We start from the raw sequence: 144179 nt of genomic DNA, 5'->3' as shown, positions 1-144179 counted from the left end.
GATAAGTATATTTATGGAGCAACTTGCAATGTGAACAGACTGACTGATGTTGTAGTGGCCAGGCTTAGGCTTGGTTACAAGTACTTCTGGCAGTTTGGGAGACACACAGATGATGATCAAACTAAATGTAAATTATGTGATCAGGCATATGGTCACTCTCTTGAACACTATGTGCTTAATTGTCCACTTATTGAGGAATACAGAGACAGACAGTATAATAACCTATGTGACATGTCAAGATATCTTATTAATGAAAATAAGATACCAGATATACTAAGCAAATTTCCTAAATTTGCTTGTAACAGATAAGTGAACTATAGATATGTAGATATAAATCCATATGTATTCCTGTTAACCCTTTGGGGCCTAGTTCCTAGGCCTTTTGTGTATCCATATGCTCTCGCGCTACCGTCCACAGGATGGATATGGGGTGCACAATAAACTAGCCACTTCGGTGGCAAAATCTAAAATCAAAGACCTGGGAGTGATCATGTCGGAGGATCTCACCTTCAAGGACCATAACATTGTATCAATCGCATCTGCTAGAAAAATGACAGGATGTATAATGAGTACCTTCAAAACTAATGAGGCCATGCCCATGATGACACTCTTCAGGTCACTTGTTCTATCTAGGCTGGCATATTGCTGCACACTAACAGCACCTTTCAAGGCAGGTGAAATTGCCGACCTAGAAAATGTACAGAGAACTTTCATGGCGCGCATAATGGAGATAAAACACCTCAATTATTGGGAGCGCTTGAGGTTCCTAAACCTGTATTCCCTGGAACGCAGGAGGGAGAGATACATGATTATATACACCTGGAAAATCCTAGAGGGACTAGTACCGAACTTGCACTCGAAAATCACTCACTAGGAAAGCAAAAGACTTGGCAGACGATGCACCATCCCCCCAATGAAAAGCAGGGGTGTCACTAGCACGTTAAGAGACCATACAATAAGTGTCAGGGGCCCGAGACTGTTCAACTGCCTCTCAGCACACATAAGGGGGATTACCAACAGACCCCTGGCAGTCTTCAAGCTGGCACTGGACAAGCACCTAAAGTCAGTTCCGGATCAGCCGGGCTGTGGCTCGTACGTTGGTTTGCGTGCAGCCAGCAGCAACAGCCTGGTTGATCAGGCTCTGATCCACCAGGAGGCCTGGTCACAGACCGGGCCGCGGGGACGTTGACCCCCGGAACTCTCTCCAGGTAAACTCCAGGTAAAGCGTTCATGAGCGGGTTAGATAGGAATGCATGGAGGCAAATGATTTTTGGGACCTGGCGAGCTGTTGGAGTGTGAGTAGGGTAATATTTTGTGAACTAATTCAGGAAAACTGGTTAGCCGGACTTGAGTCCTGGAAGTGGGAAGTACAATGCTGCACTTTAAAGGAGGGGTTTAGGATATTGGCAGTTTGGAAGGACATCTAAGCTGTAGTATCTGAATGCCTCTGCAAAGACAATGATTATGTATGAGTGATTGTGAAAATGTTAAATGATGAACTTACTTTTTAAACAAATTATTACAGTGGGGTACTGTGTATACATTATGATTTTTTCTTTATTTGTAGACAGTTTCAAATTGCAAGAGAAAGGCATACAAGGAGTTGGCTCAGAGGATTGAGAGAGGAAACAAGTTACGGATTATGAAAGAGAAACTGGAAGAGCGGAAGAAACTGATGGCAAGTATTGTACACTTCTGTATCAACAAGTACCAGCTAGTATATAAATAACACATAGGGCATTTCACTATACCATAGTCTTTATCATGTCTGTAGACAAAAACAAATACTTGGATAAAAGCTAAAGGCATGGTTCGCTCAAAATTACTCGACTTCTTTATTTATGAACCGATTACATTCATTTTTGGTGTACTATTAGAAGCTTATATTAAAGAGCCTTTGCTGAAGTTTCAATCATATCGGCCAAAAAGGAAATGAAATATGCAAAATTTACGAAAAATTACATTTGGCAGTACTCAAGTACTCAGTGGTACTTGGAAAAGTGGTTTTTGACACTTGCTGCTGATAGAACACTTCTAATTCCATCATTTGTAAGGCCCCAATTATATAATAAATCTTATCTTCATGCTAAAAAAAAATAAAGTTTCATAACTTTTTTGACATTTTGGAAGATGTCGGTCTTGTTGCCCACACAAATCTGAAAATATTTGGGATAGTTCAGAAAGGAACATATCACATTGTAAAGCAATCATTCTTCTATGTTTGTTGTGAAAATCAAATCAATTCATTCATAAATAAGGATGGAGTGCCCCTAAATAGGTAAATAACTTACTTTCGAGATATAGGCCGAAGCGCGCAGCACCCCAGGTGCCCGGGAAATATTTTTTTTCCCCGAAAAATTCGCTTTATTTTACACTTTTTCCGTGACCTACGAGTGTTTATTACAGTTAACCATTGTAAATCCGTTTTCTCTCATCACATATTAGAGAACGGACCCTTTCTTCACCTTCAGGGAATATATCGATAGAAATTTTTTTCTCGGGGCATCATATTATGCTATATATTAAGATAAGATTTCGTTCGGATTTTTAACCCCGGAGGGTTAGCCACCCAGGATAACCCAAGAAAGTCAGTGCGTCATCGAGGACTGTCTAACTTATTTCCATTGGGGTCCTTAATCTTGTCCCCCAGGATGCGACCCATACCAGTCGACTAACACCCAGGTACCTATTTGCTGCTAGGTGAACAGGACGATAGGTGTAAGGAAACGTGTCGAAATGTTTCCACCCGCCGGGAATCGAACCCGGGCCCTCCGTGTGTGAAGCGGGAGCTTTAGCCACCAGGCCACCGGGCCAAGGTGTACTTTTTATGTTTATATGCTATTATTATATTGCATTATGTCATAATAGATCAATTGTGATAGATAAATAAGCCTTATAACTGATATTAGCGTGGGTATGGAAAATTTTCTAGGGGTGCTTACCTGTATGTACCTCAACATTATATACATACCAGTAATCTCATTGGGAGACAACCATATTGTTTACCGTAGTCACCCCGTGTAGACATGTGAGAAAACTTAACCACCCCTGGTCGCGGCAAGTGGTTCCTTCGACCTCACAATCTTATCCATATCTATCCGAGACCAGTATGGATTGGATAGCACCCACAAGTACGGTGCTACTAATTAATTGTGGACTGTATAGATTATATTAGTTTAGCTGAATGAAGGGGGGGGGGGGTAGGATACACATGGATACATCCATCAAGGAAAAACATTTGTACATAATCCCACCACTTACCAGATGTTCTCTGGTGGTCACTTGATGTAGCTGGATCACTCATAACCTATCCAATTACAACATACCTAACTGGCCAGCATCAGTCTGTTATAACTAGAAGGGTTACTTAACTGTGGGTGATTGATACTCCTTATTTCCTCCATTCACCATCTCATTTCGATGTCCTGCTACACCGACACGGTTCTCATTCCAGCAGGACGAGGTATCCATTGGTTTGTCCCGCTTTAGAAGTCGTGACTCAATGCACTTCACTTTCCTCGGACGGGAACAACGAGGTCTAGCGTGTTCACTCGGAGCAAGGCGACTTATTTCACTTCACGCATTATCTTAACTTAGCGTTATTATCATTAATTACATTACAATTCACAAGACGATTTAATGTCTCATAATTATTATACACATTAGAGATCACTCCATTAAGATCTGAGACCGATGAGTGATGATTAAACCAAGGGTAATTTTCCCCGGGACACAGTCCATGGTGACGCGCCAGTCACCATCGGTCCTACCCTTATTCACTCATTTTACCACTCTATTACCGTGGTCCCGTAAATCACGTTCCCTCACTCCCCACCAGGAACAGTTACGACACTTCCGATTATGAAATGAGGCCTATATTAATCCTTAGGCCGCCGTGAATGCCAATTTCGTGGTTCCATGCTTTCCCAGCCTCCTCACCACATTCAAAACACTCCCGCCTCCCCCCTGGCCCGAGTCCACCTATCCCCCCGCACATCCACGCATGCGCAAAGGGAACTCTTGGTTCTACCCTATTGTCAAATACATTTTTGACTCGTATCGACACATTAAACACCTATTAGGCGCTATAGCTTCGGAAAATCAAAAATTTTCCACACTGCGGCCGGGCGGAGGTCGTTGCTAGACGACTTACATAATGTGGAGTACAATTTTCCCATCTTCACTGGCCACCTGGCTTGGGAACTCCAACATTGATATTTACATAATCTCCCATTAATTCTTTCCACCTGTTAACTCCTCGGGTAGGGCTCCATCCAAAGCACACTCAAGCCTCCATGCTTCTGGTATTAACAATTTCCCTCTTATTGTAAGGTATGACACTAAGTCTATGCTCTCGGGGCTAATTTGTTGGGCATACTGGAATTATGAGACTTTACAATAACAAGTCTCTCTCAGTATCCCAAGTCAGCCCCAGCACATTACTGCATATAGGCACCAACTCCATGGCCATCCATATTTATTGAACCCTTAAAATGGACTAATTAGTGTTCCGTTCTCTCAGGGGCATAAGCCTATGCTCCCTGGATTAATTTATTGGGCATACTGGAATTATGAGACTTTAACAATAACAAGTCTCTCCCAGTATCCCAAGTCAGCCCCAGCACATTACTGCATATAGGCACCAACTCCATGACCATCCATATTTATTGATCCCTCAAAATGGACTAATTAGTGTTCCATTCTCTCAGGGGCATAAGCCTATGCTCCCTGGATTAATTTATTGGGCATACTGGAATTATGAGACTTTAACAATAACAAGTCTCTCTCAATATCCCAGGTCAGCCCCAGCACATTACTGCATATAGGCACCAACTCCATGGCCATCCATATTTATTGATCCCTCAAAATGGACTAATTAGTGTTCCATTCTCTCAGGGGCATAAGCCTATGCTCCCTGGATTAATTTATTTGGCATACTGGAATTATGAGACTTTAACAATAACAAGTCTCTCTCAGTATCCCAAGTCAGCCCCAGCACATTACTGCATATAGGCACCAACTCCATGGCCATCCATATTTATTGAACCCTCAAAATGGACTAATTAGTGTTCCATTCCCTCAGGGGCATAAGCCTATGCTCCCTGGATTAATTTATTGGGCATACTGGAATTATGAGACTTTAACAATAACAAGTCTCTCTCAGTATCCCAAGTCAGCCCCAGCACCTTACTGCATTATTTCATTAACCCCTTCACATATCCTTATTAGTTCCTCTTCAGTTGACGTCACACCCGGAAATTGTCCACATAAGATTATTTACCCAATTACTTCGTTCAGTGGACCACCTGTGCACTTAAGGTGTGCATTTATCGTCGCCTGAAGTAAGAACAATTTATTATTTAACTGTTTATTAATTATATCATTATAAGCAGTCAACAATTTTGGTGTCTTGCTCAGTTCGCAGAGCTGGGCCCGTTAACTGTCCATACGCCATCCTATAATTAGTAGATAATTCTGGACGGTTGAGCTTCCACGGAAGTCGCACCCAGTAATGTCCAGATTCAAATTTAACATCCTTCAGGTATTGTTCCTGAGTAAAGGAATCATTTGGACTTTCCTCATTTATATTAATCCCTATGCTGTCCAGCTCCCACAAATTAGACTGGTTCAACATCAGAAGAATACTTGTACTGGGTTGACCTTTTATGAGCAAGACACCGTGACTGTATTCACTACTTCTAGTCATTATTACTAGGCGGTAGTCTGCCATATATTACATGGCCCGTACCAGTGTTGAGGAGAGTGACGCCGCATGCTTTTGGATTTATGCCCTTTATCCTGAATTATTACATCCAACGCCGGCAAGGCTACCTCAGCTAGGCCATCATTATTGCCATTAGCTGCAACCTTTACATCAGTCACTGTAGTGTCAGGGTTATTAACATTATCATTATTGTCACCATTATTATAAGAATCACATACAACCCTGCACATAACTGTATGGTGCCTTCCCTTGTTGCATTGATAGCAACTGTTCAATTTGGTATGACAATCCTTTACATTATGATTATCTAGACATCTGATAAATCTGTCAAGTTCTTTCATTCTTTCCACTTTAATATCCCATGAATTATAGGCATTACAATTTTTAGTGAAATGAGTACCCTGGCAGAAGAGGCAGTCTCTCTTTTCCTTGCCTGACCTCTTATTAACTGTGTTACACTTACTGAGGTACTTATTCCTCTTACCTTGATGTGAGGAACCACTATTACTGATTCCTGACTTGATATGTGCCTATTTAACTCTTAACTATGATTATTACCACTGGGATTATTTTTCCCTTTTGCGACTTGACAGATACTTCAGATCATTATGTGTTATATCCTTAGAACTGTTTGGCTGACTGGTCTGCAATTGAACAATTAATTCCTGCCGACCTAGTCTGATTTCCTCCAGACCGTACTCTGGAGGTTTTGGCAAGCCCACCCTTTGCATTAATAGGTTGACCAACTGCCTGGCTTACACCCTTTAATTTATTCAAAGCCTTACTTTTACAAGGCAGTTTTTCTTCCAATTCGTAATGTTGATTAATTAAAACATTCATTTCCATTCCATCTGCACAATTCTCCAGCAGATCTCTTTCACAGTCTTTAAACCACAATTTGTACCAATCAAATCTACTCTCTAAAACATCTAAATATAACTTTAATTCATTAAGGTTCACAGTTCTTTGATTCACTAAATCAAATGCCTTCGTCACATGGCTTTTAATAGCCTGTAATGATGCTTTCATTACTCTAAAATTCACGGACTTGTCAGCCACATTAACTCCATTAGATCCAGTCATGGTTAGAGAATTATTAATCACTGATTATACAACTTAAGTAGGCGCCTTATAAGAGTAATTCTTGCACTTTAGTCTTGTATAAATCCTAGCCACCCATGTGCTAGCAATTTATTGGGCTAATTATCATCCATCACACGATCGATTAAACTTGTGCACCCTACACCCACTTCCTTCAATCAGTCACTTAATTATTAAGTAATTAATTAAATTAATTTTTTCACTGATTGCATCCGGTTCAGGAAGGACCAACGGGTAGATATGGAAAATTTTCTAGGGGTGCTTACCTGTATGTACCTCAACATTATATACATACCAGTAATCTCATTGGGAGACAACCATATTGTTTACCGTAGTCACCCCGTGTAGACATGTGAGAAAACTTAACCACCCCTGGTCGCGGCAAGTGGTTCCTTCGACCTCACAATCTTATCCATATCTATCCGAGACCAGTATGGATTGGATAGCACCCACAAGTACGGTGCTACTAATTAATTGTGGACTGTATAGATTATATTAGTTTAGCTGAATGAAGGGGGGGGGGGTAGGATACACATGGATACATCCATCAAGGAAAAACATTTGTACATAATCCCACCACTTACCAGATGTTCTCTGGTGGTCACTTGATGTAGCTGGATCACTCATAACCTATCCAATTACAACATACCTAACTGGCCAGCATCAGTCTGTTATAACTAGAAGGGTTACTTAACTGTGGGTGATTGATACTCCTTATTTCCTCCATTCACCATCTCATTTTGATGTCCTGCTACACCAACACGGTTCTCATTCCAGCAGGACGAGGTATCCGTTGGTTTGTCCCGCTTTAGAAGTCGTGACTCAATGCACTTCACTTTCCTCGGACGGGAACAACGAGGTCTAGCGTGTTCACTCGGAGCAAGGCGACTTATTTCACTTCACGCATTATCTTAACTTAGCGTTATTATCATTAATTACATTACAATTCACAAGACGATTTAATGTCTCATAATTATTATACACATTAGAGATCACTCCATTAAGATCTGAGACCGATGAGTGATGATTAAACCAAGGGTAATTTTCCCCGGGACACAGTCCATGGTGACGCGCCAGTCACCATCGGTCCTACGCTTATTCACTCATTTTACCACTCTATTACCGTGGTCCCGTAAATCACGTTCCCTCACTCCCCACCAGGAACAGTTACGACACTTCCGATTATGAAATGAGGCCTATATTAATCCTTAGCCCGCCGTGAATGCCAATTTCGTGGTTCCATGCTTTCCCAGCCTCCTCACCACATTCAAAACACTCCCGCCTCCCCCCTGGCCCGAGTCCACCTATCCCCCCGCACATCCGCGCATGCGCAAAGGGAACTCTTGGTTCTACCCTATTGTCAAATACATTTTTGACTCGTATCGACACATTAAACACCTATTAGGCGCTATAGCTTCGGAAAATCAAAAATTTTCCACAGTGGGTATGCAACATTTTGTTGGCTGGAGGTGTCGGCCATTTTGGGTACTATACCCAGGGTACCTGACTGGTTACTTGATCATATTATCTCCGCCCACTCTGCCATGATCTCAGACGGTGAATTTGTATTATACTGGACATAAAGATATAAGAAAACGATAAAAATAACACGGGGGGGGTTAAACATAAACAATGCCGCGTCAGCGCTTGTTACGCAATGTGAGGCAAGGCGCTGTCACCATGCCTGTTATAAATGCCTGTAATTCCTTTTAGAAACATTGTACGAGGATAATAATTATACCAGAGTGTAGCCAGAAAGTTCAGCTATTTTTTGGTAACAATAACTCAATTTTCATATTTTTCGAGTTTTTTTTTCTCTCCACGCTCTGACATCTGACCCAGCCCTAAAAGGTTGAAAAATAAAATGCAGGTAAGAGAGAGATCTGTATATTTTGTCTTTAGTCAGGGACCTTCTTCAGCATAGAATATTTGCTAAAGAGACTCCAACACGACAAAATATACAGATTTTTTTTCCCCATGTTTTATTTTTTGGGTCCAAGTGGTTTCTTATCTCTGTATGTACTGGGTAACAAAAGTGGGAAGGAGGATTGTAGTATCTTGTGAGTGATAGGTCCATGTGTGGTTAACTCCCATGTACAGGCATTGTTAAATTTTCTTAATACACAAGCAAGGTTAGAGGTAGTGCAACCTGGAGAAATCTTTTGTTATGCTGTTTTTTGGCCTTACACCTTTGAATGGCTGCTGCTTCTAAAAATCCCTAGTGGTGCTTGGATAGTCTGCCTTAAATCTGCTGTTACAGGTCATTACCAATACAGTACTGGCATATGAAAATTTGTCTTGCTTTGTGGCTTTCAAGCCACAGTGCTGATTTTGAATTACCTGGACTGTTACTCCTATGAGCATGTTAAGAGAGTGTGGAAGCCTCTGGGGAATTTTTCACCTGACCTGGCTTCCTATGTTTAGCAGTGCTTGCACAAATATAGCAGTCCTTGTCAATGTAGCTGAAGTTGTCTATCTTTCTTCATTCCATATTCATACTCATACAGGAATCTTCAATGGGGTTCCCTGAAGATGGCTTCAGGGGTCACTGCCCATGTGACCCAGTCCCAGGCCAGGTGTTTTTTTTTTTTTTTTTTTTTTTTATCTCAGTAGCCATCTTCTACCAAGACAAGGTGACCCAAAGAAGAAAACATGTTCATCATCTTTCATTCAATCACAGTTTTGCCAGGAGTGTGGTGACATTACAATTCAGAGTACCCGCCAACTGAACATCCCCACCCTCCTTCAGAGTGTAGGTATTGCCCTTCCCACTTCCAGGGCTCAAGTCTGGCTAATCAGTTTCCCCTGAATTCCTTCATTAAAGTTACTTTGCTCTCACTCTAACACATCTACTGGATGCTCAAGCCCCTAAAACACCAGATTTCTTCCTCCTCATCATCTTATCCCTCTTCATCCTCACTACATATCCAGTTATTTCCTTGGTGACCCCACATCACATTGTAATTTCTGTTATTATTCTTTTTTTTTCACATGTCAGCCATCTCCCACCAAAGCAGAGTTATGTTTTATGTTTAAGCCTCTAGTACTCAAACCTCCTTTACCCCTTCTCTTCAAGTTTCTTGGGACATTTGGACCCCTACCTCTCCATCCTTTCTTCCCAGATTTATATACCATTTCAGTCATTTTATTCTGCTCCATCCTCTCCAAATGCCTAAACCACCTCAACAACCCCTCCTCAGTTTTCTGAATTATACTTCTGGTAATTACACATTGGTTATGCCAAATTTTTGGCATAATATTCAGATAATATTCAATGTTTCAAGCTCAGCCTTCACACTCATATACTGTACCAGTGTTGGTACATGCCCTATTTTTCCTCCATGGATAAAAGTTGTCTCCACATGTGTATCAGTGCACACTCGTCTTTTTTCCCTTCATCTGCTCTGTGATTCTCTTCACCTTTCATTGACTCATCTTCTGACAAGTTCACTCCCAAATACCTGAATACATTTCTAGTATTTCCTTCATAGTGTAATATAGGAGAGGCCTGAGGACATGATTAATGAACAAAGGAAAGGTTGCTTTAGTGGCTGGAATACTTAGTGTTTCTTTTGTTCTTTTAAAATGGGAAATTTTATAATTTTGTGCAAAAGTAGCCAAATTACCAGCTTCTGTGCACACTAGAAAATAGTTCTGATAGTTTCCTGTGCTCAGTTGATAGAATGGTGGCATAAAAGCAAAATGGCTAGGAACTGACTTGAATTGATGTTGAAATTGGCTTAAAATAGGACTCGTTGGGCAAAATCACCAATGCATAAATTGCACTCAGACTGCCAACTTTGCCCCTGAGTAATTCCCAAAGTTTTACATCAATTTGTAATTTTTGATGTCATTACCTTTAGAAAGAAGATTCTCAATCATTTCAGATTTTTTTTTCTGTAAAATCACAACACTTTTTTTTTTTCAACACTTAACATTTTTAATTTCAGGGGTCATGATAGTGTAAGGATTAATTATTCCACACCTCTCAACAGCACCCTAGGGTTCACTTCTTTTACAACCCCATTTTTTTATCACAGGGTTTGACAAGGTTAGCTTAAGGATCCCTAGCTTTATTGACAAGCTGTTTACTAGTTAAGGATTCCTAACTTTAAGTCACTTTTAAGTCACAGTTATGACTCGACAGTGCAGACTTGACGTTGGTCCAGGACTGATGGAAATGTCAAGGTTCCTCTCCTAAGTCCCTTCCATGGAGCATCCTTGAAGGCAGGGAGGGGCATTTGATCCAAGGAATGGGCTGTGCTTCCCTCCCTTGGATCAAACCTGAATACCTCCCATTCCCCCAGGCACTTATGATCCCTACAGGTTTAGCACTTCTTTGATATGAGTCATTTAAAACGGCAACTTTGCGGTGTATTTTCGTATGGTTTTTATGGTTATACTCTCAATTGGTCTTACTTAATAGAATGGAAGATATATTACAGAAATAGAATGATTTTCATTACTTTCAGGACTGAAAGTAGTTTGCAATTGAGCTCAAAGTAGGAGAAATGTTAAATTTTTGCCAATAATCCAGAATACACAAATGTCACTCTTCCAACTGATCAGTCTAATATGCATTTAGGAATGCACCAACATTATTTACAAAATTATTACAATAATGCAGTAGTATGCATAACAGTAAATCTATTTTGTGTAGGTTGGTAGACAGCAACCACCCAGGGAAGTACTACTGTCCTGCCAGATGACTGCGAAACAGAAACCTGTAACTGTTTTGCATGATGGTAGGATTGCTGGTTTCTTTTTCTGTCTCATAAACACGCTAGATGACAGGGATATCTTGCTACTCCTACTTACACTTTGGTCACACTTAACAGACATGCACATGCATATATATATATATATACATTTAGGTTTTTCTCCTTTTTCTAAATAGCTCTTGTTCTTCTTTATTTCTTTTATTGTCCATGGGGAAGTGGAAAAGAATTTTTCCTCCGTATGCCATGCGTGTCGTATGAGGCGACTAAAATGCCGGGAGCAATGGGCTAGTAACCACTTCTCCTGTAGACATTTACTAAAAAAGAGAAGAAGAAAAACTTTATAAAACTGGGATGCTTGAATGTGCGTGGATGTAGTGCGGATGACAAGAAACAGATGATTGCTGATGTTATGAATGAAAAGAAGTTGGATGTCCTGGCCCTAAGCGAAACAAAGCTGAAGGGGGTAGGGGAGTTTTGGTGGGGGGAAATAAATGGGATTAAATCTGGAGTATCTGAGAGAGTTAGAGCTAAGGAAGAGGTAGCAGTAATGTTGAAGGATCAGTTAAGGAAGGAGAAAAGAGAATATGAATGTGTAAATTCAAGAATTATGTGGATTAAAGTAAAGGTTGGATGAGAAAAGTGGGTCATAATAATCGTGTATACACCTGGAGAAGAGAGGAATGTAGAGGAGAGAGAGAGATTTTGGGAGATGTTAAGTGAATGTATAGGAGCCTTTGAACCAAGTGAGAGAGTAATTGTGGTAGGGGACCTGAATGCTAAAGTAGGAGAAACTTTTAGAGAGGGTGTGGTAGGTAAGTTTGGGGTGCCAGGTGTAAATGATAATGGGAGCCCTTTGATTGAACTTTGTATAGAAAGGGGTTTAGTTATAGGTAATACATATTTTAGGAAAAAGAGGATAAATAAGTATACAAGATATGATGTAGGGCGAAATGACAGTAGTTTGTTGGATTATGTATTGGTAGATAAAAGACTGTTGAGTAGACTATAGGATGTACATGTTTATAGAGGGGCCACAGATACATCAGATCACTTTTTAGTTGTAGCTACACTGAGAGTAAAAGGTAGATGGGATACAAGGAGAACAGAAGCATCAGGGAAGAGTGAGGTGAAGGTTTATAAACTAAAAGAGGAGGCAGTTAGGGTAAGATATAAACAGCTACTGGAGGATAGATGGGCTAATGAGAGCATAGGCAATGGTGTCGAAGAGGTATGGGGTAGGTTTAAAAATGTAGTGTTGGAGTGTTCAGCAGAAGTTTGTGGTTACAGGAAGGTGGGTGCGGGAGGGAAGAGGAGCGATTGGTGGAATGATGATGTAAAGAGAGTAGTAAGGGAGAAAAAGTTAGCATATGAGAAGTTTTTACAAAGTAGAAGCGATGAAAGGAGGGAAGAGTATATGGAGAAAAAGAGAGAGGTTAAGAGAGTGGTAAAGCAATGTAAAAAGAGAGCAAATGAGAGAGTGGGTGAGATGTTATCAACAAATTTTGTTGAAAATAAGAAAGAGTTTTGGAGTGAGATTAACAAGTTAAGGAAGCCTAGAGAACAAATGGATTTGTCAGTTAAAAATAGGAGAGGAGAGTTATTAAATGGAGAGTTAGAGGTATTGGGAAGATGGAGGGAATATTTTGAGGAATTGTTAAATGATGATGAAGATAGGGAAGCTGTGATTTCGTGTATAGGGCAAGGAGGAATAACATCTTGTAGGAGTGAGGAAGAGCCAGTTGTGAGTGTGGGGGAAGTTCGTGAGGCAGTAGGTAAAATGAAAGGGGGTAAGGCAGCAGGGATTGATGAGATAAAGATAGAAATGTTAAAAGCAGGTGGGGATATAGTTTTGGAGTGGTTGGTGCAATTATTTAATAAATGTATGGAAGAGGGTAAGGTACCTAGGGATTGGCAGAGAGCATGCATAGTTCCTTTGTATAAAGGCAAAGGGGACAAAAGAGAGTGCAAAAATTATAGGGGGATAAGTTTGTTGAGTGTACCTGGTAAAGTGTATGGTAGAGTTATTATTGAAAGAATTAAAAGTAAGATGGAGAATAGGATAGCAGATGAACAAGGAGGCTTTAGGAAAGGTAGGGGGTGTGTGGACCAGGTGTTTACAGTGAAACACATAAGTGAACAGTATTTAGATAAGGCTAAAGAGGTCTTTGTGGCATTTATGGATTTGGAAAAGGCATATGACAGGGTGGATAGGGGGGCAATGTGACAGATGTTGCAGGTGTATGGTGTAGGAGGTAGGTTACTGAAAGCAGTGAAGAGTTTTTACGAGGATAGTGAGGCTCAAGTTAGAGTATGTAGGAAAGAGGGAAATTATTTCCCAGTAAAAGTAGGCCTTAGACAAGGATGTGTGATGTCACCGTGGTTGTTTAATATATTTATAGATGGGGTTGTAAGAGAAGTAAATGCAAGGGTCTTGGCAAGAGGCGTGGAGTTAAAAGATAATCCCACATAAAGTGGGAGTTGTCACAGTTGCTCTTTGCTGATGACACTGTGCTCTTTGGAGATTCTGAAGAGAAGTTGCAGAGATTGGTGGATGAATTTGGTAGGGTATGCAAAAGAAGAAAATTAACAGTGAATACAGGAAAGAGTAAGGTTATGAGGATAACAAAAAGATTAGGTGATGAAAGATTAGATATCAGATTGGAGGGAGAGAGTATGGAGGAGGTGAATGTATTCAGATATTTGGGAGTGGACGTGTCAGCGGATGGGTCTATGAAAGATGAGGTGAATCATAGAATTGATGAGGGGAAAAGGGTGAGTGGTGCACTTAGGAGTCTGTGGAGACAAAGAACTTTGTCCTTGGAGGCAAAGAGGGGAATGTATGAGAGTATAGTTTTACCAACGCTCTTATATGGGTGTGAAGCATGGGTGATGAATGTTGCAGCGAGGAGAAGGCTGGAGGCAGTGGAGATGTCATGTCTGAGGGCAATGTGTGGTGCGAATATAATGCAGAGAATTCGTAGTTTGAAAGTTAGGAGGAGGTGCGGGATTACCAAAACTGTTGTCCAGAGGGCTGAGGAAGGGTTGTTGAGGTGGTTCGGACATGTAGAGAGAATGGAGCAAAACAGAATGACTTCAAGAGTGTATCAGTCTGTAGTGGAAGGAAGGCGGGGTAGGGGTCGACCTAGGAAAGGTTGGAGGGAGGGGGTAAAGGAGGCTTTGTGTGCGAGGGGCTTGGACTTCCAGCAGGCATGCGTGAACGTGTTTGGTAGGAGTAAATGGAGACAAATGGCTTTTAATACTTGACGTGCTGTTGGAGTGTGAGCAAAGTAACATTTATGAAGGGGTTCAGGGAAACCGGCAGGCCGGACTTGAGTCCTGGAGATGGGAAGTACAGTGCCTGCACTCTGAAGGAGGGGTGTTAATGTTGCAGTTTAAAAACTGTAGTGTAAAGCACCCTTCTGGCAAGACAGTGATGGAGTGAATGATGGTGAAAGTTTTTCTTTTTTGGGCCACCCTGCCTTGGTGGGAATTGGCCAGTGTGATAATAAAAAAAAAATCAAAATGGAAAGAGTAATATAAGGCCTGAGGACGTAACTAATGAAATATTTTTTTTAGTGCCCGGAATGTCTACATTGTTTATTCTGAACCCTATTTTTAAATTGGCATTTTTTTAATTTTGTGTGAAATTTCCCAAATTACCAGTTTCTGATCACTTTATTGGGTAGTTGAAATAGGTAAGTAGGCAGTTTCTTGTACTCGGTCAATAGAATAGAAGGAATACTAGTGAAGTAGCTATGAGTTTGGTCAACTGGAACAATGGAATTGGCCGAAAGTTGGGCTCTAAGTGGGCAAAATTGCCGATGTGTAAATATTGCCGAGACTACTAACTTTGCAAGAGCGTAATCCCACAAGTTTTTCATCAAATTTTGTACTTTTTGTTTCATTACCTTCAGAAAAAGATTCTTCCTTTCCTTGACGTACATGTCCACCGCTTGGCTTGAGGCTTTTCTTTTTCCTTTTATCACATGTGCATTCACTAGTTTTCTTACCATATTCCCTCTGTCAAGAAAAGTGTTCTTATTTCTCTCTGTCCCCGTGCCTTGTGCATTTGTGACCCTCAGGTCCTTGAATCAGATATTTCCACTCTTCATAATTCGTTCTATTGTCTTGGCTACCCTTCTGATTTCATAAACTGCGTTCTCATGTGCTGAACAGACTTTCTTCTCCCAGACCCTTATATTTCCAAACTTTCTAATCTTAACTCTGTTTCTTAGACATCAAACTTTCTTTTTGCCAAACTAACAACCATCGCAGAAATCAAGTTCATACTTCTCCCCCTGCTATAGATGCCCCTGGCATCTACTGTATTTAAGAACATAAGAAAGAAGGAACACTGCAACGGGCCTACTGACCCATGCGGAGCAGATCCATGACCCCCCCAGATTAGCCCAATGACCCACCCAGTCTGGTCACCTCCACTCAAGGAAGGAGCACGGCGCCAGACCCAGCAGCACAAGCTAGTCAGGTTCAACTCACACCCACCCACACCCACTCATGTATTTATCTAACCTATTTTTAAAACTACACAACGTTTTAGCGTGAATAACTGTACTCGAGAGTTTGTTTCATTCATCCACAACTCTATTACCAAACCAGTGCTTTCCTATATCCTTCCTGAATCTGAATTTTTCCAACTTGAAACCATTGCTGCGAGTCCTGTCTTGGCTGGAAATTTTCAGCACGGTATTTACATCCCCTATATTTATTTCTGTTTTCCATTTATACACCTCGATCATATCCCCCCTAATTCTACGCCTTTCGAGAGAGCACAGATTCAGGGCCCTCAGTCTATCCTCATAGGGAAGATTTCTGATACATGGGATCATCTTTGTCATCCTCCTCTGTACGTTTTCCAGAGCATTTATATCCATTCTGTGATACGGTGACCAGAACTGAGCAGCATAATGTAAATGAGGCCTAACCAATGATATATATAGTTGAAGAACAACCTGAGGACTTCTATTATTTATACTTCTAGATATGAAGCCAGGAATTCTGTTAGCTTTATTGCAAACACTAATGCACTGTTGTCTTGGTTTTAGATTACTACTAACTAGAACTCCTAAATCCTTTTTGCAATCAGTAGTATTAAGATCTACATTATTTAGTTTATATGTGGCATGGTCATTTACCTGTCCAACATTTAGAACATTACATTTGTCATTGCCATTGAAATTGGCAATCATCTGGTCCACATTTCTCTGGGGCTCCATCTCTGCCCCTCATTTCTTTCCTCAAAGTCTGCCAGAGAGTTAGCACCCTTGGACTTTTCTTCTCTCAGAGAAGAACAGTATAATGTGCCTTTTACACTTCAGGAACTGGAGGCAACACTCTCAGCTTGCCGATCATCGACAGCTGGGCCTGACGACATTCATATTTGTATGTTACAACATTTACATCAGTCAGCCCTTGCAGTCCTTTTATGCCTTTTCAATCTTATTTGGTCACAAGGAGTTCTTCCACAGCTGTGGAAATCTGCCATTGTTCTCCCTTTCCGCAAACCGGGTACTACGGGACATGAAGCCTCCCTCGCTCTTACCAGTGCAGTTTGCAAAGTGATGGAACGTCTGGTAAATAGACGTTTAATGTGGTATTTAGAGACACACAACAGTCCCTCCACTCGTCAATATGGCTTTCGTAAGGGCCGTTCTACCATAGACCCCTTACTACGCTTGGATACGTATGTTCGTAATGCCTTTGCAAATAACCACTCAGTTATTGCCATATTTTTTGACCTTGAGAAGGCATACGACACAACTTGGAGGTATAATATTTTGGCCCAAGCCCACTCCTTAGGCCTCTGAGGCAATCTACCATCTTTCCTTAAGAACTTTTTAACTGACAGCCATTTCCGTGTTTGAGTCAATAATGTGCTCTCCCCGGACTTTATCCAAGCTGAAGGTGTCCCTTAGGGATGTGTTCTGAGCACAACACTTTTTCTCCTTGCTATAAATGATTTGGCCTCTAGTCTTCCATCCAATATTTGGTCATCACTCTATGTTGATGACTTCGCTATTGCTTGTGCAGGCGCTGACTGTCACCTCATTACAGTTTCTCTCCAACATGCGGTTGACCGTGTTTCCAATTGGGCCACCATGCATGGGTTTAAGATAAGATAAGATAAGATTTCGTTCGGATTTTTAACCCTGGAGGGTTAGCCACCCAGGACCCCCCAAGAAAGTCAGTGCGTCATCGAGGACTGTCTAACTTATTTCCATTGGGGTCCTCAATCTTGTCCCCCAGGATGCGACCCACACCAGTCGACTTACACCCAGGTACCTATTTGCTGCTAGGTGAACAGGACAATAGTGTAAGGAAACGTGTCGAAATGCTTCCACCCGCCGGGAATCGATCCCAGGCCCTCCGTGTGTGAAGCGGGAGCTTTAGCCACCAGGCCACAAATTTTCCAGTACCAAAACTCACCAAATTACTTTCACTAGACGCTCTGTCATCTCCGATCATCCTTTGTACCCCTGTGGCTCCTGTATCCCTGAACGTGATAGTCAGGTTTCTAGGCCTTCTCTTTGACCATAGGTTATCCTGGAAACCCTACATTGCCTCTCTAAAGGCAACTTGTCACAGCCGGCTGAACCTTCTTAAGACCCTTGCTCATCTCTCATGGGGAGCTGATCGTCGAACTCTCCTTCGCCTACATTCAGCCCTCATTTTATCGAAACTCGATTATGGTGACCAGATCTATTCAGCGGCCTCTCCTGCTACTCTCTCTAGCCTTAACCCCACCCATCACCAAGGATTACGTTTATGCCTTGGTGCTTTTCGCTCTTCCCCTGTTGAGAGCCTCTATGCAGAAGCGAATGTTCCATCCTTGTCTGATCGCCATGATGCCCATTGCCTTCGCTACTATGTGCACTCTCACGATCTCCGCAATCCTTCCATTTATAGAATGGTTACTGATATTAGTAGACATTCTTTATTTGTTCGCCGCCCCTGTTTGCTCTGTCCCTTCTCTCTTCGCCTACATTTGCTCTTGTCTTCCCTTCAGTTACCGCCTTTATATGTTTATGTAGCATCTCACTTTTCCCTACCCCCTGGGAAGTTCCAGCTGTTCGAAAGCCCAACTGCCTACAGTGGCTTCCCGCTCTCTTTTTCTTGATCACTTCCACTCTCATTCTCATGCCATTGCCGTGCACACAGATGGCTCTAAATCTTCTGACGGCATTGGATTCGCAGCAGTGTTTCCGGACAGCATTGTGCGAGGGCATTTACTATGTTCGGCTAGCATTTTTACTGCTGAATTGTATGCCATTCTTGCAGCACTTATTCGTATCGCATCTATGCCTGTGTCATCATTTGTGGTTGTCTCGGACTCCCTCAGTGCTCTACAGGCTATATGGAAATTTGATACACCTCACCCCCTAGTTCTCCGTATCCATCTTTGGCTACGCCGTATCTCTACCAAGCATAAAGATATTGTTTTTTGTTGGGTCCCTGGTCATGTTGGCGTACAGGGCAATGAAGAGGCAGACACTGCTGCGCGGTCAGCAGTACTTGACCTACCAATTTCATATAGAGGTGTTCCATTTCCGGACTATTTTGCTGTAATAGCTACCCACCTTCGCATCCGTTGGCAACAACGTTGGTCTGCTCTGCTCAATAACAAACTTTGTTCTATTAAACCGAGTATAGGTTACTGGCCGTCTTCTTGTCACCAGTGTCGAGGTTGGGAGACTACTCTCTCCCGCCTTCGCATTGGCCATACTCGTCTTACTCATGGACATCTCATGGAGAGGCGCCCTGCTCCTCTCTGTGAGGAGTGTCAGGTTCCATTATCGGTCAGCCACATTCTGATAGACTGCCCAATTTATCAACGAGCATGCAGAATTTACCTCCAACGTCGTCTCTGCCCTACTTCTCTCTCTTTACCTTCCCTTCTCGCTGATGGACCCACCTTTCATCCGGACTCTCTCACTGACTTTTTGACAACAGCTGACTTACTCCACAAACTCTGATGATACCTTCAGCCCTTTCTACCTCAATCTCTTGCTACCCACTACCCCCGCACTATCCCCTGCCCTGCTGTGTTCTGTAACCTACTAATCATCCCTTCCCCCTTCTGCCGCTCGATACCCTCGCTTCCTTCCATACCCTGCAGCGCTGTATAGCCCTTGTGGCTTAGTGCTTCTTTTTTATTATAATAATAATAATTTGCATTTGTCAATATTAAACTGCATCTGCCACTTCTCCGACCATTGCATCAGTCTATTCAAATCTCCTCTTGTCCTTTCCAATACTTTGTTGAGAGTGGCCGCTCTCTTTCTGACAGATTTGAAGAACACAAAAAAAAGTATTAGGCTTGCCAACACCAGTAATGCTCTTTTGTCATGCCAGAGATCACACTCACCCTATTGATTGGTCCTCTGCTAAAACTGTCTACCCTACCTCTAGCCTTCACAGTTGTCTCTTGTTGAAGCATCCCATGTACACAACTTTTCTTGTATGAATCTTAGTCCTGTCTTTGTCTCTGTAGATGCCTTCCTTTCTCATTACATTGTTAATTGCTCCAAACTTCAGAACACTTGTGACCTGACATGATCCATTCTACTTCCCCTACCTCTTCACCTTTCCTATTTTTTTTCCTTTTTCTGTCTTTTCCTTTCTTCTGCCTAAAAGTATGTTCTGTCCTTCAGCTTTTTTCCTTCGTGTTTTTGGCCCTACTCCTTGTGGGCCCTTAGCTCTCCTACAGTGCTCTTTTTTCTTGTCCTTAGACTAACCCCACATCTGTGACTACCATTCCATTTCTAATACTATTGCTACCACCATTACTATTTCCTCCCTTCACCCTTCACTCTCCTTTCTCTTGTGCTGCTAAACTACTAACCCTACTTTCTGCTATCACTATTACTTCTACTACCAGCCTTACCACTACTGGAGAGGGTTTTGGGGGTCAACGCCCCCGCGGCCCAGTCTGAGGCCAGGCCTCATGGTGGATCAGGGTCTGATCAACCAGGCTGGCTGCACACAAGCTGACATACGAACCACAGCCCGGTTGATCAGGTACTGACTTTAGGTGCCTGTCCAGTGCCTTCTTGAAGACAGCCAAGGGTCTACTGGTAATCCCCCTTATGTATGCTGGGAGGCAATTGAACAGTCTTGGGCCCCGGACACTTACTGTGTTGTTTCTCAGTGTACTCATGGCACCCCTGCTTTTCATCAGGGGAATGTTGCACCTTGCTGAGTCTTTTGCTTTCATAGGGAGTGATTTTCGTGTGCAGGTTTGGTACCAATCCCTTCAGGACCTTTCAAGTATATATTATCATGTATCTCTCTCGTCTGCATTCGCGGGAATACAGATCAAGGACCTTCAACCGTTCCCAGTAGTTTAGGTGCCTTATCGTACTTCTTTGTACACTCCCCAGGTCTGCAATGTCGCCAACTTTGAAGGGGGGCGTTAGTGTACAGCAGTATTCCAGCCTAGAGAGCACAAGCGATTTGAAGAGAATCATCATGGGCTTGGTGTCCCCAGTTTTGAAGGTTCTCATTATCCATCCTATCATTTTCCTAGCAAATGAGGTAGATACATTGTTGTGGTCTTTGAAGGCAAGATCCTCTGACATTATCACTCCCAGGTCCTTCATATTACTTTTCCACTCTATTGTATGGTTAGAATTTGTTGTATACCCTGACACATTTTTAATTTCTTCAACTTTCCCATATCTGAGTAGTTGAAATTTCTCCTCGTTGAACTTCATGTTGTTTTGAGTGGCCCATTCGAAGATTTGGTTGATGTTTGCTTGGAGTCTCGCAGTGAATCGATGGAGGTCACTGCCATAGTAATTTGGGTGTCATCCGCAAAGGAAGACGTGGAGCTGTGGCTTACATCTCTGTATGTCAGAAATGAGGATGAGGAATAGAATGGGAGTGAGTACTGTGCCTTGTGGAACAGAGATTTTTACTATGGCTGTTTGGGACTTTACTCTGTTTACTATTACTCTTTGTGTTCTATTTGTCAGGAAGTTGTAGATCCATCTACCAACTTTTCCCATTATTCCACTACTATTTCCTCCATAAATGGTCCAAGTCAGACCAAAACATCGTTGTAAGCTTTTTCTATCTGTGCTGGTTAACTGTGTATTGTTCCAGTCATGGTATTGTGCCTTTCTGTTCTTTCTAATTGTTCTTGTCTGATACACACACATAGGAGTAGGCAGATCTCAGCATAAAGCCTGTGTATGAACTTTCAAGTCCTCTGCTATGTCTTTCCCATGTATTATTATGCATATTAATAGGGAAATGCTTAACCCCTAGGGGTCCTAAAACACCTTGGGAATTCAGAATGGGAAGCAATCAGATTTGATTAGAAGTTGAGGGTAGCTCCAATTCCATAGATCAAAAGCCCTTCACCAGTGTCAAGAAACCAACTTTGATATTAATTCTTCATCTGCAACTAACCACAACCATTACATTACACCACAGTGCTATATCTCCCATACGGGTTGTGCACTTTAATAATGTGAATATAATAGTTACATGTGGCAGATGTGGTTTACACTTATGCAAACCTAATTTAAAGTAGGCATCCACAATTTAATGTCAAAGATATTTTATCAACACAAATTCACCAGTAATATTTTTATGGGCAAGCACTAAACATAGGGTCACACAGTATCTAGGATATAGGATGCAATCAGGTTTGATCTGAAGGGTAGGGTACTGCCAAAGACACTTCACTAGCACTAAAGCACCTCATCTTGAATTTAATGGTGATTTAACTTGGTATTATATTATTTATGTCAAGTGTTTCATTCTTTGTTGATTTACATTTTTATATTTTTTATACCTGCAAACACTGAATGACTTAATTTGTCAGAATGATCCAAGAGTGTCACTATTACCCCACCTCAAGCAGTGCTGTACAGCCCTTTTAGGTTCCAATTAAATTGATGATGATAACAGTACCCCACCTTGAAGGAGCATTCATCATCGAATATAACCTCCTTGAAGATCAACAGTAATAAGAATTTTACATAATCAGATGCTACCATGATTAACAATAGAGGTCCCTTTATGTTGGTGAGAGGTTTGTGATCTAAGAAAACTGACCTGGCCTCAATATCCTTGGATTGCACCTGATTTCTTCCTATTCCTTAGTTGTATGATGCAGGTTTAGCATTTCCTCTTCAATTAAACTGTAATATTTAAAAACATTTATAATAATTGAAGTACTTAAGTACTGTAAATGAGAAGGTTCTTTTTGTTATTTTTATAATTTGAAATGATAAAAAAAAAGCAACATTTTTCGCAACATTCAACTAGTCGTCACAGAGTATCAGTCTCGGCTGAGTGGTTGAGGGGAGTAGACGTGTGCTGGGGATCTGGACCTACTAATTCACAGGCCTACCCATTTCTCCCGACTGATAAGTCATCATTAAAACTCCTACTGTTGGAAGACAGCTTCAGTGTTGTGAGAACTCTTATGTGCGAGCTGTGACTAAGGATATACCTAGTCAAACACTGGAAATAGTTTTCCTTTTTGCAAAGGCCCTCACAGGCCTCTGCTTCCCCTCTGCCTTTCATTTGACCTCAGCCTTTCGCCTCTATCAACATAGAGTGTAGAGGCAAATTTTGCTAGTCCACTGCTACTCGTGCCTCTCAAAATGCTCACAACTCATCGCTTTGCCAACCTGAGGAATAACGACGAATGTGCAGTCCTAAGTGAGTTGGTAACCCAGGTGTCCACACACTGAAAATTCGTCTTTCACTCCAAGACACGTGTGATAGAAGTTCTGCAAGCTTGGAGTGAGTAACAATCTCTACGAGTATTGCAGTGTGTGGTAACTCTTGAGAAGTCTGCCTCAGCCTGTGACCTTGAGCGAGGCACTGCATCACCTGCCTGAGACTTTCGCCCATATTGACTATGTGAAGAAAGGCGAATGTGCGTGCTCAGTTACCTCTGCTGTTCTCCTGTATCCCCAACTCTCGTCCTTTAAACTCAGCCGTTCGCCTCTATCAACGACGTGCAGTGTAGAGGTGTATTTTGCTGCCCCGCTGGTACTCGAATATGTGAGTTCCGCAAGTGCTGCAGATTTGTTGTAACTATTTGCATGAGTGGATTACGCTGACTTAGGACATTGTGCTACCATCAGTACCTACGTAGGCTTAAAATGAGTGAGGAATGTCTGGCCTGCTGGGTGACCTTGAAAATGGCACTATAAGACCCGCATGCCACTTACACCCATACTGCGTGTGTCTAGAGAGGTGAATGTCCCTTCCTCGACTTTCCTATTCACCGGTATCCCTTAACTCGTCGCCATTATCTACATATGGGATAAGGGCGAGTTTAGCTGATCCAGGCCAAACAGCGCTCCAAGCCAGCCAGTGAAGGCCAAGGCTACATCTGTTCTGAATCCCAGAATGCCTTTGTGAACGTTCTACAGTGTTCCGGCCGTACCTTCGGTGTTGTGAGAACTAGTTCTTATGTAGTGAAAATTTGTCTGTCATTCCAAGACACGAGTGCTAGATGTGTTAAGTGCTGCAGGTTTGGAGTTAACAAGTAGTACAGGGTTGGTAACTCTCGAGACGACTGTGGGCCCAGTGAATGACCTTGAAAATTGCACTGCGACCTGCAGGCCACTACACCCATATTGCCTGTGTCTAGCGAGGTGAATATCCTTTCCTTGTCCCTTCTCCTTCCTCGATTTGGAACTCAGCCGTTCGCCTCTATTTGCTTGTGGTCTAGAGGCGGTTTTTTTGCCAGACCACATGGGTGCTTGAGTGCCCGTGTCCTCTGTGCCGCACTCCGCTCATCTTGCGAGTGTCTAAAAATAACAAAAAGGCACAATACCGTGACTGGAACGATACACCATTGACTTTGTCAATGGTCCAAGTCGGACCGAAACGTCGTCGTAAGCTTCTCTCTTTTATGTGCGGGTTATTTGTGTATTGCGAGTGTCTCCTGTGTGCCTGCCTGCCTGCCTGCTGCAAGCAGGTGTCCGGGTGGTTGGCGCGGGCTTGGTGAGCACAGTCAAGCAAGCTTGAGGGCAGCACTAAAAGCTAGCCAGAACAAGCTAAGGCAGCCTGCAGTAATAGCTGTCCTAGGGCCCAGCATGTCTGTATACGTTCTGCAGTGTTGCTGGCATACCAGTGTTTCCTGTAGTGGCTTGAGAACAATTTGACGAGCATTGCAGTGCTGACATTTTGAGTGGGACATGCCAGAGGTTCACTTATAAACATAGTAAGCTTGTGGTGATTGGCTTGTACACAGTGAACATTCATCTGTCATACGTGTGCTAGAAGTGTTAAGTGCTGCTTTCCCCAACAGTTAATTGTCACTTGTAAGCCTGTATTAAGACTTTAAAAGGCTCAGAGTGTACTTCAGTGTAGTGACTCCTTACATTTGATAAATCAGTGTAATACATGCTCTGCTCAGTGTAACTGAACTATTAAATACGGTTACATAATTAAGTTGCTTGTCCTAGTGTCATTGCTGTGTTTTCTAATACATTTTCTCGTTCAGACTGAAACTTTACTGCTAAATTCCCAGTAATATTTCAAATTGCAGTGTTGATCTGTGATGTGAGTGTGTAACTTATGCTTTGTATTTTTACTGTGAACAAGCTTACTGCTGCATAATGTTCAGTTTCATGAATACTTTCTTACTTGAGTAATTCGGTTACCTTTCAACTGTGTTAAGCAAGAGTCAGCCTGTTAACATCTATGTTCCTTGCCATCTCATCTAGTGGGTCTAGCGCCTAGTTAAAATTGTAATAGTAACAATTTGCAATCATTATACTTCTAGTTATACATTGTGTAAATTGTTTTAGACTATTTGATCAACTGGATTGTAGTGTTTAACTTCTGATACACCAATTTAATGACTGCAGACTCGCACTGACACATAATAAACACATTAAAACGCTGGTAACTCCAGAAGCTGGGCCTAGTGTGTGACCTTGAGAAGTTGAGTGTGTTTATTACGACCAGCGGTGTACCACTCTCACCTATATTTACATCAACAAAAGTGTATTCTAAGTGATAAAGTGTACACTTGGTGTACTTGGTAACACTTGTCATACATAGTAATGCGTGTGTAAGTGAGATTGTTTAGGTACTGGTTCATCTATCTACAGCTGCACACTTATGCTTGCATACATGTATAACATAGTAACGTGTGAGTTACCCAGGATGGACCAAGGAAGTCAACCAGAGTGATTTATCTCATTGTCATTGTAACATCACCTAGTTTCTTTTTTTTTTTTTTTTTTTTTTTTTTTTTTTTTTTTTTTTATTAGTAATTCTGTTTACAATCTATGGTTGGGGTAAGAGGTTGTCTTCAGCATTCATTGTGATGTCTGCTATATTATTATTTCAGTGAGGTACATTAGGTGGCAGTAGCCTGAACTATCTCAAGTGGAAGTTATCATTTGAACCTCATGTTTAATGTGATGTATGTCAGAATTCTAATTTTATGCTCAATATTACCTACTTTCTTTCTTTCTCTCTCTCTCTCTCTCTCTCTCTCTCTCTGTTCATCTTTGTAATTTGTGATATGGTGTAAGACCTCGCCTGTACCATCCATTATATCATTGTATGTACCATATTATTAACACACATACAAGAGGTCTCTGAGTGTGTTTTTGGTGGGGTGTGTGTCGTATTGAGTGGTGGTGGTCTGGGTTGAGTATGGTTGGAGGTGTTCATTGAACTTGAGCACTTGTGTCTTGTGATCTATTTTGGACTTCTGACTTTGTAGTGAATATTTGCTCTTGCATAAGCTATAAGGGAACACCAGATATCATCACTGGCAAACATGGCAACTGTCATAGAGGAACCTATTTCTGCAGGTGATGGAAATGATGATAGCTTCCAGACCTTTAAAAGTAAACAAAAGAGAAAAAGTGAGAAAGGGCTAGAGCGTCGACATAGTCAGACTCACTTGACTCGTACACAATGTGATACTAAACGTCCTTGGTGCACAGAGGCTGCAAGAAGTCTTTCTTCAAAGGAAGAATGTGTTAAGCTGAACTTCCCTGACAACACCCCGCTGCCTGCTAAGTGTGCATGGCTAATGGAAGCTGTAAACAAGCATCCTAACTCAAGGATCCAATTTAGGAAAAACACACACAACTTTGTGTTTGTGGAACAGAATGAAGAGCTGATCAATGATCTACTTAGTACACCTTATGGGGATATTAAGCTGCTCCGACCTCAATCAGACACTCACCACTTTAAAAAATGGGTCAGTATCATAATCTTTGGATACCCTCTCTGCATGGACCCATCCCATCTGACTCTAAGTGAGCATATCATCAAGCCTAAAAGACTTAAAGGAAAATCCCAAATTATTGCCAGTTGGGTGGGTCCTGTGCCCCTCCCCCGGAATATCTGGGTGCATGGTTTACGTTTCCTAAACATCGAAGTGTACCTACCCCCTAAACGTAGGTGTTACAAATGCCAGCACTATGGCCATGTTGCAGTAGACTGTGGAATACTACATTCTTGGTGTGGTAAGTGTGCTGGGAAACATTCCACTAGAGAATGCACAGTAGGCCCTGACAGCCAAAAATTTAAATGTATTAACTGTAAAGAAGTTGGGGTTACAGTTTCCCACAAGGACTGCAGTCAGAACCCAAACAACCTTCGAGGTAAACCTGATAACAGTCCTTTAATGGTAACTGAGGATGGGGCCATCCAGTCTACCACAGCCAGATCTGAGACTGAACCTCTGCAAAGTGTGCAAGAACCCCACCTCACTGCAAACAATTCTGGTGATACCAGAATGCCATCACACACACCAGCTGTGGAGGAGCTAGCCATCCCTGCTAGCACATATGGAACTACTGGTCTGCCACTACAGATACCTATGGCTACACCTGAATATGGGGATGAGTTTGTCATTTCTCCCAATACACACAACTACAACAGTCAGACGGACACCACACAGGTAACCTCCCTGGAAATTGGAGATGAGTCAGATGCACAGGACCTACCTGCAATGAATGATGAAACAGAGAACACTAATGTAACCATGGTACCTGTTAAGGTGATAGGTGTTAAAGGAAGCACTAACCCAGAAGTGCCATCCTCCGGAGAGGCATTGGATTTGCCTGACCTTCCTCATATTATAACAAATTTCCAGAAAAAAATTGAGCATCTTGAACAGATCCTGACAAGTTTAATAAATATATGTAATCAGGATGATGCTCTTGAGCATGGTGATGATGTCAAAAGTGCAGCAATCTCCGTTCAGCTTCCAGCAATTTGTGAGAAAGAAGCCCATAACTCTTGCCTTCAAAAATTGCCTTATAACTGGCTGCCAAAATGCCGAAAAATGCTTAAAAATAAAGGTTCTGAAGATAAAGACGTACAAACTATGCTATTTGCTCTTAAGTGTCTGCACACTGCAGTCAAAGCATAATAGTTTTACCATCTTATGAGCAAGAGATTGTAATAACTCACTACAATGGATACATTACAAATCTTTTCATGGAACATTGCTTCCATCAGGAAGCGGTTGCCTGACTTACATCATATTAGTGCAACCAAGAATATTGATGTCATCTGTTTGCAGGAATGTAGATTGAAAGATGGAGCACCTCCACCAAACTTGCCTGGATATGCAGCTTATAACCTAAGGTCAACCAACTGTTGTGTGATGTATGTCAGAAAGAGCTTGCCACATTCACTCCTTTCCTTGCAGAGTCGAGTTAACATGCAGTATCATGGTGTCAAAGTATTTGCAGGCGATTTTTCCATTAACATTTTTAATCTCTATGCCCCAGCGAACCAGCTTCGACCTGATGCTTTACCAGATCGCATCAATAGTGAACCTACCATCATTCTTGGAGATTTTAATGCCAGACATAAGAATATTGGTGGGTCTATTACAAACACCAATGGAACTAAACTAGTGAGATTGCTGAATGAGCATGATAATGTTCGAATTGTGGGCACTACTGAGCCTACTCACATATATGGTGGCATACTAGATCTGTGTCTTGGATTTAATACATCATATACGATGCATGACTCTGTCATAGTTGATGATCTTCTATCTGATCACTTCCCAAGACTAACAACTGTCAATCTTGATCACATCTCCAGCAATCAAGGAGCTAAATACAGAAGGAGGAAACTTATTCTCAAACCAGAACACAGAGACAACTTTATTAACCACTTGGATCAATGGTATAAGAATTACGAGCCCACTGGCACACAAAAATTTAATGATGATTTAATTACCACTATTGAGAGTGTTCTCACAGATCAAGTGGGCAGGAATAGGAAACAAAGACCCTCCACTATAAATAACAATAAAAACCAATGTAAATACTATAATGATCCACAGCTGCGCAATCTAACACATGCAGCTAGGAGGATTGGTAAAGCATACCGTGAATGTAGAACCCCAGACCTGCTCAGAACGTTCCAAGCTGCACTAACAAATGCAAGGAATAGAAAGGAAGAACTTAGGCAACAGGAATGGGAACAGTTTGTTAGTGGATTAAATAGGTCCACCCCTTTGAGTTTGGCTTGGAAAGGTATAAATAAAATAACCAGGAAAAAGACTGGCAATGTTGCTCATCCCTTTCCTCTTGAAAAAGCAAATGACCTCATAAATGACTGGGCCAAAACATCCAGGCATGAAAGCCTTCCATCTCATATTAGAAAAAATTTAGAGAGTACTTCTGAAGAAATGTTGAAACTGATTAATTTTATGAGCCAAAATATTGATGAGAGTGATTGCCTCTTTACCGAGTATGAATTAGATAATGCATTAACCAAAGGTCGATCAACTGCTCCTGGAGAGGATGGTATAACCTATGATATTCTCAGAACTCTAAGGCACGTGCCTGATAACCCTTTGTTGGCACTGTATAATCTCAGTTACATTGAGGGCGTTCTTCCTACTTCCTGGACCAATAGTCTCATTGTGCCTATCCCTAAGCCCCAACAGCCTGATACATTTAGGCCGATCTCCTTAACTAGTTGTCTTTGCAAAACTTTTGAAAGAATGATGCTTAACAGATTGTACTACAGAATCAGACATCAACTTTTCCCCCTACCTCTATGGGTTCATGAAAGGTAAAAGTGTGCAGAACTGTATTTCCACCTTTCTCACTGCACACACCTCTACTAGTTTTACCACTTTTCTTGATCTAAAATCTGCATTTGATATTGCAAACAGAACAGTTATACTACATGAACTAGCCAAAATGAATATTGGTGGTAGCTTACTCTGCTGGATAATAGGATACCTGTCAAATAGAGTATCCTCTGTCCTTTACCAAGGCTTCAGAAGTGATTCTAAAGAAATGTCTTTAGGTACACCGCAGGGAGGAGTTCTTAGTCCCATGCTATTTAATATTCTGATTAATGCTCTCCTAAATGCTCTACCTGCCTCACCTAAACATATAGCTATAAGCTATGCTGATGATATCATGATCCATACAACAGGGCATAAGAAGATGAATACCATTCTTAATGAAGTTCAAGCAATTTGTAATCGACTAGGCCTCATAATATCTTCCTCTAAAACAAAGATATTAACAAGCAAACGACATCCCCCACCCATCTATTTGCAGGGTGAAATCATTAGCTACGTTAAAACTTACAGATATCTTGGTGTAGATGTACCCTTTAACAAATCCACTATACCACAACTAAACAAGAAATGTAAAGCTAGGCTAAATGCTCTCAAAGCTGTTGCTGGCTACAATCCCAACTATGGTGCTAATGTGAGAATCGTGAGAATGATGTACATAGCCTATGTTAGGTCCTTAATTGATTATGCTGCTCCCATGTTGATATTAGCTAGAGAAAGTTCCCTCCGACCCTTGGAGTTAATGCAAAATGAAGCTCTCAGGACTATTCTTGGCTGTCCCAGATCTACAAAAGTTCTTAACATGAGGAAGGAGCTTGGTATTTCTAGTATCAGTGATAGGATTGTTGAAATTAACACTGTACTCGGTATTAGAATGTTGAGAAACGAACCAGACACTGTCACAGTGAATCTTACCAAGTGTCTAGAGGTAAATACACACAGATCTAAATGGATTGTGAAAACGTGCAATTGCATTAAGTTTTATAACCTGCATGAACTGTATCACTGTAGGCAACAAGAGCATTTCACCCCTCCATGGAAGATGTGTTCATTTAATATCACATACCTACAAGTCCCTCCCAAGAAGCTCATTGCTAGTAATCCCTTCCTTAAATCTCTTGTTAGAGCAACTGCTCAAGAAGAAATTTTTCGCCTAGCTGGTAGTAATAAGTTATCACAAGTTATATACACTGATGGATCTAAACAGGAGTCTTCTGGCAGGGCTGCATCTGCTCTTGTTGCCACCTCCCTAGTTAAGAACGATAATAAATTTGTTGAGTTAGGCATAAGAATTAACAACTGGGCGTCTACACTGCAAACTGAATTGTTTGCAATCCTAATGGCGCTAAAGCTAACCTATGACACTGAGCTTGACTCTATCATCATTACTGATTCTATGTCATCATTGAAGGCTCTTGGCTCATATAATGACTCCAACAACATGCTCATTGGGGAAGCCAGGTATAGATACTCAAAAATTAGGGACAAAGGAATTAATGTACAATTGCTATGGATCCCATCACACATTGGATTACTCCTTCATGATAAAGTTGATATGTTAGCCAAGAAGAGTATCGAGAAGGAGAACGTAGAATATAACTTTGGTATAACTGTGTCTAGCATTAGGAATAATATTAGGAGAGAAGTAAATAATGAAAATGATTGTTATAGGAATGCAGTTAGAAGCCTGAGTAGATCTATAACCCACTATGATAACATGAACGTAGATAAGTATGTTTATGGAGCAACTTGCAATGTGAACAGACTGACTGATGTTGTAGTGGCCAGGCTTAGGCTTGGTTACAAGTACTTCTGGCAGTTTGGGAGACACACAGATGATGATCAAACTAAATGTAAATTATGTGATCAGGCATATGGTCACTCTCTTGAACACTATGTGCTTAATTGTCCACTTATTGAGGAATACAGAGACAGACAGTATAATAACCTATGTGACATGTCAAGATATCTTATTAATGAAAATAAGATACCAGATATACTAAGCAAATTTCCTAAATTTGCTTGTAACAGATAAGTGAACTATAGATATGTAGATATAAATCCATATGTATTCCTGTTAACCCTTTGGGGCCTAGTTCCTAGGCCTTTTGTGTATCCATATGCTCTCGCGCTACCGTCCACAGGATGGATATGGGGTGCACAATAAACTAGCCACTTCGGTGGCAAAATCTAAAATCTAATCAACTAGTCGTCACAGAGTATAAATACAACTTAAAGAAAAGTTAGCAGCTAAATTAAATTTTCAGTTTTATTTATAAAGTAAAACAGATACATTCACATTTTCACCTACAATTGGCAAGATTCCTAGCTTTATAAAAGCTTAGGAAGCACTTAACTATGGACAAATCATCTGCAGTCACTTACATACAATACGGTTTATCTTCTCTCCCGTAAGCTAGTAGTTGAAAAAAAAAATTATGTCCAATAACGAGCATTTACCTGCTATGTATTATCACATAGGAGTAGAGAACAGAAAAAAACTTAACGTTGTCCAAGAATGAACTAAAGTTTCCTGTGCACTAAAATGAGAAACTTTCTCCAGCTTACATTATTATTATTATTATAATCAAGGGGGAAGCGCTAAACCCGGAGGATTATACAGCGCCTGGGGGGGGGGATGTGGAAGGCATTCAGGCTTAATTCGGGGAACTGGAGCTCAGATCCAATTCCCTAAATCAAGAGCCCCTCACCAACATCAAGGAACCTTCCTTGAGGGGTCCAGCTTACAAAATAATTAAATAATTTGTTACATACAGTAATTCTATACGTGAATTAAATTTGCTTTCATGATTTGTATGATTTTTTGCGTGAGTAGATGACCATGAAAAACAAATACAAAGCAGTTGAAGATAACAGGTTGGTTTTTAATAAAACCAAACCATCACAACGTGTCACAATACAGGATGTGGTTTACACTACTGCACTTCCTCTTGCATCATCAATTTACCTTCATAAAATAGTTATATTTAAATGATTGATAAAACATTGTGTACAAATATTTGATCCAAATTAGTAATCCCTTAAGTGTGTTAATTGAATAAATAGTTCTTTGCCAGATTTTACTTGTACTAATGGTGGCTTTTCACACAGTACAACATTGTAAAATAGTAAAACTGTTAAATGAAGACACTGTTTTTAATGTAACTACTCAGATACAGTTAATGAGAAGATTATATCAATTGTAATGCTTAATACACAATGATACAGAGTGAATCTCATAAAATACATCCAGTAGTAAAAGATCCTTTAAATTAACTGTGAAATATACAACTTACACTATACTTTCATTGACACTCAAAACATGAGTAGTTGATTATCTTGTGCACTTGCTTCAGAGACTAATGTGCTGTATATAGCCTTGGGGCAAAATAGCAATGAATCTCATGTTATGCAAGGTACTTAAAGACAAAGTGAATGAAAAAATGTAAACAGGTTTTTCCTTAACACTGAGGCTGTGGGATTTGCCTCATTGAATTAATAGGTTGTGAGCAATAACAGGCAGTGGTACTATCTTGACAAGCCCCCTGAGCAAGGTTAAAATATAATTCAAGAATAGAGCAAGAAGTTAAACCTAAGTCAAGCCACCAACTAATCAACAGAGTAAATTAATTTTAGTGGTTTATCTAGGCACCACAGACTTTTATATAGGGAAATTCAGGCATTGAAATGTTGAATCTGAGGTTGTATCATTAGCTGAACTTCCAAGCATCTAAATACCACTGAACTGCAAAGAATCTCAGTATGTTCACATGGCTGTTGGTTCTCCTTAATGTTAGGCTTCTTGAAGGATCCCATATCCAATCAGTCCTTATGCTGAAATAGAAATAATTACCATAATTTTTTATCCAATTGGAATTGGTAGTGCTATGAGTTTGCAGCATTTTAGATGACCAATATTTCTAATAAAATTTAGTGTTATTTAGTAATAAAGACATGTAATATAAATCATGTTTAAGACATTAAAGATTTCTCTGTGCCATAGCCCACCTGGAAAATAGTCTGTACACCTGCACAAAGTACCCCTATAGACCCCCTCTTCTTATTTTGACTAGTGTAATGGATGCCAATGCCTCTGCTGTGCAAGCTAGCAGGCCTCTTACAATTCGTCTTGGTGAAGATTAGCTACAAACTAAGAAAACATCTGGGAGGAGAAAGATATCTGTGGGCCACTAAGCTCCATATGTAGAAAAGCACCCTTTACATGCCCTATAGGTTATTTCTGTGAACCAAGGGGTTTTTAGTACTAAAGCATTCTTAACCCTTTCAGGGTCAACAGGCCCTCTCAGAGACTTGTTCTCAGGGTCGCCCAAATCTAAAAAAAAAAAAAAAAAAAAAAAAAATTTTCTTGTGAAAAGATAGAGAATCTTTTCCCGATCATATTATTATTATTATAATCAAAAAGAAGCGCTAAGCCACAAAGGCTATACAGCGCTGCAGGGTAGGGAAGGAAGCGAGAGTATTGGATGGCAGAAGGGAGGAGGGATGATCAGCAGGTTACAAAAAACAGCAGGGCAGGGGATAGTACGGGGGTAGAGGGTAGCAAGAGATTGAAGTAGAAAGGGCTGAAGGTATCAGAATTTGTGAAGTAAGTCAGTTGTTGTCAAAAAGTCAATGAGAGAGTCCGGATGAAAGGTGGGTCCATCAGTGAGAAGGGAAGGTAAAGAGAGAGTAGCGGAGCGAAGACGACGACAGAGGTAAATTCTGCGTGCTCGTTGATAAAGTGGGCAGTCCAACAGAATGTGGCTGACTGATAATGGAGCTTGGCAATTCTCACAGAGAGGAGCAGGACGCCTCTCCATGAGATATCCATGAGTAAGACGAGTATGGCCAATGCGAAGACGGGAGAGAGTAGTCTCCCAACCTCGACACTGGTGATAAGAAGACGGCCAGTAACCTATACTCGGTTTAATGGATTGAAGTTTGTTGCCGAGCATAGTAGACCAACGTTGTTGCCAACGGGTGTGAAGGTGGGAAGATATTGCAGCAAAATAGTCCATAAATGGAATACCTCTATAGGAAACTGGTAGGTCATGTACTGCTGACCGCGCAGCAGTGTCTGCCTGTTCATTGCCCTGTACGTCAACATGACCAGGGACCCAACAAAAAACAATATCTTTATGCTTGGTAAAGATGCGGCGTAGCCAAAGTTGGATACGGAGGACTAAGGGGTGAGGTGTATCAAATTTTTGTATAGCCTGTAAAGCACTAAGGGAGTCTGAGACAACCACAAATGATGACACAGGCATAGATGCAATATGGATAAGTGCTGTAAGGATGGCATACAATTCAGCAATAAAAATACTAGCCGAAGATAGTAAATGCCCTTGTACGACGCTGTCCGGAAACACTGCTGCGAATCCTACGCCGTCAGAAGACTTAGAGCCATCTGTGTACACGGCAATGGCATTAGAATGAGAGTGAAAGTGGTCAAGAAAAAGAGAGCGGGAAGCGACCGTAGACAGTTGGGCTTTCGAGCAAGGGAGGGAGAAAGAACAGACTCGAACAGCTGGAACTTCCCAGGGGGGTAGGAAAAAGTGAGATGCTACATGTACATAGAAAGGTGGTAGTTGAAGAGAAGACAAGAGCGAATGAAAGCAAAGAGAGAAGGGATGGAGTAAACAGGGGCGGCGAACAAATAAAGAATGTCTAGTAATATCAGTGACCATTCTATAAATGGAAGGATTGCGGAGATCATGAGAGCGTACATAGTAGCGCAGGCAATGGGCATCACGGCGATCGGATAAGGATGGAACGTTCGCTTCTGTATAGAGGCTCTCGACAGGGGAAGAGCGAAAAGCACCAAGGTATAAACGTAATCCTTGGTGATGAATGGGGTTAAGGCTAGAGAGAGTAGCAGGAGATGCCGCTGAATAGATCTGGTCACCATAATCAAGTTTCGATAAAATAAGGGTGGAATGTAGGCGGAGGAGGGTTCGACGATCAGCTCCCCATGAAAGATGAGCAAGGGTTTTAAGAAGGTTCAGCCGGCTGTGACAAGTTGCCTTCAGAGAGGTAATGTGAGGTTTCCAGGATAACCTATGGTCAAAGAGGAGGCCCAGAAACTTGACTATCACGTTCAGGGATACAGGAGCCATAGAGGTACAAAGGATGATTGGAGATGACAGAGCGTCTAGTGAAAGTAATTTGGTGGGTTTTAGTGCTGGAAAATTTAAACCCACGTGTGGTGGCCCAATTGGAAACACGGTCGACTGCATGTTGGAGAGAAACTGTAATGAGGTGACAGTCAGCGCCTGCACAGGCAATAGCGAAGTCATCAACATAGAGTGATGACCAAATATTTGATGGAAGACTAGAGGCCAAATCATTAATAGCAAGGAGAAAAAGTGTTGTGCTCAGAACACATCCCTGGGGGACACCTTCAGCTTGGATAAAGTCCGGGGAGAGCACATTATTAACCCGAACACGGAAATGCCTGTCAGTTAAAAAGTTCTTAAGGAAGGATGGTAGATTGCCTTGAAGGCCTAAGGAGTGGGCTTGGGCTAAAATATTATACCTCCAAGTTGTGTCATATGCCTTCTCAAGGTCAAAAAGTATGGCAATAACTGAGTGGTTATTCGCAAAGGCATTACGAACATACGTATCCAAGCGTAGTAAGGGGTCTATGGTAGAACGTCCCTTACGAAAGCCATATTGACGAGTGGAGAGACTCTTATGTGTCTCTAAATACCACACTAAATGTCTATTTACTAGGCGTTCCATTACTTTGCAAACTGCACTGGTAAGAGCAATGGGACGATAGTGGGAGGTTTCATGTCCCGTAGTGCCTGGTTTGCGGAAAGGGAGAACAATGGCGGATTTCCACAGCTGTGGAAGAACTCCTTGTGACCAAATAAGATTGTAAAGGCGTAATAGGACTGCAAGGGCTGACTGATGTAAATGTTGTAGCATACGAATATGAATGTCGTCGGGCCCAGCTGCCGATGATCGGCAAGCTGAGAGTGTTGCCTCCAGTTCTTGAAGCGTAAAAGGCACATTATACTGTTCTTCTCTGAGAGAAGAAAAGTCCAAGGGTGCTAACTCTCTGGCAGACTTTGAGGAAAGAAATGAGGGGCTTAGATGGAGTCCCTGAGAAATACGGACCAGATGATTGCCAATTTCATTGGCAACATCTAGTGGGTTTGCTATATCAACACTGGCAACCCGCAGAACAGGAGCCGGGTCAGGAGAATATTTACCACTCAGTTTTCGTACTTTTTTCCAGACTGCACTCATAGAGGAAGCAGAGGTGATGGTGGAGACATAATCTCGCCAGCAAGTGCGTTTAGCGTCACGGATGACACGGTGAGCGATTGCACGCTTCTGTTTAAAATCAAGGAGTCTCTCTGTGGGTCTATTGTACCAGTACCTGCCTCATGCAGTGCGTTTCAAACGTACTGCTCGAGCACAAGCAGGAGACCACCAAGGCACGCATTTCTGAGAATGCCTGCCCGAAGTTTGGGGTATAGAATGAGAAGCTGCAGTTAAAACGGAGGACGAGAAGAGGTGTAAAAGCTCATCGATGGAGGACGAAGAAGGAACCTCTCTAAAATCAGTTAGGTGTGAGTAAAGGTTCCAATTTGCCCGATCAAATTGCCAGCGTGGGATGCGAAGAGGTGGTGAATATGAAGGGGAAGTAAGAATGATTGGGAAATGATCGCTGTCATGTAAGTCCGGGAGAACAGACCAAGTGAAGTCTAATGCGGTGGAGGAAGAGCAGACTGAGAGATCGATGCAAGAGAGAGTATGAGTCCGAGGATCAAAATGGGTGTACGTACCTGTATTTAAAACATGGAGGGGGTGGGTGGCAAGAAAAGCCTCTAACTGAATTCCACGGGAATCAGAGTGAGACCCCCCCCCAGAGGAAATGGTGGGCATTAAAATCACCAAGTAACAGAATCGGTGGCGGTAATGATGAAACAAGAAAGGCAATATCCGGAATAGATAATGCCCGAGAAGGAGAGAGATATAAAGAACAGAGCATATACCACCTATGCAAGTGGATACGGGCTGCTGTGTAATGCAGCGAAGTATGAACAAATAGCTGATGGTATGGAATATCAGTGCGTAGAGGAAGGGCACTTTCATTAAAGGTCCCATCAGGAAAAGGATCTGAAGAATACAGTAAATTATAGCCTGAGATGGGAGAGATAACAGCAGAGTGTAATTTTGGTTCCTGTAAGCAAACACCAACAGGGGCAAACTGGGAGAGTAACATCTGAAGCTCACTCCGATTACCCCTGAGGCCGCCTATATTCCACTGTAAATAGGCCATGATTGGCAATGATAAAGATACTTGAAATCTGCAGGTAAGGGTTCCTACGGACTAGAGGGGTTAGAAAAGTCCACATGCGGAGGCAGTGGAAAACGTTCAAGCAGCGAAGGAACGGTGCGCTGTGAAGAAAGGAGTTGCCCAGATGGAGGAGAGGAGAGAGAAGGAACAGAGGTTGGATCAGTGTCCATTGATGGTTTGGTCTCTGCAATATATTCAGAGATTGCTTAAAGTGTTTCGGAATTCAGAGACGTCGTATGGGAGACAATATTGGGAATGGTAGGGGGAGGATGAGTAAAGATTGGAACTGTATTGGACTGTACCAAGGTAGTGGGGGCGAAAGGGTGGAGGGAACTGGAGAAGCATGGAAGGGGATAGAAGAGGCAGAAACCTGGGAGGTGGCAGAAGAGGAAGAAACCTGGGAGGGAACAGGGAAAGAAGGTACAGTACGAGGAGGAGGGTGAACCTCTACACTTGTAACAGAGCCAGTGAGAGGGGGAGAACCAGGGAAAGCCACAAAGGCTATACAGCGCTGCAGGGTAGGGAAGGAAGCGAGGGTATTGGATGGCAGAAGGGAGGAGGGATGATCAGCAGGTTACAGAAAACAGCGGGGCAGGGGATAGTACGGGGGTAGAGGGTAGCAAGAGATTGAAGTAGAAAGGGCTGAAGGTATCAGAATTTGTGAAGTAAGTCAGTTGTTGTCAAAAAGTCAATGAGAGAGTCCGGATGAAAGGTGGGTCCATCAGCGAGAAGGGAAGGTAAAGAGAGAGTAGCGGAGCGAAGACGACGACAGAGGTAAATTCTGCGTGCTCGTTGATAAAGTGGGCAGTCCAACAGAATGTGGCTGACTGATAATGGAGCTTGGCAATTCTCACAGAGAGGAGCAGGACGCCTCTCCATGAGATATCCATGAGTAAGACGAGTATGGCCAATGCGAAGACGGGAGAGAGTAGTCTCCCAACCTCGACACTGGTGATAAGAAGACGGCCAGTAACCTATACTCGGTTTAATGGATTGAAGTTTGTTGCCGAGCATAGTAGACCAACGTTGTTGCCAACGGGTGTGAAGGTGGGAAGATATTGCAGCAAAATAGTCCATAAATGGAATACCTCTATAAGAAACTGGTAGGTCATGTACTGCTGACCGCGCAGCAGTGTCTGCCTGTTCATTGCCCTGTACGTCAACATGACCAGGGACCCAACAAAAAACAATATCTTTATGCTTGGTAAAGATGCGGCGTAGCCAAAGTTGGATACGGAGGACTAAGGGGTGAGGTGTATCAAATTTTTGTATAGCCTGTAAAGCACTAAGGGAGTCTGAGACAACCACAAATGATGACACAGGCATAGATGCAATACGGATAAGTGCTGTAAGGATGGCATACAATTCAGCAATAAAAATACTAGCCGAAGATAGTAAATGCCCTTGTACGACGCTGTCCGGAAACACTGCTGCGAATCCTACGCCGTCAGAAGACTTAGAGCCATCTGTGTACACGGCAATGGCATTAGAATGAGAGTGAAAGTGGTCAAGAAAAAGAGAGCGGGAAGCGACCGTAGACAGTTGGGCTTTCGAGCAAGGGAGGGAGAAAGAACAGACTCGAACAGCTGGAACTTCCCAGGGGGGTAGGGAAAAGTGAGATGCTACATGTACATAGAAAGGTGGTAGTTGAAGAGAAGACAAGAGCGAATGAAGGCGAAGAGAGAAGGGACGGAGTAAACAGGGGCGGCGAACAAATAAAGAATGTCTACTAATATCAGTGACCATTCTATAAATGGAAGGATTGCGGAGATCATGAGAGCGTACATAGTAGCGCAGGCAATGGGCATCACGGCGATCGGATAAGGATGGAACGTTCGCTTCTGTATAGAGGCTCTCGACAGGGGAAGAGCGAAAAGCACCAAGGCATAAACGTAATCCTTGGTGATGAATGGGGTTAAGGCTAGAGAGAGTAGCAGGAGATGCCGCTGAATAGATCTGGTCACCATAATCAAGTTTCGATAAAATAAGGGTGGAATGTAGGCGGAGGAGGGTTCGACGATCAGCTCCCCATGAAAGATGAGCAAGGGTTTTAAGAAGGTTCAGCCGGCTGTGACAAGTTGCCTTCAGAGAGGTAATGTGAGGTTTCCAGGATAACCTACGGTCAAAGAGGAGGCCCAGAAACTTGACTGTATCACGTTCAGGGATACGGGAGCCATAGAGGTACAAAGGATGATTGGAGATGACAGAGCGTCTAGTGAAAGTAATTTGGTGGGTTTTAGTGCTGGAAAATTTAAACCCACGTGTGGTGGCCCAATTGGAAACACGGTCGACTGCATGTTGGAGAGAAACTGTAATGAGGTGACAGTCAGCGCCTGCACAGGCAATAGCGAAGTCATCAACATAGAGTGATGACCAAATATTTGATGGAAGACTAGAGGCCAAATCATTAATAGCAAGGAGAAAAAGTGTTGTGCTCAGAACACATCCCTGGGGGACACCTTCAGCTTGGATAAAGTCCGGGGAGAGCACATTATTAACCCGAACACGGAAATGCCTGTCAGTTAAAAAGTTCTTAAGGAAGGATGGTAGATTGCCTCGAAGGCCTAAGGAGTGGGCTTGGGCTAAAATATTATACCTCCAAGTTGTGTCATATGCCTTCTCAAGGTCAAAAAATATGGCAATAACTGAGTGGTTATTCGCAAAGGCATTACGAACATACGTATCCAAGCGTAGTAAGGGGTCTATGGTAGAACGTCCCTTACGAAAGCCATATTGACGAGTGGAGAGACTGTTGTGTGTCTCTAAATACCACACTAAATGTCTATTTACTAGGCGTTCCATTACTTTGCAAACTGCACTGGTAAGAGCAATGGGACGATAGTGGGAGGTTTCATGTCCCGTAGTGCCTGGTTTGCGGAAAGGGAGAACAATGGCGGATTTCCACAGCTGTGGAAGAACTCCTTGTGACCAAATAAGATTGTAAAGGCGTAATAGGACTGCAAGGGCTGACTGATGTAAATGTTGTAGCATACGAATATGAATGTCGTCGGGCCCAGCTGCCGATGATCGGCAAGCTGAGAGTGTTGCCTCCAGTTCTTGAAGCGTAAAAGGCACATTATACTGTTCTTCTCTGAGAGAAGAAAAGTCCAAGGGTGCTAACTCTCTGGCAGACTTTGAGGAAAGAAATGAGGGGCTTAGATGGAGTCCCTGAGAAATACGGACCAGATGATTGCCAATTTCATTGGCAACATCTAGTGGGTTTGCTATATCAACACCGGCAACCCGCAGAACAGGAGCCGGGTCAGGAGAATATTTACCACTCAGTTTTCGTACTTTTTTCCAGACTGCACTCATAGAGGAAGCAGAGGTGATGGTGGAGACATAATCTCGCCAGCAAGTGCGTTTAGCGTCACGGATGACACGGTGAGCGATTGCACGCTTCTGTTTAAAATCAAGGAGTCTCTCTGTGGTTCTATTGTACCGGTACCTGCCCCATGCAGTGCGTTTCAAACGTACTGCTCGAGCACAAGCAGGAGACCACCAAGGCACGCATTTCTGAGAATGCCTGCCCGAAGGTTGGGGTATAGAATGAGAAGCTGCGGTTAAAACGGAGGACGAGAAGAGGTGTAAAAGCTCATCGATGGAGGACGAAGAAGGAACCTCTCTAAAAACAGTTAGGTGTGAGTAAAGGTTCCAATTTGCCCGATCAAATTGCCAGCGTGGGATGCGAAGAGGTGGTGAATATGAAGGGGAAGTAAGAATGATTGGGAAATGATCGCTGTCATGTAAGTCCGGGAGAACAGACCAAGTGAAGTCTAATGCGGTGGAGGAAGAGCAGACTGAGAGATCGATGCAAGAGAGAGTATGAGTCCGAGGATCAAAATGGGTGTGCGTACCTGTATTTAAAACATGGAGGGGGTGGGTGGCAAGAAAAGCCTCTAACTGAATTCCACGGGAATCACAGTGAGACCCCCCCCCCCAGAGGAAATGGTGGGCATTAAAATCACCAAGTAACAGAATCGGTGGCGGTAATGATGAAACAAGAAAGGCAATATCCGGAATAGATAATGCCCGAGAAGGAGAGAGATATAAAGAACAGAGCATATACCACCTATGCAAGTGGATACGGGCTGCTGTGTAATGCAGCGAAGTATGAACAAATAGCTGATGGTATGGAATATCAGTGCGTAGAGGAAGGGCACTTTCATTAAAGGTCCCATCAGGAAAAGGATCTGAAGAATACAATAAATTATAGCCTGAGATGGGAGAGATAACAGCAGAGTGTAATTTTGGTTCCTGTAAGCAAACACCAACAGGGGCAAACTGGGAGAGTAACATCTGAAGCTCACTCCGATTACCCCTGAGGCCGCCTATATTCCACTGTAAATAGGCCATGATTGGCAATGATAAAGATACTTGAAATCCGCAGGTAAGGGTTCCTACGGACTAGAGGGGTTAGAAAAGTCCACATGCGGAGGCAGTGGAAAACGTTCAAGCAGCGAAGGAACGGTGCGCTGTGAAGAAAGGAGTTGCGCAGATGGAGGAGAGGAGAGAGAAGGAACAGAGGGTGGATCAGTGTCCATTGATGGTTTGGTCTCTGCAATATATTCAGAGATTGCTTCAAGTGTTTCGGAATTCAGAGATGTCGTATGGGAGACAATATTGGAAATGGTAGGGGGAGGATGAGTAAAGATTGGAACTGTATTGGACTGTACCAAGGTAGGGGGGGGCGAAAGGGTGGAGGGAACTGGAGAAGCATGGAAGGGGACAGAAGAGGCAGAAACCTGGGAGGTGGCAGAAGAGGAAGAAACTTGGGAGGGAACAGGGGAGGAAGGTACAGTACGAGGAGGAGGGTGAACCTCTACACTTGTAACAGAGCCAGTGAGAGGGGGAGAACCAGGGACAGAGACAGGGAGGGTAAAATGAGGAGGTGGAAGATGGGTAGGAGGTGTTAACGGACCTTTTTTAGACTTTTGAGAAGTAGAGGGACGATTGGGAGGAGGTGTCATATGAGATCTCGTTGTTACTGAGGCTTGTGAGAGAGAACACGAAGAAGCGAGATCAGACTGAGGCGTTGAAGTAGGGACGTCTGAGCCGAGGACAGCAAAAGGATTAGATACAGGAGTGACTATGGGAGAGGTAACCACAGAGGTGGGTGTAGAAGATGGGATACCAGAAGTGGGGGGACGTTTTGAAACACGGGAATAAGAAACACGTGGGAGTCTCCCTTGGAGGCGGAGATGAGAAACTGCCATGGCATAAGGGAGACCTTCTGTCTCTTTGAGGTAACGGATTTCCCGCTCATTTAAATAGACTTGACAACGGCGAGAGTACGAAGGGTGAGCCTCATGACAGTTAAGGCAAGAGGGAGATCGATTGCAAGACGTATGAGAATGGTCATCGGCACCACAGACTGGGCATTCGGCGATAGATCTGCAATATTTCGCTGGATGGCCAAATCGCCAGCAATTTCTACACTGTTGCGGTGTAGGGGTCACCTTTCGGACTTGTAACCGATGTCCTGCTATATAAACTGAAGATGGGAGTTCTCGGCTGTCAAAAGTTAAACGAGCCACATTGCTAGGGCATCGTCTCCGCCCGTGGGCAGGAAGAACGTAAGTGTCTACCTTGAGGATTGGGAGATCTTGGAGTTCCAGCTGTTCAAGAATGTCAGTGCCACATGTCTGGAAATTTTGTTGAACTATGGTATGGGGCAGAATGACGGTACCACTACAAGAATTGAGGGAATGATGTTTTTCAAGAGTGACAGGAACAGTATCGATATGGGAAAGACGAGAGAGCTCATGAGCCTGGGTAGCATTCTGTACAGTGATGAAGCATGTACCGCTCTTAAGAGCATGAAAAGAAATATCTTTACCAACATGGCGTAGGAGTGCCTTGCCAATACTGTGGTCAGAAAGATAGGCAGTAGAGGAAGTCGGTCGTAAAGTGAAGAATTTAGTCCATTGTTCAGTCTGAAACTGAGCGTGGAAAGGTAGTGAAGGACGTGTCGATCGTTTCTGAGAAGAACGAGAAGGTGGAGAAGTATCATCAGCAGGTAATTGTCGTTGGCGTTTAGGCGTGGGACCAGAGTTGGTCCGACGTGGAATGGGTCGGCGATTTGAAAATTGCCGCACCGTAGAGGGAGAGGCCGGAAGCATAGTCAGAGGAGAGCGAAGGTCCGATAAATCGAAGGAATCAGTCGAGGCCTCAGTACCTGAAGCGGGTGAGGAAACAGCACCGGCAAGAGGTACAGAGGCATGAGGAGTGTCTGAAGAGTGGTCCAAAGATGAGGCGGGGTCAGAACGGGGTGCGGTATCAAGAAGGGGCCCGGGGGTAGGAGGTTCATGGACTAGGGCTGCCATGGTTAGGTTACTTCTTTCTTTTTGTTTTTAAGAAAAAAAAAGAAAGAAGAAAAGAAAATAAAAATAAAAAAAAGAATAAAAAAAGGGGGACCAGGGAGGGATAGTTCCTAGGAGGAATGAAAGGGCCAGAAATCTCCCTCCGCGCCCAAGAGGACCTCAGCACCGCAAGTAGCGCAGATGCAGCATGGAACCCGTGCCATACCCTACCCATCATGCTAGTAAACTAACAATCCGGGATAGCAACCTCACATCTGCCGAGCTACCTCGGTGGACAAAAGAGAGGGTGGCCGGATATCCGCCACAAAGCATACCTCCTTCGGCCACCACCCCCGGAATCCGAAAGGTGGCTTCCAGAGATACACCCGTCGCCCGAAAGACACCCAAAGCTACTCCGGGATACCGGAGAGGGATCGGGACATCCCCAGGCGATCCAGATTCCATGGCAAACTACGCCACCGCTAAGAACCTCAACGGAATGGGATGGACCCCGGTATCCTTTCCCCTACCTAGGAACTAGTGCGCCTGTGGGAGAAATCCCAAAGGCCGAAAAGAGGAAGGGCAAAAGGGAGGGGTGGGGAGGAGGAGGAGGAAAGGAAAAAGGGGAGGATGGGATTGGGGAGGGGAGATTGGGGGGTAATTAGGTTCGGTCTGAGGAAGAAGACCGACAGGTCTAATTCCTCAGACCAAGAGCCTCTTCACCACGCCAAGGAGCCCCCCTTGAAGAGGACAGTAGATGGCAACCTGGTGCCATTTTCATTAACTTTTACTTTTTCTGTTACCAAGGGTGAAGCACAAAACCCACAGAGGTCATAGTGTGCCTGGGAAATGGGAGGTAATTATATTATAATCAAAAAGAAGCGCTAAGCCACAAGGGCTATACAGTGCTAGCTATAATCATAACTAAGAGCTAAATCTACAAGTGTCAATGAGAGGCAGGCCAATTCAATCCAAGAGAGGATTATTACAATTAAGGGGGAGCGCTAAACTCATAGAATTATACAGCGCATGTAGGGGGGAGGACTGAAGGTATTCAGGCTCAATTCAGGGAACTGGAGCACAGATCCAATTCCCTAGATCAAGAGCCCCTCACCAGCATCAAGGAACCTTCCTTGAGAGGATCTAAGAGAGGAAAAAGTCCAATTCCATGCATCAAGTGCCCAACACTAGCATCAACTTCAGTAGACGCAGGAAAGTGGTCGAGAAAGAGACACGAGCAAATGTGAATATCTAGAAAATATTTGTGTTCTGGGACTATGATCCTAACAAACACAGGTTTGAGAACAACACATACTGGCAAGAAAGGTGATGACATGACAGTGAGGTAAGAGACAGCATCAGGTAACCTATGAAGTCAAGTGACAACCACATAATGTAGTGGACAGGTCTAAGGTTGTGTTTGATATAAGGACACAAGTGCAACTAATGCAACATTTTATTGTAGCAACAATTCACTCTGCAGGAACTTTGTTAAGACATTACAAACAAGGACACAGAGTATATATAGGTATAGTGTGAGGTGCAAAGCATAATACAATCATTGTAGGTAATAGCAGTAGTATTCATGGTAGTAATAGTACTACAACTACTACCACCGCCTACAATGATTATATTATGCTTTGCACCTCACAATATACCTATAAATACTCTCTGTGTTCATGTATTGTTTGTAATGGGTTTGACAAAGCTCCTGGAGAGCAAAACGTTGCTACAATAAAATGTCACATTAATGGCACTTGTGTCCATTTATCTAACATACTGTTGGTAATTCTACCATCAATACTACATCTAAAGATGTGTCCTGTGATGACTTTCAATGTCAAAAATGCCTGGAAGCCTCATTAATTATTCACTAAAATTGAATAAAAAAAAGTTGGAAATTATATAGTGGTTGTGGGGATTATCTCCCCCTGGGCTCGGTCACAGACCAGGCCCCCTAGGTTCCCCCTGGGCTCAGTCACAGACCAGACACCAGGCCTCCTAGGCTCCCCCTGGGCTCAGTCACAGACCAGACATCAGGCCTCCTAGGCTCCCCCTGGGCTTGGTCACAGACCAGGCCTCCTAGGCTCCCCCTGGGCTCAGTCACAGACCAGGCCTCCTAGGCTCCCCCTGGGCTTGGTCACAGACCAGGCCTCCTAGGCTCCCCTGGGCTCGGTCACAGACCAGGCCTCCTAGGCTCCCCCTGGGCTTGGTCACAGACCAGGCCTTCTAGGCTCCCCCTGGGCTTGGTCAGGCTCCCCCTGGGCTTGGTCACAGACCAGGCCTTCTAGGCTCCCCCTGGGCTCAGTCACAGACCAAGCCTCCTAGGCTCCCCCTGGGCTTGGTCACAGACCAGGCCTCCTAGACTCCCCCTGGGCTCGGTCACAGACCATGCCTCCTAGGCTCCCCCTGGGCTCGGTCACAGACCAGGCCTCCTAGGCTCCCCCTGGGCTCGGTCACAGACCATGCCTCCTAGGCTCCCCCTGGGCTTGGTCACAGACCATGCCTCCTAGGCTCCCCCTGGGCTTGGTCACAGACCAGGCCTCCTAGGCTCCCCCTGGGCTCGGTCACAGACCATGCCTCCTAGGCTCCCCCTGGGCTTGGTCACAGACCAGGCCTCCTAGGCTCCCCCTGGGCTCGGTCACAGACCAGGCCTCCTAGGCTCCCCCTGGGCTCGGTCACAGACCAGGCCTCTTAGGTAGGAAAGGAAATATTACAGGATTAAGAACTATGTATTACAAAACACCAAGGAAAGTAATATAGGAAAGCCCTGTGTTTTCTGCTCCCTCTTTACTGCTCTCAATTTTTCAGCAGTTTTCAATTTAGTTATTGTTTGGTGCTTTTTCTGCTGCTTTGCACAACAGTTGTGTCAGGGAAGAGTTACCGGTGTCATGTTTTAAGTATTATATGTATTTTGTATTTATTTTACTTTTGTATGTGATTTTTTTATGCCAAGCTGTACTGAGCACTTAATATATTATAGTGTAAACATGTTATCGGGCATTTCGGACCCTTTCGATATTGAAAAAAAACTTTTCCACTCGCCAACAACTGTCACTTATCAGCGAGGGTCAGGAACATAACAGCTATGAAAACAGGGACCTCCTGTAATAATAATGTCAAACTAAGCATTAAACCTGGACCAAGGAAAGTAAAGATGTGTGTGTGTGTGTGTGCATAGTGAATAAAAGTCGAGGTTTGTAACATTTATACTGAAAAGATGTCCACCCAGTGGACTCATACGAGGGTGCTGTGGAACTGCAGCACCCACTATTTTCACTCAGTATTATCGCTAACATTAAATATGTCATTTTTTTTCCCTTTAAATCTTTCTTTATACTTGTACATTATATAATCAAAGAGTTAAAGAAAATAGGGGGTGCTGCAGAACCCCCGCATGAGCCACCTCTGCTTAAATTCCTTTCCACGTCCACTGCTCAGTAACCTACACTGACACTACTGTCAGTGACAGTAGTGTCAGTTATGTGTTTATTAACTACATGCAGTTGTGATGAATGGTTTAGAAAACCGACAAGTTGAAGAATTGAGACACTTATGTTTTCTAATGGTAGTTTTGAAGGTGATGAATGTGTCTGCAGTTCTAGAGTTTTCAGGTAGTGTTTTCCAGATTTTAAGGCCTTTGACATACACTGAATTTTTGTAAAGGTTTAGTCGGACACGGGGAATGTCATAGAGATGTTTGTGTCTGGTGTTATGCCTGTGGGTCCTGTCACAACTATCAAGAAAGGGTTTTAGGTCAAGGTTAATATTGGAATTTAAGGTCCTGTAGATTTAGATTGCACAGTAGTAAATGTGGATGTTCTGAACAGGGAGTAAGTTTAGATCTATGAAGAGTTGGGGGGAGGGGGTTGCCAGGGATGGGACTGACTGACTGACTGACTATAGTGACTTGACTTACTGACTGGACTAAGTGACTTACTGACTTGACTAACTATAGTTAGTGAGTACTGACCGACTAAGGGTCAATGAGAAATGAGATGCTTGATACTGAGATGCTTTGCCGTTTCCACGACTAAACTTCGGAACAGCTGTTAAAAATTGACCACTGTCTGGAAAATCTTCCAGCTCCTGCACCCAACATCTTGCTCCTGGGGGATTTCAACTTAAGGCACCTAAAATGGAGGAATATAGCAAATAATATTGTTGCAGTAATAACACCAGGAGGCAGCTCTGATGAAAACTCACACTCACACGAGCTTTTAAATCTCTGCACAAAATTCAATTTAAACCAGCAAATAATAGAGCCTACTAGACTGGAGAATACACTAGACCTCATATTCACTAACAATGATGATCTGATAAGAAATGTCACCATATCAAAAACAATATACTCAGATCACAACATAATTGAGGTTCAGACATGTATGCGAGGAGCCCCAGACCGACAAAATGAGACTAGTCACGAGGGAGCATTCACCAAATTCAACTTCAATAACAAAAACATAAAGTGAGACCAAGTAAACCAAGTCCTAACCGATATAAGCTGGGAAGATATACTAAGCAACACAGACCCAAACTTATGCCTAGAACAGATCAACTCGGTGGCACTCGATGTATGCACAAGGCTTATTCCTCTAAGAAAAAGGAGGAGTAGATGTAAAATAGAAAGAGACAGGCGCTCCCTTTACAGGCGACGGAAAAGAATAACAGAGCGGCTAAAAGAGGTCAATATATCTGAAATGCGCAGGGAGACACTGCTCAGAGAAATAGCAAGCATCGAACTTAAGCTAAAAGAATCCTTTAGGAGTCAGGAATCGCGGGAAGAACTAAAAGCCATAAATGAAATCGAAAGAAACCCAAAGTATTTCTTCTCCTATGCCAAATCAAAATCGAGAACAACGCCCAGTATTGGGCCCCTACTTAAACAAGATGGGTCCTACACAGATGACAGCAAGGAAATGAGTGAGCTACTCAAGTCCCAATATGACTCAGTTTTTAGCAAGCCGCTAACCAGACTGAGAGTCGAAGATCAAAATGAATTTTTTATGAGAGAGCCACAAAATTTGATTAACACAAGCCTATCCGATGTTATCCTGACGCCAAATGACTTCGAACAGGCGATAAATGACATGCCCATGCACTCTGCCCCAGGGCCAGACTCATGGAACTCTGTGTTCATCAAGAACTGCAAGAAGCCCCTATCACGAGCCTTTTCCATCCTATGGAGAGGGAGCATGGACACGGGGGTCGTCCCTCAGTTACTAAAAACAACAGACATAGCCCCACTCCACAAAGGGGGCAGTAAAGCAACAGCAAAGAACTACAGACCAATAGCACTAACATCCCATATCATAAAAATCTTTGAAAGGGTCCTAAGAAGCAAGATCACCACCCATCTAGAAACCCATCAGTTACACAACCCAGGGCAACATGGGTTTAGAACAGGTCGCTCCTGTCTGTCTCAACTACTGGATCACTACGACAAGGTCCTAAATGCACTAGAAGACAAAAAGAATGCAGATGTAATATATACAGACTTTGCAAAAGCCTTCGACAAGTGTGACCATGGCGTAATAGCGCACAAAATGCGCGCTAAAGGAATAACAGGAAAAGTCAGTCGATGGATCTATAATTTCCTCTCTAACAGAACACAGAGAGTAGTCGTCAACAGAGTAAAGTCCGAGGCAGCTACGGTGAAAAGCTCTGTTCCACAAGGCACAGTACTAGCTCCCATCTTGTTCCTCATCCTCATATCCGACATAGACAAGGATGTCAGCCACAGCACCGTGTCTTCCTTTGCAGATGACACCAGAATCTGCATGACAGTGTCTTCCATTGCAGACACTGCAAGGCTCCAGGCGGACATCAACCAAATCTTTCAGTGGGCTGCAGAAAACAATATGAAGTTCAATGATGAGAAATGTCAATTACTCAGATATGGTAAACATGAGGAAATTAAATCTTCATCAGAGTACAAAACAAATTCTGGCCACAAAATAGAGCGAAACACCAACGTCAAAGACCTGGGAGTGATTATGTCGGAGGATCTCACCTTCAAGGACCATAACATTGTATCAATCGCATCTGCTAGAAAAATGACAGGATGGATAATGAGAACCTTCAAAACTAGGGAGGCCAAGCCCATGATGACACTCTTCAGGTCACTTGTTCTATCTAGGCTGGAATATTGCTGCACTCTAACAGCACCTTTCAAGGCAGGTGAAATTGCCGACCTAGAAAATGTACAGAGAACTTTCACGGCACGCATAACGGAGATAAAACACCTCAATTACTGGGAGCGCTTGAGGTTTCTAAACCTGTATTCCCTGGAACGCAGGAGGGAGAGATACATGATTATATACACCTGGAAAATCCTAGAGGGACTAGTACCGAACTTGCACACGAAAATCACTCACTACGAAAGCAAAAGACTTGGCAGACGATGCACCATCCCCCCAATGAAAAGCAGGGGTGTCACTAGCACGTTAAGAGACCATACAATAAGTGTCAGGGGCCCGAGACTGTTCAACTGCCTCCCAGCACACATAAGGGGGATTACCAACAGACCCCTGGCAGTCTTCAAGCTGGCACTGGACAAGCACCTAAAGTCAGTTCCTGATCAGCCGGGCTGTGGCTCGTACGTTGGTTTGCGTGCAGCCAGCAGCAACAGCCTGGTTGATCAGGCGCTGATCCACCAGGAGGCCTGGTCACAGACCGGGCCGCGTATGCATTGACCCGTGAAACTCTCTCCAGGTAAACTCCAGGTAAACAGCTTACAATACTGACTGGTTGGAGAGCTGGTCATAAGTCTGAGTGATCTTTAAACAGGTAGGTTGTTATATGAGGAGTACCTGTATTATATAACTTTAACATTGTTACTCATAAAGACCACAATACAAAAAAAAAAAAAAAATAGTCACGAAAAATGGAATATAAAACTAATAAAAAACTGCCAAAGATTTATATCATTATATGAGCACTTTCAAATGCAGTGAAACCTCGGCTTATGAACTTAATCCATTCCGTGACCTTGTTCGTATCCTGATTTGTTCGTATGCTGAGTCAGTTTTCTTCATTTAAATTAACTGAAAAGCCATTAATCCTTTCCAGTGGAATTCCTGCTCTCAGAGAGAGGAAAAATACACTTAAATAAAGAGCTAATATCAACTCTACAGCTTATTTATCTATCACAATTGCTCTAATATGACATAATAAACAATATAAATAACATAGAAACCTGATATATATACTCTAGAATAAAATATGTCATTATGTGACAAGTGGAGGCGGCTATAACTGCTCCCGCATTGTTGTGGTATTCACTGCCACCTAGTGACGGCCTTTTGAAGCCGTCTATTATTGCATTATTGTTATAGTACATTATTATTATATATGTATTATTATTATATTGATTCAGGCTTAATTTAGGGAACTGGAACACAGATCCAATTCCATAGATCTATTGCCCCTCACCATGTACGTACTACTACTACTACTACTACTACTAATAATAATAATAAAAGGCTGCCAATAGTTGGCACCACCATCAGCAAAACATTGGTAACCACTACTTTTCACCTGTCTAGACTTAAGTAGTCTATAAGTATTAGGTTAAATCTGCCTGAAATGCCTCGGCATGATAGTGGCTTTCTTTGCTCCAATCATGTTATATGTAAACACACATTGCAACCTTTGCAAAGAAATAACTATTTTATTTATTTATTTATTTAAGGAACCTCCCTTGAGGAGGAAGTACACACCTTCAAATTTTGTTCATATCCAGAAGCAAAAAATCGACTGAATGACGGTTCGTATCCTGAAAAGTTCGCATGGTGGGGCACTCATAAGCCGAGGTTCCATTGTATAAGGAAAATGATTAATCATTTCCCATGAAAAAAATCCTATTGTTATTGGCATATTATACAATGATGGGGTTGTAAAAATAATTTAAACACTGCTTAATACTAAAATATGTAAATACAAAAGAATTAGATGAAATAAATGCAAATTTAACCTCACTTTATTTTGCTGAAAAGAGTCGAGTGCCTACCAGGATAGTGCTGAGAAGGCAGGAGGAAATGTTATTGTTTGGAAGGAGAGTCCCCTTCTCTTTTCCCTATTTCGACCTGGTTGAAGCTCACCAAAGAACTTTGCTTCTGCCTTCTCCTCAGGATGTTTTGGAAATGTGACATTGTCTGGTCATTCCATTATTATTATTATTATTATAATGACAGGAGCGCTAAACCCATAGGATTATACAGCGCATGTGGGGGGATGGAAGGTATTCAGGCTCAATTCAGGGAACTGGAGCACAGATCCAATTCCCTAGATCAAGAGCCCCTCACCAGCATCAAGGAACCTCCCTTGAGGGGTGTGATATTTCCAGACACTGCTATTATGGCTTGTTTGGGATTTGTTGGGGTGGTACTGCTCTGCAAAGTTTTTGACGTCCATCTATTTGGCAAAGATTTCCTTGATTAATGAAGTAGGTACTACCTCTATCTCCTCTTCCGAGCCTGAAGAGAGTGCATCCATCTTAGACTTGTGCTCCTCCTTCTCAAGTTCCTGTAACTCCTCAGTGGTCAGCTCTTCCCTGTGCTCCTCCACTAACTCCTCCACATCACCATCACACATCCAGACTCATGGACCTGCCCAGAGACAATGTCCTCCGCTGTACTATTTCCTTCATTGCTTGGTTCTTCTCATTAACTTTCTTAGAACTCATGGTTAATGAATTTACTAAAAATTTATACGACAAAACACAAAATCACGTAAAAATTCGCAGTTACAGTGCGGGTTGTTACAGTATGCAAACCTAAGTAATGTATATTAGAGCTGTGTACGCATTAGATGAATTAAATGTGGGCAGTCCTGGCTTTGTAAACAAGGGTAGCACACGATGTCATGACTCATTTTGACCCATATAAGTTCTAGCACGCGAGTTGTATTCCAAAGAAAGGTCACATACCAAGCAAAAATTTTCGTGTACCTGCATGCCAGCACAGTGTGTACCTGCATGCCAGCACAGTGTGTACCTGCATGCCAGCACAGTGTGTACCTGCATGCCAGCACAGTGTGTACCTGCATGCCAGCACAGTGTGTACCTGCATGCCAGCACAGTGTGTACCTGCATGCCAGCACAGTGTGTACCTGCATGCCAGCACAGTGTGTACCTGCATGCCAGCACAGTGTGTACCTGCATGCCAGCACAGTGTGTACCTGCATGCCAGCACAGTGTGTACCTGCATGCCAGCACAGTGTGTACCTGCATGCCAGCACAGTGTGTACCTGCATGCCAGCACAGTGTGTACCAGCATGCCAGCACAGTGTGTACCTGCATGCCAGCACAGTGTGTACCTGCATGCCAGCACAGTGTGTACCTGCATGCCAGCACAGTGTGTACCTGCATGCCAGCACAGTGTGTACCTGCATGCCAGCACAGTGTGTACCTGCATGCCAGCACAGTGTGTACCTGCATGCCAGCACAGTGTGTACCAGCATGCCAGCACAGTGTGTACCAGCATGCCAGCACAGTGTGTACCAGCATGCCAGCACAGTGTGTACCTGCATGCCAGCACAGTGTGTACCTGCATGCCAGCACAGTGTGTACCTGCATGCCAGCACAGTGTGTACCTGCATGCCAGCACAGTGTGTACCTGCATGCCAGCACAGTGTGTACCAGCATGCCAGCACAGTGTGTACCTGCATGCCAGCACAGTGTGTACCTGCATGCCAGCACAGTGTGTACCTGCATGCCAGCACAGTGTGTACCAGCATGCCAGCACAGTGTGTACCTGCATGCCAGCACAGTGTGTACCTGCATGCCAGCACAGTGTGTACCTGCATGCCAGCACAGTGTGTACCTGCATGCCAGCACAGTGTGTACCTGCATGCCAGCACAGTGTGTACCTGCATGCCAGCACAGTGTGTACCTGCATGCCAGCACAGTGTGTACCTGCATGCCAGCACAGTGTGTACCTGCATGCCAGCACAGTGTGTACCTGCATGCCAGCACAGTGTGTACCTGCATGCCAGCACAGTGTGTACCTGCATGCCAGCACAGTGTGTACCTGCATGCCAGCACAGTGTGTACCTGCATGCCAGCACAGTGTGTACCTGCATGCCAGCACAGTGTGTACCTGCATGCCAGCACAGTGTGTACCTGCATGCCAGCACAGTGTGTACCTGCATGCCAGCACAGTGTGTACCTGCATGCCAGCACAGTGTGTACCTGCATGCCAGCACAGTGTGTACCTGCATGCCAGCACAGTGTGTACCAGCATGCCAGCACAGTGTGTACCTGCATGCCAGCACAGTGTGTACCTGCATGCCAGCACAGTGTGTACCTGCATGCCAGCACAGTGTGTACCTGCATGCCAGCACAGTGTGTACCTGCATGCCAGCACAGTGTGTACCTGCATGCCAGCACAGTGTGTACCTGCATGCCAGCACAGTGTGTACCTGCATGCCAGCACAGTGTGTACCTGCATGCCAGCACAGTGTGTACCTGCATGCCAGCACAGTGTGTACCTGCATGCCAGCACAGTGTGTACCTGCATGCCAGCACAGTGTGTACCAGCATGCCAGCACAGTGTGTACCTGCATGCCAGCACAGTGTGTACCTGCATGCCAGCACAGTGTGTACCTGCATGCCAGCACAGTGTGTACCTGCATGCCAGCACAGTGTGTACCTGCATGCCAGCACAGTGTGTACCTGCATGCCAGCACAGTGTGTACCTGCATGCCAGCACAGTGTGTACCTGCATGCCAGCACAGTGTGTACCTGCATGCCAGCACAGTGTGTACCTGCATGCCAGCACAGTGTGTACCTGCATGCCAGCACAGTGTGTACCTGCATGCCAGCACAGTGTGTACCTGCATGCCAGCACAGTGTGTACCTGCATGCCAGCACAGTGTGTACCTGCATGCCAGCACAGTGTGTACCTGCATGCCAGCACAGTGTGTACCTGCATGCCAGCACAGTGTGTACCTGCATGCCAGCACAGTGTGTACCTGCATGCCAGCACAGTGTGTACCTGCATGCCAGCACAGTGTGTACCTGCATGCCAGCACAGTGTGTACCTGCATGCCAGCACAGTGTGTACCTGCATGCCAGCACAGTGTGTACCTGCATGCCAGCACAGTGTGTACCTGCATGCCAGCACAGTGTGTACCTGCATGCCAGCACAGTGTGTACCTGCATGCCAGCACAGTGTGTACCTGCATGCCAGCACAGTGTGTACCTGCATGCCAGCACAGTGTGTACCTGCATGCCAGCACAGTGTGTACCTGCATGCCAGCACAGTGTGTACCTGCATGCCAGCACAGTGTGTACCTGCATGCCAGCACAGTGTGTACCTGCATGCCAGCACAGTGTGTACCTGCATGCCAGCACAGTGTGTACCTGCATGCCAGCACAGTGTGTACCTGCATGCCAGCACAGTGTGTACCTGCATGCCAGCACAGTGTGTACCAGCATGCCAGCACAGTGTGTACCAGCATGCCAGCACAGTGTGTACCAGCATGCCAGCACAGTGTGTACCTGCATGCCAGCACAGTGTGTACCTGCATGCCAGCACAGTGTGTACCTGCATGCCAGCACAGTGTGTACCTGCATGCCAGCACAGTGTGTACCTGCATGCCAGCACAGTGTGTACCTGCATGCCAGCACAGTGTGTACCTGCATGCCAGCACAGTGTGTACCAGCATGCCAGCACAGTGTGTACCTGCATGCCAGCACAGTGTGTACCTGCATGCCAGCACAGTGTGTACCTGCATGCCAGCACAGTGTGTACCTGCATGCCAGCACAGTGTGTACCTGCATGCCAGCACAGTGTGTACCTGCATGCCAGCACAGTGTGTACCTGCATGCCAGCACAGTGTGTACCTGCATGCCAGCACAGTGTGTACCTGCATGCCAGCACAGTGTGTACCTGCATGCCAGCACAGTGTGTACCTGCATGCCAGCACAGTGTGTACCTGCATGCCAGCACAGTGTGTACCTGCATGCCAGCACAGTGTGTACCTGCATGCCAGCACAGTGTGTACCTGCATGCCAGCACAGTGTGTACCTGCATGCCAGCACAGTGTGTACCAGCATGCCAGCACAGTGTGTACCTGCATGCCAGCACAGTGTGTACCTGCATGCCAGCACAGTGTGTACCTGCATGCCAGCACAGTGTGTACCTGCATGCCAGCACAGTGTGTACCTGCATGCCAGCACAGTGTGTACCTGCATGCCAGCACAGTGTGTACCTGCATGCCAGCACAGTGTGTACCTGCATGCCAGCACAGTGTGTACCTGCATGCCAGCACAGTGTGTACCTGCATGCCAGCACAGTGTGTACCTGCATGCCAGCACAGTGTGTACCTGCATGCCAGCACAGTGTGTACCTGCATGCCAGCACAGTGTGTACCTGCATGCCAGCACAGTGTGTACCTGCATGCCAGCACAGTGTGTACCTGCATGCCAGCACAGTGTGTACCTGCATGCCAGCACAGTGTGTACCTGCATGCCAGCACAGTGTGTACCTGCATGCCAGCACAGTGTGTACCTGCATGCCAGCACAGTGTGTACCTGCATGCCAGCACAGTGTGTACCTGCATGCCAGCACAGTGTGTACCTGCATGCCAGCACAGTGTGTACCTGCATGCCAGCACAGTGTGTACCTGCATGCCAGCACAGTGTGTACCTGCATGCCAGCACAGTGTGTACCTGCATGCCAGCACAGTGTGTACCTGCATGCCAGCACAGTGTGTACCTGCATGCCAGCACAGTGTGTACCTGCATGCCAGCACAGTGTGTACCAGCATGCCAGCACAGTGTGTACCTGCATGCCAGCACAGTGTGTACCTGCATGCCAGCACAGTGTGTACCTGCATGCCAGCACAGTGTGTACCTGCATGCCAGCACAGTGTGTACCTGCATGCCAGCACAGTGTGTACCTGCATGCCAGCACAGTGTGTACCAGCATGCCAGCACAGTGTGTACCTGCATGCCAGCACAGTGTGTACCTGCATGCCAGCACAGTGTGTACCAGCATGCCAGCACAGTGTGTACCTGCATGCCAGCACAGTGTGTACCTGCATGCCAGCACAGTGTGTACCAGCATGCCAGCACAGTGTGTACCTGCATGCCAGCACAGTGTGTACCTGCATGCCAGCACAGTGTGTACCTGCATGCCAGCACAGTGTGTACCTGCATGCCAGCACAGTGTGTACCTGCATGCCAGCACAGTGTGTACCTGCATGCCAGCACAGTGTGTACCAGCCAGCACAGTGTGTACCTGCATGCCAGCACAGTGTGTACCTGCATGCCAGCACAGTGTGTACCTGCATGCCAGCACAGTGTGTACCTGCATGCCAGCACAGTGTGTACCTGCATGCCAGCACAGTGTGTACCTGCATGCCAGCACAGTGTGTACCTGCATGCCAGCACAGTGTGTACCTGCATGCCAGCACAGTGTGTACCTGCATGCCAGCACAGTGTGTACCTGCATGCCAGCACAGTGTGTACCTGCATGCCAGCACAGTGTGTACCTGCATGCCAGCACAGTGTGTACCTGCATGCCAGCACAGTGTGTACCTGCATGCCAGCACAGTGTGTACCTGCATGCCAGCACAGTGTGTACCTGCATGCCAGCACAGTGTGTACCTGCATGCCAGCACAGTGTGTACCTGCATGCCAGCACAGTGTGTACCTGCATGCCAGCACAGTGTGTACCTGCATGCCAGCACAGTGTGTACCTGCATGCCAGCACAGTGTGTACCAGCATGCCAGCACAGTGTGTACCTGCATGCCAGCACAGTGTGTACCTGCATGCCAGCACAGTGTGTACCTGCATGCCAGCACAGTGTGTACCTGCATGCCAGCACAGTGTGTACCTGCATGCCAGCACAGTGTGTACCTGCATGCCAGCACAGTGTGTACCTGCATGCCAGCACAGTGTGTACCTGCATGCCAGCACAGTGTGTACCTGCATGCCAGCACAGTGTGTACCTGCATGCCAGCACAGTGTGTACCTGCATGCCAGCACAGTGTGTACCTGCATGCCAGCACAGTGTGTACCTGCATGCCAGCACAGTGTGTACCTGCATGCCAGCACAGTGTGTACCTGCATGCCAGCACAGTGTGTACCTGCATGCCAGCACAGTGTGTACCAGCATGCCAGCACAGTGTGTACCAGCATGCCAGCACAGTGTGTACCTGCATGCCAGCACAGTGTGTACCTGCATGCCAGCACAGTGTGTACCTGCATGCCAGCACAGTGTGTACCAGCATGCCAGCACAGTGTGTACCAGCATGCCAGCACAGTGTGTACCTGCATGCCAGCACAGTGTGTACCTGCATGCCAGCACAGTGTGTACCTGCATGCCAGCACAGTGTGTACCTGCATGCCAGCACAGTGTGTACCTGCATGCCAGCACAGTGTGTACCTGCATGCCAGCACAGTGTGTACCTGCATGCCAGCACAGTGTGTACCTGCATGCCAGCACAGTGTGTACCAGCATGCCAGCACAGTGTGTACCAGCATGCCAGCACAGTGTGTACCTGCATGCGAGCACAGTGTGTACCAGCATGCCAGCACAGTGTGTACCTGCATGCCAGCACAGTGTGTACCTGCATGCCAGCACAGTGTGTACCAGCATGCCAGCACAGTGTGTACCTGCATGCCAGCACAGTGTGTACCTGCATGCCAGCACAGTGTGTACCAGCATGTCAGCACAGTGTGTACCTGCATGCCAGCACAGTGTGTACCTGCATGCCAGCACAGTGTGTACCTGCATGCCAGCACAGTGTGTACCTGCATGCCAGCACAGTGTGTACCTGCATGCCAGCACAGTGTGTACCAGCATGCCAGCACAGTGTGTACCTGCATGCCAGCACAGTGTGTACCTGCATGCCAGCACAGTGTGTACCTGCATGCCAGCACAGTGTGTACCTGCATGCCAGCACAGTGTGTACCTGCATGCCAGCACAGTGTGTACCTGCATGCCAGCACAGTGTGTACCTGCATGCCAGCACAGTGTGTACCTGCATGCCAGCACAGTGTGTACCTGCATGCCAGCACAGTGTGTACCTGCATGCCAGCACAGTGTGTACCTGCATGCCAGCACAGTGTGTACCTGCATGCCAGCACAGTGTGTACCTGCATGCCAGCACAGTGTGTACCTGCATGCCAGCACAGTGTGTACCTGCATGCCAGCACAGTGTGTACCTGCATGCCAGCACAGTGTGTACCAGCATGCCAGCACAGTGTGTACCTGCATGCCAGCACAGTGTGTACCTGCATGCCAGCACAGTGTGTACCTGCATGCCAGCACAGTGTGTACCTGCATGCCAGCACAGTGTGTACCTGCATGCCAGCACAGTGTGTACCTGCATGCCAGCACAGTGTGTACCTGCATGCCAGCACAGTGTGTACCTGCATGCCAGCACAGTGTGTACCTGCATGCCAGCACAGTGTGTACCTGCATGCCAGCACAGTGTGTACCTGCATGCCAGCACAGTGTGTACCTGCATGCCAGCACAGTGTGTACCAGCATGCCAGCACAGTGTGTACCTGCATGCCAGCACAGTGTGTACCTGCATGCCAGCACAGTGTGTACCTGCATGCCAGCACAGTGTGTACCTGCATGCCAGCACAGTGTGTACCTGCATGCCAGCACAGTGTGTACCTGCATGCCAGCACAGTGTGTACCTGCATGCCAGCACAGTGTGTACCTGCATGCCAGCACAGTGTGTACCTGCATGCCAGCACAGTGTGTACCTGCATGCCAGCACAGTGTGTACCTGCATGCCAGCACAGTGTGTACCTGCATGCCAGCACAGTGTGTACCTGCATGCCAGCACAGTGTGTACCTGCATGCCAGCACAGTGTGTACCTGCATGCCAGCACAGTGTGTACCTGCATGCCAGCACAGTGTGTACCTGCATGCCAGCACAGTGTGTACCTGCATGCCAGCACAGTGTGTACCTGCATGCCAGCACAGTGTGTACCAGCATGCCAGCACAGTGTGTACCTGCATGCCAGCACAGTGTGTACCTGCATGCCAGCACAGTGTGTACCTGCATGCCAGCACAGTGTGTACCTGCATGCCAGCACAGTGTGTACCTGCATGCCAGCACAGTGTGTACCTGCATGCCAGCACAGTGTGTACCTGCATGCCAGCACAGTGTGTACCTGCATGCCAGCACAGTGTGTACCTGCATGCCAGCACAGTGTGTACCTGCATGCCAGCACAGTGTGTACCTGCATGCCAGCACAGTGTGTACCTGCATGCCAGCACAGTGTGTACCAGTGCATGCCAGCACAGTGTGTACCTGCATGCCAGCACAGTGTGTACCTGCATGCCAGCACAGTGTGTACCTGCATGCCAGCACAGTGTGTACCTGCATGCCAGCACAGTGTGTACCTGCATGCCAGCACAGTGTGTACCTGCATGCCAGCACAGTGTGTACCTGCATGCCAGCACAGTGTGTACCTGCATGCCAGCACAGTGTGTACCTGCATGCCAGCACAGTGTGTACCTGCATGCCAGCACAGTGTGTACCAGCATGCCAGCACAGTGTGTACCTGCATGCCAGCACAGTGTGTACCTGCATGCCAGCACAGTGTGTACCTGCATGCCAGCACAGTGTGTACCTGCATGCCAGCACAGTGTGTACCTGCATGCCAGCACAGTGTGTACCTGCATGCCAGCACAGTGTGTACCTGCATGCCAGCACAGTGTGTACCTGCATGCCAGCACAGTGTGTACCTGCATGCCAGCACAGTGTGTACCTGCATGCCAGCACAGTGTGTACCTGCATGCCAGCACAGTGTGTACCTGCATGCCAGCACAGTGTGTACCTGCATGCCAGCACAGTGTGTACCTGCATGCCAGCACAGTGTGTACCTGCATGCCAGCACAGTGTGTACCTGCATGCCAGCACAGTGTGTACCTGCATGCCAGCACAGTGTGTACCTGCATGCCAGCACAGTGTGTACCTGCATGCCAGCACAGTGTGTACCTGCATGCCAGCACAGTGTGTACCTGCATGCCAGCACAGTGTGTACCTGCATGCCAGCACAGTGTGTACCTGCATGCCAGCACAGTGTGTACCTGCATGCCAGCACAGTGTGTACCTGCATGCCAGCACAGTGTGTACCTGCATGCCAGCACAGTGTGTACCTGCATGCCAGCACAGTGTGTACCTGCATGCCAGCACAGTGTGTACCTGCATGCCAGCACAGTGTGTACCTGCATGCCAGCACAGTGTGTACCTGCATGCCAGCACAGTGTGTACCTGCATGCCAGCACAGTGTGTACCATGCATGCCAGCACAGTGTGTACCAGCATGCCAGCACAGTGTGTACCTGCATGCCAGCACAGTGTGTACCTGCATGCCAGCACAGTGTGTACCTGCATGCCAGCACAGTGTGTACCTGCATGCCAGCACAGTGTGTACCTGCATGCCAGCACAGTGTGTACCTGCATGCCAGCACAGTGTGTACCTGCATGCCAGCACAGTGTGTACCTGCATGCCAGCACAGTGTGTACCTGCATGCCAGCACAGTGTGTACCTGCATGCCAGCACAGTGTGTACCTGCATGCCAGCACAGTGTGTACCAGCATGCCAGCACAGTGTGTACCTGCATGCCAGCACAGTGTGTACCTGCATGCCAGCACAGTGTGTACCTGCATGCCAGCACAGTGTGTACCTGCATGCCAGCACAGTGTGTACCTGCATGCCAGCACAGTGTGTACCTGCATGCCAGCACAGTGTGTACCTGCATGCCAGCACAGTGTGTACCTGCATGCCAGCACAGTGTGTACCTGCATGCCAGCACAGTGTGTACCTGCATGCCAGCACAGTGTGTACCAGCATGCCAGCACAGTGTGTACCTGCATGCCAGCACAGTGTGTACCAGCATGCCAGCACAGTGTGTACCAGCATGCCAGCACAGTGTGTACCTGCATGCCAGCACAGTGTGTACCTGCATGCCAGCACAGTGTGTACCTGCATGCCAGCACAGTGTGTACCTGCATGCCAGCACAGTGTGTACCTGCATGCCAGCACAGTGTGTACCTGCATGCCAGCACAGTGTGTACCTGCATGCCAGCACAGTGTGTACCTGCATGCCAGCACAGTGTGTACCTGCATGCCAGCACAGTGTGTACCTGCATGCCAGCACAGTGTGTACCTGCATGCCAGCACAGTGTGTACCTGCATGCCAGCACAGTGTGTACCAGCATGCCAGCACAGTGTGTACCAGCATGCCAGCACAGTGTGTACCTGCATGCCAGCACAGTGTGTACCTGCATGCCAGCACAGTGTGTACCTGCATGCCAGCACAGTGTGTACCTGCATGCCAGCACAGTGTGTACCTGCATGCCAGCACAGTGTGTACCAGCATGCCAGCACAGTGTGTACCAGCATGCCAGCACAGTGTGTACCAGCATGCCAGCACAGTGTGTACCTGCATGCCAGCACAGTGTGTACCTGCATGCCAGCACAGTGTGTACCTGCATGCCAGCACAGTGTGTACCTGCATGCCAGCACAGTGTGTACCTGCATGCCAGCACAGTGTGTACCAGCATGCATGCCAGCACAGTGTGTACCAGCATGCCAGCACAGTGTGTACCTGCATGCCAGCACAGTGTGTACCTGCATGCCAGCACAGTGTGTACCTGCATGCCAGCACAGTGTGTACCTGCATGCCAGCACAGTGTGTACCTGCATGCCAGCACAGTGTGTACCAGCATGCCAGCATGCAGCACAGTGTGTACCTGCATGCCAGCACAGTGTGTACCAGCATGCCAGCACAGTGTGTACCTGCATGCCAGCACAGTGTGTACCTGCATGCCAGCACAGTGTGTACCTGCATGCCAGCACAGTGTGTACCTGCATGCCAGCACAGTGTGTACCTGCATGCCAGCACAGTGTGTACCTGCATGCCAGCACAGTGTGTACCTGCATGCCAGCACAGTGTGTACCTGCATGCCAGCACAGTGTGTACCTGCATGCCAGCACAGTGTGTACCTGCATGCCAGCACAGTGTGTACCTGCATGCCAGCACAGTGTGTACCTGCATGCCAGCACAGTGTGTACCTGCATGCCAGCACAGTGTGTACCTGCATGCCAGCACAGTGTGTACCTGCATGCCAGCACAGTGTGTACCTGCATGCCAGCACAGTGTGTACCTGCATGCCAGCACAGTGTGTACCTGCATGCCAGCACAGTGTGTACCTGCATGCCAGCACAGTGTGTACCTGCATGCCAGCACAGTGTGTACCTGCATGCCAGCACAGTGTGTACCTGCATGCCAGCACAGTGTGTACCTGCATGCCAGCACAGTGTGTACCTGCATGCCAGCACAGTGTGTACCTGCATGCCAGCACAGTGTGTACCAGCATGCCAGCACAGTGTGTACCTGCATGCCAGCACAGTGTGTACCTGCATGCCAGCACAGTGTGTACCTGCATGCCAGCACAGTGTGTACCTGCATGCCAGCACAGTGTGTACCTGCATGCCAGCACAGTGTGTACCTGCATGCCAGCACAGTGTGTACCTGCATGCCAGCACAGTGTGTACCAGCATGCCAGCACAGTGTGTACCTGCATGCCAGCACAGTGTGTACCTGCATGCCAGCACAGTGTGTACCTGCATGCCAGCACAGTGTGTACCTGCATGCCAGCACAGTGTGTACCTGCATGCCAGCACAGTGTGTACCTGCATGCCAGCACAGTGTGTACCTGCATGCCAGCACAGTGTGTACCTGCATGCCAGCACAGAGCATGCCAGCACAGTGTGTACCTGCATGCCAGCACAGTGTGTACCTGCATGCCAGCACAGTGTGTACCTGCATGCCAGCACAGTGTGTACCTGCATGCCAGCACAGTGTGTACCTGCATGCCAGCACAGTGTGTACCTGCATGCCAGCACAGTGTGTACCTGCATGCCAGCACAGTGTGTACCTGCATGCCAGCACAGTGTGTACCTGCATGCCAGCACAGTGTGTACCAGCATGCCAGCACAGTGTGTACCTGCATGCCAGCACAGTGTGTACCTGCATGCCAGCACAGTGTGTACCTGCATGCCAGCACAGTGTGTACCTGCATGCCAGCACAGTGTGTACCTGCATGCCAGCACAGTGTGTACCAGCATGCCAGCACAGTGTGTACCTGCATGCCAGCACAGTGTGTACCTGCATGCCAGCACAGTGTGTACCTGCATGCCAGCACAGTGTGTACCTGCATGCCAGCACAGTGTGTACCTGCATGCCAGCACAGTGTGTACCTGCATGCCAGCACAGTGTGTACCTGCATGCCAGCACAGTGTGTACCTGCATGCCAGCACAGTGTGTACCTGCATGCCAGCACAGTGTGTACCTGCATGCCAGCACAGTGTGTACCTGCATGCCAGCACAGTGTGTACCTGCATGCCAGCACAGTGTGTACCTGCATGCCAGCACAGTGTGTACCTGCATGCCAGCACAGTGTGTACCTGCATGCCAGCACAGTGTGTACCTGCATGCCAGCACAGTGTGTACCTGCATGCCAGCACAGTGTGTACCTGCATGCCAGCACAGTGTGTACCAGCATGCCAGCACAGTGTGTACCTGCATGCCAGCACAGTGTGTACCAGCATGCCAGCACAGTGTGTACCTGCATGCCAGCACAGTGTGTACCTGCATGCCAGCACAGTGTGTACCTGCATGCCAGCACAGTGTGTACCTGCATGCCAGCACAGTGTGTACCTGCATGCCAGCACAGTGTGTACCTGCATGCCAGCACAGTGTGTACCTGCATGCCAGCACAGTGTGTACCTGCATGCCAGCACAGTGTGTACCTGCATGCCAGCACAGTGTGTACCTGCATGCCAGCACAGTGTGTACCTGCATGCCAGCACAGTGTGTACCTGCATGCCAGCACAGTGTGTACCTGCATGCCAGCACAGTGTGTACCTGCATGCCAGCACAGTGTGTACCTGCATGCCAGCACAGTGTGTACCTGCATGCCAGCACAGTGTGTACCTGCATGCCAGCACAGTGTGTACCTGCATGCCAGCACAGTGTGTACCTGCATGCCAGCACAGTGTGTACCTGCATGCCAGCACAGTGTGTACCTGCATGCCAGCACAGTGTGTACCTGCATGCCAGCACAGTGTGTACCTGCATGCCAGCACAGTGTGTACCTGCATGCCAGCACAGTGTGTACCTGCATGCCAGCACAGTGTGTACCTGCATGCCAGCACAGTGTGTACCTGCATGCCAGCACAGTGTGTACCTGCATGCCAGCACAGTGTGTACCTGCATGCCAGCACAGTGTGTACCTGCATGCCAGCACAGTGTGTACCAGCATGCCAGCACAGTGTGTACCAGCATGCCAGCACAGTGTGTACCTGCATGCCAGCACAGTGTGTACCTGCATGCCAGCACAGTGTGTACCTGCATGCCAGCACAGTGTGTACCTGCATGCCAGCACAGTGTGTACCTGCATGCCAGCACAGTGTGTACCTGCATGCCAGCACAGTGTGTACCTGCATGCCAGCACAGTGTGTACCTGCATGCCAGCACAGTGTGTACCAGCATGCCAGCACAGTGTGTACCAGCATGCCAGCACAGTGTGTACCTGCATGCCAGCACAGTGTGTACCTGCATGCCAGCACAGTGTGTACCTGCATGCCAGCACAGTGTGTACCTGCATGCCAGCACAGTGTGTACCTGCATGCCAGCACAGTGTGTACCTGCATGCCAGCACAGTGTGTACCTGCATGCCAGCACAGTGTGTACCTGCATGCCAGCACAGTGTGTACCTGCATGCCAGCACAGTGTGTACCTGCATGCCAGCACAGTGTGTACCTGCATGCCAGCACAGTGTGTACCTGCATGCCAGCACAGTGTGTACCTGCATGCCAGCACAGTGTGTACCTGCATGCCAGCACAGTGTGTACCTGCATGCCAGCACAGTGTGTACCTGCATGCCAGCACAGTGTGTACCAGCATGCCAGCACAGTGTGTACCTGCATGCCAGCACAGTGTGTACCTGCATGCCAGCACAGTGTGTACCTGCATGCCAGCACAGTGTGTACCTGCATGCCAGCACAGTGTGTACCAGCATGCCAGCACAGTGTGTACCTGCATGCCAGCACAGTGTGTACCTGCATGCCAGCACAGTGTGTACCTGCATGCCAGCACAGTGTGTACCTGCATGCCAGCACAGTGTGTACCTGCATGCCAGCACAGTGTGTACCTGCATGCCAGCACAGTGTGTACCTGCATGCCAGCACAGTGTGTACCTGCATGCCAGCACAGTGTGTACCTGCATGCCAGCACAGTGTGTACCAGCATGCCAGCACAGTGTGTACCAGCATGCCAGCACAGTGTGTACCTGCATGCCAGCACAGTGTGTACCTGCATGCCAGCACAGTGTGTACCTGCATGCCAGCATGTCAGCACAGTGTGTACCAGCATGCCAGCACAGTGTGTACCTGCATGCCAGCACAGTGTGTACCAGCATGCCAGCACAGTGTGTACCAGCATGCCAGCACAGTGTGTACCTGCATGCCAGCACAGTGTGTACCTGCATGCCAGCACAGTGTGTACCTGCATGCCAGCACAGTGTGTACCAGCATGCCAGCACAGTGTGTACCAGCATGCCAGCACAGTGTGTACCTGCATGCCAGCACAGTGTGTACCAGCATGCCAGCACAGTGTGTACCAGCATGCCAGCACAGTGTGTACCAGCATGCCAGCACAGTGTGTACCTGCATGCATGTGTACCAGCATGCCAGCACAGTGTGTACCTGCATGCCAGCACAGTGTGTACCTGCATGCCAGCACAGTGTGTACCTGCATGCCAGCACAGTGTGTACCTGCATGCCAGCACAGTGTGTACCTGCATGCCAGCACAGTGTGTACCTGCATGCCAGCACAGTGTGTACCTGCATGCCAGCACAGTGTGTACCTGCATGCCAGCACAGTGTGTACCAGCATGCCAGCACAGTGTGTACCAGCATGCCAGCACAGTGTGTACCTGCATGCCAGCACAGTGTGTACCTGCATGCCAGCACAGTGTGTACCAGCATGCCAGCACAGTGTGTACCTGCACAGTGTGTACCTGCATGCCAGCACAGTGTGTACCTGCATGCCAGCACAGTGTGTACCTGCATGCCAGCACAGTGTGTACCTGCATGCCAGCACAGTGTGTACCTGCATGCCAGCACAGTGTGTACCTGCATGCCAGCACAGTGTGTACCTGCATGCCAGCACAGTGTGTACCTGCATGCCAGCACAGTGTGTACCTGCATGCCAGCACAGTGTGTACCTGCATGCCAGCACAGTGTGTACCTGCATGCCAGCACAGTGTGTACCTGCATGCCAGCACAGTGTGTACCTGCATGCCAGCACAGTGTGTACCTGCATGCCAGCACAGTGTGTACCTGCATGCCAGCACAGTGTGTACCTGCATGCCAGCACAGTGTGTACCTGCATGCCAGCACAGTGTGTACCAGCATGCCAGCACAGTGTGTACCTGCATGCCAGCACAGTGTGTACCTGCATGCCAGCACAGTGTGTACCTGCATGCCAGCACAGTGTGTACCTGCATGCCAGCACAGTGTGTACCTGCATGCCAGCACAGTGTGTACCTGCATGCCAGCACAGTGTGTACCTGCATGCCAGCACAGTGTGTACCTGCATGCCAGCACAGTGTGTACCTGCATGCCAGCACAGTGTGTACCTGCATGCCAGCACAGTGTGTACCTGCATGCCAGCACAGTGTGTACCTGCATGCCAGCACAGTGTGTACCTGCATGCCAGCACAGTGTGTACCTGCATGCCAGCACAGTGTGTACCTGCATGCCAGCACAGTGTGTACCTGCATGCCAGCACAGTGTGTACCTGCATGCCAGCACAGTGTGTACCTGCATGCCAGCACAGTGTGTACCTGCATGCCAGCACAGTGTGTACCTGCATGCCAGCACAGTGTGTACCTGCATGCCAGCACAGTGTGTACCTGCATGCCAGCACAGTGTGTACCTGCATGCCAGCACAGTGTGTACCTGCATGCCAGCACAGTGTGTACCTGCATGCCAGCACAGTGTGTACCTGCATGCCAGCACAGTGTGTACCTGCATGCCAGCACAGTGTGTACCTGCATGCCAGCACAGTGTGTACCTGCATGCCAGCACAGTGTGTACCTGCATGCCAGCACAGTGTGTACCTGCATGCCAGCACAGTGTGTACCTGCATGCCAGCACAGTGTGTACCAGCATGCCAGCACAGTGTGTACCTGCATGCCAGCACAGTGTGTACCTGCATGCCAGCACAGTGTGTACCTGCATGCCAGCACAGTGTGTACCTGCATGCCAGCACAGTGTGTACCTGCATGCCAGCACAGTGTGTACCTGCATGCCAGCACAGTGTGTACCTGCATGCCAGCACAGTGTGTACCAGCATGCCAGCACAGTGTGTACCTGCATGCCAGCACAGTGTGTACCTGCATGCCAGCACAGTGTGTACCTGCATGCCAGCACAGTGTGTACCTGCATGCCAGCACAGTGTGTACCTGCATGCCAGCACAGTGTGTACCTGCATGCCAGCACAGTGTGTACCTGCATGCCAGCACAGTGTGTACCTGCATGCCAGCACAGTGTGTACCTGCATGCCAGCACAGTGTGTACCTGCATGCCAGCACAGTGTGTACCTGCATGCCAGCACAGTGTGTACCTGCATGCCAGCACAGTGTGTACCTGCATGCCAGCACAGTGTGTACCTGCATGCCAGCACAGTGTGTACCTGCATGCCAGCACAGTGTGTACCTGCATGCCAGCACAGTGTGTACCTGCATGCCAGCACAGTGTGTACCAGCATGCCAGCACAGTGTGTACCTGCATGCCAGCACAGTGTGTACCTGCATGCCAGCACAGTGTGTACCTGCATGCCAGCACAGTGTGTACCTGCATGCCAGCACAGTGTGTACCTGCATGCCAGCACAGTGTGTACCTGCATGCCAGCACAGTGTGTACCTGCATGCCAGCACAGTGTGTACCTGCATGCCAGCACAGTGTGTACCAGCATGCCAGCACAGTGTGTACCTGCATGCCAGCACAGTGTGTACCTGCATGCCAGCACAGTGTGTACCTGCATGCCAGCACAGTGTGTACCTGCATGCCAGCACAGTGTGTACCTGCATGCCAGCACAGTGTGTACCTGCATGCCAGCACAGTGTGTACCTGCATGCCAGCACAGTGTGTACCTGCATGCCAGCACAGTGTGTACCAGCATGCCAGCACAGTGTGTACCAGCATGCCAGCACAGTGTGTACCAGCATGCCAGCACAGTGTGTACCTGCATGCCAGCACAGTGTGTACCTGCATGCCAGCACAGTGTGTACCTGCATGCCAGCACAGTGTGTACCTGCATGCCAGCACAGTGTGTACCTGCATGCCAGCACAGTGTGTACCTGCATGCCAGCACAGTGTGTACCTGCCTGCCAGCACAGTGTGTACCATGCCAGCACAGTGTGTACCTGCATGCCAGCACAGTGTGTACCTGCATGCCAGCACAGTGTGTACCTGCATGCCAGCACAGTGTGTACCTGCATGCCAGCACAGTGTGTACCATGCACAGTGTGTACCTGCATGCCAGCACAGTGTGTACCTGCATGCCAGCACAGTGTGTACCTGCATGCCAGCACAGTGTGTACCTGCATGCCAGCACAGTGTGTACCTGCATGCCAGCACAGTGTGTACCTGCATGCCAGCACAGTGTGTACCAATATGCCAGCACAGTGTGTACCTGCATGCCAGCACAGTGTGTACCTGCATGCCAGCACAGTGTGTACCAGCATGCCAGCACAGTGTGTACCTGCATGCCAGCACAGTGTGTACCAGCATGCCAGCACAGTGTGTACCTGCATGCCAGCACAGTGTGTACCAGCATGCCAGCACAGTGTGTACCAGCATGCCAGCACAGTGTGTACCTGCATGCCAGCACAGTGTGTACCAGCATGCCAGCACAGTGTGTACCTGCATGCCAGCACAGTGTGTACCTGCATGCCAGCACAGTGTGTACCTGCATGCCAGCACAGTGTGTACCTGCATGCCAGCACAGTGTGTACCTGCATGCCAGCACAGTGTGTACCTGCATGCCAGCACAGTGTGTACCAGCATGCCAGCACAGTGTGTACCTGCATGCCAGCACAGTGTGTACCTGCATGCCAGCACAGTGTGTACCTGCATGCCAGCACAGTGTGTACCTGCATGCCAGCACAGTGTGTACCTGCATGCCAGCACAGTGTGTACCTGCATGCCAGCACAGTGTGTACCTGCATGCCAGCACAGTGTGTACCTGCATGCCAGCACAGTGTGTACCTGCATGCCAGCACAGTGTGTACCTGCATGCCAGCACAGTGTGTAAGTTTATTTAGGTACAGGTACACATAAGTATAATTAACAGTTATAATAATAATATAGGTAGAGTATATTTACATAGTTTTGTATTAATGTTGGTAGAATTACCCACAATATGTTAGGTAAAAGGACACAAGTGCAACTAATGTGACATTTATTGTGGCAACGTTTCGCTCTCCAGGAGTTTTATCAAGCTGTGTTTGTACGGCTTGATAAAGCTCCTGGAGAGCGAAACGGGGCACCCCATACCCAGCCTGTGGGGTGCCCCCACCGGCTGGGTATGAGGTGCCCCCACAGGCTGGGTATGGGGTGCCCCCACAGGCTGGGTATGGGGTGCCCCCACAGGCTGGATATAGGGTTCCCCCACAGGCTGGGTATGGGGTGCCCCCACAGGCTGGGTATAGGGTGCCCCCACCGGCTGGGTATAGGGTGCCCCCACCGGCTGGGTATAGGGTGCCCCCACAGGCTGGGTATGGGGTGCCCCCACAGGTTGGGTATGGGGTGCACCCAAAGGCTGGGTATGGGGTGCACCCAAAGGCTGGGTATGGGGTGCACCCAAAGGCTGGGTATGGGGTGCACCCAAAGGCTAGGTATGGGGTGCACCCACAGGCTGGGTATGGGGTGCACCCACAGGCTGGGTATGGGGTGCACCCACAGGCTGGGTATGGGGTGCACCCACAGGCTGGGTATGGGGTGCACCCAAAGGCTAGGTATGGGGTGCACCCAAAGGCTGGGTATGGGGTGCACCCAAAGGCTGGGTATGGGGTGCACCCAAAGGCTAGGTATGGGGTGCACCCACAGGCTGGGTATGGGGTGCACCCACAGGCTGGGTATGGGGTGCACCCACAGGCTGGGTATGGGGTGCACCCACAGGCTGGGTATGGGGTGCACCCAAAGGCTAGGTATGGGGTGCACCCAAAGGCTGGGTATGGGGTGCACCCAAAGGCTGGGTATGGGGTGCACCCAAAGGCTAGGTATGGAGTGCACCCACAGGCTGGGTATGGGGTGCACCCACAGGCTGGGAATGGGGTGCCCCCACAGGCTGAGTATGGGGTGCCCCCACAGGCTGGGTATGGGGTGCCCCCCAGGCTGTTTATGGGATGCACCACAGGCTGATTATGGGGTTCCCCCACAGGCTGGGTATGGGGTGCCCCAACAGGCTGGGTATGGGGTGCCCCAACAGGCTGGGTATGGGGTGCACCCACAGGCTGGGTATGGGGTGCCCCAACAGGCTGGGTATGGGGTGCACCCACAGGCTGGGTAATAAAGCACTGGTAAGCACAAAAGGCAGCCACTGGTATGTAATGTATTTCAGGATAATTAAAATTGAACTAAGTCACTTTAACTTTGGGTTATCCTAGGTAATTTATACTATGTATGATAATGCATACCTGTACCTAAATATACTTGCTTACTAAGGATTAAGACTGGTGATTACCAAGTTCATTCAGGTACACAAATACATAAATTATCATACAGCAGCACCATCTCTTCCTTTGCAGATGACACCTGAATTTGCATGACAGTGACCTCCATTGAAGACACTGTAAGACACCAGATAGACATCAACCAAATATTTAAATGGGCTGCAGAAAACAATATAAAGTTAAATGATGAGAAATTTCAATTACTCCTATATGGAAAACGTGAGGAAATTAAAGTTACATCGGAGTATAAAACAAATTCCACAATAGAGCGAGAAACTAATGCTAAAGACTTGGAGGTGATCATGTCAGAGGATCTCACCTTCAGTGCCGTAATACTGTATCAATTGCATCTGCTAGAAAAATGACAGGATGGATAATGAGAACCTTCAAAACTAGGGATGCCAAGTCCATGATGACAATCTTCAGGTCACTTGTTCTATGTAGGCTGGAATATTGATGCACACTAACAGCCCCTTTCAAGGCAGGTGAAATTGCTGACGTAGAAAATGTACAGAGAACCTTCACGGCACGCATAACGGAGATAAAACACCTCAATTACTGGGAACGTTTGAAGTTCCTAAACCTGTGCTCCATAGAATGCAGGTGAGAGAGATACATGATTATATACACTTGGAAAATCCTAGAGGAATCAGTACCAAACTTGCACACAAAAATCATTCCCTACGAAAGCAAAAGCCTCGGCAGACGATGCAACATCCCCCCAATGAAAAGCTGGGGTGCCACTAGCACGGTAAGAGACAACACAATAAATGTCAGGGGCCCAAGACTGTTCAACTGCCTCCCAGCATACTGACTGTCCAGCGCCTTCCTGAAGACAGCCAGGGGTCTATTGGTAATCCCCCTGATGTATGCTAGAAAGCAGCCAACTAACTGAGACATAATATATCACACATTTCATCTCTGAGTCCTACAGTCTTGCAGGATGGGTATCAGCTGCATAATCAAGATTTTACACTAACTAAAACTTCTTAAAATCTAATCAGTCTTCAGTTCTAAGCTTTACAACCCATTTCTCCAATTTTTATCTCTGTCAGTACCTGACCAACCGGGCTGTGGTTTGTACATCAGCTTGCATGCAGCCAGCAGTAACAGCCTGGTTGATCAGACCGTGATCCACCATGAGGCCTGGTCTCAGACCGGCCCGTGGGGGTGTTGACCCCCGAAACCCTCTCCAGGTAAACCCCATTCAAGGTAACCTATAGAATACATTCCCCATTATTTCCTGGCCAGAGATTTCATCTCTGGTAGGGAGATAACTAATACTTCCCACTAAGCTATTTTTTATATAAATTCTTTACAATCTTTCCTATACTTTTCCCACCACCTTCCCACCTAATATAATTACTATCTACTTCAATAACCAAACTTCAGTGGACTTGTAACCTGGAAATACCTTACAGGTGGGCCCCGCCCACCTATGACAACGTCACCAGCTGCTGCATCTCCACAAACCTGGAGTAACCAACTCCAGGTATAACACTAAATGTTACTAGTATGGCTGTTTCCACTCCTCAGACTGGTCAATGTTGCTGTGTTGATCACTGTTGCAGCAGACACAGCCTGGCACAGCACTCCTCAGATTGGTCAATGTTACTGTGTTGATCAATGTTGTAGTCGACACAGCCAGGCACAGCAATCACCACACCTGGAACATTATAACCATCAACATGACACATATATACACAAATAAACATTATAACCATCAATATTACACATTCTTCTTTCTTTCAACACACTGGCCGTATCCCACCAAGGCAGGGTGGCCCAAAAAGAAAAACGAAAGTTTCTCTTTTAAATTTAGTAATTTATACGAGAGAAGGGGTTACTAGCCCCTTGCTCCCGGCATTTTAGTCGCCTCTTACAACACGCATGGCTTACGGAGGAAGAATTCTGTTCCACTTCCCCATGGAGATAAGAGGAAATAAACAAGAACAAGAACTAGAAAGAAAATAGAAGAATATCCAGAGGGGTGTGTATATATATGCTTGAACATGTATGTATAGTGTGACCTAAGTGCAAGTAGAAGTAGCAAGACATACCTGAAATCTTGCATGTTTATGAGACAGACAAAAGACACCAGCAATCCTACCATCTTGTAAAACAATTACAGGTTTTCGTTTTACACTCACTTGGCAGGACGGTAGTACCTCCCTGGGCGGTTGCTGTTTACCAACCTACTACCTAGGAATATTACACATATATACACAAATAAACATTATAAGAGATAAGATTTCGTTCAGATTTTTAACTCTGGAGGTTTAGCTACCCAGGATACCTCAAGAAAGTCAGTGCATCATCGAGGACTGTCTAACTTATTTCCATTGGGATCCTCAATCTTGTCCCCCAGGATGTGACCCACACCAGTCGACTAACACCCAGGTACCTATTTGCTGCTAGGTGAACAGGACAACAGGTATAAGGAAACGTGTCAAAATGTTTCCACCTGCCGGGAATCGAACCCGGGCCCTCCGTGTGTGAAGCGGGAGCTTTAGCATTATGAAATATTAGTCATTATGAAATATTAGTCAGAGAGTAATTTTGCTGCACTCGACTGACTCAGTTTCAGCTGAAAACTAAAATGTACATTAATAATCAGATTAAATAATAACACTTACAATAATAATATTATTTTAAAGGAATACAGGTTGTAGAGAATGATCCTGGTAGTACAGTCTATTTCAGTACAGTCTATTTCAGTAGTACAGTCTATTTCAGGAGTACAGTCTACTTCAGTAGTACAGTCTACCTCATGAGTACAGTCTACTTCAGTAGTACAGTCTGCTTCAGTAGTACAGTCTACTTCAGGAGTACAGTCTGCTTCAGTAGTACAGTCTACTTCAGGAGTACAGTCTACTTCAGTAGTACAGTCTACTTCAGTAGTACAGTCTATTTCAGTACAGTCTACTTCAGTAGTACAGTCTACTTCAGGAGTACAGTCTACTTCAGAAGTACAGTCTACCTCAGGAGTACAGTCTACCTCAGGAGTACAGTCTACTTCAGAAGTAGAGTCTACTTCAGAAGTACAGTCTACCTCAGGAGTACAGTCTATTTCAGGAGTACAGTCTACTTCAGAAGTACAGTCTACCTCAGGAGTACAGTCTACTTCAGGAGTACAGTCTACTTCAGAAGTAGAGTCTACTTCAGTAGTAGAGTCTACTTCAGAAGTACAGTCTATTTCAGGAGTACAGTCTACTTCAGAAGTACAGTCTACCTCAGGAGTACAGTCTATTTCAGGAGTACAGTCTACTTCAGAAGTACAGTCTACCTCAGGAGTACAGTCTACTTCAGGAGTACAGTCTACTTCAGAAGTACAGTCTACTCAGGAGTACAGTCTATTTCAGGAGTACAGTCTACTTCAGAAGTCAGTCTACCTTCAGGTCTAGTACAGTCTACTTCAGAGTACAGTACAGTCTACTTCAGAAGTACAGTCTACCTCAGTCTACTTCAGGAGTACAGTCTACTTCAGAAGTAGAGTCTACTTCAGAAGTAGAGTCTACTTCAGGAGTACAGTCTACTTCAGAAGTACAGTCTACTTCAGAAGTACAGTCTACTTCACAAGTACAGTCTACTTCAGGAGTACAGTCTACTTCAGAAGTACAGTCTACCTCAGAAGTACAGTCTGCTTCAGGAGTACAGTCTACTTCAGGAGTACAGTCTACTTCAGGAGTACAGTACAGTACTACTTCAGGAGTACAGTCTACTTCAGAAGTACAGTCTAGTACAGTCTACAGTACAGTCTACTTCAGAAGTACAGTCTACCTCAGAGTACAGTCTACTTCAGAAGTACAGTCTACAGTCTACTTCAGTAGTAGAGTCTACTTCAGAAGTACAGTCTACTTCAGGAGTACAGTCTACTTCAGAAGTAGTACAGTCTACTTCAGAAGTACAGTCTACAGTCTACTTCAGGAGTACAGTACAGTCTACTTCAGGAGTACAGTCTACTTCAGAAGTACAGTCAGGAGTACAGTCTACTTCAGAAGTACAGTCTACTTCAGGAGTACAGTCTACTTCAGAGTACAGTCTACTTCAGAAGTACAGTCTACTTCAGAAGTACAGTCTACTTCAGAAGTACAGTCTACTTCAGGAGTACAGTCTACTTCAGTCTACTTCAGAAGTACAGTCTACTTCAGGAGTACAGTCTACTTCAGGAGTACAGTCTACCTCAGAAGTACAGTCTACTTCAGTAGTACAGTCTACTTCAGAAGTACAGTCTACTTCAGGAGTACAGTACTTCAGAGTCTACTTCAGTCTACTTCAGAGTACAGTCTACTTCAGGAGTACAGTCTACTTCAGGAGTACAGTCTACTTCAGGAGTACAGTATACTTCAGGAGTACAGTCTACAGGAGTACAGTTCAGGAGTACAGTCTACAGTCTACTTCAGGAGTACAGTCTATTTCAGGAGTACAGTCTACTTCAGAAGTACAGTCTACCTCAGGAGTACAGTCTACTTCAGGAGTACAGTCTATTTCAGGAGTACAGTCTACTTCAGAAGTACAGTCTACCTCAGGAGTACAGTCTACTTCAGAAGTACAGTCTATTTCAGTACAGTCTACTTCAGAAGTACAGTCTACCTCAGGAGTACAGTCTACTTCAGAAGTACAGTCTACCTCAGGAGTACAGTCTACTTCAGAAGTACAGTCTACTTCAGAAGTACAGTCTACCTCAGGAGTACAGTCTACTTCAGAAGTACAGTCTACTTCAGGAGTACAGTCTACTTCAGAAGTACAGTCTACTTCAGGAGTACAGTCTACTTCAGGAGTACAGTCTACTTCAGAAGTACTTCAGGAGTACAGTCTACTTCAGAAGTACAGTCTACTTCAGGAGTAGTACAGTCTCAGAAGTACAGTCTACTTCAGGAGTACAGTCTACTTCAGGAGTACAGTCTACTTCAGGAGTACAGTCTACTTCAGGAGTACAGTCTACTTCAGGAGTACAGTCTACTTCAGAAGTACAGTCTACTTCAGGAGTACAGTCTACTTCAGAAGTACAGTCTACTTCAGAAGTACAGTCTACTTCAGAAGTACCTCAGTACAGTCTACTTCAGGAGTACAGTCTACTTCAGGAGTACAGTCTATTTCAGGATACAGTCTATTTCAGTACAGTCTACTTCAGTAGTACAGTCTATTTCAGTACAGTCTACTTCAGGAGTACAGTCTACTTCAGAAGTACAGTCTACTTCAGGAGTACAGTCTACTTCAGAAGTACAGTCTACTTCAGAAGTACAGTCTACTTCAGGAGTACAGTCTACTTCAGGAGTACAGTCTACTTCAGAAGTACAGTCTACTTCAGGAGTACAGTCTACTTCAGAAGTACAGTCTACTTCAGGAGTACAGTCTACTTCAGAAGTACAGTCTACTTCAGGAGTACAGTCTAGTACAGTCTACTTCAGAAGTACAGTCTACTTCAGTCTACTTCAGAAGTACAGTCTACTTCAGAAATACAGTCTACTTCAGGAGTACAGTCTACTTCAGAAGTACAGTCTACTTCAGAAGTACAGTCTACTTCAGTCTACTTCAGGAGTACAGTCTACTTCAGAAGTACAGTCTACTTCAGAAGTACAGTCTACTTCAGGAGTACAGTCTACTTCAGGAGTACAGTCTACTTCAGAAGTACAGTCTACTTCAGAAGTACAGTCTACTTCAGAAGTACAGTCTACTTCAGGAGTACAGTCTACTTCAGAAGTACAGTCTACTTCAGGAGTACAGTCTACTTCAGGAGTACAGTCTACTTCAGGAGTACAGTCTACTTCAGAAGTACAGTCTACTTCAGGAGTACAGTCTACTTCAGAAGTACAGTCTACTTCAGGAGTACAGTCTACTTCAGGAGTACAGTCTACTTCAGAAGTACAGTCTACTTCAGAAGTACAGTCTACTTCAGGAGTACAGTCTACCTCAGGAGTACAGTCTACTTCAGAAGTAGAGTCTACTTCAGAAGTACTTCAGAAGTACAGTCTACTTCAGAAGTACAGTCTACTTCAGAAGTACAGTCTACTTCAGGAGTACAGTCTACTTCAGAAGTACAGTCTACTTCAGAAGTACAGTCTACTTCAGGAGTACAGTCTACTTCAGGAGTACAGTCTACTTCAGAAGTACAGTCTACTTCAGAAGTACAGTCTACTTCAGAAGTACAGTCTACTTCAGAAGTACAGTCTACTTCAGGAGTACAGTCTACTTCAGAAGTACAGTCTACTTCAGAAGTACAGTCTACTTCAGAAGTACAGTCTACTTCAGGAGTACAGTCTACTTCAGAAGTACAGTACAGTCTACTTCAGTCTACTTCAGAAGTAGAGTCACTTCAGTCTACTTCAGAAGTAGAGTCTACTTCAGAAGTACAGTCTACCTCAGGAGTACAGTCTATTTCAGGAGTACAGTCTACTTCAGAAGTACAGTCTACCTCAGGAGTACAGTCTACTTCAGGAGTACAGTCTACTTCAGAAGTAGAGTCTACTTCAGAAGTAGAGTCAACTTTAGGAGTACAGTCTACTTCAGAAGTAGAGTCTACTTCAGGAGTACAGTCTACTTCAGAAGTACAGTCTACTTCAGAAGTACAGTCTACTTCAGGAGTACAGTCTACTTCAGAAGTACAGTCTACTTCAGGAGTACAGTCTACTTCAGAAGTACAGTCTACTTCAGAAGTACAGTCTACTTCAGAAGTACAGTCTACTTCAGAAGTACAGTCTACTTCAGGAGTACAGTCTACTTCAGAAGTACAGTCTACTTCAGAAGTACAGTCTACTTCAGAAGTACAGTCTACTTCAGAAGTACAGTCTACTTCAGAAGTACAGTCTACTTCAGGAGTACAGTCTACTTCAGAAGTACAGTCTACTTCAGGAGTACAGTCTACTTCAGGAGTACAGTCTACTTCAGAAGTACAGTCTACTTCAGAAGTACAGTCTACTTCAGAAGTACAGTCTACTTCAGAAGTACAGTCTACTTCAGGAGTACAGTCTACTTCAGGAGTAGAGTCTACTTCAGGAGTACAGTCTACTTCAGGAGTACAGTCTACTTCAGGAGTACAGTCTACTTCAGGAGTACAGTCTACTTCAGGAGTACAGTCTACTTCAGGAGTACAGTCTACTTCAGGAGTACAGTCTACTTCAGGAGTACAGTCTACTTCAGGAGTACAGTCTACTTCAGGAGTACAGTCTACTTCAGGAGTACAGTCTACTTCAGAAGTACAGTCTATTTCAGGAGTACAGTCTATTTCAAGAGTACAGTCTATTTCAATAGTACAATCTATTTCAGTGGTAAAGTCTACTTCAGAAGTACAGTCTATTTCAAGAGTACAGTCTATTTCAGGAGTACAGTCTATTTCAGTGGTAAAGTCTACTTCAGGAGTACAGTCTATTTTTATTTATTTATTTATTTATTTATTGTCTTTGCAAACAGTACATTGAGATTTTATATTTACAATAGTGGGTTGCAATACAAAGATAACCTTTATTATGCCTGGCATTATGGGCCAACTTAACATTATTGTCTTACAAAGATAACCTTTATTATGCCCGGCATTATGGGCCAACTTAAAAATTAACATTATTGTCTTACAAAGCATTATGGGCATTATGGGCAACTTAGCCAACTTAACATTATTGTCTTACAAAGATAACCTTTATTATGCCTGGCATTATGGCATTATGGGCCATTATGGGCTTAACATTATTGTCTTACAAAGATAACCTTTATTATGCCTGGCATTATGGGCCAACTTAACATTATTGTCTTACAAAGATAACCTTTATTATGCCTGGCATTATGGGCCAACTTAACATTATTGTCTTACAAAGATAACCTTTATTATGCCTGGCATTATGGGCCAACTTAACATTATTGTCTTACAAAGATAACCTTTATTATGCCTGGCATTATGGGCCAACTTAACATTATTGTCTTACAAAGATAACCTTTATTATGCCTGGCATTATGGGCCAACTTAACATTATTGTCTTACAAAGATAACCTTTATTATGCCTGGCATTATGGGCCAACTTAACATTATTGTCTTACAAAGATAACCTTTATTATGCCTGGCATTATGGGCCAACTTAACATTATTGTCTTACACACTACTTAATACTATGTATTTTATCATAGTTGTACAGTAGGACAGTAATTATTTCACAGTTGAACAGTAGATTATTAATTATAAGTGAATTAAATTTGTATAAGACAAAGGATATATTCACATAGTCTAAAATGCTTATTGTGAAAAACAATGGTTCAATTATATTCCTGTCAACAATGGATAAGAGATTCAAAGTGATATTTCAGGAATACAGTCTATTTCAGTGGAACAGTCTATTTCAGTGGTACAGTCTATTTCAGTGGTACAGTCTATTTCAGTGGTACAGTCTACTTCAGGAGTACAGTCTATTTCAGGAGTACAGTCTATTTCAGGAGTACAGTCTATTTCAGGAGTACAGTCTATTTCAGGAGTACAGTCTATTTCAGGAGTACAGTCTATTTCAGGAGTACAGTCTATTTCAGTGGTACAGTCTACTTCAGGAGTACAGTCTATTTCAGGAGTACAGTCTATTTCAGGAGTACAGTCTATTTCAGGAGTACAGTCTATTTCAGGAGTACAGTCTATTTCAGGAGTACAGTCTATTTCAGGAGTACAGTCTATTTCAGGAGTACAGTCTATTTCAGGAGTACAGTCTATTTCAGGAGTACAGTCTATTTCAGGAGTACAGTCTATTTCAGGAGTACAGTCTATTTCAGGAGTACAGTCTATTTCAGGAGTACAGTCTATTTCAGGAGTACAGTCTATTTCAGGAGTACAGTCTATTTCAGGAGTACAGTCTATTTCAGGAGTACAGTCTATTTCAGGAGTACAGTCTACTTCAGGAGTACAGTCTACTTCAGGAGTACAGTCTATTTCAGGAGTACAGTCTATTTCAGGAGTACAGTCTATTTCAGGAGTACAGTCTATTTCAGGAGTACAGTCTATTTCAGGAGTACAGTCTATTTCAGGAGTACAGTCTATTTCAGGAGTACAGTCTATTTCAGGAGTACAGTCTATTTCAGGAGTACAGTCTATTTCAGGAGTACAGTCTATTTCAGGAGTACAGTCTATTTCAGGAGTACAGTCTATTTCAGGAGTACAGTCTATTTCAGGAGTACAGTCTATTTCAGGAGTACAGTCTATTTCAGGAGTACAGTCTATTTCAGGAGTACAGTTCATTTTTTCTAAAGTACATTCCATGGAAGTCCCTTGTTATGCACAACTTCCTAGTTCTGACCCAGACTGACCTGCTGCTGCTTGCTAGTTATGACCCAGTGTGACCTGCTGCTGCTTACTAGTTGTGACCCAGGTAAACCTACTGCTGCTTGCTAGTTGTGACCCAGTGTGACCTGCTGGTTACTTACTGTGACCCAGGTAAACCTACTGCTGCTTGCTAGTTGTGACCCAGTGTGACCTGCTGGTTACTTACTGTGACCCAGGTAAACCTACTGCTGCTTGCTAGTTGTGACCCAGTATGACCTGCTGGTTGTGACCCAGGTAAACCTACTGCTGCTTGCTAGTTGTGACACTTACTGTGACCCAGGTAAACCTACTGCTGCTTGCTAGTTGTGACCCAGTGTGACCTGCTGGTTACTTACTGTGACCCAGGTAAACCTACTGCTGCTTGCTAGTTGTGACCCACTGCAACCTGCTGCTTACTACCTGGAGTTTACCTGGAGAGAGTTCCGGGGGTCAACGCCCCCACGGCCCGGTCTATGACCAGACCTCCTGGTGGATCAGAGCCTGATCAACCAAGCTGTTACTGCTGGCTGCACTAGTTGTGATCCAGTGTAACCTGCTGTTGCTTGCTAGATATCACCCAGTGTGACCTGCTGCTTTTTTCCAGTTGTGACCCAGTGACCTGCTGTTTACAAGTTGTGACCCAGAGTGACCTGATGCTTACTAGTTGTGACCCAGAGTGACCTGCTGCTGCTTACTAGTTGTGACCCAGTGTGACCTGCTGCTGCTGCTGACTAGCTGTGACCCAAAGTGACCTGCTGCTGCTGCTTTACTCTTGTCTAGCACCTTTCTCAGAAGTAAGTTTATTCAGTTACAGGTACACATAGCTACATACATTATCATACATAGCAGTATATTCTAACCATACAATAGAGCAAAAAAGTAATGTAAAGGACCTGGGAGAGATAATGTCAGAGGATCTTAACTTCAAAGGCCACAACAATGTATCTACCGCATCTGCTAGGAAAGTGATAGGATGGATAATGAGAACCTTCAAAACTAACGACACCAAACCCATGATGATTCTCTTTAAACCGCTTGTTTTCTTTACCCTGGAGTACTGCTGTACACCAACTGCCCCCTTCAAGGCTGGCAACATTGCTGACCTGGAGAGCGTACAAAGAATTTTCACCGCACACATAAGTGCGATAAGGCACCTAAACTACTGGGAACGGTTGAAGGTCCTTGGTCTGTATTCCCTATAACACAGGAGAGAGAGATACATGATAATATACACTTGGAAGTTCCTGGAGGGATTGGTACCAAGCCTGCACATGAAAATCACTCCATATGAAAGAAAAAAGAATTTGCAGGATATGCAACATTCCTCCGATGAAAAGCAGGGGTGCCACAAGTACACTGAGAGACAACACAATAAGTGTCCCGGGGCCCAAGACTGTTCAATTGCCTCCCAGCATACATAAGGGGGATTACCAATAGACCCTTGGCTGTCTTCAAGAAGGCACTGGACAGGCACCTAGAGTCAGTACCTGACCAACTGGGCTGTGGTTCGTATGTCAGCTTGCATGCAGCCAGCAGTAACAGCCTGGCTGATCAGACAATGATCCACCATGAGGCCTGGTCTCAGACCAGGCCACAGGGGTGTTGACCCCTGAAACCCTCTCCAGGAAAACTCAAGGTAAGGTCACTCAAACTTATAGTCAGTCGTGTAGCCAAGGTCACTCAGACCTACAGTCTTGTAGCCAAGGTCAGTCAGACTTACACGAATTTAATAACTGAACATCAAGAGACTGATCCCATGAACTTCACAACTGAACATCAAAAAACTAACCCCATGCACTTCGTGGGTGAATGACTGCTCCTCAAAGGGCTTGGAGCCATCAGACTGCAAGATGTCGTACATGTGAGGCAGCAGCAGCGACCCGAACAAATCCGTGGCTTCCCTGGGCAGCTGTATGGGCATATTGTCTATGCTGCACACCAGTGCTCCAGGGCCCTTGAAGCTGTAACAGGGTTCCACGATATTAATCATAATGTGTGATTTACATGTTATAGAATATTGTCGAGTACAAAAAAAGCCACAACTCTGCCTGTCATTTTTCTTTATCTTTATTTGTGTACCTGTTAGTGTCTTTATTCTGGTTGGCATCATAGAGACAGAAGGGTGTGTCAATGGTGGTACACTTTGTCATGAACTCTGTAGATCCTCCAGGATCTGCTGAGACGTCACAGATGGCCAGCATCCTGTGTGGCAGTGATGGTGAACCTCTCTGTAATAAGAAACATCATCTTCATTATCATAATAATAATAATACTAATAACAATCAGTATGTGGTTTTTTGTATATGATTATCTATTTAGAGACCACAGTATGTCTATCAGTGGACACCAAGGGGAATGAATCTCACTTTTACTTTGTGGATTATTATTATTATTATTATTACTATTATTATATTCAAAATAGGCACTAAGTCCATATGTAAAGAACTGAGAAATACAAATAGGCGAGTATAGGCAGACAGAGAGGAAGAAAAAAGCTGTGGGTCCAGAAAGGTGAGCCCAAGATTGCTGAGTAGATGTGCAGACCAGCTAGCAGCACCTCGAACTCGCATCTATCAGCAGTGCCTAGTAGTGTAAATGGCCTTCTCTGTGGAAAGAGGCAAATGTATTTCCCAGTTCACAAAAAGAAGAGCAGAATGGAAATCAACAACCACAGACTTGTGTCAGTTTTGTCAATCACTGGCAAGATTCCTGAGACAATAACCTCACAATAAATGAGGATGAGTTTTTCCACTACCATTCACTTCTTTGTGATCGTCAATATGGCTTCAGAAAAAGTCACTCTTCTGCTGATCTGTTGTTAAACTTCTCCACTAAGTGGCACCAGTCACTAGATGAATCCACAGTCAGCTGTGTAGTAGCACTGGACATTGCTACATTTCCACCGAGTATGGCACCAGGGACTCTTGGCAAAACTGCAAGCACTAGGAGTTACCAGCTAGATCTACACTATGCCTTCTCAGTAATTACCTTCAAGGTATATCTCTAAATGTAGTTCTGAGTGGAACAGAGTCAACAAGACTCACTACTAGTGCCAGTGTACCAAAGGGAAGTGTGCTTGTGCTACTGTTATGGAATGTTTATTTCAATGACCTTCAGCTCGTCCTAGAATCCCATGCATATGGAGATGACTGTACTCTAGCATTCACTTATCCAGGAGAGGAAATGCTAGCTGCTCTATGTTACATCAATCACCAGCTTACAGCCTAGGAAAAATGATGGCAAGTTGCATTTGCTTCTAAGAAAACACAGGTGATGGTCTCTATGCGCCATGATAGTAATGCTGGTGCAGCAGTAAGAATGAATGGGAGAGTGTTGGTACCCTGGGATGAGGTTGATATCCTTGGGGTAAAATTTGACTCTAAACAGTAGAGGCTGCAAGACACTGTATGAGGCAAGACTGCTTACAACTTGAGTGTGCTCCACTTTCTTGGACTGCCTGCCCCATGTCTCATCTGTGATTTCTTGACAGAAAAGAGAAGAGAGCAAAACGACTTATCTCTTGTCTGAACCCAGCCTGGACAGATCCATCATTTCAGCAGAGCCTTCAACACTGGAGGAATGTGGGTTGCCTTACTGTTGTAGACAAGGCCAATAGTGTCAAAGTACCTCCACTCCAAGAACAGCAAGAAGTGAGCTTCTACACTGCAAGACAGGCAGCAAGCAGCAACTACTCTCTGACTGTACCCTACTCCAGAACATCACTTCGTCTGAGATCATTTAATCCTAAGACGATTCTAAAATGGAACATGTTCTTACAACATAACTGAAATAAAGTCAGTTGACCAAATGAAATTGCTGGCCCACATATGCCTCCAATTTCATTCTGTTTGTAAGTAAGTAAGCTACAGGTACACTTAAGTACAATTACCATACATATTTGTAAAATACCCACCAGGATAACCCAAAAAAGTCAAAATCCATTGTGGTCATAAAATAAAAAGGTTTTCAAATGAGTTGAAGTTAAGTAATAGCTCTTGTAAATAAAGATAGGAACTTTTAACCCAACCCTTTAAATATGCTTGTGTAAATATAAAGAAACTTACACTGGTAGGGAGCCAGAGTGTATATATAGGCTGCAGGAGGAACTTGGCATCAGGGATGGTTAGAAGTTTGGGTGAGTTCACTGCCCTGTATATACCACTGATGATCAACGTGGCATATGGCACCATCTGAAACAACCGGTGAAATGAATGAAAACATATACAAGTTCTATGCACAGTGAGAAGATACAAAAGTTCTATATACAGTGAAGATATATACAAGTTCTAATATATATATACAAACTCTACATACAGTGAAAATACTATATACAATTTCTACATGCAGTCAAAATTTATATAATCTCTACATACAGTGAAAAGTTGTATGATTCAGGGTTGGCCTCCCATACTCTTGCCATTGTTCGGTAAGAAAATTATCCTACAATCAAGAGAACTGTTCTTATGACCATGAAAATGACCTTATGATAAGAAATTAATTTGGTGAACAGGACAATGACCTTGTATGCAGGACAATGACCTTGTGAGCAGGACAATAACCTTGTGAGCAGGACAATGACCTTGTGAGCAGGACAATAACCTTGTAAGCAGGACAATGACCTTGTGAGCAGGACAATAATCTTGTGAGCAGGACAATGACCATGTGAGCAGGACAATAACCTTGTAAGCAGGACAATGACCATGTGAGCAAAACAATAACCTTGTGAGCAGGACAATGACCTTGTGAGTAGGACAATAATCTTGTGAGCAGGACAATGACCATGTGAGTGAGTGATTTTCGTGTGCAAGTTCGGTACTAGTCCCTCTAGGATTTTCCAGGTGTATATAATCATGTATCTCTCCCTCCTGCGTTCCAGGGAATACAGGTTTAGAAACCTCAAGCGCTCCCAGTAATTGAGGTGTTTTATCTCCGTTATGCGCGCCGTGAAAGTTCTCTGTACATTTTCTAGGTCGGCAATTTCACCTGCCTTGAAAGGTGCTGTTAGAGTGCAGCAATATTCCAGCCTAGATAGAACAAGTGACCTGAAGAGTGTCATCATGGGCTTGGCCTCCCTAGTTTTGAAGGTTCTCATTGTCCATCCTGTCATTTTTCTAGCAGATGCGATTGATACAATGTTATTTTGATCTTCGACTCTCAGTCTGGTTAGCGGCTTGCTAAAAACTGAGTCATATTGGGACTTGAGTAGCTCACTCATTTCCTTGCTGTCATCTGTGTAGGACCCATCTTGTTTAAGTAGGGGCCCAATACTGGACGTTGTTCTCGATTTTGATTTGGCATAGGAGAAGAAATACTTTGGGTTTCTTTCGATTTCATTTATGGCTTTTAGTTCTTCCCGCGATTCCTGACTCCTAAAGGATTCTTTTAGCTTAAGTTCGATGCTTGCTATTTCTCTGACCAGTGTCTCCCTGCGCATTTCAGATATATTGACCTCTTTTAGCCGCTCTGTTATTCTTTTCCGTCGCCTGTAAAGGGAGCGCCTGTCTCTTTCTATTTTACATCTACTCCTCCTTTTTCTTAGAGGAATAAGCCTTGTGCATACATCGAGTGCCACCGAGTTAATCTGTTCTAGGCATAAGTTTGGGTCTGTGTTGCTTAGTATATCTTCCCAGCTTATATCGGTTAGGACTTGGTTTACTTGGTCCCACTTTATGTTTTTGTTATTGAAGTTGAATTTGGTGAATGCTCCCTCGTGACTAGTCTCATTTTGTCGGTCTGGGGCTCCACGCATACACGTCTGAACCTCAATTATGTTGTGATCTGAGTATATTGTTTTTGATATGGTGACATTTCTTATCAGATCATCATTGTTAGTGAAGATGAGGTCTAGTGTATTCTCCAGTCTAGTAGGCTCTATTATTTGCTGGTTTAAATTGAATTTTGTGCAGAGATTTAAAAGCTCGTTTGAGTGTGAGTTTTCATCAGAGCTGCCTCCTGGTGTTATTACTGCAACAATATTATTGGCTATATTCCTCCATTTTAGGTGCCTTAAGTTGAAGTCCCCCAGGAGCAAGATGTTGGGTGCGGGAGCTGGAAGATTTTCCAGACAGTGGTCAATTTTTAACAGCTGTTCCTGGAATTGCTGGGATGTTGCATCCGGAGGCTTGTAGACTACCACAATGACTAGGTTTTGGTTCTCGACCTTTACTGCTAAAGCTTCCACTACATCATTTGAGGCATTAAGCAGTTCTGTGCAAACAAGTGACTCTGCAATGTACAGGCCAACCCCCCCCCCTTTTGCCTGTTCACTCTGTCACATCTGTATAGGTTGTAACCTGGGATCCATATTTCGTTGTCCAAGTGATCCTTTATGTGGGTCTCAGTGAAAGCCGCGAACATTGCCTTTGCCTCTGCAAGCAGTCCACGGATGAAAGGTATTTTGTTGTTTGTTGCTGGCTTTAGACCCTGTATATTTGCAAAGAAGAATGTTATCGGACTGGTGGTATTGTTGGTACTGGGGGGGGATTTTTTTTCCGGCATTAGTATCTGTATCTGTTGGTTTGGAGTGGAGGCCATCGACTGTGGTTCCACTCCAGGAATGACTGGATTTGGTGTACGATTTCTGCCATTTCCTACCAGTTTTTTTTCCTTCCTGGCACTAAAAAACCTCTCCCTCTTGAGTGGCTGTGGCTACCCAGGTTTTCCCATGGCCTGGATGTTTTGTATCTTTTTGTCCCCTTTAGATGGTATGCCTGGCAATTTAAGTTATAGCACAGTCTTTCCTGTACTGAAGAGGTACACATTTCAGGGTGAAAAAGCTTACAGGAAGGGAGTTTGCATTTTCCTGTTGTCATATGGGCATGGCATTTTCTAGGGTGGTCAAAGTTGCATGTCCCATCTGTTTTTCCAGATTTCCCATGCCAGCAGATACCAAGTGCATAGTATGTGCACAGGCTTGGTTTCCGCTTGCCTTGGGTTTCTGTGACTGTATTCCCTGTTGGTGCATGTTTCCCTGTCTTACTTCTATCCTCCCTAGCACCAACAATGGAGCTCCCACCAGTTGTTTTTGGTAATTTATCCTCACTATTGCTATTGGAGTCCTCTTGTTTGCTATTTCCTGCGGTATTTCTAGTTTGCAATATTTTTTTTATCTTATCTTTGACTACACTTGTTTCCCTACTATGGCTCCTGTCCCCTATGAGGTCATTTATATGTATTCCTTCCTGCGTATAATTCCCGACTACCTGGACAAAATCTCCAGCTTCACCATTACTGTCTCCCAGGACAGTATCTCCAGCTTCACCATTTCTGTCTCCCAGGACAATGTGAGCAGGACAATGACCTTGTGAGCAGGACAATGACCTTGTGAGCAGGACAATAACCTTGTGAGCAGGACAATAACCTTGTGAGCAGGACAATGACCATGTGAGCAGGACAATGACCTTGTGAGCAGGACAATGACCTTGTGAGCAGGACAATAACCTTGTGAGCAGGACAACCTTGTGAGCAGGACAATAACCTTGTGAGCAGGACAATGACCATGTGAGCAGGACAATGCCCTTGTAAGCAGGACAATAACCATGTGAGGAAGACAAATACCTTGTGAGCAGGGCAATGACCTTTTGAGCAAAAAATGCTGATCTTGTGAGCAAAGACAAATGTATGTCTCAGGATGTTATTCATATTCAACAGTATCGTACTGTCCACTGTCTTTATGAAGCAAGTGATCGCAGCGGTTCACCTCACAACAGTAAATCCTGTTGGTCACTGCTCACAAAAAGAAAATAAAGTCACACAGGGGAAATAAACATGGCATGGTTTGTGACCAGTTAGTGGTGGAGGTTTGAGCCTTCACCCAGTAATCCAACTGGTGTGGGTCACATCCTGGGGACAAAATTACTGTATGTCACAGTTTATGACTTGTTTTGTTTCAATGGTTCAGCATCGGATATAACTGGGAGAGCTACAGCCCACCCCCCACACCCCAAACTTATAGCTCCCGTAACTGACCTTCAGTTTATAGGAAGCAGTGGTTTTTGGGAGACATTTTATGGAAAAATGCATCTAATAAGCTGCAAAACACAATAACATAAGTTGCAGGAAATGTTCTGCATAATAAGGGATTTTCTATATAAGTACATAGTATGTTACTGATGTTAGCAATGGTCTGTATAGCTTGATATACAAACACATTGAGAATGTTGCGTATTATATCATTACAGGTGGCCCTCCATATTCGCAAGGGTTGGGGATCAAGAACCTCGTGAATCTTGAAAATTCACAAATGTTTGGTGCACAAATATGATGTAGGGAAACATAATAATACCTGGAGAGAGTTTACCTGGAGAGAGTTTCGGGGGTCAATGCCCCCGCGGCCCGGTCTGTGACCAGGCCTCCTGGTGGATCAGCGCCTGATCAACCAGGCTGTTGCTGCTGGCTGCACGCAAACCAACGTACGAGCCACAGCCCGGCTGTTCAGGAACTGACTTTAGGTGCTTGTCCAGTGCCAGCTTGAAGACTGCCAGGGGTCTGTTGGTAATCCCTCTTATGTGTGCTGGGAGGCAGTTGAACAGTCTCGGGCCCCTGACACTTATTGTATGGTCTCTTAACGTGCTAGTGACACCCCTGCTTTTCATTGGAGGGATGGTGCATCGTCTGGCAAGTCTTTTGCTTTCGTAGTGAGTGATTTTCGTGTGCAAGTTCGGTACTAGTCCCTCTAGGATTTTCCAGGTGTATATAATCATGTATCTCTCCCTCCTGCGTTCCAGGGAATACAGGTTTAGAAACCTCAAGCGCTCCCAGTAATTGAGGTGTTTTATCTCCGTTATGCGCGCCGTGAAAGTTCTCTGTACATTTTCTAGGTCGGCAATTTCACCTGCCTTGAAAGGTGCTGTTAGAGTGCAGCAATATTCCAGCCTAGATAGAACAAGTGACCTGAAGAGTGTCATCATGGGCTTGGCCTCCCTAGTTTTGAAGGTTCTCATTATCCATCCTGTCATTTTTCTAGCAGATGCGATTGATACAATGTTATGGTCCTTGAAGGTGAGATCCTCCGACATAATCACTCCCAGGTCTTTGACGTTGGTGTTTCGCTCTATTTTGTGGCCAGAATTTGTTTTGTACTCTGATGAAGATTTAATTTCCTCATGTTTACCATATCTGAGTAATTGAAATTTCTCATCGTTGAACTTCATATTGTTTTCTGCAGCCCACTGAAAGATTTGGTTGATGTCCGCCTGGAGCCTTGCAGTGTCTGCAATGGAAGACACTGTCATGCAGATTCGGGTGTCATCTGCAAAGGAAGACACGGTGCTGTGGCTGACATCCTTGTCTATGTCGGATATGAGGATGAGGAACAAGATGGGAGCTAGTACTGTGCCTTGTGGAACAGAGCTTTTCACCGTAGCTGCCTCGGACTTTACTCTGTTGACGACTACTCTCTGTGTTCTGTTAGTGAGGAAATTATAGATCCATCGACCGACTTTTCCTGTTATTCCTTTAGCGCGCATTTTGTGCGCTATTACGCCATGGTCACACTTGTCGAAGGCTTTTGCAAAGTCTGTATATATTACATCTGCATTCTTTTTGTCTTCTAGTGCATTTAGGACCTTGTCGTAGTGATCCAGTAGTTGAGACAGACAGGAGCGACCTGTTCTAAACCCATGTTGCCCTGGGTTGTGTAACTGATGGGTTTCTAGATGGGTGGTGATCTTGCTTCTTAGGACCCTTTCAAAGATTTTTATGATATGGGATGTTAGTGCTATTGGTCTGTAGTTCTTTGCTGTTGCTTTACTGCCCCCTTTGTGGAGTGGGGCTATGTCTGTTGTTTTTAGTAACTGAGGGACGACCCCCGTGTCCATGCTCCATCTCCATAGGATGGAAAAGGCTCGTGATAGGGGCTTCTTGCAGTTCTTGATGAACACAGAGTTCCATGAGTCTGGCCCTGGGGCAGAGTGCATGGGCATGTCATTTATCGCCTGTTCGAAGTCATTTGGCGTCAGGATAACATCGGATAGGCTTGTGTTAATCAAATTTTGTGGCTCTCTCATAAAAAATTCATTTTGATCTTCGACTCTCAGTCTGGTTAGCGGCTTGCTAAAAACTGAGTCATATTGGGACTTGAGTAGCTCACTCATTTCCTTGCTGTCATCTGTGTAGGACCCATCTTGTTTAAGTAGGGGCCCAATACTGGGCGTTGTTCTCGATTTTGATTTGGCATAGGAGAAGAAATACTTTGGGTTTCTTTCGATTTCATTTATAGCTTTTAGTTCTTCCCGCGATTCCTGACTCCTAAAGGATTCTTTTAGCTTAAGTTCGATGCTTGCTATTTCTCTGACCAGTGTCTCCCTGCGCATTTCAGATATATTGACCTCTTTTAGCCGCTCTGTTATTCTTTTCCGTCGCCTGTAAAGGGAGCGCCTGTCTCTTTCTATTTTACATCTACTCCTCCTTTTTCTTAGAGGAATAAGCCTTGTGCATACATCGAGTGCCACCGAGTTAATCTGTTCTAGGCATAAGTTTGGGTCTGTGTTGCTTAGTATATCTTCCCAGCTTATATCGGTTAGGACTTGGTTTACTTGGTCCCACTTTATGTTTTTGTTATTGAAGTTGAATTTGGTGAATGCTCCCTCGTGACTAGTCTCATTTTGTCGGTCTGGGGCTCCTCGCATACATGTCTGAACCTCAATTATGTTGTGATCTGAGTATATTGTTTTTGATATGGTGACATTTCTTATCAGATCATCATTGTTAGTGAATATGAGGTCTAGTGTATTCTCCAGTCTAGTAGGCTCTATTATTTGCTGGTTTAAATTGAATTTTGTGCAGAGATTTAAAAGCTCGTGTGAGTGTGAGTTTTCATCAGAGCTGCCTCCTGGTGTTATTACTGCAACAATATTATTTGCTATATTCCTCCATTTTAGGTGCCTTAAGTTGAAATCCCCCAGGAGCAAGATGTTGGGTGCAGGAGATGGAAGATTTTCCAGACAGTGGTCAATTTTTAACAGCTGTTCCTGGAATTGCTGGGATGTTGCATCCGGAGGCTTGTAGACTACCACAATGACTAGGTTTTGGTTCTCGACCTTTACTGCTAAAACTTCCACTACGTCATTTGAGGCATTAAGCAGTTCTGTGCAAACAAGTGACTCTGCAATGTACAGGCCAACCCTCCCCTTTTGCCTGTTCACTCTGTCACATCTGTATAGGTTGTAACCTGGGATCCATATTTCATTGTCCAAGTGATCCTTTATGTGGGTCTCAGTGAAAGCCGCGAACATTGCCTTTGCCTCTGCAAGCAGTCCACGGATGAAAGGTATTTTGTTGTTTGTTGCTGGCTTTAGACCCTGTATATTTGCAAAGAAGAATGTTATCGGACTGGTGGTATTGTTGGTACTGGGGGGGGATTTTTTTTCCGGCATTAGTATCTGTATCTGTTGGTTTGGAGTGGAGGCCATCGACTGTGGTTCCACTCCAGGAATGACTGGATTTGGTGTACGATTTCTGCCATTTCCTGCCAGTTTTTTTTCCTTCCTGGCACTAAAAAACCTCTCCCTCTTGAGTGGCTGTGGCTACCCAGGTTTTCCCATGGCCTGGATGTTTTGTATCTTTTTGTCCCCTTTAGATGGTATGCCTGGCAATTTAAGTTATAGCACAGTCTTTCCTGTACTGAAGAGGTACACATTTCAGGGTGAAAAAGCTTACAGGAAGGGAGTTTGCATTTTCCTGTTGTCATATGGGCATGGCATTTTCTAGGGTGGTCATAGTTGCACGTCCCATCTGTTTTTCCAGATTTCCCATGCCAGCAGATACCAAGTGCATAGTATGTGCACAGGCTTGGTTTCCGCTTGCCTTGGGTTTCTGTGACTGTATTCCCTGTTGGTGCATGTTTCCCTGTCTTACTTCTATCCTCCCTAGCACCAACAATGGAGCTCCCACCAGTTGTTTTTGGTAATTTATCCTCACTATTGCTATTGGAGTCCTCTTGTTTGCTATTTCCTGCGGAATTTCTAGTTTGCAATATTGGTTTTATCTTATCTTTGACTACACTTGTTTCCCTACTATGGCTCCTGTCCCCTATGAGGTCATTTATATGTATTCCTTCCTGCGTATAATTCCCGACTACCTGGACAAAATCTCCAGCTTCACCATTACTGTCTCCCAGGACAGTATCTCCAGCTTCACCATTTCTGTCTCCCAGGACAGCACCTCCAGCTTCACCATTACTGTCTCCCAGGACAGCACCTCCAGCTTTACTATTACTGTCTCCCAGGACTGTACAGTAGCAGTCGCAAATGTTTTGATGTGCAAATATATTGCAGGGAATATTAATAATAGCATTTACTTAACCTAACAATATTGCTGCCTTAGCCTACTGAACCACGAACAATCATAAAACACATGAAAACTTCATAAAATATTGCATATGCATGTTATGATTGGGCGGCTGGGCATTCATGAATATTCGAAGCTCGTGAAAGTGGAACTCACAAAAGTGGAGGGCTAGCTGTATTGTGTATAATATCATTATTATACACAATACAGAAAGTCCCCAACGTGTTCTTAAGTTGAAGACTTTCTTGTATTATGATTATAGACAATACACGAGATTCTCGATATGTTTGTAAGTCAAGGATTTACTGTACATGTACTTGCAGATTACTATTATTATTATTAATCATGTTAAGCAGTTCTTACAACCAAAATACTCACCCAGTCTTTATTTTAAAGCACCAACATGATCAAAAGTTTAGAATTACAGCAACAGTAGAAACATCACTGTTAAAGGCACAGGAAGGTGCTCCTTGACTTACAGTGGGGTTATGTTCCAACCATCGATAGTTTAATATCTTTATTATGCACCCCATACCCATCCTGTGGGCGGTAGTCAAAAGATTACAAAGGTACATAATGGGTCCAGTGACTGAACCCCAAAGTTATGATAGCTGAACTAGTTACAAAGGTAATGAACTCCAGGTAGATCTGGTCACAATCATGGCAAGTTACAGAGGTAATGAATCAGCCTCACTCCTATACATGGTTACAGTCATGAACAAATTACAAAGTAATGAACCACTGATACGTCCACACCTGATCACAACTGTAATGAGTTATAAATACAAGTATTAAGTGGGTCATACACCCACACTAGCGCGCGCGCACACACATACACACACAAGGGCGCACGCACAGACATATGCACACAAGCGTACAAATATATGCATACACACAAGCACGCACACCCACACACACACACGAGCATACAAATATATGCATACACACAAGCACGCACACCCACACACACATGCATACACACACCCACCAACCCACACCCACACACACACACACACACCCACACACACACATGGTAATGCATTATTTACAGCTAGCAAAGTCAGCGTATTTCTCCAGAATGGTCTGTAATATACCACTGTTTACCTGGAGTTTACCTGGAGAGAGTTCCGGGGGTCAACGCCCCCGCGGCCCGGTCTGTGAACAGGCCTCCTGGTGGATCAGAGCCTGATCAACCAGGCTGTTGCTGCTGGCTGCACGCAAACCAACGTACGAGCCACAGCCCGGCTGATCCGGAACTGACTTTAGGTGCTTGTCCAGTGCCAGCTTGAAGACTGCCAGGGGTCTGTTGGTAATCCCCCTTATGTGTGCTGGGAGGCAGTTGAACAGTCTCGGGCCCCTGACACTTATTGTATGGTCTCTTAACGTGCTAGTGACACCCCTGCTTTTCATTGGGGGGATGGTGCATCGTCTGCCAAGTCTTTTGCTTTCGTAGTGAGTGATTTTCGTGTGCAAGTTCGGTACTAGTCCCTCTAGGATTTCCCAGGTGTATATAATCATGTATCTCTCCCTCCTGCGTTCCAGGGAATACAGGTTTAGGAACCTCAAGCGCTCCCAATAATTGAGGTGTTTTATCTCCGTTATGCGCGCCGTGAAAGTTCTCTGTACATTTTCTAGGTCGGCAATTTTACCTGCCTTGAAAGGTGCTGTTAGTGTGCAGCAATATTCCAGCCTAGATAGAACAAGTGACCTGAAGAGTGTCATCATGGGCTTGGCCTCCCTAGTTTTGAAGGTTCTCATTATCCATCCTGTCATTTTTCTAGCAGATGCGATTGATACAATGTTATGGTCCTTGAAGGTGAGATCCTCCGACATGATCACTCCCAGGTCTTTGACGTTGGTGTTAGGCTCTAATTTGTGGCCAGAATTTGTTTTGTACTCTGATGAAGATTTAATTTCCTCATGTTTACCATATCTGAGTAATTGAAATTTCTCATCGTTGAACTTCATATTGTTTTCTGCAGCCCACTGAAAGATTTGGTTGATGTCCACCTGGAGCTTTGCAGTGTCTGCAATGGAAGACACTCATGCAGATTCGGGTGTCATCTGCAAAGACACGGTGCTGTGGCTGACATCCTTGTCTATGTCGGATATGAGGATGAGGAACAAGATGGGAGCGAGTACTGTGCCTTGTGGAACAGAGCTTTTCACCGTAGCTGCCTCGGACTTTACTCTGTTGACGACTACTCTCTGTGTTCTGTTAGTGAGGAAATTATAGATCCATCGACCGACTTTTCCTGTTATTCCTTTAGCACGCATTTTGTGCGCTATTACGCCATGGTCACACTTGTCGAAGGCTTTCGCAAAGTCTGTATATATTACATCTGCATTCTTTTTGTCTTCTAGTGCATTTAGGACCTTGTCGTAGTGATCCAATAGTTGAGACAAACAGGAGCGACCTGTTCTAAACCCATGTTGCCCTGGGTTGTGTAACTGATGGGTTTCTAGATGGGTGGTGATCTTGCTTCTTAGGACCCTTTCAAAGATTTTTATGATATGGGATGTTAGTGCTATTGGTCTGTAGTTCTTTGCTATTGCTTTACTGCCCCCTTTGTGGAGTGGGGCTATGTCTGTTGTTTTTAGTAACTGTGGGACGACCCCCGTGTCCATGCTCCCTCTCCATAGGATGGAAAAGGCTCGTGATAGGGGCTTCTTGCAGTTCTTGATGAACACAGAGTTCCATGAGTCTGGCCCTGGGGCAGAGTGCATGGGCATGTCATTTATCGCCTGTTCGAAGTCATTTGGCTTCAGGATAACATCGGATAGGCTTGTGTTAATCAAATTTTGTGGCTCTCTCATAAAAAATTCATTTTGATCTTCGACTCTCAGTCTGGTTAGCGGCTTGCTAAAAACTGAGTCATATTGGGACTTGAGTAGCTCACTCATTTCCTTGCTGTCATCTGTGTAGGACCCATCTTGTTTAAGTAGGGGCCCAATACTGGACGTTGTTCTCGATTTTGATTTGGCATAGGAGAAGAAGTACTTTGGGTTTCTTTCGATTTCATTTATGGCTTTTAGTTCTTCCCGCGATTCCTGACTCCTAAAGGATTCTTTTAGCTTAAGTTCGATGCTTACTATTTCTCTGACCAGTGTCTCCCTACGCATTTCAGATATATTGACCTCTTTTAGCCGCTCTGTTATTCTTTTCCGTCGCCTGTAAAGGGAGCGCCTGTCTCTTTCTGTTTTACATCTACTCCTCCTTTTTCTTAGAGGAATAAGCCTTGTGCATACATCGAGTGCCACCGAGTTAATCTGTTCTAGGCATAAGTTGGGGTCTGTGTTGCTTAGTATATCTTCCCAGCTAATATCGGTTAGGACTTGGTTTACTTGGTCCCACTTTGTTTTTGTTATTGAAGTTGAATTTGGTGAATGCTCCCTCGTGACTAATCTCATTATGTCGGTCTGGGGCTCCGCGCATACATGACTGAACCTCAATTATGTTGTGATCTGAGAATATTGTTTTTGATATGGTGACATTTCTTATCAGATCATCATTGTTAGTGAAGATGAGGTCTAGTGTATTCTCCAGTCTAGTAGGCTCTATTATTTGCTGGTTTAAATTGAATTTTGTGCAGAGATTTAAAAGCTCGCGTGAGTGTGAGTTTTCATCAGAGCTGCCTCCTGGTGTTATTACTGCAACAATATTATTTGCTATATTCCTCCATTTTAGGTGCCTTAAGTTGAAATCCCCCAGGAGCAAGATGGTGGGTGCAGGAGCTGGAAGGTTTTCCAGACAGTGGTCAATTTTTACCAGCTGTTCCTGGAATTGCTGGGATGTTGCATCCGGAGGCTTGTAGACTACCACAATGACTAGGTTTTGGTTCTCGACCTTTACTGCTAAAACTTCCACTACATCATTTGAGGCATTTAGCAGTTATGTGCAAACAATTGACTCTGCAATGTACAGGCCAACCCCCCCCCTTTTGCCTGTTCACTCTGTCACATCTGTATAGGTTGTAACCTGGGATCCATATTTCGTTGTCCAAGTGATCCTTTATATGGGTCTCAGTGAAAGCCGCGAACATTGCCTTTGCCTCTGCAAGCAGTCCATGGATGAAAGGTGTTTTGTTGTTTGTTGCTGGCTTTAGACCCTGTATATTTGCAAAGAAGAATGTTATCGGACTGGTGGTATTGTTGGTACTGGATAAAATACTTTGCCATTTCTTGAACATTTCTGAGTGAGTTGAAAATATCGTAGAATATAAATATGATATGCTAAATAAATAACAAATTAATAACTACTCTCACTGAATCAGTAAATAAACAAATAATTACTGTAATTAAATACAGCCTCTCCTCACTTAGCGATGTACTCGTTTACCAATGCCACCCAGGATAACCCAGGGTAGGGAGGGTTAGCCACCCAGGATAACCCAGGATAGGGATTGTTAGCCACCCAGGATAACCCAGGGTAGGGAGTGTTAGCCACCCAGGATAACCCAGGGTAGGGAGTGTTAGCCACCCAGGATAACCCAGGGTAGGGAGTGTTAGCCACCCAGGATAACCCAGGGTAGAGATGGTCAGCCACCCAGGATAACCCAGGATAGGGAGTGTTAGCCACCCAGGATAACCTAGGGTAGGAAGTGTTAGCCACCCAGGATAACCCAGGGTAGGGAGTGTTAGCCACCCAGGATTACCCAGGATAGGGAGTGTTAGCCACCCAGGATAACCTAGGGTAGGAAGTGTTAGCCACCCAGGATAACCCAGGGAAGGGAGTGTTAGCCACCTAGGATAACCCAGGGTAGAGAGGATTAGCCACCCAGGATAACCCAGGATAGGGAGTGTTAGCCACCCAGGATAACCCAGGGTAGGGAGTGTTAGCCACCCAGGATAACCCAGGGTAGGGAGGGTTAGCCATCCAGGATAACCCAGGGTAGAGATGGTCAGCCACCCAGGATAACCCAGGGTAGGGAGGGTTAGCCACCCAGAATAACCCAGGGTAGAGATGGTCAGCCACCCAGGATAACCCAGGGTAGTGAGGGTTAGCCACCCAGGATAACCCAGGGTAGAGAGGGTTAGCCACCCAGGATAACCCAGGGTAGGGAGTGTTAGCCACCCAGGATAACCCAGGGTAGGAAGTGTTAGCCACCCTGGATAACCCAGGGTAGGGAGGGTTAGCCACCCAGGATAACCCAGGGTAGAGATGGTCAGCCACCCAGGATAACCCAGGGTAGAGATGGTCAGCCATTCAGGATAACCCAGGGTAGAGATGGTCAGCCACCCAGGATAACCCAAGGTAGGGAGGGTTAGCCACCCAGAATAACCCAGGGTAGAGATGGTCAGCCACCCAGGATAACCCAGGGTAGTGAGGGTTAGCCACCCAGGATAACCCAGGGTAGAGAGGGTTAGCCACCCAGGATAACCCAGGATAGGGAGTGTTAGCCACACAGGATAACCCAGGGCAGGGAGTGTTAGCCACCCAGGATAACCCAGGGTAGGGAGGGTTAGCCATCCAGGATAACCCAGGGTAGAGATGGTCAGCCACCCAGGATAACCCAGGGTAGGGTGGGTTAGCCACCCAGGATAACCCAAGGTAGGGAGGGTTAGCCACCCAGAATAACCCAGGGTAGGGATGGTTAGCCACCCAGGATAACCCAGGGTAGGGACGGTTAGCCACCCAGGATAACCCAGGGTAGGGGGGTTAGTCACCCAGGATAACTCAGGGTAGGGAGTGTTACTGGACTGGTGTGGGTCACATCCTGGGTGTTAGTGGGCTGGTGTGGGTCACATCCTGGGCATTAGTGGGCTGGTGTGGGTCACATCCTGGGCATTAGTGGACTTGTGGGTCACATCCTGGGTGTTAGTGGACTGGTGTGGGTCACATCCTGGGTGCTAGTGGACTGGTGTGGGTCACTTCCTGGGTTAGTAGACTGGTGTGGGTCGCATCCTGGGTGCTAGTGGACTGGTGTGGGTCACATCCTGGGTGTTAGTGGACTGGTGTGGGTCACATCCTGGGTGTTAGTGGACTGGTGTGGGTCACATCCTGGGTGTTAGTGGACTGGTGTGGGTCACATCCTGGGTGTTAGTGGACTGGCATGGGAGATTTAAATACCTTACCACCCTTTATATACAAAAAAGCATCACAAGTGTTATCACCAACCATTGCAACACTCTTTAACAAATCTATTGAATCCTCTACCTTCCCTACAGTTCTCAAAATAGCAAGGGTCACCCCGATCCATAAAGGAGGAGACCACACAGACTTGAATAACTATAGGCCAATATCCAACCTACACCCTCTCTCTAAAATCTTTGAAAAATTAATCCATAAGCGTATCTATTCCTACCTCATCTCCCACAACATACTCAACCCCTGTCAATTTGGGTTCAGGCCTAATAAAAATACTAATGATGCTATTATCCACATGCTAGAACATATTTATACAACAATAGAGAAAAAAGAAGTCCCACTCGGGATCTTCATTGACTTACGTAAAGCTTTCGATTCAGTTGACCATGACTTGCTCCACATAAAATTGTCGCACTATGGTATAAGAGGGCACTCCCTCAACTACCTAAAGTCATACCTCAGCAACAGAAGCCAATATGTGTACACAAGCCAATATGTGTACACAGCCAATTACAGTTGGTGTCCCACAGGGAAGTGTCCTAGGCCCTCTTCTCTTTCTCATATACATAAATGACCTACCCAATGCATCGCAACTACTCAAACCCACACTATTTGCAGATGACACTACATACGTCTACTCCCACCCGAGCCCAGTCATGCTAGCCAATACTGTAAATACCGAATTACAGAAAATATCTACCTGGATGAGGACCAACAAACTTACTCTAAACATTGACAAAACCTACTACATTCAGTTTGGTAAAAGAGCTGCAGATGTGTCTCTTAACATAATGATAAATGGATCACCTATCACAAAACTCACAGAGGGAAAATTCCTAGGAATCCACCTTGATAATAGACTCAAATTTCAAACACATATACAACAAATTTCAAAAAAAAATTCCAAGACCGTAGGCATACTATCGAAGATACGGTACTATGAACATTAAAATGGTATAAAATACCGACAGGTTGTTAGGTAAGACACATATGCAACAGTTAGGTATCTTTATTTCGAAACGTTTCGCCTACACAGTAGGCTTCTTCAGTCGAGTACAGAAAAGTTGATAGAAGCAGAAGATACTTGAAGACGATGTAATCAGTCCATCACCCTTAAAGTTTTGAGGTGGTCAGTCCCTCAGTCTGGAGAAGAGCATTGTCCCATGGTATGAAACAATATTGTTTCATACCATGGAACAATGCTCTTCTCCAGACTGAGGGACTGACCACCTCAAAACTTTAAGGGTGATGGACTGATTACATCGTCTTCAAGTATCTTCTGCTTCTATCAACTTTTCTGTACTCGACTGAAGAAGCCTACTGTGTAGGCGAAACGTTTCGAAATAAACATACCTAACTGTTGCATATGTGTCTTACCTAACATAAGAACATAAGAAAGGAGGAACACTGCAGCAGGCCTGTTGGCCCATACTAGGCAGGTCCTTTACAATTCATCCCACTAACAAACATTTGACCAACCCAATTTTCAATGCCACCCAAGAAACAAGCTCCGATGTGCAAGTCCCACTCAAATCCAACCCCTCCCACTCATGTACTTATCCAACCTAAATTTGAAACTACTCAAAGTCCCAGCCTCAATAACCCAACTAGGTAGACTGTTTCACTCATCAACTACCCTATTTCCAAACCAATACTTTCCTATGTCTTTTCTAAATCTAAACTTATCTAATTTAAATCCATTACTGCGGGTTCTCTCTTGGAGAGATATCCTCAAGACCTTGTTAATATCCCCTTTATTAATACCTATCTTCCACTTATACACTTCGATCAGGTCTCCCCTCATTCTTCGTCTAACAAGTGAATGTAACTTAAGAGTCTTCAATCTTTCTTCATAAGAAAGATTTCTAATGCTATGTATTAATTTAGTCATCCTACGCTGAATGTTTTCTAACGAATTTATGTCCATTCTGTAATATGGAGACCAGAATTGAGCTGCATAATCTAGGTGAGGCCTTACTAATGATGTATAAAGCTGCAGTATGACCTCTGGACTTCTGTTGCTTACACTTCTTGATATAAATCCCAGTAATCTATTTGCCTTATTACGTACGCTTAGGCATTGCTGTCTTGGTTTAAGGTTGCTGTTTACCATAACCCCCAAGTCCTTTTCGCAATCTGTATGGCTAAGTTCTACATTATTTAACTTATAAGTGCTAGGGTTATGGACACTCCGGAGCTTCAGAACCTTGCATTTATCTACATTGAACTGCATCTGCCACTTTTCTGACCAAGAGTAGAGTTTCTCTAAATCCTCCTGAAGTTCCCTAACATCTACGTTTGAATCAATTATCCTACCTATCTTCGTGTCATCGGCGAATTTGCTCATATCACTAGTAATTCCTTCATCAAGATCATTGATATATATTATAAACAACAACGGGCCCAAGACTGATCCCTGTGGAACGCCACTTGTTACTGATCCCCACTCGGATTTAACCCCATTTATGGACACTCTCTGCTTCCTTCTGTGAGCCATGATTCGATCCACGAGAGCGCTCTTCCCCCAATGCCATGAGCTGCTACTTTCTTCAACAGTCTTTGGTGCGGAACTCTATCAAATGCCTTACTAAAATCTAAGTAAATAATATCAAATTCTTTATCGTGGTCAACAGCCTCAAAAGCTTTACTGAAGAAAGTTAATAAATTAGTTAGACAAGACCGGCCTCTTGTGAATCCATGCTGAGTATCATTAATCAAGCTATGCTTATCGAGATGGCTTCTTATAATTTGAGCTATAATTGACTCTAGTAATTTGCCTACAATTGAGGCCAGGCTTATTGGGCGGTAATTTGACGGTAACGACTTGTCCCCTGTTTTAAAAATAGGAATTACATTAGCCATCTTCCACATATCAGACACTACACCTGTTTGAAGAGATAAATTAAAAATATTAGTTAATGGTTCACAGATTTCCATTTTGCATTCCTTCAGAACCCTTGAAAAAACCTCATCAGGACCCGGTGACTTATTTTGCTTCAGTCGGTCTATCTGCTTCACAACCATTTCACTAGTGACTGTGATGTTACATAATTTATCTTCTTCTGGCCCACTATAAAAATTAATTACCGGAATATTATTAGTGTCTTCCTGTGTAAAAACCGAGAGAAAATAATTATTTAAAATCGAGCACATGTCATTCTCTTTGTCAGTAAGATGCCCATAGTTATTTTTAAGGGGACCTATCTTATCTCTGACTTTTGTTCTATATACCTGGTAAAAACTTTTTGGGTTAGTTTTAGAATCCCTAGCAACTTTAATTTCATAGTCCCTTTTAGCTTTTCTTATCCCCTTTTTAATGTCCCTCTAAATGTCAATATACTGATTCATAAGATGACCCTCGCCTCTTTTGATACGCCTATAAATTCCTTTCTTATGCCCTAGTAGATATTTCAGCCTATTATTCATCCATTTTGGGTCATTTCTATTTGATCTAATTTCTTTATAAGGGATAAACGTTCTTTGAGCAGCATGTATTGTGTTCAGAAAACTGTCATATTGATAGCTCTCTTCGTTACCCCAGTCAACAGATGATAAGTGTTCTCTAAGCCCATCGTAATCTGCTAAGCGAAAATCTGGGACTGTTACTGAGTTATCCCTACTATCATACTTCCATTCAATTCTAAATGTAATTGATTTGTGGTCGCTAGCACCCAGTTCCTCTGAAACTTCTAAATTATTAACAAGGGATTCATTGTTTGCAAGAACGAAGTCAAGCAGGTTATTACCCCTTGTAGGTTCTGTCACAAACTGCTTCAAAAAACAATCCTGAACTACTTCTAAGAAGTCGTATGATTCTAAATTCCCAGTCAAGAAATTCCAATCAATATGACTAAAGTTAAAGTCTCCTAGAATTACTACATTATCGTGCCTTGTGGCCCTAACAATTTCCTCCCATAGTAGCGAGGAGAAGGCTGGAGGCAGTGGAGATGTCATGTCTGAGGGCAATGTGTGGTGTGAATATAATGCAGAGAATTCGTAGTTTGGAAGTTAGGAGGAGGTGCGGGATTACCAAAACTGTTGTCCAGAGGGCTGAGGAAGGGTTGTTGAGGTGGTTCGGACATGTAGAGAGAATGGAGCGAAACAGAATGACTTCAAGAGTGTATCAGTCTGTAGTGGAAGGAAGGCGGGGTAGGGGTCGGCCTAGGAAGGGTTGGAGGGAGGGGGTAAAGGAGGTTTTGTGTGCGAGGGGCTTGGACTTCCAGCAGGCATGCGTGAGCGTGTTTGATAGGAGTGAATGGAGACAAATGGTTTTTAATACTTGACGTGCTGTTGGAGTGTGAGCAAAGTAACATTTATGAAGGGATTCAGGGAAACCGGCAGGCCGGACTTGAGTCCTGGAGATGGGAAGTACAGTGCCTGCACTCTGAAGGAGGGGTGTTAATGTTGCAGTTTAAAAACTGTAGTGTAAAGCACCCTTCTGGCAAGACAGTGATGGAGTGAATGATGGTGAAAGTTTTTCTTTTTCGGGCCACCCTGCCTTGGTGGGAATCGGCCAGTGTGATAATAAAAATAAGTAGTCTCCCCTGGTCCCTATCTAAATTTTGGGGACGGTATATCACACCTAAAGTTAATTTTTCATGCCCCTCTGAAAATTCTATCCAAACAGACTCTGTATGTGTTACTTCAGACTTAATACCCGTTTTTATGCAACAGTTCAAGCGATCTCGGACATACAATGCCACCCCACCCCCCTTCCCGATACTTCTATCTACTTGGAACAATTTAAAACCCTGAATGTGACATTCTGCAGGCATGTCCCGACTTTTTGAATTAAACCACGTCTCAGTAATGGCAAATACATCTATGTTACCTGCACTAGCAACTAGTCTCAACTCGTCCATCTTTTTCCTAGCACTGCGACTATTTGTGTAATAAATACTTAAAGACCCTCCTCTCTCTTTACCTTTCCTGCTCCTTTCTGTTATTCCACTAAACCTATTACTGTCCTTGTCAATTTGTGCCACTGGCTTTCCAATATCCACCTCATTTTGCCTATTACTAGTTCTCCTAGTACTCATATTACTACCCTGAGACTTCACAGTTTTCCCGCAAAAACCCATACCACTAACTATTCCTAGTTTAAAGACCTAACAGCTCCCTCCACTGCGTTGGCCAGTGCTCCCACCCCACACCTAGATAAGTGAACCCCATCCCTGGCATACATGTCATTTCTGCCATAGAAGAGGTCCCAGTTGTCAATGAATGTTACTGCATTTTCCTTACAGTATTTGTCCAGTCAGCAATTGACACCAATTGCTCTGGACAGCCATTCATTTCCAACTCCTCTCCTTGGCAAAGTGCCACATATGACAGGTTTCCCACCCTTCCTCCTAATTATCTCTATTGCTGACCTATACCTGCTAATCAGGTCCTCACTCCTACGTCTGCCAACATCGTTGCCTCCAGCACTGAGACAGATAATAGGATTGCTCCCATTACCTCTCATGATGTCATCCAGACAGCTAACAATATCCTTCATCCCAGCCCCAGGAAAACACACTCTCTGCCTCCTACTCCTATCCTTCAAGCAGAATGCCCTATCCATGTACCTAATCTGGCTATCCCCAACAACAACAATGTTTTTACCTTCCTTGGCGTCGTCCGTCGTGATGCTCCGAGTAGTCGACTCACATTCGCCAGGTAGCATTACACCACTTGTAGAATTCGTCAAGACGTTCTCGATGGACTTCGTTGGGGTTTCTAGGGATGTCTCACTCACGTCTGCCAATGCTTCTTTGGTGCTCGTTGTGGCATTCCCAGTAGAACACACACATTCGTCAGGTAACACCGAGAATGGGTTGGAAGTTTCCACGGTAGTCTTCTGGTTTCTCGTTGTTTCTGCCTCTCCAACCGTTTTCTTGATCTTCAGCTTGGTTCCATGTTGCCCGGCCACTGACCAAGCTCCCCTCTTAACCTGGGGACTCACAACAGGAGGATTACTACGAATCCTCTTGTTCTCCTCCGTTAATCGCCGTATCTCCATCTTAGCAACTCTGAGCTCTTCTCTCAGCTGCTGGTAAAGTTGCTCAAGAGAGGGCATCCTGGTTCAGATTCACAGAGAGCACACAAACAGGTCTTCACAGAGCTAAGTACACGTCACCACTGAGCTAAGTACACGTCACCACTGAGCTAAGTACACGTCACCACTGTGCTAAGTACTACGGTACTATGTTATACAGTCAGCCCTCCTGGCCCTATATCACTCACTTATTTACCCTTATCTCACCTATGGAATTTGTGCATGGGGCTCAACAACAATAAACCATCTCAGACCACTAATCACCCAACAAAAGGCTGCAGTCAGAATGATAACAAATTCCCACTACACACAGCACACACAACCAATATTCAAAACTCTAAACCTACTCACAATACAAAACATCCATACTTATTACTGCACCTACTACAAACATAGAACACTTAACTCTGACATAAACCCTCCCCTCAAACATCTCCTTACCAACCTCAACAGAACACATGACCATAACACAAGACACAGATCACTCTTTGATGTTCCTCGTGTCCATCGCACGCTATGCAAAAACTCAATGCGCATCAAAGGCCCTAAAATCTGGAATTCATTACCTGTTTACCTGGAGAGAGTTCCGGGGGTCAACGCCCCCGCGGCCCGGTCTGTGACCAGGCCTCCTGGTGGATCAGAGCCTGATCAACCAGGCTGTTGCTGCTGGCTGCACACAAACCAACGTACGAGCCACAGCCCGGCTGATCAGGAACCGACTTTAGGTGCTTGTCCAGTGCCTGCTTCAAGACTGCCAGGGGTCTATTGGTAATTCCCCTTATGTATGCTGGGAGGCAGTTGAACAGTCTCGGGCCCCTGACACTTATTGTATGGTCTCTTAACGTGCTAGTGACACCCCTGCTTTTCATTGGGAGGATGTTGCATCGTCTTGGCCCGGTGGCCTGGTGGCTAAAGCTCCTGCTTCACACACGGAGGGCCCGGGTTCGATTCATAAGAACATAAGAATGTAGGAACACTGCAGAAGGCCTACTGGCCCATACGAGGCAGGTCCTTATCAAAACGACATCTACCTAAAGCTACTCAAGAAATAACTCCCGCACCCCATGACACCAATCAAACCCAGCCCCTCCCACTCATATATTTGTCCAGTCTCTTCTTAAAGCTACCCAAGGTCCTAGCCTCTATCACCCCACTGGGAAGACTGTTCCACGCATCTACAACTCTGTTAGAAAACCACCCGGCAGGTGGAAACATTTCGACACGTTTCCTTACACCTATTGTCCTGTTCACCTAGCAGCAAATAGGTACCTGGGTGTTAGTCGACTGGTGTGGGTCGCATCCTGGGGGACAAGATTGAGGACCCCAATGGAAATAAGTTAGACAGTCCTCAATGACGCACTGACTTTCTTGGGTTATCCTGGGTGGCTAACCCTCCGGGGTTAAAAATCCGAACGAAATCTTATCTGTCTGCCAAGTCTTTTGCTTTCGTAGCGAGTGATTTTCTTGTGCAAGTTCGGCACTAGTCCCTCTAGGATTTTCCAGGTGTATATAATCATGTCTCTCTCCCGCCTGCGTTCCAGGGAATACAGATTTAGGAACCTCAAGCGCTCCCAGTAATTGAGGTGTTTTATCTCCGTTATGCGCGCCATGAAGGTTCTCTGTACATTTTCTAGGTCAGCAATTTCACCTGCCTTGAAAGGTGCTGTTAGTGTGCAGCAATATTCCAGCCTAGATAGAACAAGTGACCTGAAGAGTATCATGGGCTTGGCCTCCCTAGTTTTGAAGGTTCTCATTATCCATCCTGTCATTTTTCTAGCAGCTGCGATTGATACAATGTTATGGTCCTTGAAGGTGAGATCCTCCGACATGATCACTCCCAGGTCTTTGACGTTGGTGTTTCCCTCTATTTTGTGGCCAGAATTTGTTTTGTACTCTGATGAAGATTTAATTTCCTCGTGTTTACCATATCTGAGTAATTGAAAATTCTCATCGTTGAACTTCACATTGTTTTCTGCAGCCCACTGAAAGATTTGGTTTATGTCCGCCTGGAGCCTTGCAGTGTCTGCAATGGAAGACACTGTCATGCAGATTCGGGTGTCATCTGCAAAGGAAGACACGGTGCTGTTTACCTGGAGTTTACCTGGAGAGTGTTTCGGGGGTCAACGCCCCCGCGGCCCGGTCTGTGAACAGGCCTCCTGGTGGATCAGCCCCTGATCAACCAGGCTGTTGCTGCTGGCTGCACGCAAACCAACGTACGAGCCACAGCCCGGCTGATCAGGAACTGACTTTAGGTACTTGTCCAGTGCCAGCTTGAAGACTGCCAGGGGTCTGTTGGTAATCCCCCTTATGTGTGCTGGGAGGCAGTTGAACAGTCTCGGGCCCCTGACACTTATTGTATGGTCTCTTAACGTGCTAGTGACACCCCTGCTTTTCATTGGGGGGATGGTGCATCGTCTGCCAAGTCTTTTGCTTTCGTAGTGAGTGATTTTCGTGTGCAAGTTCGGTACTAGTCCCTCTAGGATTTTCCAGGTGTATATAATCATGTATCTCTCTCTCCTGCGTTCCAGGGAATACAGGTTTAGAAACCTCAAGCGCTCCCAGTAATTGAGGTGTTTCATCTCATTTATGCGTGCTGTGAAAGTTCTCTGTACATTTTCTAGGTCGGCAATTTCACCTGCCTTGAAAGGTGCTCTTAGAGTGCAGCAAAATTCCAGCCTAGATAGAACAAGTGACCTGAAGAGTGTCATCATGGGCTTGGCCTCCCTAGTTTTGAAGGTTCTCATTATCCATCCTGTCATTTTTCTAGCAGATGCGATTGATACAATGTTATGGTCCTTGAAGGTGAGATCCTCCGACATGATCACTCCCAGGTCTTTGACGTTGGTGTTTCGCTCTATTTTGTGGCCAGAATTTGTTTTGTACTCTGATGAAGATTTAATTTCCTCATGTTTAGCATATCTGAATACTTGAAATTTCTCATCGTTGAACTTCATATTGTTTTATGAAGCCCACTGAAAGATTTGGTTGATGTCCGCCTGTTGCTGACATCCTTGTCTATGTCGGATATGAGGAACAAGATGGGAGCGAGTACTGTGCCTTGTGGACCAGAGCTTTTCACCGTAGCTGCCTCGGACTTTACTCTGTTGACGACTACTCAGTGTTCTGTTAGTGAGGAAATTATAGATCCATCGACCGACTTTTCCTGTTATTCCTTTATTATTATAATCAAAAAGAAGCGCTAAGCCACAAGGACTATACATTATTATTATAATAAAAAAGAAGCGCTAAGCCACAAGGACTATACAGCTGTTATTCCTTTAGCACGCATTTTGTGCGCTATTACACCATGGTCACACTTGTCGAAGGCTTTTGCAAAGTCTGTATATATTACATCTGCATTCTTTTTGTCTTCTAGTGCATCTAGGACCTTGTCGTAGTGATCCAATAGTTGAGACAGACAAGAGCGACCTGTTCTAAACCCATGTTGCCCTGGGTTGTGTAACTGATGGGTTTCTAGATGGGTGGTGATCTTGCTTCTTAGGACCCTTTCAAAGATTTTTATGATATGGGATGTTAGTGCTATTGGTCTGTATTTTTATTATAATGAAAAAGAAGCGCTAAGCCACAAGGACTATACAGCGCTGCAGGGCAGGAAGGAAGCGAGGGCATCAGGTGGCAAAAGGGAGATGGATGAGTAATAGGTTACGGATAACAGCGGGGCAGTGGATGGTGAAAGGGTAAAGGGCAGCAAGAGACTGAACTAGAAAGGGGTGAGGGGAGTGCGAAAAGTATCATCAGAGTTTGTGGAGTAAATCAGTCGTTGTCAAGAAGTCAATGAGAGAGTCAGGATTAAAGGAGGGTCCATCAGCAAGAAGGGAAGGTAAAGAGAGAGTAGTAGAACGAAGACGACGTTGGAGGTAAATTCTCCGTGCTCGTTGATAGAGAGGGCAGTCTAACAGAATGTGGCTAATCGATACTGGAACTTGACACTGCTCACAGAGAGGGACAGGGTGCTTCTCCATGAGATACCCACGAGTAAGATGAGTGTGGCCAATGCGAAGGCGGGAGAGAGTGGTCTCCCAACCTCGGCACTGATGACAGGAAGACGGCCAGTAACCTATGCTCGGTTTAATAGAATGAAGTTTGTTACCGAGCAGAGTTGACCAACGTTGTTGCCAATGGGTGCGAAGGTGGGTAGCTATTGCAGCAAAATAGTCCAGAAATGGAACACCTCGATAGGAAATTGGTAGGTCATGTACTGCTGACCGCGCAGCAGTGTCTGCCTGTTCATTGCCCTGTACGTCGACATGACCAGGGACCCAACAAAAAACAATATCTTTATGTTTGGTAGAGATACGGCGTAGCCAAAGTTGGATACGGAGAAATAGGGGATGAGATGTATCAAATTTTCGTATAGCCTGTAGAGCACTAAGGGAGTCTGAGACTACTACAAATGATGACACAGGCATAGATGCGATACGAATAAGTGCTGCAAGAATGGCATACAGTTCAGCAGTAAAAATGCTAGCTGAAGATAGTAAATGCCCCCGCACGACGCTGTCCGGAAACACTGCTGCGAATCCGACGCCGTCTGAAGACTTAGAGCCATCTGTGTACACAGCGGTGGCATGAGAATGGGAGTGGAAGTGATCAAGAAAAAGAGAGCGGGAAGCCTCCGTAGGCAGTTGAGCTTTCGAGCAAGGGAGTGAGAAAGAACAGACCCGAACAGCTGGAACTTCCCAGGGGGGTAGGGAAAAGTGAGATGCTACATGAACATATAAAGGTGGTAACTGAAGGGAAGACAAGAGTGAATGCAGGCGAAGAGAAAAGGGACGGAGCAAACAGGGGCGGCGAACGAATAAAGAATGTCTACTAATATCGGTGACCATTCTATAAATGGAAGGATTGTGTAGATCGTGAGAGCGTACATAGTAGCGAAGGCAATGGGCATCACGGCGATCAGACAAGGATGGAACATTTGCTTCTGTATAGAGGCTCTCAACAGGGGAAGAGCAAAAAGCACCAAGGCACAAACGTAATCCTTGGTGATGGATAGAGTTAAGGCTAGAGAGAGTAGCAGGAGAGGCCGCGGAATAAATCTGGTCACCATAATCGAGTTTCGATAAAACGAGGGCTGAATGTAGGCGAAGCAGAGTTCGACGATCAGCTCCCCAGGAAAGATGAGCAAGGGTTTTAAGAAGGTTTAGCCGGCTGTGACAAGTTGCCTTCAGAGAGGTAATGTGAGGTTTCCAGGATAACCGACGGTCAAAGAGAAGGCCTAGAAACCTGACTGTATCACGTTCGGGGATACGGGAGCCATAGAGATACAAAGGATGATCGGAGATAACAGAGCATCTAGTGAAAGTAATTTGGCGAGTTTTGGTACTTGAAAATTTAAACCCATGTGTGGTGGCCCAAGTGGAAACACGGTCGACCGCATGCTGGAGAGAAACTGCAATGAGGTGACAGTCAGCGCCTGCACAAGCAATAGCGAAGTCATCAACAGAGTGATGACCAAATATTGGGTGGAAGAACAGAGGCCAAATCATTTATAGCAAGGAGAAAAAGTGCTGTGCTTAGAACACATCCCTGAGGGACACCTTCAGCTTGGACGAAGTCCGGGGAAAGAACATTATTGACTCGAACACGGAAATGTCTGTCAGTTAAAAAGTTCTTAAGGAAGGATGGTAGATTGCCTCGGAGGCCTAAGGAATGGGCCTGGGCCAAAATATTATACCTCCAAGTTGTGTCATATGCCTTCTCAAGGTCAAAAAATATGGCAATAACCGAGTGATTATTCGCAAAGGCATTACGAACATACGTATCCAAGCGTAGTAAGGGGTCTATGGTAGAACGACCCTTACGAAAGCCATATTGACTAGCGGAGAGATTGTTGTGAGTCTCTAAATACCACATTAAACGTCGATTTACGAGGCGTTCCATCACTTTGCAAACTGCACTAGTAAGAGCGATGGGGCGATAGTGGGAGGCATCATGTCCTGTAGTACCCGGTTTGCGGAAAGGGAGAACAATGGCAGATTTCCACAGCTGGGGAAGAACTCCTTGTGCCCAAATAAGATTGAAGAGGTGTAAGAGGACTACAAGGGCTGACCGATGTAAATGTTGTAACATACGAATATGAATGTCGTCAGGCCCAGCTGCCGATGATCGGCAAGCTGAGAGCGTTGCCTCCAGTTCTTGAAGTGTAAAAGGCACATTATACTGTTCTTCTCTGAGAGAAGAAAAGTCCAAGGGTACTAACTCTCTGGCAGACTTTGAGGAAAGAAACGAGGGGCATAGATGGAGCCCTCGGGAAATACGGACCAGATGTGTGCCAAGTTCAATGGCAACGTCGAGAGGGTTTGCTACATCAACACCAGTGACCCGTTGAACAGGAGCCAGGTCAGGAGAGTATTTACCACTCAATTTCCTCACTTTTTTCCAGACTGCACTCATAGAAGAAGCAGAGGTGATGGTGGAAACATAGTCTCGCCAACAAGTGCGTTTAGCTTCACGGATGACACGGCGAGCGATCGCACGCTTCTGCTTAAAATCAACAAGTCTCTCAGCAGTTCTATTGTACCGGTACCTGCCCCATGCAGCACGTTTCAAACGTACTGCACGAGCACAAGCAGGAGACCACCAAGGCACGCACTTCTGAGAATGCCTGCCTGATGTATGGGGTATAGAATGAGAAGCTGCGGTATAAACTGATGTCGAGAAGAGGTGTAGGAGCTCATCAATGGAGGATGAAGAAGGAACCTCACTAAAAGCAGTGAGGTGTGAGTAAAGATCCCAATTTGCCCAATCAAATTGCCAGCGAGGGCTACGGAAAGGTGGTGAATAGGAAGAAGTAAGAATGATCGGAAAATGATCGCTGTCATGTAAGTCTGGTAGAACAGACCAGGTGAAGTCTAGTGTAGTGGAGGAAGAGCAGACTGATAGATCGATGCAAGAGAGAGTATGAGTACGAGGATCAAAATGGGTGGGATTACCCATATTTAAAACATGGAGGGGGTGAGTGGCGAGAAAAGCCTCCAACTGAATGCCACGTGAGTCACAATGAGACTCCCCCCAGAGGAAATGGTGGGCATTAAAATCACCAAGTAACAGAAGTGGTGGTGGTAAGGATGAAACAAGGCAAAGTCTGGGATAGAAAATGCTCGAGAAGGAGAGAGATATAAAGAACATATTGTAAACCACTTATTCAAGTGCATACGGGCTGCAGTGTAATGCAGTGAGGTATGGACAAATAGTTGACAGTACAGAATATCATTGCGTAGAAGGGCACTTTCATTAAAGGTCCCATCTGAGAAAGGATCCGAAGAATACAATAAATTATAGCCTGAGATAGGTTGGAAAACAGCCGAGTGTAATTTTGGTTCTTGTAAGCAAGCACCAACAGGGGAAAACCTGGAAAGCAACATCTGAAGCTCACCCCGATTACCCCTGAGGCCGCAGATATTCCACTGTAAATAGGCCATGATTGGCGATGAAGAAAATATCAGGAATCTGTAGGTAAAGGCACCTACGGACTAGAGGGGTTAGAAAAGTCAACGTGTGGTGGCATTGGAAGATGTTCAAGTAGCGAAGGAATGGAGCGTTGCGAAGAATGGGGTTGTGAAGATGGAGAAGAGGGAAGAGAAGGAACAGGAAGTGAATCAGTGTCCATTGAAGGTTTAGTCTCTGCAATATATTCTGAAATGGCTTCAAGTGTTTCTGAATTCAAAGATGTATGGGAGACCATATTGGAGATAGGAGGAGGAGGGTGAGTAAAGATTGGGACAGTAATGGACTGTACCAAAGTAGAGGGGGAGGGAAAAGTGTAAGGGACTGGAGATGAAGTGTGGGGGGGGGACAGAAGAGGCAGAAACCTGGGAGGTTGCAGAAGAGGGAGAAACTTGGGAGGGGATGGGGGTGGAAGGCATAGTACGAGGAGGAGGGTGAATCTCCACACTTGTAATAGAGCCAGAGAGAGGGGAAGAACTAGGTACAGAGACTGGAAAGGTAAAGTGTGGAGGTGGAAGAAGGGAAGGAAGGGGCAAAGAAGATTTGAGCAATGTGGATTTTTTGGACTTCTGAGTAGAGGGGCGATTGGTATTAGGTGTCGTACGAGGTCTTGTCGATACTGGGGCTTGTGAGGAAGGACGCGAAGATGTGAGAACAGACTGAGTTGTAGTCGGGACGTCAGAGCCAAGGACAGCAAAAGGATTAGATGCCGTAGTGGCTATGGGAGGGGTAACAACAGAGGAGGCTGCAGAAGATGGTACCCCAGAAGTGGGGGGATGTTTGGAAACACGAGAATAAGAAACACTGGGTAGTCTCCCTTGGAGGCGGAGATGAATAACTGCCATAGCATAAGGGAGACCTTCTGCCTCTTTGAGGCAACGGATTTCACGTTCATTTAAGTAGACCTGGCAACGGCGGGAGTACGAAGGGTGAGCTTCATTACAATTAAGGCAAGATGGAGGTTGACTGCAAGATGTATTAGAATGGTCGTCGGCACCACAGACTGGGCATTCGGCCATAGATCTGCAATATTTCGCTGGGTGACCAAAACGCCAGCAATTTCTACATTGTTGCGGTGTAGCTATCACCTTTCGAACTTGTAACCGATGTCCCACGACATATACAGAGGACGGGAGTTCTCGGCTGTCAAAAGTTAAACGAGCCACATTGCAAGGGTAACGTCTCCGCCCCCGGGCAGGAAGGACATAAGTGTCTACTTCGAGGATTGGGAGATCCTGGAGTTCCAGCTGTTGAAAAATGTCATTGCCACATGACTGGAAATTCTGTTGGACTATGGTATGGGGCAGAATGACAGTACCACTACAAGAATTGAGAGAAAGATGTTTTTCAATAGTGATAGGAGTAGTATCGATATTCGAAAGGAGAGAAAGATCATGAGCTTGGGTAGCATTCTGGACAGTGACGATGCCCGTACCGCTCTTGAAAGCGTGAAATGAAATATCTCTGCCAACATGACGCAGGAGCGCTTTGCCAATACTATGGTCAGAAAGGTAGGCAGAAGAAGTTGGTCTTAAAGTAAATTATTATTATTATAATCAAAAAAAAAGAAGCGCTAAGCCACAAGGGCTATACAGTGCTGCAGGGTAGGGAAGGAAGCAAGGGAATTGGATGGCAGAAGGGAGGGGGGATGATCAGCAGGTTACAGAAAACAGCGGGGCAGGGGATAGTACGGGGGTAGAGGGTAGCAAGAGATTGAAGTAGAAAGGGCTGAAGGTATCAGAATTTGTGAAGTCAGTCAGTCGTTGTCAAAAAGTCAATGAGAGAGTCCGGATGAAAGGTGGGTCCATCAGCGAGAAGGGAAGGTAAAGAGAGAGCAGCGGAGCGAAGACGACGACAGAGGTAAATTCTGAGTGCTCGTTGATAAAGTGGGCAGTCCAACAGAATGTGGCTGACTGATAATGGAGCTTGGCAATTCTCACAGAGAGGAGCAAGACGCCTCTCCACGAGATATCCATGAGTAAGATGAGTATGGCCAATGCGAAGTCGGGAGAGAGTAGTCTCCCAACCTCGACACTGGTGATAAGAAGACGGCCAGTAACCTATACTCGGTTTAATAGACTGAAGTTTGTTGCCGAGCATAGTAGACCAACGTTGTTGCCAACGAGTGTGAAGGTGGGAAGATATTACAGCAAAATAGTCCGTAAATGGAATACCTCTATAAGAAACTGGTAGGTCATGTACTGCTGACCGCGCAGCAGTGTCTGCCTGTTCATTGCCCTGTACGTCAACATGAACAGGGACCCAACAAAAAACAATACCTTTATGCTTGGTAAAGATGCGGCGTAGCCAAAGTTGGATACGGAGGACTAAGGGGTGAGGTGTATCAAATTTTTGTATAGCCTGTAAAGCACTAAGGGAGTCTGAGACAACCACAAATGATGACACAGGCATAGATGCAATACGGATAAGTGCTGTAAGGATGGCATATAATTCAGCAGTAAAAATACTAGCCGAAGATAGTAAATGCCCTTGTACGATGCTGTACGGAAACACTGCTGCGAATCCTATGCCGTCAGAAGACTTAGAGCCATCTGTGTACACAGCAATGGCATGAGAATGAGAGTGAAAGTGGTCAAGAAAAAGAGAGCGCGAAGGAACCGTAGACAGTTGGGCTTTCGAGCAAGGGAGAGAGAAAGAACAGACTCGAACAGCTGGAACTTCCCAGGGGGTAGGGAAAAGTGAGATGCTACATGTACATAGAAAGGTGGTAGTTGAAGAGAAGACAAGAGCGAATGAAGACGAAGAGAGAAGGGACGGAGTAAACGGGGGCGGCGAACAAATAAAGAATGTCTGCTAATATCAGTGACCATTCTATAAATGGAAGGTTTGCGGAGATCATGAGAGCGTACATAGTAGCGCAGGCAATGGGCATCACGGCGATAGGATAAGGATGGAACGTTCGCTTCTGCATAGAGGCTCTCGAAAGGGGAAGAGCGAAAAGCACCAAGGCATAAACGTAATCCTTGGTGATGAATGGGGTTAAGGCTAGAGAGAGTAGCAGGAGATGCCGCTGAATAGATCTGGTCACCATAATCAAGTTTCGATAAAATAAGGGTGGAATGTAGGTGAAGGAGGGTTCGACGATCAGCTCCCCACGAAAGATGAGCAAGGGTTTTAAGAAGGTTCAGCCGGCTGTGACAAGTTGCCTTCAGAGAGGTAATGTGAGGTTTCCAGGATAACCTACGATCAAAGAGGAGGCCCAGAAACTTGACTGTATCACGTTCAGGGATACGTGAGCCATAGAGGTACAAAGGATGATCAGAGATGACAGAGCGTCTAGTGAAAGTGATTTGGTGGGTTTTAGTGCTGGAAAATTTAAACCCATGTGTGGTGGCCCAATTGGAAACACGGTCGACTGCATGCTGGAGAGAAACTGTAAGGAGGTGACAGTCAGCGCCTGCACAGGCAATAGCGAAGTCATCAACATAGAGTGATGACCAAATATTTGATGGAAGACTAGAGGCCAAATCATTAATAGCAAGGAGAAAAAGTGTTGTGCTCAGAACACATCCCTGGGGGACACCTTCAGCTTGGATAAAGTCCGGGGAGAGCACATTATTAACCCGAACACGGAAATGCCTGTCAGTTAAAAAGTTCTTAAGAAAGGATGGTAGATTGCCTCGAAGGCCTAAGGAGTGGGCTTGGGCTAAAATATTATACCTCCAAGTTGTGTCATATGCCTTCTCAAGGTCAAAAAATATAGCAATAACTGAGTGGTTATTCGCAAAGGCATTACGAACATACGTATCCAAGCGTAGTAAGGGGTCTATGGTAGAACGTCCCTTACGAAAGCCATATTGACGAGTGGAGAGACTGTTGTGTGTCTCTAAATACCACACTAAACGTCTATTTACTAGGCGTTCCATTACTTTGCAAACTGCACTGGTAAGAGCAATGGGACGATAGTGGGAGGTTTCATGTCCCGTAGTGCCTGGTTTGCGGAAAGGGAGAACAATGGCGGATTTCCACAGCTGTGGAAGAACTCCTTGTGACCAAATAAGATTGTAAAGGCGTAATAGGACTGCAAGGGCTGACTGATGTAAATGTTGTAGCATACGAATATGAATGTTGTCGGGCCCAGCTGCCGATGATCGACAAGCTGAGTGTGTTGCCTCCAGTTCTTGAAGTGTAAAAGGCACATTATACTGTTCTTCTCTGAGAGAAGAAAAGTCCAAGGGTGCTAACTCTCTGGCAGACTTTGAAGAAAGAAATGAGGGGCATAGATGGAGTCCCTGAGAAATACGGACCAGATGATTGCCAATTTCGTTGGCAACATCTAGTGGGTTTGCTATATCAACACCGGCAACCCGCAGAACAGGAGCCGGGTCAGGAGAATATTTACCACTCAGTTTTCGTACTTTTTTCCAGACTGCACTCATAGAGGAAGCAGAGGTGATGGTGGAGACATAATCTCGCCAGCAAGTGCGTTTAGCGTCACGGATGACACGGCGAGCGGTCGCACGCTTCTGTTTAAAATCAAGGAGTCGCTCTGTGGTTCTATTGTACCGGTACCTGCCCCATGCAGCGCGTTTCAAACGTACTGCATGAGCACAAGCAGGAGACCACCAAGGCACGCATTTCTGAGAATGTCTGCCCGAAGTTTGGGGTATAGAATGAGAAGCTGCGGTGAAAACGGAGGACGAGAAGAGGTGTAAAAGCTCATCGATGGAGGATGAAGAAGGAACCTCTTTAAAAACAGTTAGGTGTGAGTAAAGGTTCCAATTTGCCCGATTAAATTGCCAGCGTGGGGTGCGAAGAGGTGGCGAATATGAAGGGGAAGTAAGAATGATTGGGAAATGATCACTGTCATGTAAGTCCGGGAGAACAGACCAAGTGAAGTCTAATGCGGCGGAGGAAGAGCAGACTGAGAGATCGATGCAAGAGAGAGTATGAGTCAGAGGATCAAAATGTGTGTGAGTACCTGTATTTAAAACATGGAGGGGGTGGGTGGCAAGAAAAGCCTCTAACTGAATTCCACGGGAATCACAGTGAGACCCCCCAGAGGAAATGGTGGGCATTAAAATCACCAAGTAACAGAATCGGTGGCGGTAATGACGAAACAAGGAAGGCAAAATCCGGAATAGATAATGCCCGAGAAGGAGAGAGATATAAAGAACAGAGCGTATACCACCTATGTAAGTGGATACGGGCTGCTGTGTAATGCAGCGAAGTATGAACAAATAGCTGATGGTACGGAATATCAGTGCGGAGAAGAAGGGCACTTTCATTAAAGGTCCCATCAGGAAAAGGATATGAAGAATACAATAAATTATAGCCTGAGATGTGAGAAATAACAGCAGAGTGTAATTTTGGTTCCTGTAAGCAAACACCAACAGTGGCAAACTGGGAGAGTAACATCTGAAGCTCATCCCGATTACCCCTGAGGCTGCGTATATTCCACTGTAAATAGGCCATGATTAGCAATGATAAAGATACTTGAAATCCGCAGGTAAGGGTTCCTATGGACTAGAAAGGTTAGAAAAGTCTACATGCGGAGGCAGTGGAAAACGTTCAAGCAGCGAAGGAACGGTGCGCTGTGAAGAAAGGAGTTGCGCAGATGGAGCAGAGGAGAGAGAAAGAGCGGAAGGTGGATCAGTGTCCATTGATGGTTTGGTCTCTGCAATATATTCAGAGATTGCTTCAAGTGTTTCGGAATTCAGAGATGTCGTATGGGAGACAATATTGGGAATGGTAGGGGGAGGATGAGTAAAGATTGGAACTGTATTGGACTGTACCAAGGTAGGGGGGGGGGCGAAAGGGTGGAGGGAACTGGAGAAGCGTGGCAGGGGACAGAAGAGGCAGGAACCTGGGAGGTGGCAGAAGAGGAAGAAACTTGGGAGGGAACAGGGGAGGAAGGTACATTACGAGGAGGAGGGTGAACCTCTGCACTTGTAACTGAGCCAGTAAGAGGGGAAGAACCAGGGACAGAGACAGGGAGGGTAAAATGAGGAGGTGGAAGATGGGTAGGAGGTGTTACCGGACCTTTTTTTGACTTTTGAGAAGTAGAGGGACGATTGGGAGGAGGTGTCGTACGAGGTCTCGTCGATACTGAGGCTTGTGAGAGAGAACTCGAAGAAGCGAGATTAGACTGAGGTGTTGAAGTAGGGACGTCTGAGCCGAGGACAGCAAAAGGATTAGATACAGGAGTGATTATGGGAGAGGTAACCACAGAGGTGGGTGTAGAAGATGGGATACCAGAAGTGTGGGGGACGTTTTGAAACACGGGAATAAGAAACACGTGGGAGTCTCCCTTGGAGGCGGAGATGAGAAACTGCCATGGCATAAGGGAGACCTTCTGTCTCTTTGAGGTAATGGATTTCCCGCTCGTTTAAATAGACCTGACAATGGCGAGAGTACGAAGGGTGAGCCTCATGACAGTTAAGGCAAGAGGGAGATTGATTGCAAGACGTATTAGAATGGTCATCGGCACCACAGACTGGGCATTCGGCGATAGATCTGCAATATTTCGCTGGATGGCCAAATCGCCAGCAATTTCTACACTGTTGTGGTGTAGGGATCACCTTTCGAACTTGTAACCGATGTCCTGCTATATAAACTGAGGATGGGAGTTCTCAGCTGTCAAAAGTTAAACGAGCCACATTGCTAGGGTACCGTCTCCGCCCGCGGGCAGGAAGAACGTAAGTGTCTACCTTGAGGATTAGAAGATCTTGGAGTTCCAGCTGTTCTAGAATGTCAGTGCCACATGTCTGGAAATTTTGTTGAACTATGGTATGGGGCAGAATGACGGTACCACTACAAGAATTGAGAGAATGATGTTTTTCAAGAGTGACAGGAACAGTATCGATATGGGAAAGACGAGAGAGCTCACGAGCCTGGGAACCATTCTGTACGGTAATGATGCGCGTACCGCTCTTAAGAGCATGAAAAGAAATATCTTTACCAACATGGCGTAGGAGTGCCTTGCCAATACTATGGTCAGAAAGATAGGCAGTAGAGGAAGTTGGTCGTAAAGTGAAGAATTTAGTCCACTGTTCAGTCTGAAACTGAGCGTGGAAAGGTAGTGAAGGACGTGTCGATCGTTTCTGAGAAGAACGAGGTGGAAAAGTATCATCAGCAGGTAATTGTCATTGGCGTTTAGGCGTGGGACCAGAGTTGGTCCGACGTGGAACGGGTCGGCGATTTGAAAATTGCCGCACTGTATTATTATTATTATTACAATCAAGGGGGAAGCGCTAAACCCGGAGGATTATACAGCGCCTGGGGGGGATGTGGAAGGCATTCAGGCTTAATTTGGGGAACTGGAGCACAGATCCAATTCCCTAAATCAAGAGCCCCTCACCAGCATCAAGGAACCTTCCTTGAGGGGTGCCGCACTGTAGAGGGAGAGGCCGGAAGCATAGTCAGAGGAGAGCGAAGGTCCGATAAATCGAAAGAGTCAGTCGAGGCCTCAGTACCTGAAGCGGGTGAGGAAACAGCACCGGCAATAGGTACAGAGGCATGAGGAATGTCTGAAGAGTGGTCCAAAGACGAGGTGGGGTCAGAATGGGGTGCGGTATCAAGAAGGGGCCCTGGAGTACCAGGTTCATGGACTAGGGCTGCCAAGGTTAGGTTACTTCTTTCTTTTTGTTTTTAAGAAAAAAAAAAGAAAGAAAAGAAAATAAAAAAAAAGAAAAAAAAAGGGGGGACCGGGGAGGGATAGGTCCTAGGAGGAATGAAAGGGCCAGAAATCTCCCTCCGCGCCCAAGAGGACCTCAGCACCGCAAGTAGCGCAGATGCAGCATGGAACCCGTGCCATACCCTACCCATCATGCTAGTAAACTAACAATCCGGGATAGCAACCTCACATCTGCCGAGCTACCTCGGTGGACAAAAGAGAGGGCGGCCGGATATCCGCCACAAAGCATACCTCCTTCGGCCACAACCCCCAGAATCCGAAAGGTGGCTTCCAGAGATACACCCGTCGCCCAAAAGACACCCAAAGCTACTCCGGGATACCGGAGAGGGATCGGGACATCCCCAGGCAATCCAGATTCCATGGCAAACTACGCCACCGCCAAGAACCTCAACGGAATGGGATGAACCCCGGTGTCCTTTCCCCTACCTAGGAACTAGCGCGCCTGTGGGAGAAATCCCGAAGGCCAAAAGAGGAAGGGCAAAAGGGAGGGGTGAAGAGGAGGAGGAGGAATGGAAAAAGGGGAGGATGGGATAGGGGAGGGGAGAATGGGGGGTAATTAGGTTCGGTCTGAGGAAGAAGACCGACAGGGCTAATTCCTCAGACCAAGAGCCTCTTCACCACGCCAAGGAGCCCCCCTTGAAGAGGTATTGGTCTGTAGTTCTTTGCTGTTGCTTTACTGCCCCCTTTGTGGAGTGGGGCTATGTCTGTTGTTTTCAGTAACTGTGGGACGACCCCCGTGTCCATGCTCCTCAAAAGTGAGGAATGTTTGGTTTTCCAGGACCCTGCTTTACAAGGTGGTAATGACCTAATTGGAGCAACGGTGCCTGAAATTTTTTCAGTGGGTTCTAGGACTAAACAGGGCAGGAGCTGTGCCTCCCTGTGACCCTTCTGCACACTGTGGTGATGGTTTGGGCCTGGGGAGCCTGTTCAATGAGTCTGACCTGCAGGAGACTGGGAGCAGTGCTGAACCGGCTCAACCGGAACTCTGTTGTATTATTATTATAATCAAGGGGAAAGCGCTAAACCCGGAGGATTATACAGCGCCTGGGGGGTGATGTGGAAGGCATTCAGGCTTAATTCGGGGAACTGGAGCACAGATCCAATTCCCTAAATCAAGAGCCCCTCACCAACATCAAGGAGCCTTCCTTGAGGGGAACTCGGTTGTAGTAGTAGTCTTGGTGCTGATGTGGGAAAAAATCCCCTGACTCTGCAGCAGCTGAGCGAGGCCCAGGAAGGTTGTGACCTCCGGAACACTATTCATTTATCAGCTGTTGCGGAGGATGTGGTTCCCAAATTTACTAAGTGTTTATTTTGCAGAGGTGATCAAATGAGCAAGACTCTTTAAGAGGACCTGTGCTTACGTGGCCGTAGCAGAACTATTAAAGTGTCTTTGTCAGTATTTTTTACAGATTCTGAAGGAACGGCATTTCAGTGTTAAGACGGGAGAGCTAAATAATCGGCGTTTATTAATAAATTCCTTTCATAACAGGTTACCAGAGTCTATACCCTTTCTGAATAATTTTGTGTGGGGTTTTGAGATTTCTGGCGAAACATTTTTGTCTCTTAGGCTTTGCACAAATCACCCAGAAGTCATATTTTATGAAATGTCATGCAGTTTTGAGAGGCCTACTTGGTTAAATTTACCACTGTATATCATCCTAAGAGTCAAAGAAAAGCACCATGGTTTTCCCCAGTCTCTCAGGGCAATGCATGTTTGTTTTACCCAGTACCAGATTATTATAATCAAAAAAAAGCACTAAGCCACAACCCAGTACCAGAAGGACTGGGATGAGGGGATTCCCCTCCTTTTCATTACCGTGGGGAAGCACTCTGGAATCATTAAGTCATGGGCCACGTGAGGATTGTGATGTTTCCCCCGCGGTGTTTTTCTGTTTCAGAAAATGCTTGGCTAAGATGAGGTCGATGGCACTAGTGCACCAGTCTGCCAGTCCGCCCAGGATGACGTGGGACCATGAGGTGGTGCTACACATTCTGGAAGCTGGAGAGATGGGATTGGCATTAGAGCCAGGTCCTGGGAAGGCTATGATGGAACTGTGTGGGGGCTTCAAAATGGTGGATAAGATCCCTGAGAAAGATAATGTAAGCAGGAAAATTGTAAGAGATTGTGGAAGACTTGGATCTTCTGAAAGACTGGTTGTAGTGTTGGCTCAGCCATGGTGCACCTTAGTGAAAGTTTTGGAATGCTGAAAAATGGGGCCATGTTAACCCCTATGAGGTAGAGGTTTCGGAATTTGTGCAACGTCAGCAGGCCTGGCATGATGTAAGCTGGAGTGAAATAGGTTCCTTGAAGGAAGTTAAGTGTTTATTTCTAGACTGTTTGTATCCAGTGAGAGTCTGTGGACGTTGTCTTTTACTGGTCTCACACTAGGTGATACCTTGAACACGTGCACTGACTGCCGCCAGGTACAGTTAAGAAATAAGGTTGTCTCCTCGTTATGAACTACATGCAAAGTGTGCGAATGAACCATGGGGGGATCATCTGATTCCCATGACGATGTGTGCCAAGGACACCCATATTTGTAACTAATATATCTGTACATGAACCTTTTCTATGCCATTAACCCTCAAGATCTTTTATGTATAATCCTGAGTTAGCCACCCCAGGTTTTGCAAAATGATACAGGGGTTGGGGAAGTCTTGTTCCAGGGTAGAGCAGGGCAAGTAATGCCACTCGGCAAAAAGTAACAGGCACCAAAGAAGTTATACTACTATAGAAAAGGAGACTTGCTTTAGTGTTGGCCATGCAACATTTTGAGGTGTATATATCATCAGTTCACCCTATAACTGTGTATAGTGACCATAATCCTTTAAGTTTCCTTCACTTAATGAGGAACCACAGACTTATGAGGTGGGCCTCGTTTCTCTAACCTCTTAATATTGTGATTTATTATGTGAAGGGAGCAGAGAATGTGGTTGCTGATGCCTTCTCATGTTTAAAGTGCACGATGTAGTGTATAGATCACTTACCTATTCTTATTTTGCAGTGATTTGCAGTAGACTAGTAGATGGAACCCTGGACCACCCAAAGGAGAAGGGCAGGTTGAGCTGGAGCTGGAGGTATCAGGATTCCCTAGTGTGTCTGTGTGTCTGTGTGTGTGTGTGTGTGTGTCTGTGTGTGTCTGTGTGTGTGTCTGTGTGTGTGTGTGTCTGTGTGTGTCTGTGTGTGTGTGTGTCTGTGTGTGTGTGTGTGTGTGTGTGTGTGTGTCTGTGTGTGTGTGTCTGTGTGTGTGTGTGTCTGTCTGTGTGTGTGTCTGTCTGTGTGTGTGTCTGTCTGTCTGTGTGTACTCACCTATTTGTACTCACCTATTTGTGGTTGCAGGGGTCGAGTCATAGCTCCTGGCCCCGCCTCTTCACTGATTGCTACTAGGTCCTCTCTCTCTCCCTGCTCCATGTGTGTGTGTGTGTGTGTGTGTGTCTGTGTCTGTGTGTGTGTGTGTGTCTGTGTGTGTGTGTGTGTGTCTGTCTGTGTCTCTGTGTGTGTCTGTGTGTGTCTCTGTGTGTGTGTCTCTGTGTGTGTGTCTCTCTCTGTGTCTCTGTGTCTCTCTCTGTGTCTCTCTCTCTCTCTCTCTGTCTCTCTCTGTGTGTGTGTCTCTCTCTCTGTGTCTCTCTCTGTGTATCTCTCTCTGTGTGTCTGTGTGTGTGTGTCTGTGTGTGTGTGTCTCTCTGTGTGTGTCTCTCTGTGTGTCTCTCTGTGTGTGTGTGTGTCTGTGTGTGTGTGTCTGTGTGTGTGTGTGTGTGTCTCTGTGTGTGTGTGTGTCTCTCTCTGTGTCTCTGTGTGTGTCTCTCTCTCTGTGTCTCTCTGTGTGTGTCTCTCTGTGTGTCTCTCTCTGTGTCTCTCTCTGTGTGTGTCTCTGTGTGTGTGTGTGTGTCTGTGTGTGTGTGTGTCTGTGTGTGTGTGTGTCTGTGTGTGTCTCTCTGTGTGTGTCTCTGTGTGTGCCTCTGTGTGTCTCTGTGTGTGTCTCTGTGTGTGTGTGTCTGTCTCTCTCTGTCTCTCTCTCTCTGTGTGTCTGTCTCTGTCTGTGTGTGTGTCTCTCTGTGTCTCTCTCTCTCTGTGTGTGTGTGTGTGTGTGTGTGTGTGTGTGTGTGTGTGTGTGTGTGTGTGTGTGTGTGTGTCTGTCTGTCTGTCTGTCTGTGTGTCTGTGTGTCTGTGTGTGTGTGTCTCTCTCTCTCTCTCTCTGTGTGTCTGTGTGTGTGTGTGTGTGTCTGTGTGTGTGTGTGTCTCTCTCTCTCTCTGTCTCTCTCTGTGTGTATATCTCTCTCTGTGTGTCTCTCTGTGTGTGTGTCTCTCTCTCTCTATGTGTGTGTGTGTGTGTGTGTGTGTGTGTGTGTGTGTGTGTGTGTGTGTGTGTGTGTGTGTGTGTGTGTGTGTGTGTGTGTGTGTCTGTGTGTGTGTGTCTGTGTGTGTGTGTGTCTGTGTGTGTGTGTGTCTGTGTGTGTGTCTGTGTCTGTGTGTGTCTCCATGTGTGTGCGTCTCTGTGTGTGTGTCTCTCTGTGTGTGTGTCTGTGTGTGTGTGTGTCTGTGTGTGTGTGTGTGTGTCTGTGTACTCACCTATTTGTGGTTGCAAGGGTCGAGTCACAGCTCCTGGCCCCGCCTCTTCGCTGATTGTTACTAGGTCCTCTCTCTCCCTGCCCCATGAGCTCTATCATACCTCGCCTTAGGTGTGTGTGTGTAGGTGCGTGTGTGTGTAGGTGTGTAGGTGCGTGTGTGTAGGTGCGTGTGTGTGTAGGTGCGTGTGTGTGTGTAGGTGCGTGTGTGTGTGTAGGTGCGTGTGTGTGTGTAGGTGCGTGTGTGTGTGTAGGTGCGTGTGTGTGTGTAGGTGCGTGTGTGTGTGTAGGTGCGTGTGTGTGTGTAGGTGCGTGTGTGTGTGTAGGTGCATGTGTGTGTAGGTGCATGTGTGTGTAGGTGCATGTGTAGGTGCATGTGTGTGTAGGTGCATGTGTGTGTAGGTGCATGTGTGTGTAGGTGCATGTGTGTGTAGGTGCATGTGTGTGTAGGTGCATGTGTGTGTAGGTGCGTGTGTGTGTAGGTGCGTGTGTGTGTAGGTGTGTTTACCTGGAGAGAGTTTCGGGGGTCAATGCCCCCGCGGCCCGGTCTGTGACCAGGCCTCCTGGTGGATCAGCGCCTGATCAACCAGGCTGTTGCTGCTGGCTGCACGCAAACCAATGTACGAGCCACAGCCCGGCTGATCAGGAACTGACTTTAGGTGCTTGTCCAGTGCCAGCTTGAAGACTGCCAGGGGTCTGTTGGTAATCCCCCTTATGTGTGCTGGGAGGCAGTTGAACAGTCTCGGGCCCCTGACACTTATTGTATGGTCTCTTAACGTGCTAGTGACACCCCTGCTTTTCATTGGGGGGATGGTGCATCGTCTGCCAAGTCTTTTGCTTTCGTAGCGAGTGATTTTCGTGTGCAAGTTCGGTACTAGTCCCTCTAGGATTTTCCAGGTGTATATAATCATGTATCTCTCCCTCCTGCGTTCCAGGGAATACAGGTTTAGAAACCTCAAGCGCTCCCAGTAATTGAGGTGTTTTATCTCCGTTATGCGCGCCGTGAAAGTTCTCTGTACATTTTCTAGGTCGGCAATTTCACCTGCCTTGAAAGGTGCTGTTAGAGTGCAGCAATATTCCAGCCTAGATAGAACAAGTGACCTGAAGAGTGTCATCATGGGCTTGGCCTCCCTAGTTTTGAAGGTTCTCATTATCCATCCTGTCATTTTTCTAGCAGATGCGATTGATACAATGTTATGGTCCTTGAAGGTGAGATCCTCCGACATAATCACTCCCAGGTCTTTGACGTTGGTGTTTCGCTCTATTTTGTGGCCAGAATTTGTTTTGTACTCTGATGAAGATTTAATTTCCTCATGTTTACCATATCTGAGTAATTGAAATTTCTCATCGTTGAACTTCATATTGTTTTCTGCAGCCCACTGAAAGATTTGGTTGATGTCCGCCTGGAGCCTTGCAGTGTCTGCAATGGAAGACACTGTCATGCAGATTCGGGTGTCATCTGCAAATTATTATTATTATAATCAAAAAGAAGCGCTAAGCCACAAGGACTATACAGCGCTGCAGGGCAGGAAGGAAGCGAGGGCATCAGGTGGCAAAAGGGAGATGGATGAGCAACAGGTTATGGATAACAGCGGGGCAGTGGATGGTGAAAGGGTAAAGGGCAGCAAGAGACTGAACCAGAAAGGGCTGAGGGGAGTGCGAAAAGTATCATCAGAGTTTGTGGAGTAAATCAGTCGTTGTCAAGAAGTCAATGAGAGAGTCAGGATTAAAGGAGGGTCCATCAGCAAGAAGGGAAGGTAAAGAGAGAGTAGGAGAACGAAGACGACGTTGGAGGTAAATTCTGCGTGCTCGTTGATAGAGAGGGCAGTCTAACAGAATGTGGCTAATCGATACTGGAACTTGACACTGCTCACAGAGAGGAACAGGGTGCCTCTCCATGAGATACCCATGAGTAAGACGAGTGTGGCCAATGCGAAGGCGGGAGAGAGTGGTCTCCCAACCTCGGCACTGATGACAAGAAGACGGCCAGTAACCTATGCTCGGTTTAATAGAATGAAGTTTGTTACCGAGCAGAGTTGACCAACGTTGTTGACAACGGGTGCGAAGGTGGGTAGCTATTGCAGCAAAATAGTCCAGAAATGGAACACCTCGATAGGAAATTGGTAGGTCATATACTGCTGACCGCGCAGCAGTGTCTGCCTGTTCATTGCCCTGTACGTCGACATGACCAGGGACCCAACAAAAAACAATATCTTTATGTTTGGTAGAGATACGGCGTAGCCAAAGTTGGATACGGAGAACTAGGGGATGAGATGTATCAAATTTTCGTATAGCCTGTAGAGCACTAAGGGAGTCTGAGACTACTACAAATGATGACACAGGCATAGATGCGATACGAATAAGTGCTGCAAGAATGGCATACAGTTCAGCAGTAAAAATGCTAGCTGAAGATAGTAAATGCCCTCGTACGACGCTGTCCGGAAACACTGCTGCGAATCCGACGCCGTCTGAAGACTTAGAGCCATCTGTGTACACAGCGGTGGCATGAGAATGAGAGTGGAAGTGATCAAGAAAAAGAGAGCGGGAAGCCACCGTAGGCAGTTGAGCTTTCGAGCAAGGGAGTGAGAAAGAACAGACCCGAACAGCTGGAACTTCCCAGGGGGGTAGGGAAAAGTGAGATGCTACATGAACATATAAAGGTGGTAACTGAAGGGAAGACAAGAGTGAAAGTAGGCGAAGAGAAAAGGGACGGAGCAAACAGGGGCGGCGAACGAATAAAGAATGTCTACTAATATCGGTGACCATTCTATAAATGGAAGGATTGTGTAGATCGTGAGAGCGTACATAGTAACGAAGGCAATGGGCATCACGGCGATCAGACAAGGATGGAACATTTGCTTCTGTATAGAGGCTCTCAACAGGGGAAGAGCGAAAAGCACCAAGGCACAAATGTAAGCCTTGGTGATGGATAGAGTTAAGGCTAGAGAGAGTAGCAGGAGAGGCCGCGGAATAAATCTGGTCACCATAATCGAGTTTCGATAAAACGAGGGCTGAATGTAGGCGAAGCAGAGTTCGACGATCAGCTCCCCAGGAAAGATGAGCAAGGGTTTTAAGAAGGTTTAGCCGGCTGTGACAAGTTGCCTTCAGAGAGGTAATGTGAGGTTTCCAGGTTAACCGACGGTCAAAGAGAAGGCCTAGAAACCTGACTGTATCACGTTCGGGGATACGGGAGCCATAGAGATACAAAGGATGATCGGAGATAACAGAGCGTCTAGTGAAAGTAATTTGGTGAGTTTTGGTACTTGAAAATTTAAACCCATGTGTGGTGGCCCAAGTGGAAACACGGTCGACCGCATGCTGGAGAGAAACTGCAATAAGGTGACAGTCAGCGCCTGCACAAGCAATAGCGAAGTCATCAACATAGAGTGATGACCAAATATTGGGTGGAAGAACAGAGGCCAAATCATTTATAGCAAGGAGAAAAAGTGTTGTGCTTAGAACACATCCCTGAGGGACACCTTCAGCTTGGACGAAGTCCGGGGAAAGAACATTATTGACTCGAACACGGAAATGTCTGTCAGTTAAAAAGTTCTTAAGGAAGGATGGTAGATTGCCTCGGAGGCCTAAGGAATGGGCCTGGGCCAAAATATTATACCTCCAAGTTGTGTCATATGCCTTCTCAAGGTCAAAAAAATATGGCAATAACTGAGTGATTATTCGCAAAGGCATTACGAACATACGTATCCAAGCGTAGTAAGGGGTCTATGGTAGAACGACCCTTACGAAAGCCATATTGACTAGCGGAGAGACTGTTGTGAGTCTCTAAATACCACATTAAACGTCGATTTACGAGGCGTTCCATCACTTTGCAAACTGCACTTGTAAGAGCGATGGGGCGATAGTGGGAGGCATCATGTCCTGTAGTACCCGGTTTGCGGAAAGGGAGAACAATGGCAGATTTCCACAGCTGGGGAAGAACTCCTTGTGCCCAAATAAGATTGAAGAGGTGTAAGAGGACTACAAGGGCTGACCGATGTAAATGTTGTAACATACGAATATGAATGTCATCAGGCCCAGCTGCCGATGATCGGCAAGCTGAGAGCGTTGCCTCCAGTTCTTGAAGTGTAAAAGGCACATTATACTGTTCTTCTCCGAGAGAAGAAAAGTCCAAGGGTACTAACTCTCTGGCAGACTTTGAGGAAAGAAACGAGGGGCATAGATGGAGCCCTCGGGAAATACGGACCAGATGTGTGCCAAGTTCAATGGCAACATCGAGAGGGTTTGCTATATCAACACCAGTGACCCGTAGAACAGGAGCCGGGTCAGGAGAGTATTTACCACTCAATTTCCTCACTTTTTTCCAGACTGCACTCATAGAAGAAGCAGAGGTGATGGTGGAAACATAGTCTCGCCAACAAGTGCGTTTAGCTTCACGGATGACACGGCGAGCGATCGCACGCTTCTGCTTAAAATCAACAAGTCTCTCAGCGGTTCTATTGTACCGGTACCTGCCCCATGCAGCACGTTTCAAACGTACTGCACGAGCACAAGCAGGAGACCACCAAGGCACGCACTTCTGAGAATGCCTGCATGAGGTTTGGGGTATAGAATGAGAAGCTGCGGTATAAACTGATGTCGAGAAGATGTGTAGGAGCTCATCAATGGAGGATGAAGAAGGAACCTCACTAAAACCAGTGAGGTGTGAGTAAAGATCCCAATTTGCCCGATCAAATTGCCAGCGAGGGCTACGGGAAGGTGGTGAATAGGAAGGAGAAGTAAGAATGATCGGAAAATGATCGCTGTCATGTAAGTCTGGTAGAACAGACCAGGTGAAGTCTAGTGCAGTGGAGGAAGAGCAGACTGATAGATCGATGCAAGAGAGAGTATGAGTACGAGGATCAAAATGGGTGGGAGTACCCGTATTTAAAACATGGAGGGGGTGAGAGGCAAGAAAAGCCTCCAACTGAATGCCACGTGAGTCACAATGAGACCCCCCCCAGAGGAAATGGTGGGCATTAAAATCACCAAGTAACAGAAGTGGTGGTGGTAAGGATGAAACAAGAAAGGCAAAGTCTGGGATAGAAAATGCTCGAGAAGGAGAGAGATATAAAGAACATATTGTAAACCACTTATTCAAGTGGATACGGGCTGCAGTGTAATGCAGCGAGGTATGGACAAATAGTTGACAGTACGGAATATCATTGCGTAGAAGAAGGGCACTTTCATTAAAGGTCCCATCTGAGAAAGGATCCGAAGAATACAATAAATTATAGCCTGAGATAGGTTGGAAAACAGCCGAGTGTAATTTTGGTTCTTGTAAGCAAGCACCAACAGGGGAAAACCTGGAAAGCAACATCTGAAGCTCACCCCGATTACCCGAGGCCGCGGATATTCCACTGTAAATAGGCCATGATTGGCGATGAAGAAAATATCAGGAATCTGTAGGTAAAGGCACCTACGGACTAGAGGGGTTAGAAAAGTCAACGTGTGGTGGCATTGGAAGATGTTCAAGTAGCGAAGGAACGGAGCGTTGCGAAGAATGGGGTTGTGAAGATGGAGGAGAGGGAAGAGAAGGAACAGGAAGTGAATCAGTGTCCATTGAAGGTTTAGTCTCTGCAATATATTCTGAAATGGCTTCAAGTGTTTCTGAATTCAAAGATGTATGGGAAACCATATTGGAGATAGGAGGAGGAGGGTGAGTAAAGATTGGGACAGTAATGGACTGTACCAAAGTAGAGGGGGAGGGAAAAGTGTAAGGGACTGGAGATGAAGTGTGGGGGGGGACAGAAGAGGTAGAAACCTGGGAGGTGACAGAAGAGGGAGAAACTTGGGAGGGGACGGGGGTGGAAGGCATAGTACGAGGAGGAGGGTGAATCTCCACACTTGTAATAGAGCCAGAGAGAGGGGAAGAACTAGGTACAGAGACTGGAAAGGTAACGTGTGGAGGTGGAAGAAGGGAAGGAAGGGGCAAAGAAGATTTGAGCAATGTGGATTTTTTGGACTTCTGAGTAGAGGGGCGATTGGTATTAGGTGTCGTACGAGGTCTTGTCGATACTGGGGCTTGTGAGGAAGGACGCGAAGATGTGAGAACAGACTGAGTTGTAGTCGGGACGTCAGAGCCAAGGACAGCAAAAGGATTAGATGCCGTAATGGCTATGGGAGGGGTAACAACAGAGGAGGCTGCAGAAGATGGGACCCCAGAAGTGGGGGGATGTTTGGAAACACGAGAATAAGAAACACGGGGTAGTCTCCCTTGGAGGCGGAGATGAGTAACTGCCATAGAATAAGGGAGACCTTCTGCCTCTTTGAGGCAACGGATTTCACGTTCATTTAAGTAGACCTGGCAACGGCGGGAGTACGAAGGGTGAGCTTCATTACAATTAAGGCAAGATGGAGGTTGACTGCAAGATGTATTAGAATGGTTGTCGGCACCACAGACTGGGCATTCGGCCATAGATCTGCAATATTTCGCTGGGTGACCAAAACGCCAGCAATTTCTACATTGTTGCGGTGTAGGTATCACCTTTCGAACTTGTAACCGATGTCCCGCGACATATACAGAGGACGGGAGTTCTCGGCTGTCAAAAGTTAAACGAGCCACATTGCAAGGGTAACGTCTCCGCCCCCGGGCAGGAAGGACATAAGTGTCTACTTCGAGGATTGGGAGATCCTGGAGTTCCAGCTGTTCAAAAATGTCATTGCCACATGACTGGAAATTCTGTTGGACTATGGTATGGGGCAGAATGACAGTACCACTACAAGAATTGAGAGAAAGATGTTTTTCAATAGTGATAGGAGTAGTATCGATATTCGAAAGGAGAGAAAGATCATGAGCTTGGGTAGCATTCTGGACAGTGACGATGCGCGTACCGCTCTTGAGAGCGTGAAATGAAATATCTCTGCCAACATGACGCAGGAGCGCTTTGGCAATACTATGGTCAGAAAGGTAGGCAGAAGAAGAAGTTGGTCTTAAAGTAAAGAATTTAGTCCATTGTGTGGTCCGAAACTGAGCGTGGAGAGGGAGTGCTTGACGTGTCGGTCGTTTCCGAGTAGAATGGGAAGGTAACGACGGAGCATCATCAGGAGATTGACGTTGGCGTTTAGGAGTAGGACCGGAGTTGGTCCGGCATGAAATGGGTGGGCGATTCGAAAATTGCCGTACCGTAGAGGGAGAAGCCGGAAGCATAGTCAAAGGAGAGCGGAGTTCAGACAAATCGAAGGAGTCAGTCGAAGCCCCGGTACCTGAAGCGGGTGAGGAAACAGCACCAGCAAGAGGTACAGGGGCATCAGGAGTGTCCGAAGAGTGGTCTAAACACAAGGCAGGGTCAGAATGGGGTGCGGTATCAAGAAGGGGCCCGGGGGTAGTGGTTTCATGGACTAGGGCTGCCATGGTTAGGTTACTCCTTTGCTTTTTGTTTTTAAAAAAAAAAAAGAAAGAAGAAAAGAAAATAAAAACAAAAAAAAGAATAAAAAAAGGGGGGAGCGGGGAGGAATAGTTCCCAGGAGGAATGAAAGAGCCGGAAATCTCCCTCCGCGCCCAAGAGGACTCGACACCGCTAGTAGCGCAGATGCAGCATGGAACCCGTGCCATACCCTACCCTTCATGCCAGTAAACCAGCAATCCGGGATAGCAACCTCACATCTGCCGAGCTACCTCGGTGGACAAAAGAGAGGGCGGCCGGATATCCGCCACAAAGCATACCTCCTTCAGCCACCACCCCCGGAATCCGAAAGGTGGCTTCCAGAGATACACCCGTCGCCCAAAAGACACCCAAAGCTACTCCGGGATACCGGAGAGGGATCGGGACATCCCTAGGCAATCCAGATTCCACGGCAAACTACGCCACCGCCAAGAAACCTCAACGGAATGGGATCGACCCCGGTGTCCTTTCCCCTACCTAGGAACTAGCGCGCCTGTGGGAGAAATCACGAAGGCTAAAAAGAGGAAGGGCAAAAGGGAGGGGTGAGGAGGAGGAGGAGGAATGGAAAAAGGGGAGGATGGGGAGGATGGGATAGGGGAGGGGAGAATGGGGGGTAATTAGGTTCGGTCTGAGGAAGAAGACCGACAGGGCTAATTCCTCAGACCAAGAGCCTCTTCACCACGCCAAGGAGCCCCCCTTGAAGAGGTGTCATCTGCAAAGGAAGACACGGTGCTGTGGCAGACATCCTTGTCTATGTCGGATATGAGGATGAGGAACAAGATGGGAGCTAGTACTGTGCCTTGTGGAACAGAGCTTTTCACAGTAGCTGCCTCGGACTTTACTCTGTTGACGACTACTCTCTGTGTTCTGTTAGTGAGGAAATTATAGATCCATCGACCGACTTTTCCTGTTATTCCTTTAGCGCGCATTTTGTGCGCTATTACGCCATGGTCACACTTGTCGAAGGCTTTTGCAAAGTCTGTATATATTACATCTGCATTCTTTTTGTCTTCTAGTGCATTTAGGACCTTGTCGTAGTGATCCAGTAGTTGAGACAGACAGGAGCGACCTGTTCTAAGCCCATGTTGCCCTGGGTTGTGTAACTGATGGGTTTCTAGATGGGTGGTGATCTTGCTTCTTAGGACCCTTTCAAAGATTTTTATGATATGGGATGTTAGTGCTATTGGTCTGTAGTTCTTTGCTGTTGCTTTACTGCCCCCTTTGTGGAGTGGGGCTATGTCTGTTGTTTTTAGTAACTGAGGGACGACCCCCGTGTCCATGCTCCCTCTCCATAGGATGGAAAAGGCTCGTGATAGGGGCTTCTTGCAGTTCTTGATGAACACAGAGTTCCATGAGTCTGGCCCTGGGGCAGAGTGCATGGGAATGTCATTTATCGCCTGTTCGAAGTCATTTGGCGTCAGGATAACATCGGATAGGCTTGTGTTAATCAAATTTTGTGGCTCTCTCATAAAAAATTCATTTTGATCTTGGACTCTCAGTCTGGTTAGCGGCTTGCTAAAAACTGAGTCATATTGGGACTTGAGTAGCTCACTCATTTCCTTGCTGTCATCTGTGTAGGACCCATCTTGTTTAAGTAGGGGCCCAATACTGGACGTTGTTCTCGATTTTGATTTGGCATAGGAGAAGAAATACTTTGGGTTTCTTTCGATTTCATTTATAGCTTTTAGTTCTTCCCGCGATTCCTGACTCCTAAAGGATTCTTTTAGCTTAAGTTCGATGCTTGCTATTTCTCTGACCAGTGTCTCCCTGCGCATTTCAGATATATTGACCTCTTTTAGCCGCTCTGTTATTCTTTTCCGTCGCCTGTAAAGGGAGCGCCTGTCTCTTTCTATTTTACATCTACTCCTCCTTTTTCTTAGAGGAATAAGCCTTGTGCATACATCGAGTGCCACCGAGTTAATCTGTTCTAGGCATAAGTTTGGGTCTGTGTTGCTTAGTATATCTTCCCAGCTTATATCGGTTAGGACTTGGTTTACTTGGTCCCACTTTATGTTTTTGTTATTGAAGTTGAATTTGGTGAATGCTCCCTCGTGACTAGTCTCATTTTGTCGGTCTGGGGCTCCTCGCATACATGTCTGAACCTCAATTATGTTGTGATCTGAGTATATTGTTTTTGATATGGTGACATTTCTTATCAGATCATCATTGTTAGTGAATATGAGGTCTAGTGTATTCTCCAGTCTAGTAGGCTCTATTATTTGCTGGTTTAAATTGAATTTTGTGCAGATTTAAAAGCTCGTGTGAGTTTTCATCAGAGCTGCCTCCTGGTGTTATTACTGCAACAATATTATTTGCTATATTCCTCCATTTTAGGTGCCTTAAGTTGAAATCCCCCAGGAGCAAGATGTTGGGTGCAGGAGCTGGAAGATTTTCCAGACAGTGGTCAATTTTTAACAGCTGTTCCTGGAATTGCTGGGATGTTGCGTCCGGAGGCTTGTAGACTGCGTGTGTGTGTAGGTGTGTGTGTGTGTAGGTGTGTGTGTGTAGGTGTGTGTAGGTGTGTGTGTGTGTAGGTGTGTGTGTGTGTGTGTAGGTGTGTGTGTGTGTGTGTAGGTGTGTGTGTGTGTGTGTAGGTGTGTGTGTAGGTGTGTGTGTAGGTGTGTGTGTAGGTGTGTGTGTAGGTGTGTGTGTAGGTGTGTGTGTAGGTGTGTGTGTGTGTGTGTGTAGGTGTGTGTGTGTGTGTAGGTGTGTGTAGGTGTGTGTGTAGGTGTGTGTGTAGGTGTGTGTGTAGGTGTGTGTGTAGGTGTGTGTGTAGGTGTGCGTGTGTAGGTGTGTGTGTGTGTGTGTAGGTGTGTGTAGGTGTGTGTAGGTGTGTGTAGGTGTGTGTAGGTGTGTGTAGGTGTGTGTAGGTGTGTGTAGGTGTGTGTAGGTGTGTGTAGGTGTGTGTAGGTGTGTGTAGGTGTGTGTAGGTGTGTGTAGGTGTGTGTAGGTGTGTGTAGGTGTGTGTAGGTGTGTGTAGGTGTGTGTAGGTGTGTGTGTGTCTCTCTGTGTGTGTCTCTCTGTGTGTGTCTCTCTGTGTGTGTCTCTCTGTGTGTGTGTCTCTGTGTGTGTCTCTCTGTGTGTGTCTCTCTGTGTGTGTCTCTCTGTGTGTGTCTCTCTGTGTGTGTCTCTCTGTCTCTGTGTGTGTCTCTCTCTCTCTGTGTGTCTCTCTGTCTCTGTGTGTGTCTCTGTGTGTGTATGTGTGTGTGTCTCTCTCTGTGTCTCTCTCTGTACTCACCTAATTGTGGTTGCAGGGGTCGAGACTCAGCTCCTGGCCCCACCTCTTCTGTGTGTGTCTGTGTGTGTGTGTGTCTCTCTCTCTGTGTCTCTCTCTGGGTGTGTGTGTCTGTGTCTGTCTCTGTGTGTGTGTCTGTGTGTGTGTGTGTGTGTGTCTGTGTGTGTGTGTGTGTGTGTGTGTGTGTGTGTGTGTCTGTGTGTGTGTGTGTCTGTGTGTGTGTGTGTCTGTGTGTGTGTGTGTCTGTGTGTGTGTGTGTCTGTACTCACCTAGTTGTACTCACCTAGTTGAGGTTGCGGGGGTCGAGTCCGAGCTCCTGGCCCCGCCTCTTCACTGATCGCTACTAGGTCACTCTCCCCGAGCCGTGAGCTTTATCATACCTCTGCTTAAAGCTATGTATGGATCCTGCCTCCACTACATCGCTTCCCAAACTATTCCACTTACTGACTACTCTGTGGCTGAAGAAATACTTCCTAACATCCCTGTGATTCATCTGTGTCTTTAGCTTCCAACTGTGTCCCCTTGTTACTGTGTCCAATCTCTGGAACATCCTGTCTTTGTCCACCTTGTCAATTCCCCTCAGTATTTTGTATGTCGTTATCATGTCCCCCCTATCTCTCCTGTCCTCCAGTGTCGTCAGGTTGATTTCCCTTAACCTCTCCTCGTAGGACATACCTCTTAGCTCTGGGACTAGTCTTGTTGCAAACCTTTGCACTTTCTCTAGTTTCTTTACGTGCTTGGCTAGGTGTGGGTTCCAAACTGGTGCCGCATACTCCAATATGGGCCTAACGTATACGGTGTACAGGGTCCTGAACGATTCCTTATTAAGATGTCGGAATGCTGTTCTGAGGTTTGCTAGGCGCCCATATGCTGCAGCAGTTATTTGGTTGATGTGCGCTTCAGGAGATGTGCCTGGTGTTATACTCACCCCAAGATCTTTTTCCTTGAGTGAGGTTTGTAGTCTCTGACCCCCTAGACTGTACTCCGTCTGCGGCCTTCTTTGCCCTTCCCCAATCTTCATGACTTTGCACTTGGTGGGATTGAACTCCAGGAGCCAATTGCTGGACCAGGTCTGCAGCCTGTCCAGATCCCTTTGTAGTTCTGCCTGGTCTTCGATCGAGTGTATTCTTCTCATCAACTTCACGTCATCTGCAAACAGGGACACCTCAGAGTCTATTCCTTCCGTCATGTCGTTCACAAATATCAGAAACAGCACTGGTCCTAGGACTGACCCCTGCGGGACCCCGCTGGTCACAGGTGCCCACTCTGACACCTCGCCACGTACCATGACTCGCTGCTGTCTTCCTGACAAGTATTCCCTGATCCATTGTAGTGCCTTCCCTGTTATCCCTGCGTGTGTGTGTGTGTGTGTGTGTGTGTGTGTGTGTGTGTGTGTGTGTGTGTGTGTGTGTGTGTGTGTGTGTCTGTGTGTGTGTCTGTGTGTGTGTCTGTGTGTGTGTGTGTGTGTGTGTGTCTGTCTGTCTCTCTGTGTGTGTCTCTCTCTGTGTGTGTCTCTCTCTGTGTGTGTCTCTCTCTGTGTGTGTCTCTCTCTCTGTGTGTGTGTGTGTGTGTGTGTGTGTGTGTGTGTGTGTCTCTGTGTGTGTGTGTGTGTGTGTGTGTGTGTGTGTGTGTGTGTGTGTGTGTGTGTGTGTGTGTGTGTGTGTGTGTCTGTGTGTGTGTGTCTCTGTGTGTGTGTGTCTGTGTGTGTGTGTGTGTGTGTCTGTGTGTGTGTGTGTCTCTCTCTCTCTGTGTGTTTTGGGGGGTAGTCACAAAGTGCCATGCCTAGGTAAGGTATGCTACTTTTTTTTTTTTTTTTTTTTTTTTTTTTTCTTTAGGTGTTGGCTGGAATGCCTCGCCTCTGTTTTATGTTGGTATAGGGACTTGGACCTAACGTTCTAGTGAATGTGGGGCTGGCGGTGATGCCCTCCACTGTTTGGGTCATGTTTCTAGATCCGAGGTGTTTTGGTTCTCCAGGACTTAAATTTTTCCTTTTTGGATCACCGCTGGGGTGACTCCAGAGTCCTTCGAATGACATGTAGGTGTCGGCCTGGGAGGTCCACCTTTAGGGGATCTTCAGTGATGACTCCAGGGTTTTACAGCCACAGTCCCACCAACAAGAATTGTGACTATCCACCTGTTGTTTTTGGGGCCTGATATTCCCCCCCCCTCCTGTGCTCTCCTGATTCTCGCGGAGGTGTGTCATGGGGTACCAGTTTCGTTTATTAAAAATTGCTGCGAGATGGGAGTGATAATGTGATGTTTCTTTAAGTAGAATTTAACATGTAAAATTTGTTTTCCTTTTCTTTGAACTCCTGGAAAATGTTACTGTTTAAGTTTTTTTTTTTTTGATGGCACAAAGTTTGGTCTGCCTTGCAACATACTGAACTTTGGTGTTACTTCATAAAACGGTATTCCTCAGGGGCACTTTTGTACAAAGTTAACTTGCTCATTTATAAGTTTGCTTGATGTAATTTAGGTAAAATGCATCAACACCGGTGCCTGGCCAGTGCTGTGTTGTGATGGTGCCTTTTCCTAACAGTTGTCAACTATTATTATAATCAAAAAGAAGCGCTAAGCCACAAGGGCTATACAGCGCTGCAGGGTAGGGAAGGAAGCAAGAGAATTGGATGGCAGAAGGGAGGGGGGATGATCAGCAGGTTACAGAAAACAGCGGGGCAGGGGATAGTACGGGGGTAGAGGGTAGCAAGAGATTGAAGTAGAAAGGGCTGAAGGTATCAGAATTTGTGAAGTCAGTCAGTCGTTGTCAAAAAGTCAATGAGAGAGTCCGGATGAAAGGTGGGTCCATCAGCGAGAAGGGAAGGTAAAGAGAGAGCAGCGGAGCGAAGACGATGACAGAGGTAAATTCTGCGTGCTCGTTCATAAAGTGGGCAGTCCAACAGAATGTGGCTGACTGATAATGGAGCTTGGCAATTCTCACAGAGAGGAGCAAGACGCCTCTCCATGAGATATCCATGAGTAAGACGAGTATGGCCAATGCGAAGACGGGAGAGAGTAGTCTCCCAACCTCGACACTGGTGATAAGAAGACGGCCAGTAACCTATACTCGGTTTAATAGACTGAAGTTTGTTGCCGAGCATAGTAGACCAACGTTGTTGCCAACGGGTGTGAAGGTGGGAAGATATTGCAGCAAAATAGTCCGTAAATGGAATACCTCTAAGAAACTGGTAGGTCATGTACTGCTGACCGCGCAGCAGTATCTGCCTGTTCATTGCCCTGTACGTCAACATGACCAGGGACCCAACAAAAAACAATATCATTATGCTTGGTAAAGATGCGGCGTAGCCAAAGTTGGATACGGAGGACTAAGGGGTGAGGTGTATCAAATTTTTGTATAGCCTGTAAAGCACTAAGGGAGTCTGAGACAACCACAAATGATGACACAGGCATAGATGCAATATGGATAAGTGCTGTAAGGATGGCATATAATTCAGCAGTAAAAATACTAGCCGAAGATAGTAAATGCCCTTGTACGACGCTGTCTGGAAACACTGCTGCGAATCCTACGCCGTCAGAAGACTTAGAGCCATCTGTGTACACAGCAATGGCATGAGAATGAGAGTGAAAGTGAAAGTGGTCAAGAAAAAGAGTGGGAAGCGACCGTAGACAGTTGGGCTTTCGAGCAAGGGAGGGAGAAAGGACAGACTCGAACAGCTGGAACTTCCCAGGGCGGTAGGGAAAAGTGAGATGCTACATGTACATAGAAAGGTGGTAGTTGAAGAGAAGACAAGAGCGAATGAAGGCGAAGAGAGAAGGGACGGAGTAAACAGGGGCGGCGAACAAATAAAGAATGTCTACTAATATCAGTGACCATTCTATAAATGGAAGGATTGCGGAGATCATGAGAGCGTACATAGTAGCGCAGGCAATGGGCATAATGGCGATCGGATAAGGATGGAACGTTCGCTTCTGCATAGAGGCTCTCGACAGGGGAAGAGCGGAAAGCACCAAGGCATAAACGTAATCCTTGGTGATGAATGGGGTTAAGGCTAGAGGGAGTAGCAGGAGATGCCGCTGAATAGATCTGGTCACCATAATCAAGTTTCGATAAAATAAGGGTGGAATGTAGGCGAAGGAGGGTTCGACGATCAGCTCCCCACGAAAGATGAGCAAGGGTTTTAAGAAGGTTCAGCCGGCTGTGACAAGTTGCCTTCAGAGAGGTAATGTGAGGTTTCCAGGATAACCTACGATCAAAGAGGAGGCCCAGAAACTTGACTATCACGTTCAGGGATACGGGAGCCATAGAGGTACAAAGGATGATCGGAGATGACAGAGCGTCTAGTGAAAGTGATTTGGTGGGTTTTAGTGCTGGAAAATTTAAACCCACGTGTGGTAGCCCAATTGGAAACACGGTCGACTGCATATTGGAGAGAAACTGTAAGGAGGTGACAGTCAGCGCCTGCACAGGCAATAGCAAAGTCATCAACATAGAGTGATGACCAAATATTTGATGGAAGACTAGAGGCCAAATCATTAATAGCAAGGAGAAAAAGTGTTGTGCTCAGAACACATCCCTGGGGGACACCTTCAGCTTGGATAAAGTCCGTGGAGAGCACATTATTGACCCGAACACGGAAATGCCTGTCAGTTAAAAAGTTCTTAAGGAAGGATGGTAGATTGCCTCGAAGGCCTAAGGAGTGGGCTTGGGCTAAAATATTATACCTCCAAGTTGTGTCATATGCCTTCTCAAGGTCAAAAAATATGGCAATAACTGAGTGGTTATTCGCAAAGGCATTACGAACATACGTATCCAAGCGTAGTAAGGCGTCTATGGTAGAACGTCCCTTACGAAAGCCATATTGACGAGTGGAGAGACTGTTGTGTGTCTCTAAATACCACACTAAACGTCTATTTACTAGGCGTTCCATTACTTTGCAAACTGCACTGGTAAGAGCAATGGGACGATAGTGGGAGGTTTCATGTCCCGTAGTGCCTGGTTTGCGGAAAGGGAGAACAATGGCGGATTTCCACAGCTGTGGAAGAACTCCTTGTGACCAAATAAGATTGTAAAGGCGTAATAGGACTGCAAGGGCTGACTGATGTAAATGTTGTAGCATACGAATATGAATGTCGTCGGGCCCAGCTGCCGATGATCGACAAGCTGAGAGTGTTGCCTCCAGTTCTTGAAGTGTAAAAGGCACATTATACTGTTCTTCTCTGAGAGAAGAAAAGTCCAAGGGTGCTAACTCTCTGGCAGACTTTGAGGAAAGAAATGAGGGGCATAGATGGAGTCCCTGAGAAATACGGACCAGATGATTGCCAATTTCATTGGCAACATCTAGTGGGTTTGCTATATCAACACCGGCAACCCACAGAACAGGAGCCGGGTCAGGAGAATATTTACCACTCAGTTTTCGTACTTTTTTCCAGACTGCACTCAGAGGAAGCAGAGGTGATGGTGGAGACAATCTCGCCAGCAAGTGCGTTTAGCGTCACGGATGACACGGCGAGCGATCGCACGCTTCTGTTTAAAATCAAGGAGTCGCTCTGTGGTTCTATTGTACCGGTACCTGCCCCATGCAGCGCGTTTCAAACGTACTGCACGAGCACAAGCAGGAGACCACCAAGGCACGCATTTCTGAGAATGCCTGCCCGAAGTTTGGGGTATAGAATGAGAAGCTGCGGTGAAAACGGAGGACGAAAAGAGGTGTAAAAGCTCATCGATGGAGGACGAAGAAGGAACCTCTTTAAAAACAGTTAGGTGTGAGTAAAGGTTCCAATTTGCCCGATTAAATTGCCAGCGTGGGGTGCGAAGAGGTGGCGAATATGAAGGGGAAGTAAGAATGATTGGGAAATGATCACTGTCATGTAAGTCCGGGAGAACAGACCAAGTGAAGTCTAATGCGGCGGAGGAAGAGCAAACTGAGAGATCGATGCAAGAGAGAGTATGAGTCCGAGGATCAAAATGGGTGTGAGTACCTGTATTTAAAACATGGAGGGGGTGGGTGGCAAGAAAAGCCTCTAACTGAATTCCACGGGAATCACAGTGAGACCCCCCCCCCAGAGGAAATGGTGGGCATTAAAATCACCAAGTAACAGAATCGGTGGCGGTAATGACGAAACAAGGAAGGCAAAATCCGGAATAGATAATGCCCGAGAAGGAGAGAGATATAAAGAACAGAGTGTATACCACCTATGTAAGTGGATACGGGCTGCTGTGTAATGCAGCGAAGTATGAACAAATAGCTGATGGTACGGAATATCAGTGCGGAGAAGAAGGGCACTTTCATTAAAGGTCCCATCAGGAAAAGGATCTGAAGAATACAATAAATTATAGCCCGAGATGTGAGAAATAACAGCAGAGTGTAATTTTGGTTCCTGTAAGCAAACACCAACAGGGGCAAACTGGGAGAGTAACATCTGAAGCTCACCCCGATTACCCCTGAGGCCGCGTATATTCCACTGTAAATAGGCCATGATTGGCAATGATAAAGATACTTGAAATCCACAGGTAAGGGTTCCTATGGACTAGAAGGGTTAGAAAAGTCCACATGCGGAGGCAGTGGAAAATGTTCAAGCAGCGAAGGAACGGTGCGCTGTGAAGAAAGGAGTTGCGCAGATGGAGCAGAGGAGAGAGAAAGAGCGGAAGGTGGATCAGTGTCCATTGATGGTTTGGTCTCTGCAATATATTCAGAGATTGCTTCAAGTGTTTCGGAATTCAGAGATGTCGTATGGGAGACAATATTGGGAATGGTAGGGGGAGGATGAGTAAAGATTGGAACTGTATTGGACTGTACCAAGGTAGGGGGGGGGCGAAAGGGTGGAGGGAACTGGAGAAGCGTGGCAGGGGACAGAAGAGGCAGGAACCTGGGAGGTGGCAGAAGAGGAAGAAACTTGGGAGGGAACAGGGGAGGAAAGTACATTACGAGGGGGAGGGTGAACCTCTGCACTTGTAACTGAGCCAGTGAGAGGGGAAGAACTAGGGACAGAGACAGGGAGGGTAAAATGAGGAGGTGGAAGATGGGTAGGTGTTACCAAACCTTTTTTTGACTTTTGAGAAGTAGAGGGACGATTGGGAGGAGGTGTCGTACGAGGTCTCGTCGATACTGAGGCTTGTGAGAGAGAACTCGAAGAAGCGAGATTAGACTGAGGTGTTGAAGTAGGGACGTCTGAGCCGAGGACAGCAAAAGGATTAGATACAGGAGTGATTATGGGAGAGGTAACCACAGAGGTGGGTGTAGAAGATGGGATACTAGAAGTGGGATGACGTTTTGAAACACGGGAATAAGAAACACGTGGGAGTCTCCCTTGGAGGCGGAGATGAGAAACTGCCATGGCATAAGGGAGACCTTCCGTCTCTGAGGTAACAGATTTCCCACTCGTTTAAATAGACCTGACAACGGCGAGAGTACGAAGGGTGAGCCTCATGACAGTTAAGGCAAGAGGGAGATCGATTGCAAGACGTATTAGAATGGTCATCGGCACCACAGACTGGGCATTCGGTGATATATCTGCAATATTTCGCTGGATGGCCAAATCGCCAGCAATTTCTACACTGTTGTGGTGTAGGGATCACCTTTCGAACTTGTAACCGATGTCCTGCTATATAAACTGAGGATGGGAGTTCTCGGCTGTCAAAAGTTAAACGAGCCACATTGCTAGGGTATCGTCTCCGCCCGTGGGCAGGAAGAACGTAAGTGTCTACCTTGAGGATTGGGAGATCTTGGAGTTCCAGCTGTTCTAGAATGTCGGTGCCACATGTCTGGAAATTTTGTTGAGCTATGGTATGGGGCAGAATGACGGTACCACTACAAGAATTGAGGGAATGATGTTTTTCAAGAGTGACAGGAACAGTATCGATATGGGAAAGACGAGAGAGCTCATGAGCCTGGGTAGCATTCTGTACGGTAATGATGCACGTACCGCTCTTAAGAGCATGAAAAGAAATATCTTTACCAACATGGCGTAGGAGTGCCTTGCCAATACTATGGTCAGAAAGATAGGCAGTAGAGGAAGTTGGTCGTAAAGTGAAGAATTTTGTCCACTGTTCAGTCTGAAACTGAGCGTGGAAAGGTAGTGAAGGACGTGTCGATCGTTTCTGAGAAGAACGAGAAGGTGGAGAAGTATCATCAGCAGGTAATTGTCGTTGACGTTTAGGCGTGGGACCAGAGTTGGTCCGACGTGGAATGGGTTGGC

The 144179-nt window shown here is 45.8% G+C and overlaps 1 long non-coding RNA gene and 1 pseudogene across 1 annotated transcript; both read right to left on the bottom strand.

Moving 5' to 3' along the window:
• Nucleotides 1-31884: 31884 nt before the first annotated feature.
• LOC138851341 (uncharacterized) lies at nucleotides 31885-73884 on the bottom strand. Its single transcript, XR_011391165.1, has 2 exons — nucleotides 73446-73884; nucleotides 31885-33463 (listed from the first exon to the last, which is right to left on the bottom strand). It is a non-coding gene; the product is annotated as an uncharacterized lncRNA (long non-coding RNA).
• Nucleotides 73885-81694: 7810 nt separating this feature from the next.
• LOC138851342 (alpha-aminoadipic semialdehyde synthase, mitochondrial-like) lies at nucleotides 81695-105939 on the bottom strand (annotated as a pseudogene).
• Nucleotides 105940-144179: the final 38240 nt, after the last annotated feature.

The sequence above is a fragment of the Cherax quadricarinatus genome, unplaced genomic scaffold (genome assembly GCF_038502225.1).
Source record: "Cherax quadricarinatus isolate ZL_2023a unplaced genomic scaffold, ASM3850222v1 Contig374, whole genome shotgun sequence".
NCBI classification, from domain to species: Eukaryota; Metazoa; Arthropoda; class Malacostraca; order Decapoda; family Parastacidae; genus Cherax; species Cherax quadricarinatus.
This window is presented reverse-complemented; position numbering and strand designations above follow the sequence as displayed.